The sequence below is a fragment of the Sminthopsis crassicaudata genome, chromosome 6, assembly GCF_048593235.1.
Source record: "Sminthopsis crassicaudata isolate SCR6 chromosome 6, ASM4859323v1, whole genome shotgun sequence".
NCBI lineage: Eukaryota > Metazoa > Chordata > Mammalia > Dasyuromorphia > Dasyuridae > Sminthopsis > Sminthopsis crassicaudata.
This window is the reverse complement of record NC_133622.1, coordinates 204202279-204329232: the sequence shown is the minus strand read 5'-3', so window position 1 is coordinate 204329232 and position 126954 is coordinate 204202279. Positions and strand designations below refer to the sequence as shown.

General features: G+C 37.8%; 1 protein-coding gene across 3 annotated transcripts; it reads left to right on the top strand.

Moving 5' to 3' along the window:
* The first annotated feature begins 32918 nt into the window (after window positions 1-32918).
* Window positions 32919-124278, top strand: SCUBE2 (signal peptide, CUB domain and EGF like domain containing 2). 3 transcript variants are annotated; one of them, XM_074276040.1, is made up of 23 exons: window positions 32919-33183; window positions 34185-34307; window positions 41251-41376; window positions 45803-45937; window positions 51262-51387; window positions 55362-55478; window positions 56447-56533; window positions 58417-58533; window positions 59765-59887; window positions 67537-67653; window positions 71754-71876; window positions 72325-72438; window positions 72748-72834; window positions 74696-74800; window positions 76226-76381; window positions 76786-76992; window positions 91801-91968; window positions 98954-99133; window positions 105579-105740; window positions 113334-113531; window positions 114924-115076; window positions 116255-116334; window positions 123356-124278. In XM_074276040.1, the coding sequence occupies exons 1-23, from the start codon at window positions 33087-33089 to the stop codon at window positions 123506-123508; spliced, it is 3054 nt and encodes a 1017-aa protein (XP_074132141.1). In that variant the 5' UTR covers window positions 32919-33086; the 3' UTR covers window positions 123509-124278. The 3 variants fall into 3 exon arrangements, with proteins under 3 accessions (XP_074132141.1, XP_074132140.1, XP_074132142.1); XM_074276039.1 differs by having other exon boundaries at window positions 72322-72438; XM_074276041.1 differs by lacking the exon at window positions 32919-33183 and adding an exon at window positions 33968-34074 and having other exon boundaries at window positions 72322-72438.
* Window positions 124279-126954: the final 2676 nt, after the last annotated feature.

The following is a 126954-nucleotide window of genomic DNA, read 5'->3' as shown; positions in this document are numbered from 1 at the left end:
ATAGCAATAGTAGGAGTAGTATAATAATAGTAGTAGTAGTAGAGTAATAGTAACAGCAATAGCAATAGTAGGAGTAGTATAATAATAGTAGTAGTAGTAGCAGTATTAGTAACAGCAATAGCAATAGTAGGAGTAGCATAGTAATAGTAGTAGTAGTAGCAGTAATAGTAACAGCAATAGCAATAGTAGGAGTAGCATAATAATAGTAGTAGTAGTAGCAGTAATAGTAACAGCAATAGCAATAGTAGGAGTAGCATAGTAATAGTAGTAGTAGTAGCAGTAATCGTAACAGCAATAGCAATAGTAGGAGTAGCATAGTAATAGTAGTAGTAGTAGCAGTAATAGTAACAGCAATAGCAATAGTAGGAGTAGCATAGTAATAGTAGTAGTAGTAGCAGTAATCGTAACAGCAATAGCAATAGTAGGAGTAGTATAATAATAGTAGTAGTAGTAGCAGTAATAGTAACAGCAATAGCAATAGTAGGAGTAGCATAGTAATAGTAGTAGCAGTAATAGTAACAGCAATAGCAATAGTAGGAGTAGCATAGTAATAGTAGTAGTAGTAGCAGTAATAGTAACAGCAATAGCAATAGTAGGAGTAGTATAATAATAGTAGTAGTAGTAGCAGTAATAGTAACAGCAATAGCAATAGTAGGAGTAGCATAGTAATAGTAGTAGTAGTAGCAGTAATAGTAACAGCAATAGCAATAGTAGGAGTAGCATAGTAATAGTAGTAGTAGTAGCAGTAATAGTAACAGCAATAGCAATAGTAGGAGTAGCATAGTAATAGTAGTAGTAGTAGCAGTAATAGTAACAGCAATAGCAATAGTAGTAGTAGCATAGTAATAGCAGTAGTAGTAGCAGTAATAGTAACAGCAATAGCAATAGTAGGAGTAGTATAATAATAGTAGTAGTAGTAGAGTAATAGTAACAGCAATAGCAATAGTAGGAGTAGCATAGTAATAGTAGTAGTAGTAGCAGTAATAGTAACAGCAATAGCAATAGTAGGAGTAGCAGCATAGTACTAACAATGGTAATAGTAGTGGTAGCAGTCATAGTAATAGTAATAATAGTAGTAGTAGTAGCAGAGGTGGTAGTAGTGTAGTCCAATGATGATGATAACTATTAGCATTTGTAGAAATGCTTCCAGGTTCACAAAATACTTTTTATATATTATCTCATTTGATTCTCACATAGCACTTTGAGAAGAGTGTTAGTATCCCATTCTCTCAGGCTCAGTTTTCTCATGTATAAAATGGGATTACTAACACCCTCCTCAGAGAGAAGTTAAGCTTGTTTCTAGTGGGCCAGTCTGATTAGAATGAATTGTGTGTGAGGGAAAATAATATTAGATTAATCAGGGAGCTAGCAAGGCACAATGGAAAGGCCTCAAGATTTGCAATCGGGGACCTGGGTTCGAAACCAGACTCTGCCACTTAGTCCCCGTGTGATCTTGGCAAGTCACATCACCTCTGTGGTAATGAGAGGAAACTTAAGGTGCAGAGAAATAGTGATTTACCTGGCCAGCAGGTGGCAGAGATGGGATTTGAACATTGGTCCCCCTGCCTCCAAGTTCAGCTCATTCTTTCAACTAAACCATAACACCTCAGAGATGTGATTGTTCTCAGAAGTGATTTCTAATCTCGCCTCCTATTTTAGAATTACAAGTTCTGGACCCAGGGCTTGGGTCCCTGCAGAGGACCTGAGACTGTCAGTGTAGCCAGCACCCCCTGTCATCCAGAGCTGATCCTAACCTGGGATTGCTGGCAGGTGCTTTTTCCCCAGTCTGTGGGCAGCTGTCTATGGGGATGAGATTACGTGCTTCTAAAAGGATCCATTCAGTACCTTCCTTTGTCCAGACAGGACCAGGGAGAACAGACTACTCTCTGTAGCTTTCTACTCCATTTTTTTTTTTTGAGAGTTGATGGCTATCATTTGCCAACAATTGACCTCAGAATAATATGCTACTAGTAAGATTTTTCTGCTATCTCTTCAATATTTGGTTAAATGGAGGAATTTGGGAAGGAGGGGTCATAACATTTCTGCGGTGGAGAGTGTTCTGCTCAACCAAGCCTTAAATCTCACTCTGAAGAATGGAGCTACTTTGTGAATGTTCTTTCCTCCTGTTGTCTGTGTCTAGACCAGACATATGGTTAGACCAGAGATAATGGAATCATGGGAAGGGTCCTGGGCTGGCAGATCATCTCAGTTAATTTATTCATCTTAGAAGAGGGAAAGGGATTTACTTGAACTCAAGATTTTCTGATTATAAGTCATATGCTTTCCACCGTGCCAGTTCCCTCCGTTCCCCTCACTGGAACCCAACTTGTTCCACTGTAGGGTGAGAAAGTTGGATTAAAGATGCTAATAATAGCTAACACATTTAGTATTTTCAGGTTTACAAAGGGCTCTACAAATATCTCCTTTTAGGCAGCTAGGTGGTCCAGTGGGCAGAACACTTGGCCTGGAGTCAAACACTAACTAATAATCCTGGGGAAGTCACTTAATCTCTGCTGCCTCAATATTCTCAATTGTAAAATAGGAATCATAATAACCTCTGTCTCTAAAGGTTATTGTCAGGGTCAAATGACAAAATTTATTAAGATGCTTAACACATCATCCTGGTGCATAATAAATACTTGTTTCCTTTCCATGCTCACAGCAATGTTTGGAGACCGATATTATTATCCCCATTTTACAGATGAGGAAACTGAGGTACAAAGAATTTAGGTAATTTGTCCAGGGTTATACAGCTAAGGAAGTGATTTAAACTCAACTCTTCTAAGTCCAGAGCTTTGTCCACTTTACTATCTTGCTGTCTAAAATGATATGTTTGTAAAGCATTTTGTGGACCTAATGTGTTATATAAATGCTAGGTATTATTAGCTAGCCAATCTGTGAGATGTATTAGATGCCAAACTGGAGAGTTCGTATTTTATCCTAGGGACAATAGTGAACCATGAAAGGTTGTTGAGCAAGAGAGTGATAAGAGTCAGATTTATCTTTTAGAGAGATTGTTTTGGTTCTCCTGACTCCCAGGTTGGTGGTCTATCCACTGTGCCATCTAGCTGTCTCTAGGAAGACTCCTAGAGCCCCCAAATAAACCTAGCACTTCCCCAAGAGCTTCAACCTTGAAAAATTCACTGAGAAAAAGCCATATCCTTTTTATATTTCTCCCCTGTTGCTCAGTCAGTAGCTTCTAACTGGGACTCTTCGGATACAGGGCTTTTCCATTTTCCTTATCAGGGTAACTTAAATTGGCTAAGATTTCTATCCTTGGAATAGGTTTAGAAGCATGTGTTCACTCCTGGGGTCAGGACTGGGATGGGGAAGTCCCTGCAGATGTCCAGACATCACTGAACAGTTTATGTGTCTATGGTGCCTTCTAAGGGACTCAGAGCTGGTTCAGTTAACCCTCTTTGAGGATGAGAGGAGAGCAAATATTATTCTTACTTTACAGAGGAAGAAACAGGTTCTCTGAAAGGGGAAGTAAGATAAGGTCATGATAAGTAGCCGAGCCAGGACTCCAACCTGGATTGTTTCTTCATTTGTAAAGTGGAGATAACTTTTTTTTTTTTTTTTTTTTTTTTTTTTAATGCATTTGGGATTAAGTGAGTTGCCTGAATAAGTGTCTGGGGCTGAATTTGAACTCAGTCCTGCTGATTCCAGAGTTTGTGCTCTGTTCACTATGTCACCATTAGCTGTCTCACAAGAGAAATAATTGTGGTACGGGACAGCATGTGCTAAGCACTTTATAAATATTTGATCTTCACAACAACTCTTTGAGGTAAGTGATGTTAGGATCCTCGACTGAAGCAGACACAAGTTAAGTCGCTTTCCTGGTCACAGAGCAAGCTTTTGAAGTTGGATCTGAACTTTGGTCATCCTGCCACCATACCACGCCACTTAATCTATGAACAGAGCACTGCACTTGGAACCCGGAAGACCCGGATTTGACGTCAGACACTTCCTAGCTATGTGACCAAGGGCATGTCACCCACTCTCTCTGAACTTCAATTTTCTCATTTAAAAATTAGGAATGAGAATACCTCCTGGATTTATCTTGCACAGTTGTGAAGTTCCATTTGGATGTCATAAAAAACACTTTGCAATTCTTTGTGAATCTCATTCATGTCTTTTTTCCCAAATAATTTCTAAATCTTCTAGTCCTGCCTTCTTTTCTTTAAATTATTTTTTAGATTACACACATTCATTCATTTTTTACAAATTTCCACATGAGTCATGCTAGAAGAGAAAAATCAGACAAAAGGGAAAAACCACAAAAGAAAATAAGAAAAAAAGGTGAGGGTCGGGGGGAGGGAGAAATATTATGCTTCAATCCACATTCACTCTCCATAATTCTCTCCCTGGCATTTTCCCCTCCAAAGTTTATTGAAATTGCCTTGAATAGGGACAGCTAGGTGGCGCAGTGGATAGAGCACCAGCCCTGAATTCAGGAGGACCGGAGTTCAAATCTGACCTCAGACACTTAACACTTTCTAGCTGTGTGACCCTGGGCAAGTCACTTAACCCCAGCCTGGAGGGGGGAGGGGGAGAAATTGCCTTGAATCACTGCATTTCTGAGAAGAACTAAGTCTGTCATAATTGATCATCACATAATTTTGTTGCTGTGTACAATTTTCTCCTGGATCTGCTCACTTCACTCAGCATCGATCCTTTTCTGACCTCCAGCCCTTCGAACCCTGTTCCAAGCAAAAAAGTCTCAAGGTTTTCAGGAAGCAAAAAGGCTTTTTGAAGGAGAAGAATGATATGACCCAATATTGATGTGTATGCAGAGTGATATAAAGGGCTGTGCTGGAAAGGTTAGGGACAGAAGGAGCAACACCTTTTAGGAAATTATTGCAATAGCCAAAGTAGGTGGTAACAAAGGTCCAAATTAGTGTAGTGGCAATGGGAATACAGATACTTTGAGAGATGTTTTCCTTACCTATGTTACCTATAGGACATCTCTCTCTGACACTCAAACTCGGTGCGGTCCAGAGCTCTGCTTTGTTCCTCCTTTTGGATTCACTCATTTCTGTCTGTGGTACCACAGAGTCTTCTTTCTCCTGCAACTATACTTATTGAATAGTATGGATATAACATTGAATATGCTTATTGAATATAATGGTGTTCAATGCCCAAACCAGCAAAATAAGTGCTGAGTTGGAGAAGCAATCGAGAAGGAAGGCTACATAATTATCCATAATCCATTCCAATCCAACAAGAATATATAAATCTCACCATGGATTGGGCATTGGACCATAAAGACAAAATGAAAAAAAACATCCCTTCTCTCCTACGTTCACTGTACTGGCTTTTCCTTCTCTGGGAGCCTGTGTGCTCTTTGATACTCGAGGCTCCCTTAGCCAGAACCTTGTGAAGCCCTCTGCTTCAAAGACTACCACAGCAGGCACTTAACTAGATTTATTGACATTGCTGATGATGGCGATGCTCTGTCCTGTCGATAGGTGGCAGTAAGAGGCTGTGCTGATCTGGGCACTCATGACTGCAGCTTAATGTTCCCTTCAAAAAGGATTTGGGATTCTGAGAGGTCGAATGCAAATCCTAATGTGAATAATTTAGAAAATGAGGTTTTAGAGCTGGAATGACTTTTTTTTTCTAAGTCACACCGCCAGCCCATACTGCCAAGCCAAGAGCTTTTCTCTTTTCCTAATGACTCTTCTGAAGGTGAGGTATTATTATTCTTATTCATCTCATCCTTATCTTTCTCAATGGAGTTCAGATAGAAACACATCCTATAATTATCGTTTTGCATTTACAAGCACAGGTGGATAAAATGTCTCCCCCTCTTCCTCCTCTTCCTATTTTTCTCCTTTTCCTTTTTCCCCGCCTTCTCCTCCTCCTCTTCTTCTTCCTCTTCCTTCTCCAGCCAAGCTGGAAAGACATCATCCCGAGTTAAAATCTGGCTTCAGACACTTCCTGGCTGTGTGACTCTGAGCAGGTCACCTGTTTGCCTCAGTTTCCTCATCTGAAAAATGAGCTGGAGAAGGAAATGGCCAACCATCCCAGTATCTTTGCCAAGAAAACCCCAGTTGGGGTCAGGAAGAGTCAAACAAGACTGAAAAATAACAATTGAACAACAAGAGTTCAGTCTGGTTTTGAGACCTGGGCACTTGCCCATTACAATGTTTGTCCCACTAGTAAGGGATCTCTGCTTTGGCGAGCTAACTCTTGTCCTCCTTCTCCTTTTCCTCTTCCTTGTCTTCTTCCTCCTCCTCCTTCCCTTCCAGTTCTTATGGCTGAGATGAGGGAGCAGGAACATAACTCCCACAAGACCTCCAGATTTAAGACCCACACCAATTGGTGCTACGCTTGGCAGGACCGCTGGAAAAGACCCTACCTGCCAGGGGCTGAGGATCGCCTAATGAGAATATAGTAATTTTTACCTGAGAGAAGTTGGGGCTGCCAGAAACCATCTGTATCTACAAAACTTGGATAGGACCTAGTCCCTTCCCTTCTTGGCTTTATAGTCTAGTGAAAAGAAAGACATCAATTGTAAGATCCAATATCAGTGACCAATGCTATGTGCTATATGGGGTTTAAGGGACAGGGGAGGGAGGGCTAGAAGGTTCTATCAAGGTGGGCAAGCAATTGGGGAAAGTTTCTTAGAGGAAATGCCCTTTGAGCTCAACAAGGAAGCAGGGAGTAGGACACAGACTATAGGATCCTAGATTTGGAGCGGATTTAGTTCCCTTGTTTCCCATTTTGCAGCTGAGAAAGCTGAAGGTTTGTTAGAGGGAGGTGATCTGCTCAACATCTTCCAGGTAGTCTGAGTTGGAATGGGCCTTCTGCTCCAGATCTTGTGTTTTTTATGTCCCATCTAGATTGTCTCCATTCAAAATCTAAATGACAAAACCCAAACATCACTCATGGCTCCTTAGCCATGAATAGAGGAATTAAAATGAAACTTCCAGGCTGTTAGATGCTGGCAATCTAAACAAGGAATATCATGTGACAACCACTAAAGACAATCTTGAATTGGAGTTTATCTGCTATTATTACACCTAAGTGGGCAGGAGGCAGAGGTAGTGAGATGCTCTTTCTAGAAGGTAAATACCACGAATGGATCGTAGAGCCAGGTCCCTCACCCTGACATTCCCAGGGAGCTGGCTGCCCCCACGCCCTCAGCTCGCTTAATAGCTAATTGCTTGCACCTGGCTAGTCCATGGGTGGGCAGTGCAGAGCAAAGAGTTCTTTAGTTGAAGAATCCCTGGGCTGGGAGCCAGGACACCTGGGTTCTGATGTGGTTTACATAACTTGCTCTTGGGCCAGCTTAAGGGCAAGCTCCTTAAGAAGCCTCAGTTTCCCCCTCTGGAAAAAGTGAATGGGATGAACTAGATAGCTTCTGAGGAAACTGCTGGAGGACTCTGGAGTTTGCCTAAATGTACATTTGGAGAATTAGCTTCTTCTTTTTTTTTTTTTTTTTTTTGGTTATAAAATCCTGTTACATCCTTGATGATCTATTTCCCTAATTCTTTGTATTATTGTTCTTTTTTTCCTAATGACTCTTCTGATATAAATGTGAAGTATATTATTATTCATTTCATTCTTCTTATCTTTCTCAATGGAGTTCAGATAGAAACATCCTGTAATTATCATTTTGCATTTAAAAGCACAGAGAGATAAAATATCTGCTCCTCATCCTCTCCTCCTCTTCCTTTTTTTTTTTTTTTTTTTTTTTTTTTTTTGGCATTTGACTAAAAATAGTGGGGTGGAGGCTCACTCTGGAATAACTACAGTAACGGACAGGATGATAGGAATGATCCTGTTCTCACATCATTTTTATTAATTTTTTTAAATTATAGTTTTTATTTACCAGATATATGCATGGGCAATTTTACAGCACTGACAATTGCCAAACCTTTTGTTCCAATTTTTCCCCTCCTCCTCCCTACCCTAGATGGCAGGCTGACCAATACATGTTAAATATCTCACATTTTAAAATTTTCACCTGCTAGGTCTCTTTATTTTGGAAGCTTTTTGTTCTACACATATAGCTTGGAGATGATGAATGTTTGATATACAAATTATCAAAATCAGCGTTCTTAAATTTTATGTTTATGTTATACAGTTGTGGGCAACAATCAATCAACAAATTTTGATTAAGCTCTTAAACTTAAGCACTGTGGTAAGCCCTGGAGATTTAAAGAAGGGCACATGCAAAGCTTCTGATTCCAAGGCTCCTCTTCTAATAGGGAGACCACATAGAAATAAACAGTTCTATATAAAATATACAGAGTAGGTGGATGGTAACTTTAGAGGGGGGATTTCCTCCAGCAGTTGGCGGGGAGGAGGAAAGGTTTCCTATAGAACCTACCATTGCAGCTGAGTCTTGAAGGAAACCAGCTATTCTGAGAGGCAAGATTGAGGAGGGAAATCTTTCTAGATGTGGGAAAAAATTTATGGAAAAGAAGAGAGATGATAGGGATGGGAAATGCTTTCCCATGCAAATAGCTGGATCCTAGAGTGGGTAAGTTGTGAATGTCTTTATGAAGGATTTGACTTTTGATCCTAGAAGTGATGTGGGATGGCGGCTCAGGAGAGAAAATAGGGTTAGATATACCTGAAACAATTTCTTTTCCTTTTTTTTTTTTTTTAACATATATTTCCACATTTATCATGCTGCACAAGAAAGATCAGATCAAAAAGAAAAAAGAGAAAGAAAAAAAGCAAGCAAACAACAAAAAAAGGTGAAAAATACAATGTTGTGATCCACATTCAATTTCCACAGTTCTCTTTCCATCACTAGTCTACACCCATAAAGAGATAGGAGTTGAATTCATGGAAGTTGATGAGATCACCAACTTGAGAGCCATGATGGACAATGTTATCATATCTCGCAGTCTGATTCTTTGTGACCCCTGGACCATACTATCAGTAAGATTTTCTTGGCAAACATACTGGAGTGGTTTGCCATTTTCTTCTCCAGTAAATTAAGGTTAACAGGGGTTAAGGGACTTACTCAGGCTCTACCAACTATTAAGTATCTGAGGCTGGATTTGCACTCAGATCTTCCTGACTCCAGACCCAGTGCTTTATCCATTGAAGTACCTAATTGCCTCCTGGAGGACAGGAATGGATGTGACTGACAATCCTCTCAAGAAAATTTCAAAGGATTGGCCAGGGGTTAAGAAGGATGAGTAGATCTGACAACTCAAAGATCATTGATAACTCTAAAGAGAGTAATTTCATTTGAAAGATGGAGTTGGAAGCCAGATTGTAGAGGGTTGAGAGGAAGGAAAAGAAGCGAGGTCATCCATTGGAGATGGCTTTTTTAAAAGTTTAACTGAAGAGGAGTAGAGGTGGTCCCTAATGGGGATATTTTTTTTAGGTTTTTTATTTTTAGGAAGGGGGAACTGCAAGCATACCTGTAGGCAACAAGGAAGGAGCTAGTAGATGGGAAAAGATGGAAGATTTAAGAGCAGTGGAGATGATGGTAGAGCTAAGGTGCTAGAGAAAATAGGAAGAGGTGGGACCAAGGTCATCTACTGAAGGTTGGCCTTAGCAATAGTTCTGTCTGGAAGAATTCTACAGTGGTCTATTTTTTGAATTCTCAGGGATATTTTGAAACCTATAGAAGGATTTATTTCTCATTAATTTATGCAAGATAGCAAACTTCCGATAATTAATTGAAGCCCACCAGATTATGATTTGCCAACTATTTGATAGGGGCTAAGTTTTTGCAGGATAGCTAGTCACAGTGGATAGAGTGCTGAGTCTAGAGTTAGGAAGACTCATTTTAATAGCTATCTGTCTATATATAATACATAACAATCTACTAATAAATGAAGACTCTGGGCAAGTCACTGTTTCAAATTTATTTCCTCATTTGTAAAATGACCTGGAGAAGGAAATAACAAACCACTCTAGTATCTTTGCCAAGAAAATCTCAAATGGGGTCACAAATAGACATATCTGAACAACAATATATTTTTTATATTGCAGTGATGAGCAGAATTTCTGTTTCTTGAAGGATCTACTTTGAATTGTAAGGGCAACTTGTCTGTAATTTCTAGTATCAATGATTTGGTACTGAATTTGCCATCATAAACTCCTCTATCTCTATGAATAAATGCAAGGTTCAACAATTTCTTTTCCCTTTTTTTTAAACACATATTTCCACATTTATCATGCTGCACAAGAAAGATCAGATCAAAAAGAAAAAAAATGAGACAGAAAAAAAGCAAGCAAACAACAAAAAAAAGGTGAAAATACAATGTTGTGATCTACATTCAGTTCCCACAGTTCTCTCTTTGGATGCAGATGGCTCTCTCCATAACAAGTCTATTGGAATTTGCCTAAATCACCTCACTCAACAATTTCTTTGACATGTTTTGGCCAATAGATATATTGTTGATTGAGTTCATGTGTATGCTGCCCATTTAGGGCCTTTTGATTTCATTCTGGGATCTTAGGTGTTTTACATCTTTCATCTACAGGTCAACCAATTTGAGTTTCTTTAAACAAATCCAAAGGCAGGTATTTATTTTTAGCCTTTATTATTGCTTAGTGAAGTGATGTCTGCTTGTTCTAAAAATGTTTCTGTAGATAGAAACCTAAGAATGTCTATCAATTCTTCTCTTTTTATGGTAAGAAACTGTTGATCTTTCTATAGCTACCTAAGGGTAATAGTTCAGTGTTTCATTAATATATTATTGTGTTTTGTTTAGATACTCTTCAGTTCTAATATGGCCCATTTGACAGTTCTCAACGTGTACAATAAAAGCGATGTTACATAGCTTTAAACATATTGTTCCCATTCAGCTTTGATTTCAGAATGCCATTCCACTGTTTTCACATTGATATGTTTAATCTCAATGTTTATAATAATAATGACATTATTATTGTTATTATTAGCATATGTTTAGCTCGACACAATCTATATCAAGTTAAACCAGTTAAACTGGATGGTTCAATAGAAAGAGTGCTAGGTTTGAAGTCAGGAAAATATGTGTTCAAATCTCACTTCAGACACTTATTAGTTCTTTTTCAGTTGTGCTCAATTCTTTGTGACCTATTTGGAGTTTTCTAGGAAGAGATATAGAGTGGTTTGTTATTTCCTTCTCCAGTTTAATTTACCTCAGACACTTAACTAGATACTTGGGCAAATCACTTGACTGCTGCCTATCTTAGTTTTCTCATCTGGAAAATGGGAATATTATTAGCTTCTAAAGTCATTATAAGGATAAAATGACACAACACAACAATGCTTTGCAAACCTTAAAGTGTTATACAAATATTAGCTGTTTTTAACATCTAATGTTCTATTCAGTCTGAGGTTATTTTGGGGAGGGCTGACCTTCTTCAAATTAACTCTAAATCAAACTCTTCTTGAGTTTGTCTTAGTGCAGAAGAGTATAATGAGACACTAAGAGAAATCCAGAGATTATGCAAAGTCAGAGGAAAGAAAAATCATTCCTGATTTGGGGAGATGGATTAAAATAATCTCTAAATGTCAGTAAAGGGCTGGCTGGGTGAGTTTATGGTGTCAGCAGCAATTTCTTCAAGTTTGATTTCTGTCCTTAGGGTTTTCAGGATGTTGGAAGTGCTGACTTGAGAAATTTGCATTATATGTATGTTATTAATAAAATGTGCCCCCAGGATCTGAAGAGAATTGGATTCATGTCAGTAGTAAACATGTCCTAACTTTAGGTAGCGAATGTAAAATCGGTGGCACAATGGATAGAGTCTGGGTCTGGAGTCGAGAAGACTCATCTTTATGAGTTCAAATACAACTTCAGACGCTTATTAACTGGATGACTCTAAACAACTCCCCTGAGCCTCAGTTTCCTCAACTGTAAAATGATTTGGAGAAGGTAGTGGCAAAAACTTCAGCATCTTTGCCAAGAAAACCCCAAATGGGTTCATGAAGAGTCAGACATGACTGAACAATGGCAAAGTATTTGAAACACTTAATGTGTGATCTATAAATCATTAAACAGAGGGGACAGACTGTCTGGGGAGAGTCAATGACCAGTATCCTCCACTATTCTTCAAGGAGGATACCTATACTGGCTCCTTGATGCCCTCAAGTGCTGGTACAGAAGTAGTGAAGGACCAAGTCATTGGGAATAGAGAGAAAAAATAATAAAATGTGATCCCTGACTGGACTGTCCAGCAGAGGCTAAACAACTGTTTGTGGAGGTGCTATGTATTGTTGGGGATGCTATGGAAGAGACTTTTGGTCACATTTATCAGTCAGTTTAAAGATCCTTTTACTAATTTTTCCGACTCTTAAGTCCTAAGATTTTTTTTCCCCTGAGGCAATAGGGGATAAGTGACTTGCCCAGGGTCACACAGCTAGGGAATGTTAAGTGTCTGAGACCACATTTGAACTCAGGTCCTCCTGATTTCAGGGATGGTGCTCTATCCACTGCACCACCTAGTTGCCCTAAATTTTGTTAAATAATACATGGGAGCACAGAGAATAGATCACTAGGCTTGGAGTCAGGAAATCCTGAATTCAAATCTTGACTTCTGACACTTAACTAGTTGTGTCTGTGCATGTATACATATAAAAAGAACAGTTACTTATTTCCCTGTATCTATAGATGGTTTCTGCCAGAGAGGAGCTCAGACATGCCTGAATTTGTGGAAAGGAATTCCAGGAAGCTGAGGTCCCTCATACATTAATCCTTTTTTTGTAAAATGATTTCCTTGAGATCTTGTTCCTATTTTACATTTGGGGAAGAGGCAAAAAGGGTTCAATGCCTTATCCCAAATCACCTAATTGTGAACTAATTGTGAAAAGAGAAATAGACGCTTTCTTGTTCCTTCTTTTATTCATAAAACTGAATTATGTTTTTACCTCAGGTTTCAGACCTGTTTTTTAAGCTCAGAGCTAAACATACCTCCATTGAAAGGAAGTGTTCCCTGCCCCTTCTCTTCTTGCCCTGCCCCTGCCAAGCAACCTTAGTATTCTGCAACATGCTAAGTCCTAACTATGGAAACTGGTCATCAAATTTATCTGAGTTTTGATATTTGAATATTTTCCTTTAAATTATTGTGGTCATCTCATAAATTTTTCTGGCATTGCTTACCTTGTTTTGCATCAGTTCATATAAGTCTTCCTAAGTTTGTTCAGATTCTTCATAGGCATCCTTTCCTATAGTATAATAGTATTCCATGATATATACTATAATTTGTCTAGTCATTTCTTTTTAAAATATTATTTTCAGTTTCAAAATCTCTCTCCCTCCAGCCTCCTACCTATTGAGGAGACAAGCAATATGATACCAATTACATATGTACAGTCATGCAAAACATATTTCTATTAGTCATATTTTTTAAGGCAAGAAAAATAAAGTGAAAGAAAATATGTTTCAATCTGCACTGATTCCATCAGTTCTCTTTCTGGAGGAGCATTTTTTATCATGAGTTCTTTGGAATTATCATTATTGTTCAGAGTAGCTAAGTCTAAGATTCTGTTCACTTTGCTTTGCATTACTTCATATAAGGCTGTCCAGGTTTTTTGAAACCCTCTTGCTTGTTATTTCTTATAGCACAATAGTATTCCATCACAATTATATACCACAATTTGTTCAGCCATTCTCCAAATGATGAACATGCCCTCAGTTTCTAATCCTTTTCATCACAAAAAGAGCTGCTCAAAATATTTTTGTACATGAGTCCTTTTTTTTTTCTTCTGTCTCTTTGGAATTTGATAGTTGTATTGCTGGGTCAAAAGGCATGTACAATTTTATAGCCCTTTGGGCCTAGTTCCAAATTATTCTCCAGATAGGTTACCACCAATAGTACATCAGTTTCCTTATTTTTCCATGTCTCCAGAATTTATTTTCGTTTTCTTTCATGTTAGCCAATGTAATAAATAATTTGCCTTTCCCTAATTAATGATTTAGAACATTTTAAAAAATTTGACTATTGATAGCTTTGACTTCTTCTGAAAACAGCTGTGTTCACTCTTATTTTTGTAAGTTTGGCTCTCTTCCCTATATATTTAAGAAATTAAACTTTTATCAAAGAAATTTACTATAAAAATTCCCCCAGTTTCCTGCTTTCCTTCTAATTTTTGGTTGCATTGATTTCATTTGTGCAAAACTTTTTAATTTGTTGTAATCAAAATTATCCTTTTTACCTCCTGTGATCCTTTCTATCTCTTGCTTAGTCATAAACTTTTCACATATCCATAGATCTGACAAGTAATCCCCTCCCCATGCCTAATTAGCTTATGATATCACCCTTTATGTTTAACTCATATAATCATTTTGACTATATCTTGGTATGTGGTGTGAGATATTAGTCTATGTCTAGTTTCTGCCAGTCTGCTTTCCAATCTTCCTAGAGAGTTCTTGCTGGAATCTTTGTGTTTATTAAACACTAGGTTAATGTGGCCATTTATTTAATCTATTCCATTAATCAATCACTCTGTTTCTTATTAGACTCAGATAATGATTATTGTACTTTAATAATGATTACTACTTTGGAGTAAATTTGAGATTACTATACTATATTGTAGCTATTCCTCAATCATTAGACACCCATTTCCAATTCTTTCTATCCAAATATATTCTTCAGTCTTAAATTATACATGATGGTCAGATTGTAACATACTGACTGGAATTTCTAGGTTAAAAAATTTAATTAGCAAGGTTTGAAACAATTTTTTTTAATTATTTAATTTTATAATTATAACTTTTTTTTTGACAGTACATATGCATGGGTAATTTTTTACAACATTATCCCTTGCACTTCTATTCAGATTTTTTCCCCTCCTCCCCCAACCCCTTCCCCCAGATGGCAGGCAGTCTTATACATGTTAAATATATTACAGTATATTCTAGATACAATATATGTGTGTAGAACCGAATTTCTTGTTGCACAGGAAGAATTGGATTCAGAAGGTAAAAATAACAGTTTACACTCATTTCCCAGTGGGTTTGAAACAATTAAAGCTACCCTTCCAAGGGTAATTATGAAGTCACTCTGGAGGACTGATAGAGATGTTGAGAGAGAATGGTACAGTATGAAGAGGAATCCTATGAGCATTGGAGGAAGAAACTAGAAAAGCTAAGAAGAGCAGAAATGGATAGATTAAGTAAGATAAAAATTTGCAGGGACAAATAAAAGACTAGGAAGAAAAACCTTAGATTTAACTAGATTGCTTCTGATATTTTGGTGTAAGGACAGGAAAATGTGGTTGGACAGTTCTTGTGAAAGAGATCTGGGGGTCTTAGTGCTACCAACTCATTGTGACTCAACAGTTTGATGAGGCAGCCAGAAATCTGTTGCTGTTTGTCTTTGGCTGTACTAGGAGAGTCAAGGGGGTTCAGAATAAGGGAGATAATAATTCTTCTCTACTTATCAATGGTCATTCTTTATTTTTGCTGAGTCCAGTTTTGGCTATTACATTTTAGGAAAAATATAAACACATTAGAGAGGCAGTAGAGAAATAGATAAAGCTATAATGTGGATATAATAGATAAAGAGCTGATCTCAAAGCCACGAAGACCAGGTTTCAAGTCCTGCCACTGACAGCTATTGACTATGTGATCCTGCCCTCAGTGATCTTGGCAATTCTCTTAAGATTCAGTTACTTATATTTATAGCATCTCTTTTTGTGGTGTCAAAGAATAAGAAATTGAAGGGTTGTCCATCAATTGGGGAATGGCTGAACAAGATGTGATATATGATTGTAATGAAATACTATTATTATATAAGAAATGTGCATTTTAGAAAAACCTGAAAAGACTTACATGAACTGATGATGCAAAGAGAAGTGAGCAGAACCAGGAGAACATTGTACACAATAACAGCAAGATTGTGTGATGATCAGCTATGAATGACTTAACACTTCTCAGCAGTACAATGATCCAAAACAATTTGAAAGGACTCATGATAAATGTTATTCACTTCCAGAGAAAGATCTGATGGAGTCGGAAAGCAAATCAAAACAGACTATTTCTTACTTTCTTTGTTTTTTTTTTCCCCTTTGGGTCTCTGTCTTCTTTTATAACATGACTGAATATGGTAATATTATGTTTTGCATGACTGAACATGTATTACATACCAAATTGCTTACTGTCTTGAGGGGGAGATAAAAGAGGGAGAGGAGAAATTTAAAACTTAAATGTTTTTAAAAATTAATGTTAAAATTGTAACTGTAGGAAAAATAAATAAAATTTATGTATAACATAAAATGTATAAATATATTTATATATAAATATAGTTTACTGTGGAAAAATAACTAAATAAAATTTAAATGTAATATATACTTATATATAGTGTATAAAACTTATATACATTTTAGAGATGAGGTTGCTGAAAAGGGTATTATATTGACAGAGGGAACTAATCATTACCAGTGAAATCATGGATCTAGTCCCTATGTTTATAAACAAGTTGGAGCACATCAAAAATAGAGTATAAATAAGATAGTGAGAGAAACAGGCAGCATGGCACTGAGGTATCAGTTGGAAAAATAAAAGAACTGGGGATGTTTAGCTTTGGAGAAAAGAAGACTTCATGAAGACATCTAGTGTTTCTCAAGTAACTGAAGGGCTATCAGGGAGAAGAAGGTTTAGCTAAGTTCCGTTTGGTACTAGGAAACTGCAGAGAAGAAAACAGAAGACTCAATGGAAGATCTTTCAAACAATTAAAGCTATCCCCAAGTGGAATGGACTGTTTCAGAAGACAAAGTGTGCTCTATCTATAAAGATCTTCCAGCAGAGAAGCCAGCCAACTCTCTGTGGAGGATTCATTGGACAAGATTTTTGGTCATATTGACTTCTTTTCCAAGTCTAGTTCTTATGATTCTGTTAACTAATATGTGGATTTCTTTTTTAATTTTTAAAGCTTTTTATTTTGAAAATATATGCATAGATAATTTTTAACATTCACCTTTGCAATACCTTGTATTCCAAATTTTTTTCTCCCCCCCTTTCTCCTATTCCCTCCTTATATGGCAAGTAATCCAATATATGTTAGACATGTATAATTCTTCTAGACATATTTCCACAATTATCATGCTGTACAAGAAAAATCAGATAAAAAAGGAAAAAAAAATGAGAAAGAAAACAAAAAGCAAGCAAACACCAATAAAAAAGTGAAAATACTGTGTTGTGATCCATACTCAGTCCCCACAGTCTCATTCTGGATGCAGATGGCTCTTTCCATTACAAGTCTATTAGAATTGACCTGAATCACTTCATTGTTAAAAAGAGCCAAATCCATCACAGTTAATCATCTCATAATCTCTTGTTAACATGTATAATGTTCTCTTGGTTCTACTGACTTCATTTAGCATCAGTTCGTGCAAATCTCTCCAGTCTTTTCTAAAATCATCCTGCTGATTGTTTCTTATAGAAAAATAATGTTCCATAACATTCATGTACATAACTTATTCAGCCATTCTCCAGCTGATGGGCATCCATTCATTTTCCAGTTTCTGGCCACTACAAAAAGGGCTGCCATAAATATTTTTTGGACATGTGGGTCCCTTTCCCTCCTTTATGATCTTTTTGGGATACAAGCTCAGTAGAGATACTGCTGGATCAAAGTATATGCACAGTTTGATAGTCCTTTGAGTGTAGTTTCAAATTGCTCTCCAGAATGGTTGGATCTGTTCACAATTCCACCAACAATGCATCATCAGTTTTTCTACATCCCTTCCAACATTCATCATTATCTTTTCCTATCATCTTAACCAGTCTGAGAGGTGTATAATGGTACCTCAGAGTTGTCTTAATTTGCCTTTCTCTGATCAATAGTGATTTAGAGCATTTAAAAAATATTTGAAATGGTTTTAATCTCTTCATCCAAAAATTGTCTGTTCATATCCTTTGGCCATTTATCAATTGGAGAATGGTTTATAAAACATGGATTTCTTTAAGAGCTAGGTGGAACAAGAGTTAGGATTCTGGAATGTGGTCAAGAAGACCTGAATTCAGATCTTAACTTAGTCACCTTGGATAAGTCATTTAACTCCTCTGAGCCTCAATTTCCTCAACTATAAAGTGGGAATATTAAAAGCACTTAATTCCTAGGGTTGTTGTAAGGCTCAAATTCATACTATTTACAAAGTTCTTTGCAAATCTTAAAGAGTAATATAAATGTTAGTTATTATTATTATTTGCAAGGCTATTGGGGTTAAGTGACTTGCCTAGGGTCACACACCTTGTACATGTTAAGTGTGTGGGGTCAGATTGGAAGTTAGGTCCTCCTGCTCTATCCATTGTGCCATCTAGCTGCTCCTAGTTTTTTTGTCATCTTCATCATCATCATCATCATCATCATCATCATCATCATCATATCTAGTAGCATTCACTTCTTTGTGAATTAACTGCCCCCCCCCATTTATGGAAAATTCAGGAATTTGCTTGTGTTAATATTATCTTGATGAAGACATCAATTGAGCTCGTCCTTGCAATTAACTTAACGTTTTAGACTTTGCCTTGGCATTTTGGGGACTTATCTCCCTTGAATCTGTCTTCGAAATTGGTTGCAGCTTGCTGCCTTCATGGACTGTTCCCAGAGGAGAAAACCCTTATCAGAGATAGATGTTGAGTAAAATTGGTTCTTCCCTCATAGCCCACTTAGTCTGGCATTAGTAAGCCACAGATTTTTATCTCATGTGATTGCAAGTATATACCTTAGATTGTGCAAACTTGTGGTTTTACCTTACCCTCCTTCATGACTTCAAAGGACCTGATTGCTCTGGCATATGCACTTTCTTCTGTGGATACAGGACACAAGACCTTCATTTCTTTTCAAATAGTCTTCTTGATTGCTGCAAACATAAATTCTCCATACCTAGCTAGTCTGGTCCTCAGGAAAGAGCCTTGTAGTCTCTGCTACTCTCAGCTCTTCTCAAGCTTTTCAGGCTTTTTCCTTCTACTAGAATCCAACTCTTCCATCATCATACAACTCCTTCCAGTTGCTCACATAAATATGATATTTCAACACCCTTACTCAGCTTTTTTTTAAAATTAGAATGACATGAAAGAAAAAAATTCATTTTTCCCCTTTCCCCCATCCTTCTGCTGTATATCGTAAGTTATTGTTGATCATAAGCCTATCTGTCTAGCCTTTTGGAATATTCCAAAATCTCTGGTTTTTGGAAGCTGCCAGGTCTCATGTGAACCTGATTGAAGTCCCTTGGAACTTGAACTATGTCTTTCTGGATGCTCACAATATTTTTTCTTTGATGTAGAAGCTCGCATTTTGGTTCTGAGAGCCTTTGAGGAAGTGATTGGTGGATTTTTTTTCTGTTATTTTTTGGTCCTCTGGGTCTTAAGGATGTGAACAGTTTTCATTCAGAAATTCTTGGAATATAGTGTGCAGGTTTTTTTTAAAAAATCATAGTTTTCAAGGAATCTAATAAGTCTTAAATGATCTCTCCTTAATCTTTTGTTTTTCTTCCAAATTAGATGTTTTTGTTACCAGCTATATTACATTTTCTTTCCATTTTATCAATCTTTTCATTTTGTTCAAATATTTCTTCCTGTGGCTTGGAGTCTTTGATTTCTGTTTGTTCTGTTCTAGTTGTCAGAGATTCCATTTCTTGGGTAAAGGTTATCACTCTTCATTCTAAGCTATATATTCTTCTTTTGATTCTTTCTTCAAGAGATTTTGTTTAATATTTTTTCTCTTGTTTTGTTTCTTCTAAGAATTCATATAATCCTAGTGGAAAATCCATTTCCTACCCCTCTCCACCCTCAAATCTCTACTTAATGAGCTAGATTAATATAATATATATATATTTATATAATATGTGTATTATATAAATATTTATATAAATCTTTGATACTGGATAGTGTTTTCTTTGATTTTCTTTTCTTTCTGGCTTTAGTTACAGAATTTAGACTTTTGTACCAAGGACAGGTTCTGGTCCCCAAAGGGCAAGGGTGGGTAGATAAATCTCTGTAGTTCTCCCTTTTATCTCCCCAGGTCTCACACTACTTTCCTTCCCCCCTGGAGTTTGGCTTCCATGAATCTTTAAGGTTCAGAGTCCTAAACCTCTAGGCCCTCTCTGGCTCTTCAGGACTTACAGGTCTTGGAGTTTCTCAGGACCTGGGATTTCCTAATCTGAGCACCGACAAAAGCCGGTTGATATCAAACCAGTCTCTGCTGATGTTCCCTGGGGATTCCAAGGTTCCCCTTCTTACCTTGGGGCTTTCTGACTCCCTAGGCGGGGATCCCTCAGCTCTTTCTGCCTTCAGACCCAGAGCCTTGCAGGCGATCCATGGTCTCGCCATTGGTGCCTTTGGGTTTCTGCCTGAATTGTGCACTTCTAGAGTGGAAGATGCCATTGTGTTTTCTTATTGGATTTCTTGTTCCTTGTTCAGTGTTTTAGAGTAGATATATCCACTTTCAGGGACCAGCTTGGCAGAAAATTCAGGGCTCAGTTCAAGTTCAACCTTCTCTATGACAGCATTATTGGTGCTCTCTCATAGCTTGTTTTATCTTAGACATAAATCTTAGACAACCACATACACACACTCATATACACAAATACATACATATACGTATATATATTCATCCATACACATATTCAAATATGTATATCTATAAACATCTGTGTGTGAATATATAAATATGTATATAAATATAAATCTATATTTATATGCATTCACATGGCTATTAGGGTCAGTCTGGAATTGTTATTAGAGAGCTAGCTTTGGAGTCATAAAGTCCTGGATTCCAATTCTACCTCAGACATATGCTGGTTCTGGGATTTTAGGTCAGTGACAACTTCTCTGTGCCCCAGATAGCCAGACTCCAAGTTGCAGAAATGTGGATCTGAATTGGTAGAGGCTTTAGGGTTTAAGCAACTCAATGAAATCACAGTCCCTACCCCCATACATTTTATATAGAATTATCTGTGCTCATCTCTCCTAATAGACTATAGTCCATTCATGTATTGTATTTAACTTATATTTTAACATATTTAACATGTATTGGTCAACCTGCCAAATGGGAGAGGGGAAGGAGGGGAAAAATTGAACAAAAGGTTTTGCAATTGTCAATGCTGAAAAATTACCTATGCATATATCTTGTAAATAAAAAACTATAATAAAAAAATCCCAAAAACAAACAAACAAAAAAACAAAACCAAAAAAAAAAAAAACCCTACCTTTGCATAAATTAGGAAAAATAAAATACTAGTAAAATGGTGGGCAAGAAAATAATTAAAAATAGAATTGAGCAAATGGAAAAAAAAAGAATATGTCCATTGAGGGTAGTTATTATGCATATATTATCTTTCTAGTGTCTAGCAAAGAGCACTTGCATACGCTATACATTTAATAAGTGCTTATAAGGGGCCAGCTAGGTGGTGCAGTGGATAGAGCACCAGCCCTGAATTCAGGAGGACCCGAGTTCAAATCTGATCTCAGACACTTGACACTTCCTAGCTGTGTGACCCTGGGCAAGTCACTTAACCCCAGCCTCAGGGAAAAAAAAAAGTGCTTATACATTGTTTTTGAAGGTTAAACTTGAAGACTTCTGGTCCACTTGCAAAGAGGTACCAGAGAAAGCGTGGGGCAGAAGTTAACTGAACCCTCTCTGCCCCCTGTAGATTATATTTCAGACCCTGAGAAGTTTCCCTTCCTCCAAGTTTCTCCCAAGTATAATGCCACTTATTGTCCACCTTCAATCTCTTCTCGTGCCAGTTGTCTGCCAGGCTCCCGGAGCATGCCCTGATTCTCTGTTTTCTTCTCCCTTGGCTGCTCTGAAAATAAAACCGGTTTCTATCCTGCTGGACTGAGATGCCCTCGGACACTGTGATCCGAAAAGGTTGCTGTATTATCCCTCTCAACATCCGAAAAATAGTTTATTATAGCAACTGACCTTTAATCAGGGCAGGACAGTCAGTGTTTCTAAAATTTCGGAACTGAAGTATTAGTTACTCAGACCTGGTCTGCAGTTTCCCAGCCTGCCTGCCCACATCCTCCTCCAAGCTGGTTTTTCACCACGGGCACCCTGAGGGTACCCCTCATCCACATTGCTTATTCCTTTCTACCTTCAGCCAGAAGAAACAGAAGCCTCTCAGTTCATAGGCCATTTCCAGGAGAAGTTACAGCCCCCCACTGCCTCCAAGCTTCTCTGTATTGAGCTCTCCTTAAGAGCCAATGAGGAGCTGACCTTCCGAATTCTAGCATTTATATTCAGGCTGTCAGACTCATTTTCTACCTTTCTGAAACCACATAGATTGGAGTCACAACTTGTTCTGGTTCATTGGTTCATAGGCCAACCTGCTCTTGGCACTCCTGATTAATTAAGGAATTAAGGAATCTTCTAGTTGAATGACTTGATTACCAAAAATTTGAATAAAGTATTAAAAAAAAAAACAAGCTCAAATTCTCATTTTATTTTAGTTTCTTTATATATATATATATATCTATATCTATATATACATACATATATATATACATATATATATATATATAAAATTAGCAGTTGCTATAATTCAGGGCTTGATTGATTGTTTTGTTGATTGTCTAGTTTTAAGAAAGTATTAATAATATACATTAATAAGTGTTACATACATTCCCCTTCCTCCCACACCTCCCTCCCAACACATATACCTTTATCCATTTACACCCCCCCCACACACATTTGTTATTCAATTATTTCAGTTGTGTCTGACTCTTTATAACTCTATTTGGGGCAAAGGTACCATTCCAGTACCATTTTTAGCCCATTTTACATATGAGAAAATTGAGGCAAACAGGATTAAATGACTTGTCCAGGGTTATGTATGACGGAGGCCAGATTTGAACTTAGGAAGATGAGTCTTCCTGATTCCATGCCCAGTTTTCTATCCACTGTGTCACCTAGCCACCCCACATATATATGTAAATACATAGAAAAATGAAAATAAAACACCATTATCCAATCACTCAGTTATGAATTTTACTCAGATATCCATTTTTACTGAATCCTTTTGATTTAGTCCAGAAACTCTTTTACTACTATGGTACTATCATAACTGTTGGCTACTCAAGTCTTACTTTCTGCTTCTCTAACTCTTGTGATTCAGAAATAATCATATGGTTCGTCTTTATCAAAATATATGAAAAACACTTAGCATTTAAGCTCCTTGGCAGGAGAGATTGTTTCATTCATTGAGAGGAGAGAGAGAGAGAGAGAGAGAGAGAGAGAGAGAGAGAGAGAGAGAGAGAGAGAGAGAGAGAGAGAGAGAGAGAGAGAGAGAGAGAGAGAGAGAGAGAGAGAGAGAGAGAGAGAGAGAGAGAGAGAGAGAGGCAGACAGAAACAGAGACAGAGAAAGAGAGAGAGGAGAGAGGGAGAGAAGGAAAGGGAGGAAAGACAGAGAGAGACAGAGAGGAAGGAAAGAGAAAGAGACAAAGACAGAGAGAGACAGAGACAGAAGGAAAGAGAAGGAGAGAGAAAATGAGAGAAAGAATAAGAGAGAAAGAGAATGAGAGAGAGAGTTCCAACAGATGTCTTCACCCTTGAATCCTTTGCTCCCTAGTCCTTCTGTTGTTCATTCTTTGCTAATCCTCAGCCCTGGGTCACCCTCACCATCTGCCTTCTCCCCTCCTACTCTCAAGCAGCTGAATACTGTTGGAGGAAGGGAAGAAATTATGCAGATTGGGTCCACTACAAATTCGTTATCCAATCTCAACTAGGCCAAAGGAAGAGAAGGATTTTAAGAAACAGAGCTGAAGAAGAGCCTTCCAGGCATGGATGATGATGTGTGGGAGCAAATTAAGGTGGGAGATATTGTAATAGATTTCAGGAAAATCAATGAGTCCAGTTTGACTGGAATTAGAGTTTGTGAGAGAAAATAACATTAAATCAAACTGGAAAGGTAAGTTGGAGCCAGATGGTGAAGGACTTTAAAAACTTGCACAATTTATATTTTTTTTATTGTTAATGGGCAGGTACTGAAATTTTTTAAAAATAAATTTCATTTATATCTTTTGTTTTTATCTCACCTCAATTTCCATTTGGCACTGAAAGTTTCTGAGGAGGAGACTGAATTAGCCAGACATGGAATCTGATGGGGGTTCGCAATCAAGAGCCTCTCAGGTAGCTTGTAGAGAAGGCAATTTTCAGTCCATTACACAGAAATAGATGCCCAACCTCATGTTTCTGTGTACCTGAGATACCACGCAATCTGCTTTGCCTTTCTTCTTGCTACCCTTCCAGATCTACTTATTCCATTCAAGACTTGGCTCAAAACTTACTTCCTCCAGTTGTCAGGGGATTTACCCCAAAGTCTCTTTTCTCCATCACTTATGCATTTTAGTGTGACGAATAGGACAAATTCTGCCATAACCATCACCACTGCAGCCAAGTATCTCAGCATATCCAAAAGCTTCCCCTCCCTGATGATGGATGATTCATTGCAGAAGCTCTAGATACAAAATCAAAGAGACCCCCAGTGCTTGTTAGAAGGAAATTTGACCTTTGTCTTGTTCCTGTTGGAGTTTTTGCTTTGCAATTTTTCTCAAGTTTATTTTTTTTTTTTTTGAGAGGGGGTTAGATTTTTTTTTTAATCTCAATTGGTCCCCTGGCTCTTTTTATTTTTATTGAACATGAGGAAATATTTTATTTTGTGAGGGAGAAAGGGAAAGATAAAAAAGATGGCCAGCCCCAATGGGCTATTTGCTAGATTCCCATCTAAAATACATCATTCCTGCTTTTCCACTTCCAGTTTTTTGAGGTTGAAAATCATTCTTAATTCTTTGGTGTTTTTTTGCTGAATCCCTAGAGCATGGTGCCTATAAAGAGACTGGTTTTCATAAGTCACTCAGAGTTTGCCTTAGCGCCATATAGTCACACCTCAGTGAATTTCTCAATAAATACCCTAATCCCCTTTTTATATATTCTGTTCCCACAATTGGGTTTTGAGATTTGATTTTTTTGTTTAATTTGGACCTGTAACTTTAGAGGTATAGGGAACTCCTCCTATAAATGCAGATCCCAACCTGTTCTACAATTTCGCTGATCTAGAGAGTGTCCTAGGGCATTGAGAGGTCCATTTGTTGTTTTTGATGGGATATATATATATATATATGTATATGTATATATAACATATATCATATGCATTATATATATATATATATACATATATATATATATATATATATATATATATATGAAATATGCTGAATCATCATTATTTTGGGGCCATGGAGTTGGTCCTGATTGAAATCTGTAATTCCTTTGTAACTTTGGGATTTATTTGAGGCAGTGAGATGGGAAGTAATTGCCTAGGGTCATGCAACCAGGAGGGTTTATTGGCAGGACTCAGAATTCAGGTCTTCCCAATACCAAGGTTGGCTCTTTATCCACCAGACCATTATTGCAACAGTTAAAAACAAAAGGGAAAAACTCATCATGGGATGTTACAAGGCTCCAAACCATGTTTTTGGTTTGTTTTGATTTCTTACACTAGTCTATGAAATGTGTAGGGTGGTATCCTATTATTACATAGATGAGGAAACACAGACCTAGAAAGGGATACCCAAAATCAAGCTATAGATTCCTGGACTGGAAATCTCAGTCTCTTAATTCCTGGTTCAGAATTTCTTTCCTTTCCATCAGATCCCTCACTCCCTTTGGTCCAGTGGGGACAGCCAAGTAATTTCGGTAGACCAGAAATAAGTTCTTAGCCTCATGCAGAAATATTTATACTTGTCCAAGATATTTTTTTTTCATGCTCTGCAGAATGGAACTGAGGGTATAGCGGGGCTTCTTAAACTTTTTTCACTCTCAACCCCTTTTTGCCTGAGAAAATTTTGCACGATTCTGGGTACAGAAGTATATAAAACAGTATATAAACCAATACATATATATATATATATATATATGTATGTATGTATGTATGTATGTATATGTTGTGTGATAGCAAAGAACTGTATACTGAAGAGGAAATCCATCAGTTGGGAAATGGCTGAACAAAGTATGGTATGTGCTTGTAATAGAACACTATTGGGCTCTAAGAAATTGTGACTTTGTTTTAGAGAATTCTGGGAAGAGTTGTATGAATTCATGCAAAATGAAGTGAGTTGAATCAGGTGAACAACTTTGTAAGACAAATAATTTTGAAGACTTAACCTGATCAACACAATAACTCTAGCTTATAGTAATGGAAATTAAGCATATTACTCATTTCCTGATAGAAGTATGGACCGAGACACACATTTTTGGACATGGAATACTCTGGTATTTTGCTTGACTGTTTTGCAAAGGCTCAATTTTTCTTTCTTTCTTTTTTTTTTTAATGGGGGTGAGGAGGTAGGAGGAAGAGATGATAAGTATTTGTTAATTGAAAACAAAATGAAAGTTTTTTTTTAAAGGCAAGGATGGGAAAACCTATTTGATTGAAACTACATGACTAAAATAAAAATTTTAAAATAGGTTTAGAGCTGAAAGGGACCAGATCACAGTTAGTTAAACTCTATCAGTTTGAAATAAATAATCTTAGGATAAGTGATGAAGATAAACTCCCACAACAAGATGCTGGCAGAATCAAGAATCTAGATCTTGTGACCCAAGTTTGTCTCGGTTTCAGAGTCTCTCTGTCTCTGTCTCCTTCTCTCTCTCCCTCTCTCTCTCCATCCCCCTCTGTCTTCCTCCCCCCTCTCTGTCTTTGTCTCTCTCCACCTCTCTGTGTCTTTCTTGTTTCTATCTCTCTCACTGTCTTTCTCTGACTCTGTCTCTTGCTGTCTCTATCTCTCTGTCTCTCTGTTTCTGTTTCACCCTCCCTCCCTCCTTTACCACTCTGAATTTCTGGGAACACCTTCATTTTCTTTTTCTCTACTTAAAATGTAAACCTACCATACAAAGGATGTAATGCAATACTGCTTCACCCAATATATTTTTAGTGCCCAATAAGTGCTTCTTATTATTAATAAGCAAGAAAAAATATCATTATAGCCTAGGCTCTGAGTTTCCCACTCATTCTTTGTATTCAAGCCAAAAAGTAAAGTCATACAAGGCTCCAGAGACCAGTTTGAACCAAATGTAGCTAGCTGGCTCTGTTTAGTGACCATAAATGATGACCAGCCTTGGAAATGCTTTGACATTGAATCCTGGAGCTTTTTTTCCCCCCCTTTGGGGGCAGGGTCAGGCTTCAGTGATTCTGTCTTCCTTTTAAATTCTAACATATAATATGCTAAAATTTACTATATTTGGATCTCTCTGTTAAAATATTTGAATTCACACCAAAACTAGCTATTGTTGAGTGACTTGCTTTCTCCTGAATTGCACCTCTTTTCAAAAAGAAAGTAAAGCAGGACAAATACTTGTAGCCATATGTTGATCTCATTAATAGTAACGACTCTTAGAAGGTTCTCAAAATATTCCTACTTTGCAGGATTTTTTTTTGGTCTTCTGCTGGTTCAGCTGCCATCATTCAGATTAGTTCAATAGACAAAATGGGCGCAATTGAATACAAGGCTATTCCTTGAAGCAGCAACAAATATAGTTGTTTGGCTCTTGCTCTGATTATCCTGGGACTGTGTAGCTACTTTTCTCTGCCATTAATTATTGAAACACCTTCTTGGAATCTGGACAGAACATATCTCCACAAATCCCAGATATCCTAACTGTAATCATACTGAGACGATGGATTAATGAACATATTTTCATAACGAGCAAGGGCAAGTACTTCTTCTGTTTGGCAACCCCCCTGAACAATCCAGAGCAACCTGTGCCCAGAGGCATTGTGCCACACCTCCTTCATAACTACCCAGGGGAAGATGGAAAATAGAGTTACACTCATGCAGGCCATGTTTCTCTTGGCCCTTTTCTTACAGTGGCAATGCATGCCCCCATGGGATTTATAAACTATTTTTTCCTTAGTTGTTGGATATATTATTTTTGGCTTAGAAACCCTATATAGATGTATAGAAAAATCACAACAATTTCCCTCTATTTATAATTGATCTATTAAAAAATGGCAAAGTGTCAATGGGGTTGTCTGTGGTAAACTTGCAAAACAGATCAATGAAGCATTGTAGAGAGCCACAGATCCTATCTTAATTTTTAACATTTAGGATCTCCTTAGACAGGAATAGACCAGGTACTTTAATTGGACTTTTACACCTCTCATTTCGGTAATCTAACATAATGATTTTATTATGACTGACCAAATCAAACATAATGATTTAATGACGGACCAAATCTAAGATAATGATTTAATAACTGACCAAAAGAAAATGGTTGATTTTTTTCCCTCCAAAATGCAATACTAGTTATCTCATAGCTTTTAGAGAAACTAATGTTCCCATGAGATTTTTTATATGAAATTAGATAGATTGGATAGATTCTAGGAGTTCTTAGGTGGGAAAAAAGTTGCATTTTTATTTTTATTAACCTTCATTTCCTTTGGAATCCTATGTATTTTATTTTATGCACTTAAAAACATTATTCTAAGAAAGGGTCTATTGATTTCATCAGACAGACAGAGGGGTCTATGACACAAGAAAAGAGTAAGAACCCCTGATCTAAGGCAATATTTCCTAAACTCTTCCACAAAATCCTAATGTCTGATGCAACATGAATAGATGGTCAAAAAGAATGTTTTGGTGATTAATGATATTTCTCCCTGTGATATTAACTATGAAATTGTTGTTCAGTCAATTCAGTCATGTCTTTGTGATTCTTTGTGACTCCATTTGCGGTTTTCTTGGCAAAGATACTAGAGTGATTTGCTATTTCCTTCTCTGGCTCATTTTACAGATAAGAAAAATGAGGCAAATGGGGTTAAGGGACTTGTTCAGGGTCACACAGTCTGAGGCCAATTTGCACTCAGGAAGATGAGAAAAGGCCTAGTGTTCTATCCTTTGCCATATAGCTGCCCCCAAATATGAATTTATGTCTATATAAAATATGATACACATAAATTTTTTTGGTATCAAAATAATATGAATCCCCTATATTTTCTAAAATTTCTTTAGTTCCCCATTTTTTAGAGGGTATCCCATCATGAAGACCAGTTTTTTAAATCAATGTATTATAAATACAAGAAAGGTTCTTTATTTAACAGGCATTTTTAAAGCATCTACTATGTTCCGGGCACTGTGCTAAGCACTGGAGATGCAACACAAAAATATTAATACATCCTTTCTGTGGTAGCAAAGAACTGGGAATAAACTAAATGCTTGCTTTTGCTTATGAGGAAATCACTAAATAAAGTATGGTACATAAATGTAATAGAATATTGTCATACTGTAATAAATGATAAATATGAGTAATTCCCAGACAATCATGGGAAGACTTATCTGAACTGATGCAGAGTGAAGGGCCAATCACAAAAATTGCATATACAATTAGCTACAATCACCAAATGAAAACAACAAAAGAATACATCTGCCAGGTAAGTAGGAAGACAAAGGTTGGTTCCAGAGAAGAGTTAAGAAAATGCAGCTCCTTGCTGTCATTCCAAAAGTGGAAGACTAAGGATATAGAATATTTCATACACTGTTTGACATAGACCTTGTTTTGATTAGTTGTGCTGTACTCTTTCTTTTTCATCTTCAGAGTAGGGAAGAGAGGGGAATATATTTGGAAATAAATGTGCTAAAAAAATAACAGACCAATAAAAGAGTTTTTTTTTTCCTTAAGAAAAAAGAATTTCAAGACCTCAAGTCTTTCATGGTCAAATTAATTTGGGAAACATTGGTCTAGAGGAATGGAGGGAGATTTTTGTTTGGTGACGCCAATGAGCCTTGTACAACCTCAAAATGGGTCTTTGGCAAGGCAAGTGGGATATCTGGATAATTCCTCGTAATCAAATGGCAAAGATTCTAATACTTCTATAAGAAACAGACATTGTGCTCCACTGTTTAAAATCCATTAATGAAAACAAAATCAGTGGAAAGAACACTGGACTTGGTGTGAGGCCAGTTTTCCCCCCTGGCAATTCAGCTGCTGTCATCTAAATTAACTCAGTGGACAGAATGGACACAAGGAGGCCACCTAATCATTTTTCTCACCAAAACTCCCTCTTCTTTTTCTCAGCAATCCTTTCCTTTTCTTCTCTGCTTCTCCTCATCCTTAGCATAGTCACAAGCTGCTATCAACAAATTAACAATTAAATGGAGGAGAGTTGTTATATCTCTGCTAGTGTAACCACTGATGGTTCACTTAGTTCTTCCCAATTTCCCAGAAAATAAGGCTAATGATATAGGCCCCACTGTCTGCACAGAGGTATTTGTATCTTGGAATGAACTTGGAGCCTGGATTCTAGATGTGACAGTCACTAACTCCTGTGAACTTGGGTAAATTCTTTCTCTGGGTTTATTTTCTGAAATGAGACAAATTAAACAATCTTCAAGGCCCTTATTAGCTCTAATGTTTTGTTAGTCCTAATGTTGCTGTAAATGATTTGTGATCTACATCCAAAAGGTTGAAGGCTGACCAAATGAAAAACAGTAAAATGATGTGGATTTGGCAGTTTTTCCTGAGCGTTTATTCTGTGATTTGTTTGTTCCAGGAGAGAAGGCAGAAGTGATGGCCGGCAATGAAATCTGACAAAGGCGAAACCATGCGAGAGAAGGATGAAGTTCTTATTGCAACCTTACCTACTTGGTAAAACTCAAACTTGGGGTAACAGTGAGAGAAAGAACAAGGTTGGTTTTTTTAAAGTTTTTTTTTTTTTTAACCTAGTGAAAGTGAGAGGAAGAAGTCTACCTTAAGAGTTTAATAGGCAGCTTTATGTATTTATATGCTTTGACTGAAGTTAAAAAGGTCTGTTTCACACAATAGGTAATTTCTAGTTGGATTTTAAAAGGAGGGAAAAAAAAAACTCTGATCATTTCAAAAGCAATGAAGCCTGATAGACCAATGAGAAAAGAAAGCAGTAATTTATGGCTACCATTAAGAACACAAAGACAAAGACAGGGAAAGTTTCACTAAGTGAAGATTTACAAATGTGTATAAACCATCCTTACAACTAGAAATGGCCAGTGTTTCTCTCAGAACAAAGCAAAAGGGGGAGGGAGGGAAGAGTGAGAGACAGAATGAGAGAGGGAGAAAAGGATGGAACCTGCCTGCCTTCACTGGGGATGAAAAGGTCAAAAAGACATCATCCGGCCCCGCCCCTCCCTTTTAAAAAGAGACTTTTTTCTTCTTCTTCTCAAATAGAAATGTGCAACAGTAAGTCTACAGGACAAACCAACCTCCTCAAATTATTCAGAGCGTGGGTGAAGGAGGAAGGGCTATGGAGAGGAAAGCCGCGTATGTGTGTGAGAGATGGGTGTGAATCCGTGTGCCTACGGAGCTCTATTTGGGACTTGCAGTTGTGATTTGTGTCCGGATGTTTTGATGATACAGGAAAGTGCTTGGGTACATCGCCTTGTAATATCCCGGGCCCAGAGGGAAGCTTACAAGGGAGGCTTTCATCTCAGCTCCTATAGAACTTGTGGGTCTCTGCCCCCCAAATAATCGGGCACTGAGAGGAGGAATGACTCAAGGTGATGCTCCCCAGATGGACCTTAAAAAAAAGCTGTCTCTTATACAGAAAGTCACCCTCATCACTGGTGCCATCCACGGGGCAAGGAATGGAAACTACATTCAGATCTACAAGATCTCCCTTTTATACTCCTCGTCTGTTGACGAGCAAAAAAGTTCGCCTTTTTCTGAGGACGTTCTGTGATCTTTTATACCCAGTTTTAGCTAAATAAAAATGTGTGTGTGTGTGTGTGTGTGTGTGTGTGTGTGTGTGTGTGTGTGTGTGTGTTAGGTACAATAGATTAGACAAGAAACAAGAGATTTTTAAGGTCTCTCCCATTGAGATTCTGAGATTCCCCGAAAGCTCCTTTGCCCCGGCCGGAGCAGATCTCCCTGCTCTTCCTTGCTCCCCGCTCTCCGGGTCCCTTCCCTCTCCAACCTGGAGCCAATGATGGGGCTGTGGTGGGGTGGACAGCAGTTAGTGATGGAGCCAGCAGTAACGGTTAGTGAGCCCGGGAGAGGATGCTCCCAGACGGAGGTGCGCAGTGGTGCGGGACTTTGCCGGCTTGTGAGGAGAGGGAAGAAGCTGGGGGTAGAACGGAGGAAAAGAACACGGGCTCTCCGGAGCCACAGGACTTAGTTCCAAACCCTGCCTCTCTGAGTCTCAGTTTCCTTATCTGTAAAACGAGAGCTTTCTCTAGAGATGTGCTCCTAGTGAGCTTGCTTGCCACAGAGCCTTGCACACATTAGGCACTTCAATGAATGTTTGTTGAACTGAATTCGCTTGAAAGGGAGGCAATACCTTGCACACATTAGGTCCTTTAATGAATGTTTGTTTAATTGAATTCGCTTGAAAGGGAGTTACTACCTTGCACACATTAGGCACTTTAATGAATGTTTGTTTAATTGAATTCGCTTGAAAGGGAGTTACTACCTTGCACACATTAGGTCCTTTAATGAATGTTTGTTTAATTGAATTCGCTTGAAAGGGAGTTACTACCTTGCACACATTAGGCACTTTAATGAATGTTTGTTTAATTGAATTCGCTTGAAAGGGAGTTAATACCTTGCACCCATTAGGTACTTTAATGAATGTTTGTTGGATTGAACTTGTTTAGAAGGGAGTGAATACCTTGCACCCATTAGGTACTTTAATGAATGTTTGTTGGATTGAACTTGTTTAGAAGGGAGGCAATGCCTTGCACCCGTTAGGCACTTTAATGACTGTTGAACACTTGGGAGAGAAGGGACGACCACTTTTTCTGGGACGAGTCGCTCCCCACAACAGGTGCGCTAGGGAGTGCAGCAGCCCCAGCCACGTGCGCCGGAGCCACGGCAGAGAGCTCGGCGCTCCTCAGGTGTGTGGGTCAGGCCTCCGGGGGGCGGGGAGAGGGCCCGTCTGGAGGCCCCGCCCCCTTGGCCCGGCCGGGAGAGAGGCTGACGGGGAGGGAGGGGGCGTGTCCTCGCGGCCCCGGGTGAAAATGAGGCCGGGCCGGGGGGCGGGGCAGTGCGGGGCCGGCGGGCGCGAGCCGGGGCTGTCAGAGTGTCAGACGGCCGGCCGGCGGGCGCGAGTCCGGCAGGGCGCTCTCCCTCACGCGCACTCGCGCCCCTCGGCGCTGGCGGCCGCTCGGCTCCCGGCAGCGCTGCGCTCCTCTGCGGCCGCCTCTGCCTCCACGATGCGGAGCCGGGGCCGCGGCTGGTGCGGGGCGGCGGGGGCGCCGCTGCTGCTGCTCCTGCTCTCCGGGCTGTCGTTGTCCTCGCCGCCGCCCGCGGGTGAGCGTCCCGACGCGTGGAGCGGGGACCGGGGAAGCGCGGGGCCGGGAGGCGGGGGGCCGGGGGCGGCGCGGGGCCGGGTCTGTGACAGCTCCCTGCGCGGTCCTCGTCTCCTTCCCCTTCCTCCCGCCGTCCGCCTTCCCCTTCTCTCCTCTCCCTTCACCCCTCTCTCCCTCTCCCTTCATCCCTCTCTTCTCCTCCTCTTTCACTCTTTCCCCTCCCCCTTCTCTTCCTCCCTTTCCCTTTCCCCTTCTCTCTCCTCTCTCCCTCCCCTTCCCCCTTCCTCCTCTTTTCTCCCTTCCCATTTTTCTTCCTTCCCTTTCACCCTTTCCCCTCCCCCTCTCCTTCTCTTCCTCCCTTTCCCTCCCCTTCCCTCTCTAATCTCCCCTCACCCTTTTTCTTCCTTCTCTCCTTTCATCCCCTCTCCTCCCCCCTCTTTTTCCCTCCTCTCTCCCTCCTTCCCCTTCCCCCTTTTCCTTTCTCCCCCTCCCACTTTCACCCGTGCGTCCCCTCCTCCGTCCTTTCAGCGGCGGCCGGCGCGGGGGCTCCGCGGGGCTTTTACTTGCCGTGGGGCTGGCTGCTGGGGAAGCCGGGAATGCCCTTAAGTGCTTCTTTAAGGAACCAGCCTGAGTTTTCCGCAGCCGGAGTTAGGTGCCTGTGATGAAAGGAACTGACTCCACCTGAATTACTTCCCAGTTTGATCATTTCTCAGGAAGAGTAACTTTCACCAGATATTTCTACCAGTCTATAAGCCTGTGCAAAGGGCGCGGGTTACGTCTCAGAAACGGATAGTTTGTTTTAAAGCTTAGTTACAAATGTCTAACACCGAGGCTACATTTTAGTTTCTGTTTGCCTCGCAGTTCAGGAAGGCCCACGCCGCTTGCATGCTTGGTAAGGTGGGCAGCGACAGATTGGGTGGACATGTGGCTAGAAGAAAAGAGCTTAACCTGTCTAGTCTCCTCCTACAAGTGCGGGGATCCGCTGAGCTCTCCTCTTTGCAGATGTGGACGAGTGTGCCCGAGGGACCGACGACTGCCATGCAGATGCCATCTGCCAGAACACGCCCACGTCCTATAAGTGCTCTTGCAAGCCGGGCTACCAAGGCGAAGGCGAGCAGTGTGAAGGTAAACTTGCCGTGGTCCGGAGAGGACCTTAGAATCCAGCTCCCTCATCCTGCCAGGACTGAGGACCAGGGAGACTTCCTTTCCCAGACTCCACCACTCATCACCAGCACATGGAATTAGAATTCTTGTTCCTTGTCTCCAAATCTGTTTTTCCATCATACCCCAGCGCCTTTGATCACTTTAATTTCTGAAATTCTACCTTCAGTCATAATTGTGAAAGTTATTTTATTCTCTCCTGATTTTTTTTTTTTTGTGATTTGATATTTTATCAGTTCATGTGTCAATTTTGAACTTTTGGTGATACATGATGTAAAATGTCAGTTTCAACCTAAATTCTGCCAAATTGCTCTCCAGTCTTCCTGGGAGTTCTTGTCCAAAAAAAATTCTTCCTCCAGTAATTTATATCCTCAGTTTTATCAAACACTGAGTTACTGTTCCTAGTTGCTTCTGTTTCTTTCTTTCTTTTTAAACTAGTATCCATTTTTAAAAAATCACTATTTTGTACTATAGTATGAGATCTGGTAATAATGAGTTGCCCAATTATGAGAGGATGAGGTATTTCCGAGTTTCCCTTTATTTTTGTCATAAGTGTTTTATGTATTTATATAAATCTTATGTGTATCTTGGTAGGCTACCATATATTTTATATATTCTGTAATTATTATACATGGAACCTATTTTCCCTGGGTTTTGTTAGTACTCTCTAGAGATGCAGATGGTGTTTATGAATTTCTTTTGTATTCTGCTACCTTATTGAAGCTATAATTGCTTCAATTAGTTTCTGATTTTTTGGATTTCACTTAGTACACCATCATGTCATCCACTCAGAAAGGAAAATTTTGTCTTTGCCAAGTTTATACTTTTACTTTTGTTTTCATGTTATTGCTGCAGCTAGTCTTTCTAGACTTTGTTGTACATGATGACTTCTTAGGCCCATTCAAGGTTTATAATTTCCAACTGGGGTCTTAAAGAAAGAAGATTTCCTGGAAGAAACGGCACATGAATTGTTTTTGAAGTGTGGGTAGATGCTTTTCATTTGTTTAAGGGTAAAAGCAATGCTTTTTTAAAAAATCTAGGTTTTTTTTTTAATCTTAAATTTCTTCCTTAGAATTATACAGGCAATAATTTGATAAATTGATTAATAATATAATGAACATACTTTGTAAGACTCTTCTGGGTGGACCTGTATATATGGTACTTCACTCTATTTTCATCACTAGTGACGAGTTTGTGTTTAAAAGTGGAATAGAAACATTTATATCAAGATTTGTCCAAATAGATCGTACACTTGAACAATAGTTTGACTTCTTAAATAGATTGAGATTAATAAAGACTTTTTTGACTTGCCCATTTAGGCAGAGGATTTGAATTTGGTGAATTGTGGTCAAAGGATCTGGATTTTTCTGAATTTCATTATTATCCTTTAGAATCCTGATCTTTTATAAGAAAACAGTTAAATACTCATTGAACTGAAATACCTAGATGTAGGTATAGAGATTATGGTATTTGAGTGGTTGCTAAATTATCCAGATAAATTTTATATTGTTGACATGCCTTTTCCTGATGGGATTGGGAAAAACATGAACCATATACTTAATCATAAGTGAGCCACAGAAATAAAATCTTTATAGTACCAAAAGGGCAAAACTGTTAATCATTGTATATTATTTGTTTTGGTGATAGAAACTCCTCTTGCCACTGGACCTAGGTATTCATAGCAACATGACTATTTTACGTTATAAACTTATTTTGGCAGGGAGTTATACTCTCTTTCTAAATGTTTAGTATGGTTTAGTATTCAACAATATGCTACTGATGCATCATTGAGTGTTTGTCCCTTTCCTATCAAGAACCAAACACTTAAGAGCCAGCAGCATCCTATTTCATTTTATGCCAAATTTAGCATCCTGGGTCCTCTGTCATACACCTTTTCCTTTTCTCTGACTCACTCTATCTCACCAATGTCATTACATGACTCCTTCCTTTGCCCCAAGAAATTTTCTTGTATCACTCTACACACAATTTGTATTTTTATCTCCTAGTGTTTTTTTTTTTTTTTTTTTTTAACAAATTTGTCATGTATGGAATCCTCTTTTTCTTTTTCTTCAAAACCTGATTGAAAATTCACCTCTTTCAGGAAGCTTTCTGTGATTGATCTTTTCTGATTTTGTTCTTATATGGCATAAAGGTTTTCTTCACAAAGATTAAAATCAAAACAGGTTCTGACTGAAATCAAGTTGTGAACTATGTAAACTTTAACTTCTCCTATTCTTCATGTTTTCCCTTTTCAATAGTGCTTCTTATAACCTTTAATCACTAGTATCCTTTTATCCTTTCACTGTACTATCAGAACAGGAAAAGATCTATACATATTGTATATTTAGTAAACTTGGCATACCACGGAATTATTGAGGGTTTGGTTCCAGACCACTGCCATAAATATCACAATAAAGTGAGTCACACGAATTTTTTGGCTTCTTAGTACATAGAAAAATCATGTTTATATTATATTATAGTCTGTTAATTGTGTAATAGTAGTATATTTAAAAATGTAGATACCTTAATTAAAAATACTTTATTGCTAAAAATGCTAACCATACTCTGAGACTTCAGTGAGGAGTAATTTTTTTGCTGGTGGAGGGACTTGCCTCAGTGTTGATGGCTGCTGACTGATAAGGGCAGTAGTTGCTAAAAGTTGGGGTGACTTTGGAAATTTCTTGAAATAATTCAACAATGAAGTTTACTGCATCAATAGACTCTCCCCTTCACAAAAGATTTTTCTGCAGCACATGATACTGTTGGATAGCATCTTGCCTGTAGCAAAATTTCTTTTAAAACTGGAGTTGATCCTTACATGAACTGATACAAAGTGAACTAAGTAGAATCAGGAGAACATTATACACAGTAACAATGTTATATGATAATCGATTGTAAATGACTTTGCTATTCTCAGCAATAATTCAAAACAGTTCCAAAAAATTCAAAATAGTTCCAAAGAATTCATTATGGAAAATGCTATTTCCAGAAAAAGGACTGATGAAGTCTGAATATAGATTGAAATATACTATTTTCCACTTTATTTTTTCTCATGTTCTCCCCTTCCCCCCTTTGGTCTATATTTTCTTTCATAACATGACTAACATGGAAATGTTTTACATAATTACACATGTTATAACCTAAGTCAAATTGCTTACTGTCCCAGAGAGGGGAGGAGAGATGGAATGGGATGGAAGGAGAAAATTTGAAACTCAAAATTAAAAAAAAAAATCAGAATTAGAGTAAGTCCTCTTAAACCCTAATGTTGCTTTTTCAACTAAATTTAAGTAATATTATGAGGAGAGGGAGATAGACAGGGAAAGGCCAGGTTGGTGGAGTAGTCAGAACCTACACAATCTTTATCAATTGAGTTTGTTGCCTTATGTAGATACAATTCATGACACCCCAAAACAACTACAATAACGACATCAAAGATCACTGATCACAGATATAATAATAATAATAAAGTTTGAAATATTGCAAGAATTACTAAAATGTGTCAGAGACATAATGGGAACATGTTATTGGAAAAATTGGGAAAAAATTGGAAAAAAAAGTGCTGGTAGATTTACTTGATGCAGGGTTGCCACAAACCTTCAATTTGTAAAAAACACATTATCTGCAAAGTTCAGTTAAATGTGGTATGCTTGTATCTGAAGTGCAGAAGAAGATTTAAATGGTCTCTCCTGCCATTTTTATGGAGAAAGTGAATTTGGACTTTTCAAGTGGCCAGAATCAAGAGTTGTTACTCATAATTTTGTGTAAAACCTTGCCAAGTTTCAGGGTGTATGTGTGTGTGTGTGTGTGTGTGTGTGTGTGTGTGTGTGTGTGTGTGTGTGTGTGTGTGTGTGTGTGACAATTGGGGTTAGGTAACTTGTCCAGGGTCACACAGCTAATAAGTGTTAAGTATCTGAGACTACATTTGAACTCAGAGCTGGTGCTGTATCTGCTGTGCCATCTGGCTGCCTCCTCCACCCTTATTGACTCAGATGAAGGTAGAAGTGCTTTGCTTATAATATTTTGAAGGGGATTGTTATAAGCAAAGTAAGATGCTGGAAAACCTAGAGCTTCTATTCTATATGAGAGAAGACCCAAGGGAGACCTAATAGCTACCTTTAAGTGTTCTAATAGAATGTAAACTTCTTGAGAGTGAAAGATGTTGGTTTTTTCTTTCTAGGACGTAGCAAATCCCATATGTGCTGATTAATAAAATTTTTATTGAATTCAATTGAAATTGTCAGTGGAAGACAGATTAGATTTGCTTGGTGTTGCTGAAGAAGGCAAAATTGGAAATAATGGATAGGATTCGCAAAGATGCAAGTTTTGTTTTAATATAAATTATCTAAAAAGTAGGATGAACCGACTTGGGACAGATAATGTGTTACCCTTTACGAGAGATTTTCCAACAAAGTCTGGATAATTCTTTGGGAATGCTGGAGAAGAAATTCATATTCAAGTATCAGTTGGATTACATAGCTTGGGAAGGTCCATCTAACAATTATGGAATTGCTATTTTAGCCCCCGGCAGAGAACTACTTGAACTACTAGGTGGAAGCACAGAGAGAACTTCAGGGAAGAAGAGGGGGAATGTGCCTTAGTTTTAGGATTTTTATGTAGAAAAATAGGTATTTGTGTCCTCTGTGCACTGTGCCACCTTACTGCCTACCATCAACATTGAATGGCATTTATGATAGATACTAGAAAACTAGCCAAGGCAAGAGAGAATTTCAGTTTGACCTTGGTTATTAATCCTGGCTGAGGAATTTATGAGATACAGAATGGGTAAGAGCGGCCTTGAAGTCAGCAAGCTCTGCCTCAAGCCTGCCTTGGCTGTGTTCTGGCTGGCTGATCCTGAGCAAACACCTTACTTTTCATTGAACTAAGCAGCCCTCTAAGACTAGTCCACACCAAGGAGATACTGATCTGCTCTGGCAGAGGGAGTTTGCTTACCTGAACGTTTCTTCTGTCAATGAAATTACAAGTTAAGCCCCCAGCTCTGCCCTGGGTCCTTTATGGCAACTATCCAACATTTATGCCAGATTATTATGCAGCAGGTAACTGTCATGTCTGTCATTCAGTGTGGATCCCATTAAATTTTCATAAGTACGTGTTATGACACTGACTTATATTCATGTAAACTTATAATGCAGTTCTTTGGTCATAACTAAAAATATCAGAGGGAATATTTTCTGTTTATTCCCCTTGTTCTCTATGCTACAGAAATTTTTTGTTGATAAACTGCCTTTTAAAAGTTTACTTTTCATGGATGCTCTAGCGTTTAAAACATTTTGCAGGTAGATATCTTGTTTTTGGTTTTGTTTATATATGGCACTTAAATTAACCTTTACACAATTTATAGCAGATATGTCTTATTTTAATTTAAAATAATTGTTTTAATGATTGTCTTCTACCTGAAGGATCGATTGTAAATCAGTTATGAATTCAAAACTGAAATGTTCTTTTGAAGGAAAAAAAGAGAGGGAGAATGTATGGAGATTATAGTTCAGAGATGCAACTGTCTTCTCAACAAATGAATTTCATTCACTTGGTCTAGACCTGTGGCATCTTCTCTTTATTACCAACTTCATTTTGCGAGTCTTTTCTGGAGAAAATGAGCCAAGTGTGACCTTTTCAGACAAGCTATTTCTTCAAACCAAGACTGATTGACCATTTGTCATGAATGTTGTAGAGAGGATTCTCATTGGCAGTTATTTGGACTAAATGATCTTTCAGATTGCAATTTTAAAATTATTTGTCCATTAAAATTTCATAGCAGCTATGTCTGCAAGATAAGAATAGAGTTCTGTTCCTTAGAAATTCTGAAAATTGAAAAAATGTGACATTAAATGGAGTAGTGGTCCTATTGGCTGAATTCCTTAAAGAACAAAAATTTCTAAAATAAAATAATGACATGGCACTTTAAGTCATTTGTTTTTCTTTGAAATGTTCAGTACCTAGAACACAGAGTTGGGGATTGTAATCATTGTATACATTAAGTAATCTGCCTTTGTATTTTACAAAACATCACGAATCAAATTAAGGTTAGTAGGAATACTCTTATTGTTGCAGGATCATAGATTTGGAAAGCATTCTATAGACCATCTTGTTCAGTGTCCTTATTTTATAAATGAAGTAAGGCACAGCCAGAGAGATTGTTACTATTGGTTCTTTAAATGAAAACAGTTATTTAAAAAGAATCTGATTTTCAACATAAATAAAAACAGAAAAAATTAGGTTTAAGTATTCAGGATAGCTTCTTTATATCATTTTGCTTAATCAAGAATTATTTACATTGTGTGGTTTATTTCAGTGGAAACATTAGCTTGAAGTGCTAACTTTTTGTAATAACAAAGTGGTGTCCATTGCCTGGGGAATGACTGAATGAATTACAGTATAGGAATATAATGAAATCTCATTGGATTGTAAGACATGATGAAGATGATTTCAAGGAAAGATAAGAAATCTTGTATTAACTGACAGTAAAATAAGCCAAAACAGAAAAGTAATATCAACAATGATTACAATAATGGAAATACAATAAAACAAAGCTGAACATTATGTAATGACTGATCCCTGGAGAGGGAATGAGACAAGTGATAGACTGCTGAAATAGAACATGTTATAAGTTATCACATGCAGCCACTATCAATGGTTTTGGAAAAGTTCTTGTGTATATAATTGGAGGTGGGAATGGTAGGGACAGAGACATTTCTGAAAAAAAAAAAACTTTAAAAGTAGAAAAAAAGCTTTGTTGATCTAATCACTTTACAGCAAAGTTCATGAAGTATTGGAACAGTCAATTCATAAGATGATTTTAGAGAATGTTTGTTATATACAGTTTCATATCATAACCTGTCTTTATCAAAGATATAGCATACATCTTATAGACTTTTACTTTATTCCTCAGACATTGATGAATGCGATAATGAATTCAATGGAGACTGTGTGCATGAATGTTTTAACATTCCAGGCAATTATCGCTGCACTTGTTATGATGGCTTCATGTTGGCTCAAGATGGTCATAATTGTCTTGGTAAGTAGTATAGTACCAAACAATTGTAAGCATTAATTTCCTTAACTTAGTCCTTTACCTATAACTTGATTGGATTTAAACAATAAGCATAAAGGCAGAACATCTTCAAAATCAGTATTTTATTTTTGTCCAAATGGGGAATCTGAACTCCTAATGATTTTTAATAATTTGTGATGTTATTCTTCCCAGGCTTATGAGATAATATTATCATTATTACTGATTGATCTTATAGTATACCGGTATTATTCTAAGATCAAATTTTAATTTTTGTTTTCTTATAAGAATCATGGATAGACCTGAATATTTTATTAGAAGTATCATTGCTGATAGTTAATGCCATTCTGGGACTCTCTCAGATCTCTAGAATCACGCAAACCTCTTCTTTTGAAGAATCAAAGTGTGTCCTTTGGTTTGAGCCAGGTAGATTTTATTTTATTTTTTGCAGGGGAAGAAGAGACAGAACACTTCCATTATTCTTTTTCCTTAAGGATACACACACACACACACACACACACACACACACACACACACACACACACACACACACACACATCTGCTGGAGTTTTTAATCTATGGAGCTGGGGATACTGAAGGATATTTATTAATTAGTTTCTTAAGATAAGATTTCTCCAGAACTACTGAAAACAAGCTATTTGGCTGGAAGTGGAATTGTGTGGATGCTTCTGAATAACTAACTTGGTGTCAGGGAGTTGCTGACTTAGCTGGCCCTCTCCTACAACGTATGTTGGCAGCTCTTTGTGGTCTTGCCAACCAAATTCCATTTGTGGTCAAAGGTCTATGTTTGATGTGCAGATGAATGTCTGGAGAAGGTCCTGTGGCACAGACCTTTAATTTCCAAAATTGACCATGTTATTATCTATTGATCATGATATTCATGTGATTTATAGTAAAGCAGGATGAGAAACCACAGTCCCAGAGATAGGAGTTTGGGAAACTCTTGAGCTCCAGTTTTATCACAGAATCATAAGCTATTAGGTTGTTCTATGTTTGTTTCCCAGTAAACAGGGACTTCTCTCACTGCCTAAAGATATTGAGAGAAATTATTTTTCCTGGTAAATTGTGTTGAAATATGTGACTGAAAGGAAGATGTTGGAATGGAGAATGAAATACAGGTCTTCATTCAGCAGCTTTGTTTCTGTCTACTTTATTTAAATACAACTTTCTCTAATTCTTGTAGTCCCAGTAATACAAAGCACTTTCATTAAAACAATACTCTGAAGTAGGTAGGCATTATTATTATCTTCATTATACATAAGAAAATAGTAAGAAATAAATTGACTTGCTAGCAGTTATAAAGCCAGTGGACAATAGAGCAGAGACTTGCAACCAAGTTTTCTCTCTCCCCATGCTTTTTTCACTACATACAAAATGCTGCTTCTGCAGTATTTCCTAGTCCAGGCCAGGAGAGAGGTTCTTCTAGGTCTGTGGTCCAAGTGGAATGGGACAGTTCGGGACAATTGATGCCAAGCCAGGGAATTACATAAACACTAAGCAGTAGCCCTCAAACTTTTTAAATAGGGGGACAGTTCACTGGACCTCAGACTGTGGGAGCGCCAGACTATAGTAAAAACAAAAACTCACACTCTGTCTCCTCCCCTCGGCCCATTTGCCATAACTGGGCGGGCTGCATAAACATCCTCAGCGGGCTGCATCTGGCCCGACGTAGTTTGAGAACCCCTGCACTAATGTATTTGATGAGGAAAGAAAATCCAAGGACAAAAATAAATTTTGTGTCCTGAACATATATTTAAAATCTAGGAAATTATTTAATTTGTTGATTAAATTTACAGTAGCTCTTTTCATTTTCAGGAAGAATACTTTGTTCCTCTTTGATTCAATAGCAACCGAGATTTATATTTTTGCCTTGACAGTAGATCTTACGTACTTTATCTGAACATGTACAAAATAGACATCTGACAAATGTTTGTTGAATTGTATTGATGAATTGCTAACTTATGTGGTAAGATGTGGTCTAAATTATGAGAGACAAGAGTTGAAGGGCAAAGGATGATAATTGCAAATCTTTATTTCCAACCAAGCTGCAATCCTACATTTTCCATTTTGCTAAATATTTCTATCTAGTTATTCCACTGGCACCTCAAATTCAACTTATTCCCAATAAACTCATCATTTCCTTTTCAATCTGTTCTTCCTCTTGATTTCTTGTTTTCATTAATGTTAATATTCCATTATCATTGACTCTTTCCTCTACTTTGCTTGCATATCCAACTAGATGACATTTTTAAAAATGTGGCCCCTTTAATGTCTCTTATCATTCCCTCCTTTTTATTTCTCTCCCCACCACCTTAGCTCAGATCCTTGTTTTCTCTCACCTAAATTCCTGCAGGTCCGCTCAGCTGGTCTCCCTTGTCTTCAGTCCTGATATCTTTTCAGGTGTACTGTTTTTCAGGAATGATCTTCCTAAAGCACAGAAAGTTTTACATGCAAAAATCTTCCCTGCTTGTGTATTGGTCTAAACTCTTAAGAGTTATCCCAGGACTTCTATGCTCTGTGGCCTATACTCTACACAACAGCTGACTCATGTTCCCGCCCTCTCCTCAACAACTTGTCCCTCTCATTTTGCCTGTAGAATCCTTTTCATCTTGGCCCAGATGTTCCTCTTCCCTCTAGCTCCATTTTCCCCATTCCCTCCAACACACACATGCTTTCATGCATGCACTGTCTCCCTCCCTCCCCTGGCACAAGGTGTTGCTTTGATGAGACCGCATTCTCTCTCTTATTAGACTATAAACTCTTTGAGGGAAAGGATTATGAGTTTTTCTTAGAATCACAGATTAGAGCTGGAAAAAACTTAGAAATTATTTAATTCACCTTCCTTCATTTTATGGATTAAGGAACTGAGGCACAGAGAGGTTGCCGTTTGTCCAAGTTTTCACTGGTAGCACAGAGAGAACTGGCCTTTAACCATAGGACTGATTCCTAATTCAGCATTCATTCTATTCTACCACACTACCACAATCTTTGTATCAATTATAGCATTGAAAGCATGATAGAGTCTCCATAAATGTTGGGAAACAAACAATAGAATGAATGAATGAATCAACTGGGCTTCATAGTTTAAAAAAACTAGTCTAGATATTTGGTGGTGTTGGTTAATAAGTGTTTATTGGCAGGTTAATCATGAGCCCTGGGTTCTTTTCTTTTGGTTCCATTTCTAACTCCAAAGAGAGATAGTGCTTTCATCCTGCATTCTGTTTTTTTTCTTTGTAGAATTACTTCACAGTGATGTGAGAAGTTCACATGAGTAAACCTGCAATGTGTTTAAAGATAATTAAAAGAGCAACATTTGAAATAAAGTGAAAGGACTAGACAAACAAAACTTAAACATTTTCATTTTTCCCCATCAACCACATCTAAGAAATAATGAAAATGTAGGAATCCAAAACTCAGAGACAGAGGAAGAACAGATTCTGTTTCACATTATATTGAGATTTATAGGTTCTAAAACATCTCATCTAGAGTTAAACCCTTGTTAGGCTAGGATTCAAATACTCCTAGTGCTTATGCTAAATTCAGGGTATGCCAAGAAAAGCTTGTGATTTCTGCCAGCCATAATCCAGGTATCTAACTTAAGTGTGTGTTTGAATACACATATACATATATTCAAACTCACTTTTTCTGAAACCTTTCTTTCCTAATCCCAATTATACTTTCATCAGCTTCTTTCCTGAAATATGACAAAACATATAGGGAGAGCATCTTTTCAGTATCAAATTGCAAAGATATAATACACACACACACACACACACAAAGTGAATCAGATATTTTGAACTTAGAATAAAAATTATTCTTGCTAATACTAGATTTACAGATTGGAATACCAGGGTAAGGTGTGTTCTAAGGAAGGCTCATCCCCTGGAATTTGCTTCAGTCTTTGTTTTAAAATGGGCCAGGTTTCTTAGCCTTTAGGGTATGGCACAGGTCCCATCTGTTTAGTCCAATATCTGCCTAGTGAACAGATGAGTGTAAGATTTCAAATTTGAATCCTAGAAAAGTTATTTTAAAATGAATTTTCTTGTGCCTAGAGAGGATAGTGATAGCAAAAAAAAGTAGAAAAAAAGTAAATATATTTGAATCATCATTCTCTGTTTTTATTCCTGTCAATGTAAAAGTATGTTAAATCTTGGGACATGACTTTGGGTATTGAATATTAGTTTTATATTGGTCACAGTGATTTGTTTTTTAACCATCAAGATAATTTCTGTTATATTTATGAATTTGTATCTATGTTTGTTTGAGACATTAATATAGGACTGTATTGTGGATTAATATAGTTCCTGTAATAAAATCCTGAACAGGTTTTTGTTTGTAATTAGACTTAACCTGTCTGGGCTGGGGAAATGGCGAGACAAAGCTGATATAAATCCACTCCTTCCTCTTTCAGATGTGAATGAGTGCCTGTTCAACAATGGTGGCTGCCAGCACACATGTGTCAATACCATGGGGAGCTATGAGTGCCAGTGTAAGGAGGGCTTTTTCCTGAGTGACAACCAACATACGTGCATTCACCATGCAGAAGGTATAAATGGAACTTTTCTTATGTTACTAGGACTTTGTCACAATCAGTTAACAAATATTTATTAGGTGCCTATCATACAGAAAACTGAAAATGTTAACAGATGTCACAGAATGGCAGAGTGAGAGAGTGAGTCGATGGGCCATTGCTCCTCTTTGATCTTGTATTTAATATAGAAATTAAGTTCCATCATCTACCTCATGATAAAAGTGCTTTGTAAGCTGCAAAGTACTATAAATGTCAGTTGTTTGTCCTGGTTTTGTTATCTAGCTTCTCAGTCTTAAGTTTATCCTTTGCAAATGAGGAAGCTGGATTGGCCTGTGATTCAGATTTTCAAAAAATGGAGTGATGTTGTGCTTGAAACGCTAACCTTTAAAACATGGTTACCAGTGAATGAATTGGGGTTAGGCCACTTTTCTGCTTCAAGTTAGAACACAGACATGTTTCAAAATACTAGTAAGAAGGGAAAATTTTTTACTCATCCAAGCGTTATATCGTGCAGATCGTTATTTTCTCCCTTGTTTCATTGTTATTAAATTAAGAAAATGTGCCAAGTGCTTTGTAAATATAAAACATCATATAAACATGAGCTGCCATCATGTTTATTAAGAAAAACTACCAAATGTCACTGTCTTGTACGTTAAACATTGTTAACACCCTTTGACTCTGTACTACTTATTAATTTCCAATGAATAGAACTTTTTTTCTCCATTAACTAGTTGATTAACTGTCTAAGGAAGTATGAGTATTTTTTTACATTCAGAGTGGCTCATTTAGAATGTATGCACAATTAAAGTACCTATTTAAACAATTTCTTCTGCAGTAGCTAAATATACACAGAGAAAAACGTTCAAGTGGAAATCAGGCAGTTCATTTTAATGTTTTGTAGGCCCTCTTAAAGGGTAAAGCATACTGCTATGTTTAATACAGGAGAAGTCACAAAATACTGGAGCTAATCAGGATCATTTCTGAAATTGTGCGATGCACTAGTTCTTGATTGACAGTGGAATAGTAGATGTTGGCTTTCAAGTTGGGTCCTTTGGACTCTTTTGTATGTTTTGTAGGATTTGGGGCATCTTTGTCTCAGGAGACTTATGTAAAATTCTCACTGTGGGAAAGGATTCAAGAAACCAGTAGAGCAGAATAATCTGAGAAGCAGAGCATCCATTCTTTTGTTGTTTAAAGCTCTCTTACCAGAAGGAAGAATATTGTAGTCTGACACTTGGATATCTAGGCTGTAACATGGAAAGTCATTGATTAATTATTCCCATCCAAGTACCTGATATCATAGAAAGTAATTTGATCCTTAGGTAACTATGTGTTTTTCATTCAGTCATTTTAGATAAACTTATTGCAACCATCACTTCAAATAAAGTGAAGACTTTCAAACTGATAACACTCCCTTATCCTCAGCTTAAGTACCCAGCAAAAATCCACTTCCTTAAACCCTTAACCTCCTTAAAACAAGAGACAGAATGAATGTGAATCTTCTCTTAAAGTTTCCAAAATTATATATTTCAGACATTCTTGAATCCTCTGAAGCACATTTAAACTGAAAATATATATTTTTTTTTCTCATAAGATTGCAGTATGAATTCAAGAATTTGAATTGTGGCCTGGAAACTTTTCTTGTGATTTGTTATTGCTTTTCAAGCTGATTGCTTGGCAAATTCATATCAACATAAGTCAACAAAATACAGCAGTTTGTAACTAAGAATTCCTTCTATATTTTCTTTTTAAATTCTTAAATAGAACAATAGGTTAAAAGTGCCAAGTTGAGGGGAGGGTTTTTAAAATTAGTTTATATATTAAATTGATATTTAAGTTTTAAAACCCACAACTGACAGCTAAAATAATATTTAAAAGAAATCAATAATTAAATAACTGTCAAATATAAAGATCACATTTTAAAAACAGATTTGTATTTTTATTTGATGTTTCTCAGTTTGGAGGTTTAATTGCTTAGGAAGGTTCGAGGCTCTTGATATTTGTTTACTTGTTTATTTTATACTTAGAAATGTCAATTGTCCAGAAAACTAGCTCCCTATTTTTTCATGATCAGGAAGCAATAGAGATTATGTCTGGAAAGGACATATACTTTGTCTTTATCCCTATCCATGGTTGCTTTGGCTGTCTAAATAAACAATCTCTCAAGTTGAGATATGGCAAAATGGCTAAAATACAGACCTGGGAGTGAGAAAATCTATCCGTGGTCTTAGCTCTATTATAGTAACAATAATAATGGGTGGAATGTATGTAACACTTTAAGGTCTTTAAAGCTCTTTACATTATCTTATTGAAGCTTTATAAACACTCTATGACATGGGTCCTACAGATATCATTATCTCTGCTTTACAAGTGAGGAAGCTGAGACTCAGAGAAGGTCTTTATGGGCAGAAAGCAGATTAGCGGGTGTCTATGGGCAAGTGATTTCTCTTTGGACCTTGGCTTTCTTTTATGTGAATTGAGGGTGTCAGACTAAATATTCTATAAGACTTCCTTCAGCTCTAACAGCTTGAAACTATGATTCTAGGCCATTGCACCCAATTGGTGCAATTGTTTTGATCACTAGAAATATTTGCTATCATCATAATAGCCAACATAAAGCATTTTAAGGTTCACAAAGCACTATGTGTGCATTCTCTTACCCAGACCTAAAAAGAGCCCTGCCAAGTAGAAGCTACACTCTCTGTATTGCACACGAGAAAAACTGAGGCCCCTGGAGTTGGCTTTCAAAGCCAGATCAACCTTGATTCTCAAGACAAGCTGCCACCCCTTAACATGTTATGGCTATTTCTCCTCTGTGGCTGTGAAATAAGAAGAGATGCTTCCAAGTCTGCAGAAAATAATCCTAGGCAGGAAGGAGGCTCATCTTTCTAGCTGAACCCCAGAATCATTTCTTGAGGTTCTTTATTTTTTCTCCAAAAAATTTGGAGAGAATTTGGCTTTGGAGAGAAAAGCCCAGTGCCTCAGAGCTACTAGGGAATGGCCCCTTTGGTGTCCCTAGGAGTGCCATCTTTAGAGATGAAGAAGAAAGATCTTCAGGGGGGACTGAGTCTGGATCCTTCCTATACAATGCCTAGAGTCCTCCATATACAATCTCTTCTTTCACTTTATATGATTATACTTGTCCATCTCACATGTCAGTTTGATCTGGTTTCCATATATGATTTGTAAATTTCATACCACACCTCTGTAAAAATAAAGGAATTTACTTTTATGAGTGGAATAATACCAAAGCTTCAGGGATGTTCTAACCACTCCCCCTCCCCAATTTCCATTGTTGGTTGACAATCTAAATATCATCCACAGTTTAATCTCAGGTGTCAGGCAAGCAAACTATGTTTCCTGTGGTGTTGAGAATTGTCATTATTATCCATTCCAATAAACATCTTTAATTACTTCCATCACTACCAAATGCTGTTACTGACATGTTCAATTTATGCATTTGTGTGCTTGGTTTCTATAAATACAAATAAGTAAATATTGTTGGTTAGCTTGTTTTATGAGGATGGTGATCAAAAGGAATAGGTTGTTAAAGAGTCAGTCAGCACCAACTTGGATAGACCATTTCTGCAAAGGAAAGCAATCAAAAGGGCTTGCCAAGTGGCTGAAAATGCCACTCAAAGAAACTACATTAGCCAGAGCAATAAGAGAGCTTTCCACTAATTCTGGGCAAGTTTCCTTCTTTCTTAATTGGCAGCAGCTGTTGGCAGCGGTGAGCTGAATTAGGACCAGCACCCAGCATATTGAGGGAGGGCAGGGGTGTGATGTTGGCTCATAGCTGGCAGATACAAACACGATGGTTTTAAGAGAGACATAAAGGGTTATGGGAAGTATTACCTTTATATTATATGGTTTATTTGTACTAAATTTCTGTCATCCTGTTTTATGTAGAAGTGATTTATGAGATTTGGGTAGCAGAAGTTGAGATTTCATTATGGTATAGTAAGTGAAGGAAAAGGGAAATAGACCATAATAAATAGTTTTGGATCATTTTATATTGAAGATTTTTGGTTCTCGGAGTAATGAGTATCTTTTATGATCACATATAAAACTGTGAAACTTGCAATATCAAGAGTTTGTTCTTGGTTCACAGTCAGTGACATATACAGTTGTAAACTCAAAGACAGGCAGACACTTTTTATCTTTTTAGTTTGGGGCCTGGTACAATGCTTGACATAGAGAGATTTTTAAATCAATATTTGTTGAATTGATAAAATGTTGGTAGAGAAAATCACCAGATATTGGGACCAGAAGATTGGGAGGCAAAAAAAAGTAAGGGATTCTAATGCCAAGTTTCACAGTGTATGTGACATAAATAGATTAAAAGATCACATTTCGTTCTTGTGCAATCACTTCATAGGATTCCTACTAACATTTCAAGTGGGTTGATTGTTCATTAATTGGGCAGCATATTTATTAAAAGGTGGGATTAGAAATGTCCCTGAGAAGTGACTGACATATTTTAATGTATTGTCTTCTGTTGGTGTCGCCAAGTATTTTCTTAGTCATCCAGGGTCATCTTTTTTCTCCCTTCCTTTACTACCTTCATCATTAGCTGCCAAATTCTGCTGATTGAATTTCCATACATTCTCTCCCATCACTTTCCTCCTCTCCATCCAGTCTTCTGTTCCCCTAGTCCAATCCTTCATCCTCCCAAGCCTGAATTCTTGCTCTTCAGTCCTGCTATTTCTCTTCTCCAGTGTATTCTTCACACATCTGCCAAGTCTGCTTCTGCTAGTGTCATGGCTCCTTACCATTCTCAGCACAAACCTCTTCAGCCGGCATTTAAGGTCCTCAACCTATCTCCATGCACATTTCAAACTGCTCTACCTTGTACATTTTTCAGTATGGCAGTTTGGACCACTTGACCTGTTCTTTCCTCCTGTCTCCCACTTTCACATAAGCTGTTCTACTCACTGGAATATCCTCCCCTATTGAAAAATAGACTCTTCCTTCAGAGCCCAGTCCAAGTACTATGCATACCTCCTCCTAGTGACTGCCTCTGTTGTATATTTTCTTAAGGTATCTTGTCTGAATCTCACTGCCCTTATTGTGTTCTTCCTTGTATCATTCTTACTTGTGCTGTATCCTCCCTTACTGATTGATCTAAAATCCACCAGGATAGGCTTTTTGGGTTATTCCTCTCTACTTCTCAGAACCTAGCACAATTCCTGAGCGATCAGGAGCATTTAATACATGTTTGTCACACAGTAGGCTCTTATAACATATGAGTTTATAGAGGGCATCTCAGGGCAAGCTATATCTCTGGGCAGCCTGACTCAAGACCATTTGTGCCCATGTGTGTCAACTCTGTTTTGCAGAGGGCTTAAGCTGCCTGAATAAGGATTACAGTTGTGGCCACCTCTGCAAGGAGACCGTGGAGGGAGGAGTAACATGCGACTGCAGGCCTGGTTTTGCACTAGCCAAGAACCAAAGGGATTGCATCTGTAAGTATGGAGTTGGGATGGCTCTTGTCTTCTGGAAGCCTATCACACAGCACTCTGATGCTCTCATTAATCACTTGCTCAGTCAACTACTTAACCTCCTTTATGTCCTAGGTGTCATGAAGGTTAAGGACATTGAGAAAAATCCAGAGTTTGACGGTTAGCACATAAGACAAAAGTTTCAACTTGTTGTTTAGCTACATAGGAAAGAAGTAAACTGATGATTGGGAATTGTACTAAAAAATTAAGTCTTAGATCCCAAAAGAAGCAAATGGCAAAGAAATTTAGAGAAGAAAAATCAATCAGGATTTTTTCCCTGTAATAAATGCTTCAACATTCAAGAGATTTGTAATTTTGCCTTAATAAATAAATTCGTGAGGCCATCTCTTGATGGACAACTTTTTAGTGATAAACCTGTCACAATTTAGCCAGGCTGGTCCTCTTGTCCACTACTGAGCCTTTCAGGCCACATTGAAATGCTCAGTTAGTGCAGCTTTTAAGAATCCAGATCTCTAAATGCATGGAAATACAGGTTTATTTATCCCTTAAAGCTTTGAAAAATAATTATGGCAATAAAGTTCCAACTGATTAAAAAAACATTTGTTATTCAAGTTTTTTTTTTTTTAGAAAGGGTTCAACAATCTTTCAAATAGTAGTTTCAGCAAGAATAAACTATATACAGATTTATAGGGGGAGAGTTTTGAATAAATAGGCTATACTTAGAGATGAAGGCAGATTTATTTCTCATCTGAGAGATGATGAGCTTTTTCCTAATAATCATGGTCACTGCTCCATATTGCCTAAAAGTCTGCTAAACAAATCAGGAGTGTTGTACTGGATGCTAAATCTAGGAGTCCCTGATGATTAATATATGGAGAACTTACAGTCTTGTCACCGGATGTGGTATCAGAAGGCAGGGCTCTGGCGCTAATTTGATAGTCACAGACCAGGGCCCTGACCTTTCTTGAGATTTTGTTTCCTTGTGTGTAAGATGAGGAGGGTAGTATCTACACTACCATCCTTGTGGTTTGAAAAGTGCTTGTAAGTCTGTAAAATCCATGAGATTGCAAGTCAAACTTTAAGACTGCTAGTGCAGAGGATGGAACATTGGGTGTGGGATTAGGAAGCCAGGGCTTGGGCCTAGGGTCTATCCGAGTGTTTGTCATAGGCCTGCCTGCCTTGGGGAGACTTGCATCAAGGGGAGTTTTTGTTATTTCTGTGTGTGTGAATTTCTGTGACTAGGAGCTTTTTGAGCATGGCTTCTTGAGGGTTGGGTCAGCAGGCTGTAAACTGTGGCTGCTATTGCCAATCTGTTAGGCTCCTGACAGACTATGTATCTCTAGTGGCTATGTGTGCAAGAGATAGAACAGGGAGTCAGGAAGACCTGGATTCAAATCCAGCCTCAGACATTTACAAGTTAAGTGGCTCTGGGAAATCACTTACCTTTGTTTGTTTTGTGATCTATAAAATGAATTAGAGAAGGAAATGGCAAACCACTCCAGTATCTTTGCCAAGAAAACCGCAAATGGGGTTACAAAGAATAGAACATGACTGAAAACAGCTGAATAACAACCATTTACTTAACTAAGTACTAAGAGGCTCATGACCAGGTTTTGAGTCACATGGTTATAAAATGGTCAGAAGATTATAAACATTTTGGTCCAAGTCCTCTGGAAAACCATCTCTGAAGGCATAGAGGAATTCACATCTGGTTGGTAGAATCCATAGCAATGAAATCACAAATATTTGAGAAATGAAGTTTTGTTGTCATTAGCAATTACAATAATGTACTGAATAATGACTAAAATCCATTAACTGGCCAGATATGTAAATTTGTAATCTTTACTTTTCAAAATCAGAAGAAATTAGAGTCGGAGTAGTATTGATTCTTCTCCTTTAGAGCATTGTAAAGCCTAACAGACAGGCTGAGATCTTAAATGTGCAGTTTTTAAATGGAATTTTCCCCTCCTTTCTTTTAGAGATATTAGTTTAGAAGAAAGTTCTGTAACAGTAGCAGCGATTTTACTTGGGTTTCTGAAGAGTTCTTCAAAGAGAATGAAAGATTCTAGGGGCTCCATGGGGCTAGAGGAAATTGAGGACCTAAAGAGTTTGGGCATTGAAATAGAAACAGAGTGAATTTAAAACAGCTGCTGGTGGGAGAGGGCTAGAAAGGTTAATGTTGTTTTAATTATATGTGTTGTGTGTGCAAGTGATACGTTACTTTGACATGAATACCAGCTTCTCACAGTGTCTCCCTTCAACATTCTTGTCTTTAAACCAAATCAAAATAAAACGATTGGTCTGGAGCATTCTAGATTGTTTAGATATAGCAGGTTTTCATTATTTTTAAAAATAGATTTTTATTGATAACTTTTTTATATTACCTAGATTTCCTCAAATATCTCTCACTCTGTCCCCTTAGAGGGAACTAAGATTTTTTTTTTTTTAACGAAAAAGAGGATTGTCAATTAAAACATTAGCTGGAGAAATATGAGCGCCAAATAAATATTTCCTTTCATTCTTAAAAACATAAATTGATACTGAAAATTGGTCAAGACCCTTCTGAAAAAGTTGAAAACTTATGGATAAAACAGAATATTTTGAGTAGAACTAAGTAAAAAACCATGTGTGAGAATTCTGTATTAATGAAGCCCATAAAGTAGGTATATAGTAAATAAAAACTTGTGTGCATTTATCTAAATAATGTACTTTACTTTAGAGAGAGAAGACTTTACTCCTTCTGTTTACACCAATTAGCTGGCTGAGATGATAATCAGTCATTATGGTTTTATTTTTGTTGGCTGGCTTCATTGCTCTAGCTTAAGTAGGCACAGAAGATGCCTGAACCTTCCCCATTTGCCAATTTAATAATGCAAGAAGGTAGTCTTACATAGCAGTATGAGGATGCAAAGTATCTGTCAAAAGTTCTGGTAACCACAGATACTACTGAATCCCCCCCCCCCTTTTTTTTTTAAATAAAACTATCTTCTTTGCCACTTGGTAAATAAATAGTTCTGAAAGAGTTCTTAATTAAAATCAAGGCACCCCCAAATACCACAACATGATATCTGGAAACAAAATAATCCAGGTGCTTGTATTGTAATTTCCCCTTAGTATAGCAAAATACATAAATAATGGAAGCCCTTTCATTTTGGAACCATGGTGGGTTGCATCAAGGCTTTTTGCATTCCTCCCATCATAATTTTAAGTATAACTTGTTTTTTTTTGAATATCAGCAATTTATGGTCAGCTTATATTTTTGTTTTGGGCGGAGAGAAGAACTGAGGCACAAATGAGATTTATTCATATATTTCCCAGGATACATTATTAGTATTAATACATCTCTCTTATTTTGTTAAGGGCAGCTGAGGTGTGAAGCCAACAATCATCAGTTGTCAGTAACCTTGCAGGGCAAGAGGCAAGAAACTCCAGGCATTTTTTTTTCCAGGCTAGCCCATTGCATTGCTGTCTGCAAAACTGATTACCCACAAAGAAAGTAGAGAGGGATAGGAAGAAACCTCGAGGAGACCTTTTTGGAGAATGTTGCATAGCCATAGAAATGTTCTGTTAACTGTGGGCATGTTGCCAAAATCTCAGATACTGAGAACTCCAAAGAACTGATTCTTTCTCAAGATCATATAGAGTTAGGTTCTCTGTTGCACTTTGTGGGAGCTTTCCTGTTCTCTCCTTTGGGCCAGTGTCAGAAATTGTTGAACTTGCTTTTGCATATTACAGGACCTTGATAATGTCCCTTGGGTTTCATTGCACTGGCTCTGGAGATTTCATAGGTCAGAAAGTATTTCAGGATTTCCAATCCTCTGATCTAGCAATATGCCTCGAAGCAGTTAAGGTAGTTTACAGATTGAGGTAATAGAAACCCAGAAGTTAGACTCTTTACCCAAAGTGGAAGGTAGGGAGGAGATTTCAAGTCTCACTGGCTTTTCAACATATTATTTATCCATGTGTTTTCTTTTCAGTGACATGTAATCATGGAAATGGTGGATGCCAGCACATATGTGATGATACAGATGAAGGACCTGCGTGTAGTTGCCACCCAAAGTTCAGGGCACACACAGATGGGAAATCCTGCCTGGGTCAGTATGTGTATTGGCTCTGTTTTATCAGAAAATGATGCTTCTGATGACAAAGGTTCTTTGTGGATGTGGGTGTTCTGTGACCCAGCACTTCTTCCATTAAGATCGCCCTTTGGCTTTTGGCTCTAGTCACAGTAACATTCTTTTGATATAGTTTATATTAATAGAAGCATGATCATTGTTGGTGTTTATATAGTGCCTTTAGCTGTACAAAGTACTGCTTTGCATTGTTATCTCTTTTGTGCTGCAGGTATTCCTGTCCATATCTGATAGATAGATGAAAGAATTGAGTTTAGTATCCTGCCCAGGTCACATTGATAATAAAGGTCAAAGGCACATTTTGAAGTTGGGTCTTCCTGATTTCAGGTCCCAAACTCTACATATTACACCACCTTAGTTCTTGTTCAGTGATTTTTTTTTTGTCACATCTTACACTTTTTTTCTCCATCCTAGAAAAGGGCATATATTTGCTCCTGATACTTGAGAATATGATATGTTAAACATGTAAAAAATGCTTTTGAAAGCTTTTGTGCCTTTTAATGATGGAGATACTGCTATTTTCATTTCTTTTCCTTCAAAATAACAAAAGGATGAGTTGACCATCAGGAATTATTACTTCATTTCTCCAATGAAATAACATAATCATATAGCTCATATTTTTAAAGCATATTTAAGAATTCAGAAGAAGTTGTAACCCTGGAGTAGAGGTTCAGTTTGTAGTCAGTGAACTTCCAAAGCATCCATGGATAAATTTCAGTAGATCTGTGAATTTTTAAGAGTTATCAAATTATATTTCATTATAATTGGCTTTCTTTGTAATACTTTGAGTTTTATTTTAATGCACAAACATTATTCAAAAACTATCAGACTGCCAAAGAAGTCCACAAAACAAAAATGCTTAAGAACCCCTCTTCTAGGGGTAGAAACAGTTTCTTAACTTTTGTTTTTATTTTTTTTCTCTAATAAAGAGGAGTCCACCTTAGAGCTAATGAAGAACAATGTCACATCACCGATAGCTGATGGTGACAAAAGAGTAAAACGGAGACTACTTATGGGTGAGATGAACAACCTCTTATCACTTACATCATTGTAGGCCAGAAATATTTAATGAGAAGGTTATGGGGGGGTTGCTCCTTATTGAAGCATTTCATGTGGAAGATGGATTCATTTTCTGTTTGGCTCCAGAGGAAATTTCAATAAAGTGGAAAGTGGATTGTACTTCAGTCTAGGGCCTCTTAGAACTATTGAACATTGAAAAGTGTAACCAGCTGCCCTGGGGAGGCCTTTGAGTGGGGCCTGGCTGACCATGGCCTTGTTGGAGATCCTATAGAGAGCATTTCTATTGAGCAGGCAGCAGATCACTGGCCCTGAGCACCCACATAATCTCTCTGTGCCTGAAGGACTCCTTCCCTCTTGAGTCTCAGCTTTCTCTTGGGTAAAAGGAAAAGCTCAACTCGAGTGTCTATGGCTTAAGAACTCTTGAGTCTGGGATCCTTGGTCTAGATGGCTTCTGAACCATTTTATATCTCTGAAAGTCCAAGATTCGACTGATTGCCCTCATATAATGATTTTCTACTGCTTCTCTTATATAAAAGTTTAGGGAGTGAGGTTTAGATATAGAATAGCCACCAAAGCAATGGAAATAGACTCAAATCATATTTTTTCCTGGCAAAAAGAAAAGCCAGAACAGTCTATAGAACATTCAGGATGAACCCTTGAAGACTTTTTGGTGTTATTTCAGCCAAACAACTAATTTCATATTTAGTAGCCTGTAACAACCTGGCATTTATAATGTGGGACTGAATTTTATACAATTGTCCATTATTATTCACAATAGTTCACCATGATAGATTATTGACCATAATGGAGGCCAAGCAGTGGGAATAATTTGTCCATGGTCATACAGCTTAGTCAGACTCAGGCAGAGTCTGGCCTACAATCTGGTTCTCTTGGCTTAAGCCGAATGTACTTTGTTCAGCACCGGAGCACCTCTTTTCCTGGCACATAGAAAGCTGTCAGTTATAATAACTTCTATTTTTGCAGCATTCTGAGATTTACAAAGACATTCTCTTTCAGCAGCATTCTTGCATAAGTCATGTTAAGATGGTTGTTCCTGTTTTACAGAGAAGTAAATTAAGGCCCTGAGAAGTAAAGTGACTTATTATGGATCAATAGGTCCCAGGATCACTGATCATGGTGTGGAAGTGACCTCAGAGATCTTCTAGTACAATCTCATCAGTTCACAGATGAGGAAATTGGGAGGCAGACAAGGGATGCCTTACTTCAGCTCCCCCAAGAGAATGAGGGGCTGAGCCAGGATTCAAATCCAATCATCCCTGGGGCTGCTGGGCCTTGGACTTGCACAGGGGCTGGTGGTGGAATAGGCGGCAGGATGTCTTTTAGAATGGATGGAGTTAAGCAAGCGCAGGGGGTCTTTACTTAGAATGGACTGAGGCAAGTCCTCACTCAGTGACCCACCAATCAGCCAGTCAGTAAACATCTATTAAGTGCTTACTGTATGCTAGGCCCTGGCAAGCAATCCGAGCAGAGATGAGCTTCTGTCCAGGGTTAGGGAGTATGATCTCTGGAAGGTCAGTGTTGGTGGTGGAGATAAGTGGACAGCAGCAGAGCAGAGTCTGCTCCAACCCCAGGCCAGTGCTCTTACATTAGCCTAGGCTGTCTTCTGACACTCCTTCAACCCTTTACTGTTTTAAGAAGATACAGCTTTCCAGTGATAAGCAGGCCTTCCCTCCCCCAGGGGATCATGGGAATCCCACCAGCAGCAGCAGTAACAGGATGCTCTGTGTGTACCCCATTATTCTTCAGCCTTTCTTGGCCTTATCATGTGGGAGCATTGAAATACCTCAGTCCTTACTTTCCAGCTGTATTATCTCTTCTCAGAAAAGCAAACCGTTTTTTCATTTTCTTTTTTCATCAGAAACATGTGCTGTAAACAATGGAGGCTGTGACCGTACTTGTAGGGACACATCTACTGGTGTTCACTGCAGTTGCCCCATGGGATTCACCCTCCAGTTTGATGGGAAAACATGTAAAGGTAGGCTACCTTCCTGTAAGGGAGATCTGTTTGTCCAAGTGCTAAGAATAAAACTTGCTGTGCCCACATTGCACAATCAGGACAGCACTTCTCCATCTCTACCCAGATTTGCCACCTCCTGAATGTCTTCAGATTTGATTATGACTCATATCAATAGCAGATTTTCTCATTTGGGCCAGTGAAAACTTGTGATTGAGTAAGCTTAATTAAAACCAATTTAATTCTTTTAGCTGTTGGGAAGGTCAGTCTCTATGAACATCAAATAATTCATTTTAGGCCATAACTATGTTAGAAATAAAGGCAGAAGATCAAGGAAATATCCATTTGGAAGAGATAATATCAGCATATTATAAGTAACAACCTAGATAATTATCCAGAGTAAATTAATGAAGAATTAACCCATTAATTCTTACTGATCAAGTGGCAGAGTCTGGCCTACAATCTGGTTCTCTTGGCTTAAGCCCAATGTACTTTGTTCAGTACCAGAGCACCTCTTTTCCTGGCACATAGGAGAGTAGATGGCTGTTGGTTATAACAACTTCCATTTTTGCATCATTCTAAGATTTACAAACACATTCTCTTTCAGCAGCACTCTTGCATAAGTCATATTTGGATGGTTGTTCCTGTTTTATAGAGGAGTAAGTTAAGGCCCTGAGGGGATTTCAATGGCCTCTTAGTATTTTATGGGCATCAGTACAAAGGAATGCTTATTTAGCATGTTAAAAAGAGATAACTAGTTATATGTTTCAATTATCTGTTATCAGCTGTATCAATTGAAAAAGTAAAATTATTTTGAGTATCAGAAAATGTTTTTTTTTTTAATTTGCTGTTTCAGTTTCATAGTGAATTTAAACTAGAGTTTAATCTCCTTAAAAAAATTTTAATGAGTAAAATGGGACTTGAGATTATACTGAAAAAAACTGAGCAATGAATGGAGGGAGAATGCAGGAAGAGAACCTTGTACTTCTTTTCCATGGCTTTGTTCCTTATAGCTAAAGTTCTAAATCTATTCCAAAAAGATGAAGATTATAATCTTTGAAAAAAGGGGTAAATGGGAAAATAGTGAGTGTGCTAATTTTAAAGCAGAAAAACCAACAGGAAGTAGATCACCCTTAAAAAATCTTTAATGAACTATTGGGAATTTTAGAGCGTTTGCAGTTGTACTGAGGGGGTAAGTAGGGAAAATCTACAGATGTACTTATTTTTATTTGTAAATATTTGTCTATTGCAGATATTGATGAGTGTCAGACTGGTAATGGAGGCTGTGATCACTTCTGCAAAAACACTGTTGGCAGTTTTGATTGCAGTTGCAAGAAAGGATTTAAATTGTTAACAGATGAAAAGTCTTGTCAAGGTATGTGTTGAGAATGCCTGAATATTGACTCACTGTATGGCCTTGAACTAGTCACCTATCTAAATTGTATCTCACTTCATGAAACAGAACAAAAATGCTGATATGCCTCATAGGTATATCACATATATCAAAGAGTTTATGATCAAAGACTTTGAAAACCTTGTTCTAAATTCTCTTTTTCCTACTAAGAGCAAGTTAAGTCAACCCCCATAATAAGGTCCTTCCTCTTTTTTAAAAACATCATCTTAGTTCTTTGGGTGAAGTGTATATGAGAAATGTAAGCAGGTGTTCAGCCATTCTGCCAAGGACATGTTTTGTAGCTGACATAAGAAAATGGGATGAATTTTCTCAAATATCAAGAGACCTTGCCACAGAGGCATCTGCCTTTCAAAAAGCTTATGATAGCACGATGGTGGTGCCTGTCAGTGATTAGCAACTGAATTTGATCCTTGTGTCTGGTTTGTCAATGGCAAGCTTTGACAGGCATATTTGGGTGCATCATTTTTATAAGTTTTTAAAGGGACATATCCAGGGAGAAACTCTCAGCATCATTCACTCATGTGAATGAGTGATATTTTAAGTGGTGAGAGCCAGTTAACGAGCAGAGATATGGACTACACTGGTGCACTTCACAGAAAAATGATGTTAACATTTAGCCCCCATTGCTATTGTTCCTTCTCTTTCAATTTAGTGGTGATTTATTAAGTATCTACTATGTATGCTAGATGCCATAGAAAATAAAAAGGTGCAGCTAGTATAGAAATTGTTCCTGCTGTCGATGTGGAAATACAATCTAGCAGGGAGGGATATGCACAAATAATTATGATACATAGTCTAGGTTTTTAAATATATAGATAAATACATGTATCCTCTCCCACACATTTGTCATAGTTCAAGAAACATGCATTTATTAAGCATTTAAGCAGTCTGTGTAATATAAACACAAAGTAAATTCTTCAAAATATGACACATATAGCAGAGTACTTAGGGGAATGAAATAGCAGATAAATCACTTCTTAGGAAGTTCAGGAAATGCTTTGTGATGAGGTGAGGCCTGAGCTGAATGTAGAATGAAGCCATAAACTCCTTGAGAGCACGAGCTATTCTTGCTTTTTCTTTGTATCCCACAGTTTAGCAGCAGGGCACCTGGCAGGAGGAATCTCTTAATGTGTGTTTGTTAGTTAATTGTTTTGGTCATTTCCCATGCATATAATCATTCACTGTGGAAATCCATGGGGCTGGGACCTCAGAAACAATCTCACCAATTGCTGAACAGGAATCTCCCCTCGCCTCCGACATGCCTGAAGAGGGTCATCCAGTCTCTGCTTGCAGGCCTCCCGTGCCCATGTAATTCCACGTTTGTATCAGTTGGTTGGGTAGTGTAGCTTTGCCATTGTGCTCTTCCCTTGGCCCTCTGGGGCCACCTCTTCTTGAGGTAGCTCTTCAGCATGAAGAAAGTGATTGTGCTTGTTAGAGGAGGAGAGGGGGAGACAGGAGGAAGGGACACTGAGGAGCGGAGAGTCCCCAAGAGGGAGAAATGGGTGTAAGGACATGAGGAAGCCTGCCCAGGGGCACACGGCCAGGAAGCCTCTGAAAAAAGACTTGGAACCAAGTCCAGGGCATTATCCTATTACTCCACACTGTCTTTGGTTTGGCTGGCAAGTCTGGTGCCCAGCTGGTAGAGTGTAAAATACAATTGGAAAATGAAGGCTGAGATCAGATTGTGGGTGTTTTTGAATCCACTGTAAGGAGTTTGTATTTTATAAGCAATAAAGAACTACTAAGGATTTTGAATAGAGAGGTCTATGACCAAACCATATATTAGGAAGATTAATTTGGTACCTGTGTGAGGGATAGCTGTGCTTGAAACAAGGAGAAAGTTAGGAGGCCATTATAAAGTCTATATGTATATGTAATATAAATATCTATATATAAGCATCTCTGTGTGTGTACATATATATCTATACACAGACATCTATGTGTCTGTCTTTCTAGATACAGATCTGCTCTTGGTATCCATTGCATTTCTGTCAGGAGAAAGGTAATGTGCTTCATCATAGGCCCTCCAGAGACATAACTGGTTATTTCTTTGATCCAATGTTTTAAGCCTTTTAAAATTGTTTTTCTTTGTAGTATTTTCATATAATTTCTCCTGGTTTTGCTTGTTTCACTATGCACCAACTCATTTTACTCAAGGTTCTCTGAAATCCTGTTATCATTTCTAAAAACATCATAACATTTTATTACATTTATATACCAAAGTTTGTAGAGTCATTTCTCAATTGTTGAAAAGGCTGTCTCAGGTACACCCTTGTGTTCTAGTTAATGAAGAATTAACTCATTAATTGTGGTTCTTGAAAGGATACCTTGTTTTTTTCTTTTTTTCTATTAATATTAGTTTCAAGATTTCTGTGAACTTCATGGGTTTATGTTTCAAAGTTCCTACTAAACTCCTTTTTTTTCATGTTTGAAAGTTCTCTATTCCACTAAAGGACATTTTTCCCTCTGTGGAGTATACACAATTTTTCAGAGCAAGTTATTGTCAGTCTTTTGCCTTTTGGAGTATTTATTGTATTGTATTGTATTTTTTCCTGTCTTTATTTTGCTCTTTAGTAATGAATCTGGGCAGTTTTCATATATAATTTGTTGAAATATAGTAAATAGACTTATTTTGTCATTGTTAAAACTTACATATATATATACATATGCACATAAATATATACACATATATACACACATTGCTGGGGGCAAGAAGAAATAGTCAGTAAAGTTAATAAATAAATAGTCAATAAAAGGATAAGAAAAACAGTACAAAAATGACAGAATGAGATCTGTTCAAATCCAAAGCAAGCCATTAACCATCATAGTGTGTAACATGCTCTCCTGGCAGTTACAATTACCAGTCTGTCCTAGGCCCAACAGAGTACCTTTGACCACTGACCTTTGCAGTATCAACTCTACCCGGCTCGCCTCCTCTGAGGCCTTCAAAGGTCTCTGGCCATGATCTCTTGAATCTATAGTTTAATAACCGGTAGCGTGCTCAAGAACAGCCACATGTAATCTTAAAAGCCTTTATTATACCTACTCACATAATGCCCTGACTTGATGCCCTGACTTGTTGGTTCCCGAGTGAATACCTGCTCTGAAGACCCACGTGTTCACTACCAAAATCCTTACCTCTTTTGGCTATCCCTCTGCTTGGCCACCCAGGCTAGGGAGCCAGGTTAAAGAGAGCGACTGCTGTCTGCAGTGGGCTTACAAAGGGCCTGTGAGGTCACACACACAGCCAATCAGCCAGAGAGCTGTCACCTATTACAAAGCTATCTCAATGTGGCCAAGATCCCACCCACAGGGCAGTCCTAATATCCACAGAGATTACTTCCTGGGGCACCCAATCTCCCCTTGCACTGTGGTGCCACCCATTTAAAGGGCCCTTACAATTCCCTTCTCTTTTTTTGCGGGAACCTTCTCTTGTTTTTGTAGTGATACAAATCCATGATCTAACTAAGGAGGCCAGAGTTGCTCAGTTTTATGAAACCTTACAACATCTTCTAGAAATAAAACCAAAAAAAGATTTTACATTCATCACAGGGGATTGGAATGTTAAAGTAGGGAATCAAGATAATTGTTATATCAGGCATGATTGACTTTGTAGTACAGAACGAAACAGGACAGAGACTAATGGAGTTTTGTCAAGATAACTCAAAGCAAACACTGGTTTTCAACAACTTAAAGGTGATTCTACACGTGACCATCACCATATTGTCAATATAGAAATTATTTTGATTATATGCTCTTTAGCCAGAGGTTGAGAAATTAATTATAGTTAGTTAAAACAAGACACAGAGCTGATTATGGCTTGGATTATGAACCTCTTATTGAAAAATTCAAACTAAAATGGAAGAAAGTAGGAAAAATTATTAGATCATATAAATATAATCTAAATAAAATCTTTTTTGTTTAAGAAGTGGAGATGATTAATAGATCTAAGGGATTAGATGAGTTAGATACAGTGCCTGAAAAACTATGGAGACAGGTTATTAATATTGTATAGGAGGCAGGAACAAAACATTCCAAAGAAAAAGTATAGTAAGAAAGCAAAATGGCTGTTTGATAAGGCTTTACAAATATCTGAGGAAAGAAAAAAGAAAAAAGGGGGAGATTTTTGAATTTTTGAACTGTTATTCATCAATGATTTTTGATTATCATTCTCTTGTCTTTTATCTTTCCCTGATTTGAATTATTGATACAAAATTAGTTTCATACAATGATTCTGTTAGTGTACTTTCTCAGTTTTGTAGAATAATTTATGTAAGCGTTTAATAACTCCTAACTGATCTCTTTTATTAATTTTCCTGGTCAGTTATTTTTATTAGATATCTTGCATTATTACATTTTTCTTTTTTTTTTTCCTTCAATATTTGAGCTTTTTTCTAATATGTTTTGCTTTCTTATGTAGTTATTTATTTCTGTTTGGTCTATTCTAGTTTTTTGGGAATTCTATTTCTTGAGTAAATTTTTACTACTTTATTTTTTCCTCTAGAACTTTTATTTCATTTTTTAGCTTTTCTCTTATTTCTTCTATATATTCACATAGTACTGACTTCCTTTTCCTACAGTTAACCTTCCTTGATTTTTGAGCTTCAGAATGATGGATCTTTAGAGGCTTCTCTAGAGTCTTAGCCAGACAGTTAGGGACCTCAAAGCCCCTAGGCCATTTGAATCTGAGCACTCTGAATGCCATTCTGGTCTAGGCCAATTCTGGCCATCATGCTGCTTTAAACCCTAGGCTTTCTGAGAGCCTCTGATCATCCTGGGAGGCACTGGGTGGAATGAGATCCTTTTCTATTGTCTGTGAGCTTCTGGTTAAGTTTTTGTGCACTTCTGAGAAGAAAGCTGTCACTTGCTGGAATTTCTCATTCAGTCTGGTTCAGAGTTCAGGATTTTGTAAGAGCTGGGTAACCTGCTTCAGTTCAGGCAGCCTTCTTTTTCAGAAGTCATAATTTCCTGATTTCCACATTCAGTTATGAGACCCCATATGAGGTTGCAATCCACAGTTTAAGAAGCTGGGGGCTAGGCAGCTCTGTAAGACTGTTGAAGAGAAGGACTACTTTGCATTGGTAATTTCTTCACTGCCTATATCAGTGAAATCATATATCCATCATCTTATCTCTATTGAGAATTAATTACCCCCCACATTTTCTTTGCTCTACTTTTCCCCAAAGTGTGTATTAAGATTAAAATTAATGTAGCCTTTTGTGAAAAACCTCTTATTTGGAAAAATGACTTTAGCAGAATGAACCAATACATAATGATCAGATTTTGTTGAGCAGAATAATCTTAAAATTGGATTGTTATACAGACTTTTTCATTTAAAGAAATTACTCTGACCCACTGAAATGTCCAGGAAACAGTATGCAGAATCTTGGCCTATAGACAAATGTAGGGATGGGCCAGAAAGAAAAGCTGTGATAAGTTAGACAAACACATACTGCTTAAGTAGTATTACTATGAGTCTGATCAAGTTAGTAGTGGGAACCAGGGAGGAGATCAGGCTTAGAATATGTGACCAAGACTAAAGCTTATCTGGAAAGAAGAGCTGTATTTTCAGATGTAAGTGAATACTGTTTTGATGGAAACCTCTTAAAACTAGCATTATTAACATATTCTTGGACAGAATTGTAATTATAAATCTTAAAACGCTGAACAGACTAGTCTGATCTAATCAGACACTAAACTTTGAAGGTCATTGGGCTTAGGGCCAAATAGTTTTTGGCCTAAATAGCTTTTTTCCTCCTTTTTATGCGCTACTATTTAAAATGATTGCTTGGAGACTATTCAGCCTTGAAAATTAATTTGGACTTAGGAACAGAATACAACAATATAATACAATAATAATTTAATGACAATAATTCATCTTTTGTAGCCTAATACCTACACAAAGTTGTTATGAGATCAAATGAGAGGATGTAAGGAAAGTGTTTTATAAATTTTAAAATGCTATCTAAATGTTAAGTATTAATGTCATACTTTAAGGCTTGCAGAACATTTTGCCTGCAGTGGGGACACTGAGGAAGGTTTTATTCTTTTTTACAAAGGAGAAAACCGAGGCTTAGAAAAAGGAAGTGATTTGCTCTTGGTCACAGGTCCAGCAAGTACTGAAGCTGGGACCTGAACGAGTTCACAGGGCCACGGATTTAAAGCCAAAAAGGACTTTACATGTCATTTGGAGATGTCTTTTAGAGAGGGAAGAACCTGAGACCTTAAGTGTGGTAAAGGGAGACATTCGTTTCAAATTCAGAGGTTTTCCAGCTATACCAAGCTGCTTCTCACTTTGTTTGATACTGTAAACCAGAGATGGGACATATCTGGCCCACAGGCCGTAGAACGCTCGAGAAATCTTTGGCTAAGGCCAGGTTGAGCAGGAGCTTCCCAGCTGTGAGACTGGGGACTGGGCATTTACTTTTGGTAAGCTGATAAGTCTGTTTTCTTACGGTAAAAGGGAAATGTTCTTGCACTCCCCACCCCCTCACTTCCTGGCTATCCCAGACCGGGCTCTTTGGATTCTGGCTATCCTCCTCATCCTTCCCTTGGAGCACGACCCCTGCCCTGGGAGTCTGTCTCTGGGAGACAAGGCTTGCAGTACAGATCCTGGGAACTGGCAGTACCTGCAAAGTACTTTGTACAACCTGAGGCATCATGTCTATTATTATTATGAGCTGAACCTTTGAGTTCATTGGAATGAGGAGGCTCCCACTGATGCACGTTGCTACTTGCTGTGCAATTTCTAGGCTTGTAAAGCAGCTTGGGCCACTGAGCGGCGCTGGTCTGGGGTACCGCCTCTAGTATGGGTCACAGGTCTCCAGCCTAGACCTTGCTGTTTTTTACGAGTGTCTCTTCATGTACCTGCCAGGTTACCTCTCAAAGCATTATATAAATTATATAAACTAGCATGGTAAAGGGCTTCACACTTATGTCATGTGAAAATCAAATGGAGGAACTAGGAATGTTGAAGGTGGTGGAGAGAAGCCTGAAGAGGGCAGGATAACTAACTGTCTGAGTATTTAAAGGTCTGTCAGGTGAATGAGGAATTAAATTTTCTTTGGCCTCAGAGGACAGAACTCTGAGGAATGGAGAGAAGGTTGCAGAAAGGCAAATTTAGGCTTGATATCAGAGCAGACTTCCCAACAAGCAGATTGCCCTTCAATAGTGAAATGAGATGATGTGGGAAGGAGGAGTTTTTCCTCTATTGGAGATCTTTAGCCAAAGGCTGGACGACCAGCCTTGTTAGTTATGCCATGGAGGGTATTTCTTTTCTGTTAACAGTTAGACTTAGATGCTTTTGAATTTTGCAATTCTGTAATTATGTGGGAAATGATATTATTGTCATTTTTATTATTAGCAGATATTTTAAAATGTTTGCATAGTAGAAGTTTTTATCTTATGCCATAGTACTTTTTGTTATTGTGTTGGCAATCATCCCACACCTACTGATTTATGACAGTAAATAAAGGCTTCTGATAGGACGAACTGGTTGCTATGAGGGAAGAGATTACTGATTTAGCAGGGTGCCCAAATAAGGTTCAGCTAACTGGTATACTGAATTCTTTAGAATAAAACATTGTTAACCTTTCTTTGAAAATTTACAGATATTGATGAATGCTCTTTTGAAAGGACCTGTGACCACACATGCATTAATCATCCTGGAACCTTTGAGTGTGCTTGTAATAAAGGATACACCTTGTTTGGTTTCACACATTGTGGAGGTGAGAAAAATATATCGACAGGTAAATTAGGTCTGGTGACCATGGCTTGGGGAGAAAAAGAATTATGTTCAATTTTGAAGCTTCTTAGGTTCCTCCATGTTGCATAATAAAAAGAAAATTTCTTTCCTTCCTACAAGGGCAACACTCCTGCTGGCTTTCAGTAAGAGTGAGATGACTAACATTTCCAACAGTTTTGTTTCCTTTCATCGGCATGAAATGGTACAGAAGGGAATTCTGAATTCTTTCAGCTATGAAACTGTTTATTTGCTAGAGAATAATCCTATTTGTAACACAGGGAAGCAAATCCTATAAACTGATTAACAACAACTCTAATAAACATTTATTCAAAGTGTGGTGCTATGTATTGAGATTACAAAGACAATATACTCAACCGTTGCTTTTAGGAAGTTAATAGTCTAATTAGGGGCAAAGTAACGACACATACGCAAGTAAATATGATATAAGGAAGAATGTGATATAAATACAGAACAGAGCTCCAGAAAGGATGCTACTGAGGGAGCAATCCTGGAGGAACCTTGGGGAGCATTTCATAAGGGAGGTGCGACAAGAACTCATTTCTACAATGCTTTAAGATTTACAAAATCTGTTCCTTGCAACAGTTTGTTTGTAAAATATTATGCCTAAGTTTTCTTATCTTCATTTTATTTACCTGAGAGTCACAAAAATTACTCTAGTGTCACAGCAGAGTTCAAATTCATGTTCAAACTAAGGAGGCCAATGTAATACTCTGCTTCATCTCTCACTTAGTGAAGGCCGGGCAGTGAGTGGGGAAGGAGGGCAGGAAGTGGCTTTGCATCTTGCAGAACAGTCGAGACATAGCATTGTGAACCCCAGAAAAGATTGGAGGAAACCTCTAGTTGAGTTGCAACCCCAATGTATTCCCATGCTTGCTGCTGAGTCAGGGTCCTGTTGCTTTGAATCAGTATGAGAGATGATTGTGACCTTGAAAAGTCATCTCATTTGTGTCCCTCTCCCGCTCAACAATATGCTCTACTGTTATAACTCTCATGGATAAAAAGTTTTTGTCAATGTCTAATTTGAACTCTTATGACTACAGTTGTAAGTCTGTTTCCTCTGCCTTGAAAAAGGAAAGCAACAGTTCACTAAAATCCAACAATTCTTCATTCTTCAGTAGCTCATGTAAGCTCAAGGATTCTTACCCCAAATCTAATTCCCACTGATGAATCAGTGGCATCTCAGGGTTCCCTTGAGGGACAAGGGAGTGGCTTTCTTTATCATCATTGAGTTTTCACCAATGTGCTCCCCCCCAAGAACATAAGTTGAGAATCATCTAGTCAGCCAGTCTTATGTAACTTTTTAGAAATGGATATTTTCTAAAGAGATACAGTAAGCACAATTGGTACTAAACATCCTCTAAAAGTCTATGATGCAAATCCTACAAGTTCATCCAGGGTCCAGGGAGAAGTGAGCTTCCATGCAGAGAGCACAGATGGCAGAAAGATCATCACAGTTCCCGGGAGTCCCTTCTTCCTGTTTGTGGCATGGTGAACAAGTTTCCCCTGAAGCATGGAGTCATTTCTTTGCTGGGCTATTGTGGAGCTGAATCCCTTTGGTCCTTGACTCCTGATGATGTTCCTGGGAATTCCTCCCTTTTCAACTCATTTGATTATTTATAGAGGATTCTATGCACTTGATCGAGTTTCCTTGGCCTATCAGAACACAGTTTTTGTATAGTCAAAGACCCCCTTTCAGTCTAAGAACTATTTCTTGATTGAGAATTGTTCTCTCCTGGTTTAACATGTCAAGCCAAAAAAGGGGTGGAATAATTTGGATCCTGGTCTTATTGTATTAAATATCCTTGTAGTCTCTTAATTGGGTTAAAAGTTTAATTCCTTATTAATATTTCATAGAACCTGTAAATGTGCTTGTTCTGAGACATCAAGAAAATGTGTATATATTTGGTTTTGGAGGATAAGGAGAAAGTCATTCTCTTTTCCCTCTTAGATTTGGGATGGATTCTCCCAGCTTTGCCACTTACAAATGTGACTTATATCAAGTATAGCATTTAGGGACTAGTATGAGACTTATAAGAGCTAGAGTACTTCACTGACTTCTTTTCCCTGAGGAGTCACTTTATTCTGGAAGTATGGAGAGCAGACCTACCTCAATCTTGGAGTTCATCATGCCTCTAATGAAAGTAGGGATTAAGCTTCTTTTTCTCACTCTCTTTAACTTTTAAAACTCTCACTCCAGAACCTTAGAGAAAAATTGTTTAAAAAGCTAAGCTGTAGGTATTCAATGTACAATATGGATCAGATATGGGATAGATATTTATTTCTAGCACACAAAAGGAATGCCAAAAGACACAAAGACTCAGAACACACTGAGAGGCTTAAAAACAAGATTCTGTAACTTAACTTAAATTCTGCCTGGGGGCTAATACTTAATCCTCAGTGAAATATAAAGAATTTTGGAGAATTACTGAATATGCATTTTACATTTCACCTTTTGCACTATCCAGCCATCTCCCAGATCATATCAGGTAAAACACTTAAGCTTGACTCCATTCTCCAATTAGTGGTCATTTTTCCTAGAGCACTGAAATGGTTATCAGGAACTCCTGTCCCTGCTACCAATCAGCTGTGGTCAGAAGGACCTAGAACTTCTGGATTTCTTGAATTCACTAAGCCAAGCCTATTTAGGGACTGACATCCATTCAAATACAAAAGATGCAGCTCAAACTCAGGTTAGCCATACCTGTGCAATCTTGCTTGTGTTCCTAGACTCGTATAGCTAGGGTGAGAGACAAGACAAATCATCTCAGTGATGATCCTTAGGAGAAGTGATCAAAACAGTCTTGATGCAACTAAAGCCCAAAAGAAGAGAGCTTGCGCTCTTCCTTCTTAGCAGCTAATAAAGGGCCTCCCTGGTACTCTGAAGTTCCAAGACCTTTCAGCACTGAACCTCCACAGGACTGGGAGGAGTGAGAAAGCTCCTTGTGCCCAAGCGTGGAGGTTGGATATCCCATTCCCTGCGAGTAGATAGTGCCAGTTCCCTTCTCCTTCCTCTCTTACTTTTGTGGTCTATCATTCCAGGAAAAATGATGCCCATTTTCTCTCATGTATTAGAGGTGTTTGAAGAATAAATAAATAAATAAATGTGTGTGTGTGTGTGTGTGTGTGTGTGTGTGTGTGTGTGTGTGTGTGTGTGCGCGCGCACGCCCGCGCATGTGAAAGCAAGAGAGGTGGTTTGATAAGAAATGTTAGTGAAACACCCACTGATGAAATTCATGCCAGTCCCAAGGGACACAACAATGGCAAATGCATTTCCTACAGAAAATGACCAATTCTGTTTCCTTTTAAAATCTTGTTTGGGAGGTACTTGAGGTGTGGGAAAAGCCCTACAGGAATAGTCAAGAGATTGGGGTGAGTCTGGGGGACATATGTTCTGTGCTAACTCAGACCAGTCACTTTCTGAGCCTTCCTTTCCTCAGCTCTAGAACAGAGATAATGATTCTTTTACCATCTACCCTATAAGGTTGTTATTGGGGTTAGGAGAAAATTTTATATACCCAAAAGCTTGGGTCAAACCCAAATGGAGATGGGGCCACATACTGACTGAATTTTAAAAATGTAATATTATCTGTGCTTTATTGTATTTTTATTGATTTTGTAAGTATTTTCCCATTGTGTTTTTAGCTGGTTTGGATTGCATTTGGGGGTATTATGGGTCGCATGGAACTCAGATCACGCTTAGACTGCCTTTACCCTAAAACTTTATGTAAATGCAAATTGTTATTAACATTTGTATCATGTATCATCCCCTTGTTTCTGAGTCATAAAGGGTAAAGATGATATATTACTGAATCATAAAAATCTCTGAGTTGAAAGGAACCTCAGAAATCTTTGGGCCCAACCCATCTGTGATGGGTCCCATCTACAATATCCCTGCTTAGCAGTGAGCCTTTGCAAAGAGGCACTCACCATTTTGTGAGGTAGCTGTTTCCACTTTTGGACAATCCTCAATATTAGGGAGATTTTCCTGAGAATGAGAGGAAGTCTTTTGCCTTTTAAGTCTGAGTGTAAGGTCCATTCACCAAATATGATCTTCTTCCTTAGACACTAATGAGTGTAGCATTAATAATGGAGGCTGCCAGCAGACCTGTGTGAATACTCTGGGAAGTTATGAGTGCCAATGCCCCTCAGACTACCAGCTCCACTGGAACAAGAAGGACTGTGTGGGTAAGGATCCCTGCTTGTGCTTCCTCCATCGACAGGCTCTGACCTTTGCCTAGAAGGTGGTGTAGCAGTGGGCATTTTCACAAGTCTTCATCAGATGGCTGTGTGGAGTGCATTACCATGTCCTCCTTGCCTTTCATACTTGGTATACTGCTGTCCATTGTTTAAAAATGTTTGAGAAACAGGAGATACTTTGTAGGGTCTTTGGTATTCTCTTCTGTGTTTCTGTCTGGTGTGTACTTCTGTTTTCTATGGGGTTTCTCTGTATGAAAAGTAGTCCATCTCAGGGTATTGTCCTGGGATGGAAAATGGAGTGTATGTTTCTGGAACATTAGTTACATGGAATGTGCTTTACCTATTCCTATTTTTGTCTTCTCTTTCATCATTTCCAACTGTGGAAGTGTTTTTTTTTTTCTTTCCATACATATTTGTGTTTTGTCCTGTTTAGAAGTAAAGGGATTCCTGCCTGGTAACATATCCCCTAAAGTGTCCATGCATTGTACTAAGAGTGATGGAGTGGATAAGTGCTTCCTAAACTGTCCCTCAGATGTCCACCTCTCTCCAGGTGAGTGATCAGGTCTGTCTCTGTGCCCCCCCCCCCCAAGGCAGTTTTACCTTAGGCAGGGAGAAGTGGCTGCCTGGGCCAAGACAGCAGGTGATACTTGGAAATAGATGATGTTAACCAAAATGATTTTTGTTTTTAAATGGAACTTTCATGACATCTTGTCTAAATAAACCTCTTCTTTAGGGCAGGCACCAAAGCCCAGAATAGGTTTAATTTCTGCTCCCTTTAAATAGTGACTTTAGCTGTATTACCTGAGCTCACACAGCTGTCCCTATGTGTAATTGTTGACTTATGTGTTCTGCCTGTTAGGATATCAAGATACCTACTCTGTTTCCTGTGGTACCTCTTCTCGTCTCAGGAGTCGGTTACATAAATCTAATGATTCTGCTTTATTGGGTAATTACCAAAACCACATTTCTCTAACCCTGCTCAGTATTTTTCACGTAGGCTGACGGTTTAGTGGTTAGTTACATAAAAACATACTGTAAGTTATAGAGCATTATATAAATTCAGGACTTTTTGTCCCTTAGAACCTTTCCTGTACACAAAAAGCATTTTGTAATTTTTACCTGCCCATGACCTTGGAATCTATTGAGCCCAGAGATACTAACTGCTCTTAATTCACAACATCCCTGAATTTCCCTGGATTATTATGTGAAGTAACACCTGACAGTTTATAGAAATCTGCAGTGACAACCCCCAGAGAAATTGGTAGGACCACAAGAAACATATGAGCCTTGCACATGCAGGGGCTCATGGAAATTGGCACAGCTCAGAAGGAGACAGAAAAGAATGGAATTTCCCAGACAAGTTTGGCTTTTAAAGCCTTTACCATATGGCTCCACCCTACCCTTCCAGGCTTATCCATCACTCCTCCCCATGCAATCTGTAGTCCAGCCAAGCTGACCTTTCTGTTCTTCCTTATTCATGACCTTCTCATGCCCCCTTACCATGCCTTTGCAAGGCATTCTCTCCTGCTGGAATGTACTTCCTCCTCCATTCTGCTTCCTTTAAAGCTCAACTCAAACACCAGTTTTTACACAGAGGCTCTATTGGCCAGTCCCAAATGCCTCCCTCTGGAATCACATTGCAGTTATTTTAGACATGCTTATGTGCACACGATGCCTCCCTCCCCTTTCAATGTAAACTTCTTGAAGTCAAGGGTATTTTATTTTAGCCTGTGTATCTTTGGCCCCTCGCCCAGTGCCTGGCACAAGGGGGGTGCTTAATCGGTACCTGCTGATTGATTGACTACCAACTTGAGTATGTACTTCTAAGTCTTTATAACCTGAGAAGTCATGAGAACAATTGTCCCTTGCTTCCCATATTGCACAAGAGCTCTTGTGGGGGCAGGTAACTGTGTCTGCAAAGCAGTTCATGCAACTTAAGTAGCATCTGGGCCTTGGAGACACATCCCAGCAGCGCAGGAAGTTTGCCTAAAACCCTCCCCTTTCCCAGAGCATGGCCATTGGGAACTAGAGGCAACCTAGCCATCTGCTCCTGCCCTTGGAGGGAGGCTGAGTTCAGGACATTTGGTCTTAGTAATATCAGCCTTTTTTCTGTATTATAAAGCCATCTTCCATTTCTGTGCTAATGTATGGGAAGACAATGGCTGTAGCATACTGGTTCCACTCCATCTTGTGCACATAAATCTACACTTTACAGTTGGTCTGCAAAGGAATGGTTTATGAGTGTCTTTCCAGAAGGTTTGCCTTTGGAGTGTTCTTTTTTTTTTTAAATGTCAGAGAAGTCCTGCTGACTTCTACAGACCCTGTTCTAATTTGGATTGTGAAGAAATCCTGACCTTTCAGAACATTATATAAGATACTTTTCTCACTTGTAGTTTTTCTAATAGTTTTTCTGTCACATTTGAACTTTGGATTATCTTTCTTTCTTTGAAAAATTTATCAATGCATTTATTTCATCCCAGCAGACATTTCCCCATAAAGCACATTTCCCCAAGAAAAAATTTACTTTGGATTTTCTTTTTAAGTGGAAAGATACATAGAGTTTTATAAGCAGACTTTTTTTTTTGACTCTATAAACAGGATTCTGGTATCTAATAATTCAGTTTGGGGTAAATCAACAATTAAGAGGTTTAGATTTTACTCAGGCTATGGTTAAGATAGCAGATGCAGAAATCTGGAGTTTTGAAAGCATTAAAAATGTGTAAGGTGTCCTTGCCCATGGAAGGCTCAGTATTGTCTGGTATTCCTTTGCCTCCGAAGGTAATATTTCTCACTATTTCTTTTTGAAGATGTTGCCACTGTCAGGACAAGTGTCACCTTTAGGCTAAATGAAGGCAAATGTAGTTTGAAAAAGGCCGAGCTACTTCCAGAAGACCTGCCAGGAATGATATCAGGTATGAATGGGTGTGTCTTCATAGAGCAGGGTGTCTGATGCTAGCAGCTCATCTGCACGTTGGGGAAACTAAACTGGAGACTTAGAGATGGCAAAAGGTTAGTGTCTAACTGAATGAGGACATTTTGGATCAGCTCTTAATTTTTTCAGGTGTTATTTTCACAAAGGTAAGGATATAAAACTGTCCTAAAAGTCTCAGTGCAATTTTAAGCATGAATTCACTTAAAGCTATTAAAACTGCACTGAGACTTTTGGGACAGTCTGTTTTATTGTATCCATACATTTTCTATTTTAAGGACAGTTTTGTAGGGATCTTTGTTACTTTCTTCAATCTTCCACCTCTAATAATAGGCTGACTTTTAGGAGATTCGACCATATAGTCTGTGAAGTATGGAGCATGCTTGTACTGAAAAATTCAATATATATATATATATATATATATATATATATATATATATACATATGCATATATATATTTTATAGATATTACATAATTATTACAATATATGATATAATGAGTTCAATAAGTGTAAGTATTCTTAATAAGTGCAAAATTCTCAATAATTGTAAAATATTCTGACAACTTGGAACTTTAGTGATACCTCAGAAATATGAGTAAATAAAGCAGGATTTGGAATAAAAAGAAAAAGAATTGAGGAAGAATACTGTGTGTGGTTCTCCAGTTGTTTCTCTTCCTTGGAGAGAGAGCAGTCTCCAGGTCCTGGCTTTGACTGGCCTGGATCAGACCAGCTAGCTACCCCCTTCCTCAGCTCACACGTGCAGCTTCTTAAGAGACAAGAACTTTGGGGATCACAAGGGTAGAAACAGCAAAACAAGTGGGACTCTTAAGGCCCTGGAGTGGTGGGGGGTTGGAGGACTATGGTACAGATCCTGGTAGCACTATTTGTCAGTTTTATGAATTTAGGCAAGTCACTAAACTTCCCTAGGTCTTCATTTCCTCATCAATAACGTGGGAATAATAATACTTTCACTGCCTGTTTGACAGAGTGGTGAGAAAAGTATTTTGATAACTTCAAAACACATGAAATGTAAATTATCATTTACACACACCAGTTGTGGTAGCACAAGCTAAATCCCAGGGAATTAGCAGTTATTCTAGAGGAACATTGGTACTGTTTTCATACTTAGATTTCTGGTCAGTAAGAAAAAGTTTTGTTTTTTTTTTTTAGTCAATGTATGTCATCTCAGGAGGATGAATCCATTTTAAGGTGATGTGATCCAGGAGGTGCTGGCTTTTTAAATGAGCAAAGCATTTATATGTTTTATAATATCATAATGTCTGGATTTTATCATTTGATTCCTTAAATGTTTTCATAACAAAATGTTTATTTATACCATAGTATATGTTCTGCTGATGATTTTGCTAGAATTTGGCTTCTTGTAATTTTTTTTTCTTTCCATACAGAGAAGTACAGCTCAGTAAAAGAGGGCTTCCACTATGTAAACCTTACATGTGGCTCTGGCAAGCAAATCCCTGGAGGCTTTGGCAGACCAGCCCCAACTAAAGAAATGTTTATCAGTGTTGACTTTGAGCTTGAAGCAAACCAACAGGAGGTGACAGGTTGGTTTGAAGTTTCCCCAGGTGCAATCAAGGCTTCTCCCACCTTGTTCCTTATTTCTTCTTCCTTCACTTTAAATCCTTCTTTGCAAAAAATAAAAATGTGAAGTATCTCTTGTTTGTATTTTTTATTTTTTGCCTTTAAGCTGCATTGAATTGGTTTGGAAGTAGAAGGATTTTGCCTTCCTTACAAGAACCTAAAGTTGACATTTTGTGATTGTCAAATCCATTTGAATGCTGCCTAATCTGCTAGTACCACTTTTCCATAATCAAGACCTTTCCTCCATCCCCATCTATCATTGTAGTTTGGGATGTTGGCTTGTGTTGACATTTCAAACTGGATGCTGCCTGATGTTATGGCTCTTATATACCCTGTACATGTTGCTCCTTGTCTCTTGATTCTATAGCATCTTGTGATCTGAGCTGTGTCCTGAAGAAAACAGAGAAGAAGTTACGGAAAGCTATCCGCACACTTCGGAAAACAGTTCACCGTGAGCAGTTCCATCTTCGTTTGTCAGGGATGGATTTTGAAGTGGCAAAAAAGTCCCCCAGAGTATCTGAACACCTGGCAGATCCCTGTGGCTTGGGGCAAGAACACAGAAAGGGCAAATGTGGTGAGTGGCCTGGTTAGGAACTTTCTTTGTTATGTACCCATCCATGATCTGTTTACCTCTGCAAGTAGAAAAGTGAGTCACTAATGAGTATCAGATATAGTAGAAGAGAGCAAAGGTGAGCATCTTCCCTTGTGTGAGTGGAATTTAGCTCTGTTTATAATACACTGGGCCAAAGGGGAAGAGGATTGTATTACTGTATATTATCCTTAAAAGATAGAACTATGTACACTTCGATTTCCTCATAGAACAACTTGTAACTTTTGGCCAAATACTCATATAATAATAATAAGAATTTACTGCTGGAAGACAAGAATGGAATCAGGAAGTGTGGTGGATAGTTCAATGAATAAGCTGGGGGGGTAGAGTTTGTTTGGAGCCACTCCCCAAAATGGAAGTTCTGAAAAGAACTCAGAGTGGGAGATCTTCTAATTATTATATAAGTTCTTCCTGGAACCTCCCTTCTGGGAAAGGGCCCAGTCCAGCCAAAATTTTCCAAATTTAGCCACTGTGTGCCTCAGTGACTACGTTCTCCCTCCTTCACCCTTGCTTTTTAGCTTTCCTTCTGTCATTTTCCTCTGTTTCCTTTTTGCTTGAATTTTTGTCTCCAGTATTTTGTACAAAGCCTGACATATAATAGGTGCTTAATACATGTTAATTCACTAAAGCACATAGTACTATAGATCCAAATTCTGAGGAACCAGAGGGTTACAAAAGTTCTTGAAGTGGTTGCTGAAGAAACACATCTGAGAATCATAGTACCTCTTAACAGGATGCAGAAGTTCCCTCTTCTCAAATTCTGACTTTTTAAATCCCACCCAGAGCTCTTGACCTAAAGCAAATGAGGGAATAGAGAAGTATTCAGATGTACATCAGTCATCTGAAGGGTTTTTTTTTTTTGTTTGTTTGTTTTTGTTTTTTAATATAGAAGAAATGCTAACCTGCTTTAGAGCCAGAAGGGCACATGGACGGAAAAGCTGATCCAGCAATACTTGAAACTTCCTTTAGATGCTTCTGGGAGGTGATCAGGGCTGCCCAATGGCCTTGTGCATTTCACACTGGCTCTATACTGTCCCTGTCCTCTGGCAAGCTAGGCTGGGCTTTAGCTTCTCCTCCTTTGGGTGGACTTCTCCCAGAAGAGCTCTTAAAGACCTAGAGGGCATTCTCCCTAGGGCAGCTATCTCCAGTTGAAAAACCTAGAAACTTCTGACCTTTAGAATTTATAAGGCTGCTTCTAAAGTTGGACACATAAGCCAGAACTACTATTTAGTCCCTTCCAGTCAGGGAAGGAAACCCAAAAAAGGCAAGGCCCAGGCTGAGGCTTGTCTACCAAGCTCTTGCACTATGTATGTGAATGCCAGGCCAAGGGAGAGGGGCAGCCCTCTTCCTCACCCTTCACAGGAAGCCTAGAGAGTTCTTGCTATTTTGGAGATCTGACATAAAGGAATGACTGTGGGTGGAGTTATTCCCATTTTAGGTTCATCATCTTCAGCTTCTCTGGAGTGGAAGAAAAGGGACCTTGCTGCCACTGTAGCTCCATTCTCTGTATGTGCTCCTTGAGGTATATAACCTGATACAGTCTCTTGGCAAGTTTTTACTAATACCAATAGAATAAGTACACATACTTTAAGAACAGATAGATTATTTTTTCTTTTTAGTGTCTATAGGAATAGCCCCAGCTGTAGAGATGCTAGCTCCGGAGATTTGGTTAGTATTGTGATGGATTGCATACACTTTTCCAAAATAGAGTGGAAAGCAACTCTCTCTGTTTGCTTTGCAAATTCTCAAATATTTCTACATCATCCCAACTGTCTTTCTTAAACAACAACAACAACAACAACAAAACTTGGTTAATATTTTCCTCTTTCTTAATACTAGCTTTGACTATTTCCTAGACATAAAAATTCTCTCTTTTTTTGTCTAAAAATATTAGTTCTTATTTACATTGTACTTTGTAGCTTACAAAGTGTCCTCCCAGCAGTCCATAAGGTAGGTCTTTTTTACTTTCTGGGGTTCTGTTTATAAAGTTGGATGGTATAAACAAGCCAGATCCATCAGATCTATGAGGGTCAGACTTTTCCCCACCCACCTTTGTTAGCCGGCTTTTAGATAGCTTTGTACATTAGTCAGTGAGTCTCTGTGACAGAAACTCAAGGAAAACTGATTTTCTCAGGTCCTGTAGACCAAATCCTAATGAGAATGTTGCCATAACACTGCCTGGTATATGTTGCTCAAGTACAAAGGTCTGAGGATAAGGGTCAGATGTTATCTTAAGAGAGGCCTAATGACCATGACAGCTTATTCAGGTTACACAGTGTATTTTATATGTAGCTGCCTGTAGTGAATGAATGTGTCTTTAAAATGCTTGTCAAACTAAATTAGGTGAGATTTTGTTTTGTTTGGTTCTTAATGAGGCACAGTGACTTTTTCCCAGTAACTCTTCTTGCCATAGAAGGATTTGGGGATCCTTTTGGGACTCTATTACCCTGATTTCAGCTTTAAAGATTTTATACCAAGAAGAAAATCACAAGGAATTAATGGTTACATATCTTCACCTTGTGCTGAGTAGGCTTTTGTACTGATTCAGGCATAAGGAGGAGGAATTGTCAGAGAGATGGAGTCTGGGGTAAGGGTTAGATACATTAGAAAGCAGTTGATACTTCCTGTTTACTTCACACATATGCAATGTAATTGGACGGGTCCTTTGGTTTTAAGAGAAAATGTTCATAGACATTTAGGTTTATGCTTTGTGGGGAAAGGTGAGTGTAACTTAAAGATATTTACTGTTCTTTACTTAGTTTGATGGGATTCATAAAAACAATTTTGGTTAGTATGATCTGATCTCTGCAGATGTTATGTAAGGATCAAATTTAAAGATTGGATAGAATCTGACAGGATGATTAGATCAATGATTTTTTTCTTTTAGATTTAAGACATGATTTTTGGTGGCTGCAAGAAGAAGGAACTTTGCTCTGGGCTAACTGAGGAAAGAGGAAGTGTGTGTGTGTGTGTGTGTGTGTGTGTGTGTTCAAGTGCACATGCATGGTGCAAGAGTAAATTTTAATTTTAAAACAATCAGGTGCTTTTACTATGACTATACAGAGTTGTTATTAAAGAAAAGAAATACTTGGCATTCTGGATGATAATAGTTGAATTCTTAATATAACTGATATAAAGCATTCCTTAAATCAGTAAGATCAAGCTACGATATTTTCCAAAGATCATGCAGTTTTATGTTGTCTTGAAATTATTTTCCAGTAGTTTAGCATACAAAGATCTTATCTTCCCAACTAAACTGTAATAATAATTATACATCTAGACATCATCCTACATTCTCGTTGCTGTCCCCAAAAGGCTTTCTTCTAGTATAAAATATGCCTCAGGTATATAGAGTGTGTACAATTCTTGTGTACAAGATAGAAACATCCCCATTAACATTATATTTGAAAAAGATTGAGTTATATCTAATCATATATCTGACCTGTGATCTTGGCCTTATCTTTAAAATAAAGAACAGATGGGCTCATAGAAAGAGTGTGTGTAAGGAAAAGCAGCAGGCTCAGTTCCCTGTGCTTCTGTGAGACCTTGCCCTGGCCCCAGAATGGTCACTGTCTAGAGGTAGTGGCAGAATGGGCTGACTGTGGAGCTATAGGAATGAGTTTATTTCTAAACAAGTTCGTTTCTAAACAAGGGATGGGATTTTCAGGACCAAACCTCTCTAAGAAGAGGAGTTTATGGGATAATGCTGAGTCAGTAAACCAAGCTTTCTGAAGAAGAGTTTCTAGGCAACCCTGGACAGTGCAGGATGGTAGTCTAGTAATTACTTGAGAGAAGATAAGGAATTCTTTTACTAGGAACACTAGGGCCAATCAGAGGCTAGAGTCAATCAAGGGATGGTGGTATGATGTAAAAGAATAAATCCAGACCCTGTTTCTTCCTCAGTGAACTCACAGACTCAGACCAAAAAATGCATTGTTAATTAATCAAATTAAATGTATATAACCTTGGGAAAATATCCAGGAAATATTAACCAAAAAAAAACCAGGAGAAACAGAAACCTTGAAAGGAACCCTGATAGAAAAATCAAGGAAAGAAAAAAAAAAGAAAAGAAAAGAGAATCAGTATTGAAAGCCTGAGAGATCAAGGAAAGCTAAGAGTGTAGTTTTTTTTTTTTTTTTTTTAAATAGCGGTTCCTTGCTTTAGACATTGTGCTCCTTTGTTTATTTTGTTCTCATGTCCTTGAAGGATTTACCTTTTGCTTGTGACCTTCTGTTGTACCTGAAATGAGAGAGTTGCTGGAAAGGAATCTTATAAGTCATCACATGTCATAGTTATGCGATCTGGGCCATAGAAAGGCACTGGGACTTGCTCAATCACATAGTGTTAAGCTACAGAATCATGAATAAAACCAAGGTCTCCTGGCCCCCAATCCAATTTCCTTTTCATTATTCTGGACTGATTCTCCTATTTTTTCTGCAAATAATATTTTTTAAAAGACTCTTTTATTGATAAGAACAAAGCAGTAGGTAAATAAACTCTGATACTTTTCTAAAACATTGCAATCAGATTTTACATGCATTGGTGATAGTTGGTTAATAATGTCAAGTTAGGCTTTGAGTGAATAGTATTTTCTTCATAATAAGCCATACAATTGAAATAAAAGGCTATTCCTTTGACAATATATAGGAAGGACTTCCTGACAAAAAGCTGATTCAGTGTGCAGAATGAGACACATAATTTTGGATGGGGCTCTACTGAATTTATTTTGCACATTTGTTACAAGGATTTTGTCTGCTTTTTGTTTTGCTTTTTAACTTAAAGGGAGGAAAGGAGAAAATAGATTTTTTTCTTAAAGTTTTGAAAGTTTAGTTAAATTAAAAAGCATCATATTAGAAAGAATGGTTTTAGGAGAGGGAGATATTTGAAAAGTACAATTTAGAATGTGGGAGTTTGAAAAAGTAAATGAATGCAAGAAGTTTTTCTCATTTCTAAGCCACAGAGTTAGTGGAAGAGAATGAAAGATTTATTTTAGGGCACCAACTATGAAACTCCTGTCTTTTTTCACTGACCCAGTTAGTAGTAATATTTTCAAGTGGCAAATTCTACTTTAATGCTTTCTTACATTAAAACAAAACCAAACAAAAAACCTGTACAGAGTCTTCAAATAAATCCTATGGTGAGAGAGATCCTGCCATCTCCATGATTAACCAGGGACTTTCACAGAAATAGAAGAAAACATAAATCCTTTGGACATGTTGCTGCTTAGGGTGACCTCAGTTCCTGAACTGTTAAAATGTGATAACTCCAAGGACACCATGGCAATCCATTTGCATTGGCGGTTTGTGACTTTCCCCCTAAAGTCAAGGCATGATTCTTAAGAAAATAGTTAGATGCTGGAAACTGACCCCTTTTATTAGGTTCACCTTCTTAGCCACAGAGATACCATAGTGTTTGTCCACCGCATCAACTTCTCAAAGAGGAAGGGCCTGAAAGGAGAGACAAGAGCCCTTAAACCTCTTTGTAGCTATTAATCCTGGCCCCTGCTGGCCTCTCGCCTTTTGCATCAGAAAAGCTTTCTCGTATTTTATTTTAAAGGGGACCAAAAACATCTGTGTGAGATTTGAGAATGGGATTTTAATGGTCACTGAAGGCACACAAAGGCTGGGGTTGCAAAGATGAAGTGTACCAAGGCAATTGACTCCTTTGTTTGGTGTGCTCACAACAATCAGGCTGCTAAAAGAGAAAGGAAAATCAACTGGAATTTCTGAGTTTTTCTGTTTGGGTTGGAACTTCTACACATTTGAAAATAGTTATCTCCAAGTTGTTCTTGACATGGAGACCATGTTGAGAGAACCAAATCTTAGCTTGCTCCTCATGTTATTTGGGAGGTAAACAAAAGGAATGTGACATGAACTTTTTCTATGGAAATTACTCTTTTAAGAAAAAATAGTTATTTCCTGACTGTTTATATGAAATAGGACTTTCATAGAGAATAAAAACAAACTGCTCCTTCCTTACCCAACCTCATTGAACCAATGGTGCCTTTCTGATCTTCCTAGTCCTTTAAGAAACGATGAGATCTAGGATATTGCAAGAAAACTCTCACCTCTCCAAAAAGGAGTTCTTTAAAGGGTTTCCAGTGCCTTAAATGACTCCAAAAATGAATTTATACACACTAACATGTGCAACTCACTCTCAGGCAAATCCATAGGCTCTTCGTGGAGCTAGCTGTAAACTCTGTTCTCTGCCAGTTGTGCTGTGATAAAAGTAAACCGTTGATCAATTTGTCCCAAAGTTGTCATCAGTGTAATTCTTGAAACCATTCTGATATTGTCTATGTACATTAATAACATTATAACTTGCTGGGTGCCCAAGATGGGTAACTTACTCTTTCCCAGTTACCTGAGTTAGTTTGGTAAGAGATGTGAAGTCCAGACACTTTATTAAGCATTCTCTGATGCTCTTTCTCCATGTGCAGCCAGCCGACAAAAGGCAGTGAACAGCTGTTCCTTAAGTGAGAGGAGGATTTAAAGGTGTCATGGAACAGTAACAGTTTGGTGAAGTCAGAGATTAACCACTAATTATTTAGGGTCAAAGGATATCTTTGTCAAAGATATCCATTTCCATCAGAATATATCCTCAATCAGTATTATTGTTGAAGTGTATAATGATCTCCTGGCTCTATTCATTTCACTCAGCATCAGTTCATGTAAGTCTCTCCAGGCCTCTCTGTATTCATCCTCCTGGTCATTTCTTACAGAACAATAATATTCCATAACATTCACATACCACAATTTACACAACCATTCTCCAAATGATGGGCATCCCTTCATTTTCCAATTTCTAGCCATTACAAAAAAGGTCCCCACAAACATTTTGGCACATACAGGTCCCTTTCCTTTCTATAAGATCTCTTCGGGATATAAGCCCAGTAGTAACACTGCTGGATCAAACAGTATGCACAGTTTGATAACTTTTTGAGCACAATTCCAAATTGCTCTCCAGAATGGCTGGATCCGTTCACAATCCACCAACCATGCATCAGTGTCTCAGTTTTCCCACATCCCCTCCAACATTCGTCACTATCTTTTCCTGTCATATTAACCAATCTGACAGGTGTGTAGTCTCACTGGAGCCTCTTTAATCTCTTTATCACTGGAGTTCTTTTTTCTTAGATCTGGGGCACTCAGAAGTTTTTAAGTATCATATGGTTTCTTTGTGGAGCTCCTGATGAAGCCAGGAATCTGTGTCCAGTCTGTCCTTGGCTCCCAGTTCAGATACAGTCATCAGCTGACCCATGATGTCATTAGGATGCTGATGGAAATTTAGAAAAGTCCAGTAGCTTCTGAACCCTTCACAGCTCAAAAGGTTGTCCAGCCAAATTGGGAGGGGGTTTAGAAGGTCCAGTCCACTTGGTTTCCTCCAAGTTATTCTTTCTCATGGGTTTGCCAGAAAATATGCTCTCTTGACTTGCCATTCATGGAAACTCCCCAATTCCAACTTTTGCTTTTATACCAGATCCATGCATAACATCATTTCACTTGATCCAATGCCTTTCCAAGACTTTTCATAGTTAATCTATGTTAATCTCTTGATTTTTCAAGACATATTCTCACCTAGTTCCACCTACTCATCACAGTTCGACCAACAATGTATCAGTGTCCCAGTTTTCCCCCAACCCCTCTAACATTTGTTGTTATCTTTTCCTGTCATCTTAGCCAGTTTGACAGGTGTGTAGTAGTATCTCATAGTTGTCTTGATTTGCATTTTTCTGATCAATAGTGATTTGGAGCACCCTTTCATATAGTATAGTTTTAATTCTTCTGAGAACTGTCTATTCATATCCTTTGGCCATTTATTTATCAATTGGAAAGTAGTTTGAAATATTGTAAATTTGAGTCAATTCTCTATATATTTTAGAAATGAGGCCTTTATCAGGTCCTTTGGATGTAAAAGTGTTTTCCCAGTTTATTGCTTCCCTTTTAATCTCCTCTATGTTAGTTTTATTTGTACAAAATTTTTTTTAACTTAATATAATCAAAATTATCTATTTTGTGATCAATAATGGGCTCTACTTTTTCTTTGGTTACAAATTCATTTCTCTTCCACAAATCTGAGAGATAAACTATCCTATGTTCTTCTAATTTGTTTATAATATCATTCTTTATGTCTAGATCATGAACCCATTTCAACCTTATCTTGGTATACGGTATTAAGTGTGGGTCTATACTTAATTTCTTCCATACTAGTTTCCAATTTTCCCAGCAGTTTTTGTCAAATAGTGGATTCTTGTCCCAAAAGCTGGGACCTTTAGGTTTGTCAAATACTAGATTTTTATAGTCATTGACTATTTTGTTCTGTGAATCTAACCTATTCCACTGATCAACTTTTCTATTTCTTAGCCAGTACCAAATGGTTTTGATGACCACTGCTTTATAACATAGTTTTAGATCTGGTACAGCTTTGCGACCTTCATTTGCTTTTCTCTTCATTAATTCCTTTGAAATTCTTGACCTTTTGTTCCTTCAGATGAATTTTGTTATCTTTTCGAGGTCAGTAAAATAGTTTCTTTGGAGTTTGCCCTAAATAAATAGATTAGTTTAGGGAGTATTGTCATCTTTATTATATTCTCTTGACCTATCCACAAGCACTTGATATTTTTCCAATTACTTAGATCTGACTTTATTTGTATGGAAAAAGTTTTTAGTTTTGCTCATACAATTCCTGACTTTCTTTGGCATATGGATTCCCAAATATTTTATATTATGGAAAGTTATTTTAAATGGAATTTCTCTTTGTGTCTTTTGCTGTTGGATTTTGTTAGTGATATATAAAAATGCTGATGATTTATGTGGATTTATTTGTATCCTGTAACTCTGCTAAAGTTGTGGATTATTTCTAATAGTTTTTAGTTGATTCTCTAAGGTTCTCTAAGTGTGCAATCATATCTCTGCAAAGAGTGATAATTTGGTTTCCTCATTACTTACTTCAATCCCTTTAATCTTTTTCTTCTCTTATTGCCAAAGTTAGCATTTCTAATACAATAATGAAGAGTAATGGTGATAGTGGGCAACCTTATTTCACCCCTGATCTGATTGGGAATGGTTCCAGTTTATCCCCATTACTTATGATGCTTGCTCATGGTTTTAAATAGATGCTACTGATTGTTTTAAGGAAAAGTCCATTTATTCCTATAGTCTCTAGTGTTTTTATTAGGAATGGGTGGGTGTTGGATTTTATCAAATGCTTTTTCTGCATCTATTGAGATAATCATATTGTTCTTTTTCTAGCTTTAGTTGCAACCCCAATTCATTTATTTTTTGCTTTCTTTATTTTATTCAAGTAAGCATCTAGAGATATAAAATTTCCCCTTTGCTTTGGCTGCATCCCACAAAATTTGGTATGTCATCTCATTATTGTCATTCTCTTGGATGAAATTATTGATTGTTTCTATGATTTGCTGTTTCACTCATTCATTCTTTAGGATGAGATTATTTAGTTTCCAATTTCTTTTTGGCCTATCTTCCCCTGGCCTTTTATTGAATAATTTTTATTGTATTGTGATCTGAAAAAAATGCATTTACTATTTCTGCCTTTCTGTATTTGATTTTGAGGTCTTTATGTCCTAATGTTTGGTAAATTTTTGTATAGATTCCATGAACTGCTGAGAATAAAGTGTACTCCTTTCTGTCTCCATTCAATTTTCTAGATTTTCTAGTATTCTATTTACCTTGCTAACTTCTTTCTTATTTATTTTGTGATTTGATTTATCTAGTTCTCAGAGAGGAAGGCTGTGATCTCCCACTATTATAGTTTTGCTGTCTATTTCTTCTTCCAACTCTTTTACCTTCTCCTTTAGGAATTTAGATGCTACACCACTTGGTGCATATATGTTTAATATCAATATATTGCTTCAATATCTATGGTACCCTTTAGCAAGATATACTTTCCTTTCTTATCTCTTTTAATTAGATCAGTTTTTGCTTTTTCTTGATCTGAGATCAGGATAACTACCCCTGCTTTTTTTACTTCACCTGAAGCATAATAGATTCTGCTCTAGCCTTTTACCTTTACTCTGTATGTATTGCTCTGCTTTAAATGTGTTTCTTGTAAACAACATATTGTTTGTTTGTTTGTTTTTTAATTCTGTCTGCTATCTGTTTATATTTTATGGGAGAGTTCATCCCATTCCCATTTACAGTTAAAAAGTACTAATTCTGTATTTCCTGCCATCTTATTAACCCCAAATTATACTTTTCTCTTTTCCCCTTTTCCTCCTCCCCAGTATTTTACTTATGAGCACTACTTGCCTCAAGTAGTCTTCTCCCTTTAGACACCCTCCTCCTTTCTTATAATTTTTCCCTTACTATTTGTTTTCTCTTCTATTTACCCTACTCACTCCCTTTTTGCCTTTTCCCTCCCACTTTCTTTAAGGTGAGAGAGGTTTCTTGGTGAAACCAAATATATCTAATATTCTTTCTTTTTTGAGCAAAATCTGATGAGAGTAAAATTCACATAATATTTTTCACCCTCCCTTCTATCCCTTAATTATAATATATTTTCTTTGCCTCTTCCTGAGAGGTAATTTCCCTCATTTTACCTCCACTTTTCCCTTTTTTTCTGTTACAATCCTCTTTCCACCTCGTTTTTTTTTTATTATAACAGTAAAATCAGATTATATATATATTCTCTACATATACTCATAACAGAAATAATTCTCACGAGATTTTTTTCTTTTTACCTTTTTTATGCTTCTCTTGAGTTCTATATTTGGAAGTCAAATTTTTTGTTTAGCTCTGGTTTTTTCATCAAAAATAAATGTAACTCACCAGTTTCATTGAATGTCCATCTTCTATCTTGAAAGAAAATGCTCAGTTCAGCAGGGTAATTTATTCTTGGCTGCATTCCAAGTTCACCTTTCGGAATATCAGATTCCAGGCCCTTCAATCCTTTTTTCCCCCCATTTTTGCTGGACTTTATTTATTTTCTTTTTAACTAGCTATTAAACCTTTCTTTTTTTATTATAGCTTTTTAATTACAAGATATATGCATGGATAATTTTTCAGCAATGGCATTGCAAAACCTTTTGTTCCAACTTTTCCCCTTCTTCCCCCCACCTCTTCCTCCAGATGGCAGATTGACTAATACATGTTAAATATGTTAAAGTATAAGTTAAATACAATATATGTATACATGTCCAACAGTTATTTTGCTGTACAAAAAGAATCGGACTTTGGAATTATGTACAATTAGCCTGTGAAGGAAATAAAAAATGCAGATGGACAAAAAATAGAGGGATTGGGAATTCTATGTAGTGGTTCATAGTCATCTCCCAGAATTTTTTCACTGGGTGTACCTGGTTCAATTCATTACTGCTCTATTTTATGCAAGTTTCACCCATGTGGTTCATCTCATTGTTGAAAAGGGCCATATCCATCAGAATTGATCATCATATAGTATTTTTGTTAAAGTATATAATGATCTCCTGGTCCTGCTCATTTCACTCAGCATCAGTTCATGTAAATCTCTCCAGGCCTTTCTAAAATCATCTTGCTGGCCATTTTTAATAGAGCAATAATATCTTCAGTCCTTTAAAGTGAAAGCTGCTAGATCCTAAGTAATCATTATTTGTAAGAGCCCTTTAAATGGGTGGCACCACAGCGCAATAGGAGATTTGAGTGGCCCAGAAGTATTCTCTGTGGATATAGGACTGCCCTGTGGGTGGGATCCTGCCCATATTGAGATAGCTTTGTAATGGGTGACAGCTCTCGCGCTGATTGGCTGTGTCTGTGACCTCACAGGCCCTTTATAAGCCCACTGCAGACAGCAGTCACTCTCTTTAACCTGGTGCTCTTTAACCTGGCTCCCTAACCTGGTATAGCCAAGCCAAGCTGATGGATAGCCCAGAGAGGTAAGGAGTTTGGTAGTGAACACGTGGGTCTTCAGACCAGGTGTTCACTAGGGAGCTGACAAGTCAGGGCATTATGTGAGTAGGTATAATAAAAGCTTTTAAGATTACACGTGGCTGTTCTTGAGTGTGCTACTGGTTATTAAACTATAGATTCAAGAGATCATGGCCAGAGACCTTTGAAGGCCTCAGAGGAGGCGAGCCGGGTAGAGTTGACACTGTAAAGGCCAGTGATCAAAGGTACTCTTTTGGGCCTAGGACAGACTAGTAATTGTAACTACCAGGAGGGCATGTTACACTTATTGTGGCTCCTTGGTATTTGAATTGTTTCTTTGTGGTTACTTACAATATTTTTTTCTTGCTCTGATAGTTCTCAAATTTAGCCACAATATTCCTTGGGGTTTCAATTTTGGGGACTCTTTCAGGAGGCATTCGGTGAATTCTTTCTTTCTTTCTTTTTTTTCTTAATATAATATAATTTTTATTTTATTTTATAATTATAACTTTTTTTTTTGACAGTACATATGCATGGGCAATTTTTTACAACATGATCCCTTGCACTTACTTCTATTCAGATTTTTTTCCCTTCCTCCCCCAACCCCTCCCCCAGATGGCAGGCAGTCTTATACATGTTAAATATATTACAGTATATTCTAGATACAATATATGTGTGCAGAATCGAATTTTTTTGTTGCACAGGAAGAATTGGATTCAGAAGATAAAAATAACAGTTTACACTCATTTCGGTGAATTCTTTCAATGGTCATTTTACCTTCTGACTTTATGATATCTGGACAGTTTTCTTTGATGATTTCCTGAAAAATAGTGTCTAGATTCTTTTTTTCATCATGGATTTCAGGGAGTCCAATAATCCTTAGATTGTTTCTCCTAGGCCTGTTTTCCAGGTCAGTTGTTTTCCCAAATATGTAGTTTACATTTTTTCCTATTTTTTCCTATTTTTGGTTTTGCTTGACTGATTCTTGTTGTCTCATCATTCATTTCCATTTGTTCAGTTCTGAATTTTAGTGAATTATTTTCTTCATTTACTTTTTTATTTCTTTTTGAAATTGTCCAATTGAATTTTTAAATGAGTTGTTTTGTTCTATAGAATTTTTTTTCATTTCACAAATTCTGTTTTTTAAGGAGTTAATTTCTTTTTCTGTTTCACAAATTCTGTTTTTTCTGGGAGTTGTTTTCTTTTTCCATTTTATCAACTCTATCTTTTAATGAGTTATATGCCTTTTCCAAATCCTCTTGCAAATTTTTCATTTCCTTTCTCCATTTTCCTTCTAATTCTCTTTTAAGATCCTTTTAATTTCTTCTAGGAGAGCCTTGTGTGGTGGACCAGGTTATACTGCCTTTTGGGGCTTCATCTGGAGATAATCTACCTTTAGTCAGGGTTTAATATCTTTTCTTCTCTTTCACCATAGAAGTTGTCTATTGTCAGAGTCCTTTTTTATTCATTAAAAAAAAAAAAAAAAAGTTAAGGTCTGCTTTTAGGGCAGGGGAGGCTTTCCAAGCTTCCTCTAAGAATGGCTACAGCTGTGCTGGGTCAGTGCTGACTCACTCCCAGTGCTGGGTGGGCATGGCCAGGTCCCCTGAGACTCTGGCCTTTCAGGGTTCACTCTTTACCTTTTGTGTTTGTGTTGGATGTTTTATAACTTCTCTGCTGATCTACTGGCTTGCAGCCAGGGCAGAGTGGCCAACACTGCTGCAGATTCTTGTAGGTTTCTCCCCATAGATTCTCCACCACATGGAGACTGTACCACCCTGTGGAGTGATAAGGTGGTTTTGACTCTCATCTTTTCAACAGTGTGTCTACTAAACCCATGTTCAGTATAAGCCAAATAAAAAGCAAGTGACAAATGGGTGAAATCACATGTACCTTAACATTTGCTTACAGTATGCATTAGGCATCTCAGGTGTTCCTAACCTTTTTGATGGCATGGATCTCTTTGGTAGTCTGGATCCCTTCTCAGAATAATGCGTAACACATTTAAAAAGAAATTTAAAAACAAATTTTATATATACTGTATAAAATACATAGAATAATAGAAGAAACCAATTGCATTAAAACAGCTATCAAATTAAGAAGCTTGGCTAATTAGTGATATTCTGTAGGCATGCCTGCTTGTGGATGACATTGGGCTGAGTCTATCAAGTTCTGGAATAATACAGTCTCCTAATTTAGTTACACAACCATTTAAGAGAGTTCAGCCGAACAATTCACAAAGGAAGATTCAAGGGGATGAAGAATGCCTATTGCCCAGACTATACTATGTTGGCCTGATCCTTCCATACATACTTCTTGAACAGGCGTTGTTAATACTTAGCATTTATATAGAACTTTAAGGTTTGTAAAACCCCATTAAGTCTTTACAACACTGTGAGGTGGGTACTATTATTATCCCCATTTCATAGATGAGAAAACTGAAGAATTGAATGATTTGTCCAAGGTCACCGAGGCATAATTCTCACATGGGAGTTTCTGATTCTATCCCCTCTGCCCATACCTGATCTCCATGCTTCCATAGATAACGAGCTGGGCCAGAATGGAATAGGCAGGAGATAGAAAGCCAGGTTTCATTTTGGAGATAGATTTCATTTTCAATAATCTGTTGTTTGAACCAATAAAATTCCACCTTCCCCTTCAAACATCCCCACAAAGCAAGAAGTTGCAACTCCTTGTTTTTATAGATGGAGTGACATCTCACCCAAGGTTACATAGTAAGAGATTGATGGATTCAGGACAAAGTCCAGATCCACCTGGTGAGTGAAAGCTCCACCTTTGTGGGAGTGCCAGCGCTGGTTATCACCAGCATTATCTGTTCACCTTTTAGATTGGTATAGATTGTGCCCAAGCTCTCTGCTGACCAGGTCACTTTTCCCCCTTGCTTTTGTAGTCTCTTGCAGTATTGGAACATATGATGGAGGACAAGGGCAATGCCTTTTATGCCCAAATGGGATGTACCAAGATGAGGAAGGACAAATAACATGTAAACCATGCCCAAACATTGAGGAAGCTGGGAGCCCAAAGACCTTAGGAGCTCGCAACATGTCTGAATGTGGAGGTAAAGAAGCTTAAATTGTTCCCCTTTGTCTTTAAAACTAATAAAGATTTTTATATTATCTATTTTTTACACAGAAACTATGATAGCCTTATTACATATACCAAAATAAATATTGCTTTGAATTTAACTGAATTGAATGCTTGGCACAAGGAAATTATTAATGCTGGTATTATTACATTATTTGATGTAATATATATATAATAACCTAATGATTGAAAGTTTGATTAGTATACACACTTGTTTAAGGATGTAGAAAGGAGTTAGATTTCTTTTTGTTTGAAACAGATTTAACTTATTGTGAAAAACTTGTTAAGAATTCCAAAGAAGATAAAATTCTATTTATGTCTCTCAATTCTTTTCCAATTTTAGTGTCTTTGCATATGACTTTATACACTGTAATTATTATGTTCAGATTGTTTTGTGCATGCTTTTTCATATACATATCTTTAGATATCGAAATATAAAACACATGTTTGTCATTTTTAATTGCTGTATGATATTCCACTGTGTTAATTATACAGTTGTTTGCTAAGCCATCACCATATTGTGAGGCATTTAAGTTGTCATTTTTTAGAAATTCTAAATCTGGTTTTATTTTTTAAAAACTTTGATAACTGAATTTCAAATTATGCCTTAGAAAAATTTGATTCTGAAACCAAGCTAGATCAAGTTTTTATAGGGTATTTGCTTTTTATTTATTTTCCTTTAATTTTTATTTGAGAAGAAAAGGAAGAAGGAAATGCTTTAATCTTGTTAGAGAAAATGAGCATTCTGACTCAAAAAATTTGCATGAGATTTTGATTACATTTTAATGTTAAAATGCATAGGAATCCCTTTGGCCCTTACTCCTTTCCTTTTCATGTCTAACATCTTGCTTTGTCAGATTGCCATGGTCTCCCTTAGAAAAATTAATTGGAACTATTTAAAAATTTCCAGAATCTCAGAGTTGGAAGTAACCCTGGTGGCCATGGAATCCAACTCATACTTGGACAGGAATCCCTATTGTGAATGGTCATCCAACCTTTGTTTGAAGGTCTCCAGTGATGAAGAGCCCGTTTCTATTTTTTAGTAGTTCTGTTAGAATATTTTTCTTCATAACATGACTGTGCCTTTTTTGCAAGTTCACTTGTTGTTTCCTACTTCTGTCCTTTGGAACTGCACTGAAAATTAGAGATTAGAATTAGAAAAGTCTAATTCACCCTTCAAGTGATAACCTTTAAACTGTTGAAGACTACCATGAGCCCCCGAAATCTTCTCTTCTCCAAGATAAACATTCTTACTTCTTTCCAATGGTCCTTTATATTATTGTGGTCTCTTCACCATCCTGGTCATCCTCCTGTAGTGTCTTTTAAATATACCACCCAGAACTGACACTAATATTCCATATGTGGGCTGAACCCATCAAGACCTTATATCTATCTATAATTAGATGCAATCTGTGGTTTTAGCTTGTTAAGATCTTCCATGAATCCTGTCATTAGAACGTTAATTTTTAACAATGGAGCTACAGATCTCAACTCATTCATGTTTTTAGTCCTCTCTGATACCTGTAAATCATTCATGCATGATCCTTTTAAAATGCTGGAGATTTTCTTCTTTTAAGTTTTTGAACATTCCATGAAAACACTCAGGCTATCCATCTTTTATCTGCTCATTCTATGACTGACCCACCTCCTTTTCCAATTGTACATTTCTTTGTTGATATTTCTTACATAAATTCTTTTTATTTTTCCCCTGAGGCTGGGGTTAAGTGACTTGCCCAGGGTCACACAGCTAGGAAGTGTTAAGTGTCTGAGACCAGATTTGAACTCAGGTCCTCCTGAATTCAAAGCTGGTGCTCTCTCCATTGCACCACCTAGCTGCCCCCTGGGCTTATATTCCAAAGAAATACTAAAGATCATCATTAGCAATACACTTCAGCCAACTTGCATCTATTCTATTCACCTTTGAATCACCACTTCTTTTATCAAGGAACTATATTTGATTTTCATACTTTATTGGAGCATCTTTAAAAGGCTATGCTTTGTTCTGTTTTGTTTTGTTTTGTTTTTTTAAGAAAAGTAAATACAGTGGGATCCTGTTATTTGTTATAACCTTTTAATTGCATGATTATGAAGGTAGGGTCTACTTTGATTTCTTAATTAAACTTCTTTTAACATCAATTAATCAATACTTTTGCTGTATTCAGTAGCTATACAGCTAAACTTTACTGTCATTCAGATCCCATTTATCTACTTATTCAAATAATATTTTAATAAACCTTTAAATGCCTTCCTGAAATCAAGATATACTATATGCATGATATTTCCCTGTTCTATCAGTCTGATAATCTTGTCAAAAAAGGAAACTTAGTATGACTTTTTTTTCTTTAGTTAACCCATGCTGATTCATAGTAATTAATGCTTTCTAAGTACTTACAAGTACTCTGTTTAAACGTTTGTTAAAGAATTTTATTAGGGCATCAGCATCAAGGTCATTGGATTACGGTTTGTAGATATTTTTTACCCTTTTATGAAAAGCGTGCTGGTAGTTATGTGCTGAAATGGATAGAGCACTGGGCCAGAAATAGGAAGAACTGAGTTCAAATCTAACTTCAGAGACTAGAGCTGTGTGACCCTGGCAAGTCACTTGACCTTTGTCTCAGTTTCCTTAAATGAAAAATAGAGATAATAATAGCACCTACTTCCTAGGGTCGTTGTGAGGAACAAGTGAGATATTTGTAAAGTTCTTCTCAGCGTGACTGACACATATCAGGTGCTATAGAAATATTAGCTGCTATAATTATTTTCTCTAATCTTCTGATACATGATTATTCTAAGACCACCAACATTGATTCAACAATCATGTCTATAAGTTCTTTTAGGTTTAGGCATATAATTCACCCAGGCCAGGAGATTTGAAATACTTTAAATCAATTAAGTTTTCCTAGTCTTCTCACCTATCATGGGCTTCAGTGCCTTCCTAACTAGTGTATTGTGCTCATTCCGAAACCAACTAGTAATAACAACAGTAATAGACACCTCAGAGCCCAAGCCATAGTCATGGAGGATAAAAGTAGAGTGGGGAAGGGAAGCAAGCATGACAAAATAAGGTAATGTCAGCTAAGATGATATAGAGTGTACTGTTTGGTTGTAAAGGTAGGAATCTTAAAGCTAATGGAAGTACCATTTATTGGGTTAGTACTTTAGCTTCTACGACCATAAAGTAGATGCAACTAGTCCTACTTGATCATTTGGAATCAGAGGTAAGCGTATTCCTCCATGTCTTGATACCACAAGAATGCAATCAGAGATTGCATTGGAGCCAATCAGAGATACCAAAAAGATACTTTGAAGAAGTGCTTCAGGGCATATGATGATTAAAAAAAAACCAAACCCAAAAACCATGCAAAGCACAATTGTGCATGAAGTGACTTGAAGAAATTAATGTTTTTATTATATGGCAGTGCCATATAAAAAAACTGAAAACAGATCTTAGAAATTATAGACAAGGGCTTCATGCTGCTTTTTGTCAATACCTTGAAGTTCAAATTACACAGCAGTGTGTTATGGAATCATTGTAGGGACATTATAAGAAATAACTTCATTCCTAAATCAAATTAAAGGAAATAAAAGTAGAAATTGAGGAGTTAATTAAATCTGGAAAGAAAAAAACTGAATTAACTAAAGGCAATAAAAATGCACTTAAGTACCAGAAATGCTGTAAATAATTTTTAAAAAATGCAACACTTCCACTATCTTGAATAATCTTGAAGGGGAAATAGGCATGTTTAGAATAGAATTTTGAAAAGCCATTTTTGAATTTGATAACACAAATCTAGCAGACCAACTATACCAAAACAGAAGAATTTTTAAAAATTAAATATACCAAGTAGCTAGCATTGATATAATGGTTTGCTAAATATTTTATAGGCACACCACAAACCTGTGAAATAGGTGCTGTCACACATTGTTCTCTTTTAGTACTTCTGCTTTTTAGAGCTGTAGATTAAAGCTGTGAGGGATCTCCTGATTTGCTGAGTATTTTCTGGATGGCTGTATACAATTTCTGGATGGGTATATCCAATAGGGATCTTCATGGGTCCAAATAGATGGATAGAACTCTTATCTTTCCCTCAGACTCTCCTTCTGATGTTTTGGGTTGTTTTGAATTGTTTTTGGATTTGGTAATTGGGGTTAAATGACTTGTCCAGGAACTCAGGGTCTCCTGACTCCAGCAAAGTTGGTGCTCTTTCCACTGTCACCCAGCTGCCCCTAAATCTTTCTTCATCTGAACTTCCCTGCTTCTTCCAAGGTTACCTCCATCTTTCCAGTCACCTAGTCTTACAACTTTGTCTCATCTTTGACTTCCTTTCTCACTCCACCATATCTAGACAGTTGCCAAGGCTATTGATTCCCTCCACGGGGTCCCTCACATCCATTTCCCAGAGCCACCCTTTGTGTTCAGACTTTCATAACCTTTCACCTGGACTCTTTTAGTAGTCTCTCTTAGGTTGGGCTGGGCTCAGTCTGGCATCTTATTCATTCAGTTTTGATGTTGGTACTAAACAGGACATTCACAAGTCATTGAACAAAAAGAGCAAATGAAAGGTGTTTTACTCTAATGGAGAGAAAAGCTATGTAATAATGATAGAATGAGGCTCATATGTAGATAGGACTGGTCAAAAAGGAGGGTGTGACGAGGAACCTTTCTGAAGGATGCAGACCCTACCTGAGTGAGCTTTTTTATGATCTTAGGTAACCAGCAGATCCCTTCGGCCAGAAGTTATAGGAAGTTTGAGAGGCATCCTAACCCATATCTCCCTACTTCTAGTCCTTCCATCCTATACCCATGTGCTAAAATGATATTCCTAAAGTAAAGATCTGACCGTGTTACCCCATTCCCTGCTCAAGAGAATCCCAAGGACCATGTTATTTCCAAAATTAGATAGAAACTCCTCGTATATTCCAAGACTTTTATGGTCTGACTTTGGTCCATTTTTGAAGACATTATTGCACCTTATTCTTTTTCACACATTCTAAGGTCTAGCCAAACTTATCCCCTTGCTGTTTTTTTACCCATGGCATTTCCTCCCTCATTTCCTTGTTTTTTTCATAGGCTTTCCTCCATACCTCTCTACATACAATGTGGAAGTTTGAGTCTTCTGGCACTGCTCTAATGGTTTCTAAGCCAATTGCAGATGTTGTCTTGGAGCTCTCTCTGCTGGCCCACTGTGCATCATCTTCCCTCCTCTCCTGTAGTGATTAGCTTTATTTTTGAAATCTTTGGGAAGCCCTCCAAAGAAATAAGCTTCTCAAAAGAAACAACCAAAAGAGGCCTTTTGCTTTCAGTCAGGGGACTGATTCTGACTGAAGATTTCCTTGCTTCAAATAAAAAAATATAAAGGCTTCTAGGGATGGTTCAGATTTGGATATTTGGATAGTTTTTGCCAGGCTGATAATAGTCTGATTGAGAGATGTATTCTACTTCTAAATTAAATCCAGGAAACATGTTCTCAACTTTCTTGACTCTGCTTTAATTTGTATTTATATTTCATATTTTGAATGCCCTTTCCCCTTCATCTCTGCTTTTTGATATTTTTCCAAGCCCAACTCAGATTTCCAGCATAAGCAAAGCCTTCCTTGATTGCCTCTAACTAAAGGATTTCTCCTTCTTTACTTTTGATAGCACTCTCCAGTTATGCGCTTAACTATAGTCTATCATCCTTGTCTATTCCCATTCCTTATTTTCATTTTCCACATCCTAAGTTCCTTATTTGTGTATTTCCTCTGTGTTGTAGCCTGAAAAAAACAGGCTACATTATACTGTAAGATACATATTTGGTCCTTAATAAAGGATTGAAGAATAGTTTTCTTGAAGGCCAAGCATAAGAAAATCTTATGGAAGTGATTTCATTGAAGCATAGATTTCAGATTGGAAGGGACCTTAAAGGCCATTGAATCCAACCCTCTCATTTTACAGATGAGGAAGATGAAGCCAGGAGAGACTCAGGGACTTGGCAGGGAGTCATCATTTAACATCTGAGGCAGGATTTGAACTCTGATATTCCTGACTCCAAATTCAGCAAATTACTGCATGATTTCCTTTGTATTAATCTTAGTGTAGTAAAGACAATATGACAGTGGGAGATGATCTCAAAATGGCAGTGAATTTGTAATAGTAGGTAGGAGATAATCTAAATCACTTATAATCTGTATAAGATGGTTACCCTCTCAGCCTGTACAACTTGTTAACATTTTCATTCTCATCATTCAAAGTTCTAGGATAATCCAGGAGAATATCTGAATTTTTCCTAATTATTAAAATTGCAATATCTCTCAGTAATTAATCAATTGGCTCAGAATCCTGACCCTATTTAGTATTATTACTTTATTAAATATACTTTTACTTAACAAATTAGAAAAACCTTTTTCCAAAAAGCAATCACTTATTTCTTTCTATACATCAGAACTCCTCGTCTCTGAGGCTTAAATATTAAATTTCCTGGCTGTACAAATTATTAACATGATAATCAATAATACACAGACATATATTATCATTTACAGTGTTTAATCTGTGAAAAAATTACAACCAAAGTCACCCTTGAACATTTCTACCACTCTTGACTTCTTACTTCTATGACACAGCCCCACCATTTAGTTACCTTAAAATATCTAGAAAATTCCTTTCCTTTTCTTTGCAAGATAAAGACTCAAACAATTCTTTAAAGAAATAAGTCTTCTTCATCCTCTCTCTGTATTTACCTAGTCTCTATAGCAGAATCTGTAAACTGCTAGTTCCTCCCATCTTCCTCATAGAATGTCCATTAATTACTGATCCTTCCACATTCTAAAGCCTCTTAGAAGCACCCTATAGTATTTTTAGTCTCTGTGGGAAAACTTAATGGAACAGAAGGTGCCAATTGTTTAATTCTTTTACCAACAGGACAACAAATACTTGCCTTCCTAGGTTAGGCTCAGCTTGCTTTACCTGATATTTCTTTCAGATCAATGCCTTCCTGGCGAATATTCTTCAAATGGCTTTTTCCCATGCCAGCCCTGCCCTCTGGGAACATACCAGCCTGAAGTTGGCCGTACTTCCTGCTTTCCTTGTGCAAGAAGTTGGAGGGGAGAACTCACTACCAAACATCCTGGTGCTACCACTTTCCAGGACTGCGAGACCAAAGGTAAAGTCGGAGAAAAGTACTAAGTATCTAGTAGTGATAGAAAAGAGAATGTTTATTAAAATGCTGCTGCTGTTGCCATCACCAAAAATAAATACCCGTGGTCCATGATTGCAGAGCTCTGGCCCACACAAGCTAGAGCTTGTGGTCTGGATTAAGCCTGGTAATGGCATTTACGAAGCTTCATGTCTCACAGCAATGGCTAGGTAGATGAACCCAAGTAGGACAGAAACAAATGTTTATTTATTCAATGTTATGCTAATAATAATAATAATTCAAAGTTTTTCAACATTTCTTATAGGAAACTGCATATATTCTCTTCTTTTATTTTGATAATAGCCTTGTTGGGCTGTGCACATACAGTTCCCCCACTTTACAGTTGAAGAAACTGAGGCTCCGGGAAGTTAAAAGGCTTGCCCAAGATCATGTCAATAGAGTCCAGACTTAAATGAGATATTTTGGTTCCCAAGGCCATGGTTGTTACCACTACAAATGAGGCAGAGTCAATAATATGTTAAAACAGATCATGATGCTTCCACTCCGTCCTTCATGGGATAATTCAACAAAATGATTTTTTCTTTCAAAGTGATCAAAATCTGTTGGGAGGGAATAAAGCTGTATACAAACATTATGATATTAAACAAAAATAAATAAGAGCAAAGGAGAGATGCTATAAGAACTTTGAAGTGGCTATAAGGAAAATCACTTTATAAATAGTATAATGTACCATATAGATGTGAACTCTTGTTCTCATTGTTACCTAAAGAGTCAGGATCTCTCTGGGTCACTCTTACTTAGTATATTCACTAACCTGTGTGAAAACTAGTTCTACCATTAGATGAATATGGTCTCTCCCCATTGTTCTGTGCTACTATCTAAGTCAACATTTTGTAGCCACCAGGAGAGTAGGACACAAAGAATCATCTTGACTGCCCTCCCTTGTTATCAGAGCCATAACTAGCAATTCTGGCTCCTGGGTCAAGCATAGCTGAGGGAGAGACTGAGGAACACAAATCCCTCTGGTGGGAGAGAGAATCAAAATTCCCTCTTTAGGGTCACATAGACTTTGAAGCCCTAGCCTCAGTCAGAAGGAAACCTTAATGGGTCATTTGGGACAGCTGACTTCAGGTAATCACGTATGGCAGAGTCAGGCTGGGATGAGCTTAGCTGGAGCAGCCAGGGTGTAGAGGGTGGAACATGCTGCTAATCCCCTTTAAATTTTAGCAGCATGTGGAAAAGCTACACCTCTGTAGCTACAGCTCTCCTTGTCATCTCAAGTATGCTGGGCCAAATTTTATTTTCAAAGAAACAGCTTTATTTAAAATTCCATTGTAGAAATCCCACTGAAGCATTTAGCTTTAAGAACTCCAAAAGGATGTGTCCTCTCTGTGCAGCACAGCACCCTCTGGGTGCAAACACCTAGAGCTCAGATGCTGGAACTTGCAGCATTTCTTCTTGTCTTAGTCTGAGTGGTTCTAAAATCATAGTGTCCTTTGAGCCACTCACTGAATCCTTGTTTGTTCATCTTTGCTGGCCCAAGCTTCTTGGACACTATTCCATGAATTTCCTGCTACTTGGACATGAAACATTGAGCTTTGGAGGAGAATGGGTGATCAACACACCTTCCCCATTCTGTCTCCAGATCGTTTCTTCATATTTCAGAAAATTTAGAATTGGACAGTGTTCAGTGTCCATCATTCTAATCTAATCATGCTCCAGAGAAATCATCATTACAGCAAGTGGCCATCCTTCCTCTTCTTGGAGAAAGGAGCCCATTGCTTCTTGAGGAAGTGTTTCTACTTTTGTACAACTAGTTTTTTTTAATATTTTATTTTTTCCCAATTACATGTTAAAACAATTTTTAACATTCATTAAAAAACAATTTTGAATTCCAAATTCTCTCCCTCTTTGTCTTCCCTCCCTTCTCCCTGAGATGGTAAGCAGTTTGATATAGGTTATAAATGTGCAATCATGCAAAGCACATTTGGACAACTAATTCTTTTTTTTTCTGGACAGCAGGTCCAAATTTGTCTCTCTGAAACCTCTACCCTTGTTCCTGGTTCTCTCCTCTGAACAAAATTAAGCAATAAAATCTCTTCCAAAGACCCGCAAAAACTTGAAGATAGCTTTTATTTCTCCAGAGTCTTTTATAGCCTAGACATCATTAGTCTCTGCAACTAATGCAACTAATCCTATGACTTGGATTTAAAGAATTTCTCTCTCTTGGTTACTCTCCTTTAGATACTCTCCAGTTATCATTGTCCTGTTTTAACTGGAATATCCATCACTGAACACATTCTCCCAGTTATAGTCTAACAAGGTTCTGAGGAACACCACCTCCTCCTTTTTGGGGGTAGCAGCCTCTTTTGTACCCCCCCCCCGAGATCACTTTAGCTTTTGGCTGCCATTATCACATTGCTGTCATGTTTTGTGGTTAAAGTTCACTAAAACTTCCAGATCTTCTTCAGACAAACTGCTGGGAAGTCTATTTGAACTCAAGTGTGAGAAAAATGTGCATTTATACCTATAGAATGTTCCCTTCCTAGATTCAATTCAGTGCTCCAGTTCATTAGGGTCTTTTTGTATTTTGAGTGTCATTCAGTGAATATTAACTAGATATCCCAGCTTTTCTAGATGGTTTTTATCTAGACATTTAATGGGCACACCATCACTATCTGCCCAACTTTAAAAAGTTAAACAATGTACTGTTAAGCACAGATTGATTCCTAAGACATGCCACTGGAAATCACCTTTCAAGATGACATTTAACCATTAATGAGTAAACTTTATTAGCCAAAGCAGTCAGTTCCAAACCCATTTAATTGTATTGTAATCTTATCTTATCAACAAGAATAATAGGAAAAAGGATATCAAAGGTTTTGTTAAAAATCTAGGTAAACTATAGTTGAGATGAAAGGAACAAAGATGAATTTGGCTTGACTTGTTCTTGAGGAAGCCATGCTGACTCTTTGTAATTGCTTATTTTCTTTTCAGATATTCCCCAACCATCTCTTTAATGATAATTTGAGAATTTTCTCAAGAATCAAAGTCAAGCTGACTGGTCGATATTGAGATATCATTGGCCATTTTTTTTAGTTCTATGGCATCTTTTCCATTATCCATCATTTTTTCAAAGATCATTGATAATGGCTAAAAAGTCACATGAGCAGTTTAGGTGACTTGAATTCATCCATAGCAACTGGAAGCTTTCTTACCATTATTTCCTTACTTATATTGGGTATCCGTTTTCTTTTAGCCATTTTTCTTCTGTCATTTCCAGTGCAAAGAAAATAGGAAGTGAAATATCCATCCACCAGCACAGCCATTTTCCCATTCACTCCATGGGAGTCCTTATTACTCTTTTATTCTTCTGCTTCTCCCACCATACTTTAAAACAACAACTAGTAATTTTGTTTGTTGTCCTTTGTTTTCTTTACCAGACTCAACTAATTCTGAACCTATCTGAGACTATTTTAAAATTCTTATATTTATCATCTATTGCTTTCTTCTGTGCATATTTTAAAAATTAAAGTGGTTGGTAAATTCTCCATGTACCTACATATAGTCTTCCCCATCAGTAAGCTTCCTTCCATGATTTAATTGATGCTCATTGGCCAGCCAGAGCCAGGGGCAGTAGAGACCAAGGCTGAGATGGAGGTGCTTCTTTTTCTTTCCTTCCCCAAATGATTCTTTCTCAGTGGCTTGGCTATCTCTCCTTTTTACTAACTACTACCTAGATTTCTTTTTATTTTTTTTACTTTTTAATTCATTTTTCCAAATTATCCCCTCCCTCCCTCCGCTCCCTCCCCCCGATCACAGGCAATCCCATACATTTTACATGTGTTACAATATAACCTAGATACAATATATGTGTGTAAATACCATTTTCTTGTTGCACATTAATTATTAGATTCCGAAGGTATAAGTAACCTGGGTAAATAGACAGTAGTGCTAACAATTTACATTCGCTTCCCAGTGTTCCTTCTCTGGGTATGGTTATTTCTGTCCATCATTGATTAACTGGAAGTGAGTTGGATCTTCTTTATGTTGAAGATTTCCACTTCCATCAGAGTACATCCTCATACAGTATTGTTGTTGAAGTGTATAGTGATCTTCTGGTTCTGCTCATTTCACTCAGCAACAGTTGATTTAAGTCTCTCCAAGCCTCTCTGTATTCATCCTGCTGGTCATTTCTTACAGAGCAATAATATTACATAACATTCATATACCATAATTTATTCAGCCATTCTCCAACTGATGGACATCCATTCAACTTCCAGTTTCTAGCTACAACAAAAAGAGCTGCCACAAACATTTTGGCACATACAGGTCCCTTTCCGCTCTTTAGTATTTCTTTGGGATATAATCCCAATAACAACAATGCTGGGTCAAAGGGTATGCACAGTTTGACAACTTTTTGGGCATAGTTCCAAATTGCTCTCCAGAATGGCTGGATTCTTTCACAACTCCACCAACAATGCATCAGTGTCCCAGTTTTCCCACATCCCCTCCAACATTCATCATTATTTGTTCCTGTCATCTTAGCCAATCTGACAGGTGTGTAGTGGTAATACCTAGATTTCTTGATTTTAAACTGACTTACCATTTTATAGAAGGTTCTCAGAGTGTAACCAAGTTTTTTCCAAACAATCCAAACTTCCTATAGAATCTCACTCCAGTTCATTCAATGATCCAAATTGATCAAGGACTTTTTTTGTACTTAAAACTAAAACCCATAATTGATTCAAAAGTATTCTCCCTGGAAAGCTATTATGCCATAGCATCATGTTACTTATTTAAGTGGGGTGGGATGGTGTTGTAAATTGCTTTGTCTGGACTACATTTTTAATAAGATTGCCTTGATGATATATAGTGATGTCATACTACCACCCCCTTTTATCCATTCTTTTGAATATGATATATCTTTCTTTTTTAATGGATACGTCATTTATTTTAAACATTCATTTAAAAAAATTTGAGTTCCAAATTCTTTCTCTCCTACCCCTTTCCTATTCATTGACAAAGTAAGCAATGTGATATCAATTATAATGTGAAATCATACAAAACATATTTCCATATTAACCATATTACAAAAAGAAAAGCAAATAAGAATAAAGTAAAAAAAGTCATGCTTCAAACTATGCTCAGACTTGATTAGTTCTCTCTGAAGGAAGATAGTATTTTTCATCATGAGTCCTTCAGAATTGTCTAGGATCATTGTATTGATCAGAGTAACAGTCTTTTACAGTTGATCATGAAAATATTGCTGTTACTGAGTACAGTGATCCCCTAGTTCTACTCACTTCACTTTGTATGGTCCATTTAAGTCTCCCAAGGTTTTTCTGAAATCAACTCCCCTCCTTCCCCAATCATTATTCATAGTACAATAGTACTCCATCACAGTCATATAAGGTATACCTTTCTAGAGCAGGTTCTAATCTTGTTTTATCCTAATAAATCTTAATAGTAACTCTGAGATCAAACTTGTTTAGGATCTCTAGTTTCCCATTTGTTGCCTGAACATTGGACATTTCTGCATAGACATTTGAGGCCATGGATTTTATGACTGGTCTCTTTCTTGGATTTTGTCTCCTGTGAATCTTGGTATTTCCCACTTGCTTTCTGTAATTTCATCTATTCTCAATGGCATTTAGCTTAATGGATTTGTATAGGAAATGTTTTCTTTCCTCTATTTTTTTCAAGATTTTTAAAGGATATGATGTATGTGGAAATGCTTTTTTACACAAGGCAGTAAATAAGTATATACTAAATTTTTATTAGTAGTATTTCTCTAAACAAAGGGCAAAAATTGGAAGGTCAGTGTTCTCTGTAATGTGATTCTCTACATGACTTGTAAAAGGAAATTCTGTATTGAATATAGGGTTGAAAAAATGCCCTCCAGAGTCCCTTTCAACTTTGGAACTTTTTCATGATTCTGTGACTTGCATGCTTTTTTCACCCTGCAGTATCTATTATCCCTACTTAGAATTCTCTTCCTACTCCTCTCTACAAACACATGTCTCTTCCTTCAAAACTTTAATCATAGCTCACACTTTTCAGGAACTCTTCCCTTCTTAGTACCTTCTAATCATTTCATCAAAACATTCCATTCTTTCTATAACTTATAGAAATTTTTTATTATGTTAGTTAAATTAGTTTATGTGTTATATTTAAGAATATTATTGCTATGTTATATACCTTCAATTAAACAGAGTTCTTTGAGGGCATAAATTATTACTTATATTTCTTTTGTATTTCCTTATAGTGCCTTGTGTTGATGTGCATAGAATGAGCATTAAAGTAAATGTTACTGACTACAAAATCAGCCTTAGTTATATAAATTAATATTATTTGAATGATATCCTGATAATTTATTGCATGATTGTGAAAGCTTTCTGGTATAGTTTTGTATTTTTAAAAACTAAGTGATTATTTCCATCTGCTGCAGTTCAGTGTTCACCTGGACATTTCTACAACACTACAACCCACCGGTGTATTCGTTGTTCAGCAGGAACATACCAACCTGAATTTGGAAAAAATTACTGTATTTCCTGCCCAGGAAATACCACCACTGACTTTGATGGCTCCACAAATGTCACCCAATGTAAAAGTAGGTTGTTCCCTAATACTTTCCCCATTTAAATGTCAAAATTTTGCTTTCTAGTTTTTTTGGGAGGAGAGGGAGGACAACGAAGGGAGAGGGGAGAGAGGAAGAAAAAAGAGAAATGATTTCTTTACTTTGGTTTCTGTTTGACCCTTTACTCTTTGGTGTGTCTTATTAGACACCCCTTATCCAAAAGTGACTGCATGTCAGATTCTTTTATTCTCTGGATCTCCCTTCTGAATTTTGACTCTGCCACTACTGACTTTAAACATCCCTACTACCAATGGATTTCCCAATATGGCTGAGCATTCCAAAAAATCCTACCCTCAATTTGCCCACAGTTCCCTTGGAGTCATTATAGGGTAATATGACTGTAATGATGCTCCTATTTGGACCATCATTTTAAAAAATAGTTATTACTACTTTTTACTATCTTATTTTAGTGGCACTAAGAGATGGCCCTGATGCTATAAAAATTGCAGAATATCAATAACAATTATAATGATAGGATACCCAAGATGATCAGTGAGATCAATTCTTCCCTATTTAAAATAGCTTAGTCTGTAGATTCCTTTTATGAGATTACATAAAATGCAGGTTTCATAATCAAATAAACAGTCACAAGCAAAGATCTCTAATTATATATTATTTTGTTTCACATAATTCGTGAACTTTCCAGATAATAAGGAAATTGAGTTCACTATGCTATTTACTTGTTTGGTTCCATTATTTATATGGAAGTTGATGAATTTTATTTCTGTAGGACAACTCCAGAAATAAATAACATCAATTCAGTAACTCATAGGACTATAAAAAAAAATTTCTCTATATCAGTGGAAGGACATTAAGAAAGCATATAAAAAAGAATCTAGACATGAAAGGAACCTTGGATGGAGTTCTGTAGCGAGCTGTCGTCTCCAGAAGCTGCTGGATCGCTCTCTGGGAAGAGATCTGCTGTGTCTACTCAAATCTCTCCAACAGATTCTTCTTCCTGTAACGAACCGTTGTCTCCAGGCAGTTGCTGTTAACTCTTGTCCAAAGAAGTGACTTCCCTTCCTGCAGAGAGCCCCGTCAAGCCTGATGCAATTCAGAGTCTTTCTTCTTGAATCCTGGCTCTGAATCTCCTCCAGCTCTTATCCTTCTCCAGGCCGATCTGCTCTCTGCGCCCAGTGCTGTCTCTTTTATCCTCCCAGAGAATGGGCGTGGGCTGATGCAAGGGCTTCTGGGAAGAACCACCCCAGCCAATGAGCTTGCCCCCTCTATCAAGTCAACCTGAGTTCTCACCTTGTAATTGTCCAGAAAACCTGAATTCTCACCTTGTCACTGTCCAGACAACCTCAGTTCTCACTTAGTAATCCTAACATCTCCCCCTTTCTTTTGATTTAGAACATAGGACAGTCATGACCTTGAAACATAAATCCATCAATATGGGAAGTATTACAGATAATTACATAAATTACATAAGCACATAGTAACATAGTAATGTAACACATGCTAGAAGTATATAACATAATCATAATCAAATAATCATAAATTGAAAATTTATAAATGTCCATAAGTCCATTGTCCATTAGTCTCATCTTGGGTGAGGAAGTCCAATGATTCCTGCTCTTTCGGTGTAAGATGTTTCTTAGATCTTCTTCTTTATTTTGAGGTCTTTCTCTTTTTCTGTCTCTCTCTGATGGACAAGGCGAATATGACTTGTTGGCACCCATCTGATTCCTTCTCCTGCTGAAGAAATACAAGCAAACCCTCTCCCCCAGGCAGTTAACCTATCTAATTTCCTTCTATTTACCACTTTCTAAATCTCTTCTCATCATCTGACAATTACATTGGAGTTGTTTGCACTGGACACAGCCCTGTTGGTTTAAAAGGCCTGTATTCTCCCCAAGTGTAATCCATTTTTGCAATCTGATTGCCTTTTGACTGACTTATCAGGTAATCCCTTTCTGCCATGTGATTGCTTTTCTGCTGGTTGATCAAATCAGAGTCCTGACCTTCTAAAGGCTCTTTGGGTGTAACATCAGCTGCCATCATGCCCCAAGTCTTTTTTGCCTGGGGCCCTGGACCTGGGCCCCTCATCCCATTTCCCTGAATTATTCTACACTCTGATGCCCAATGGAGTCCTCTGTTGCATTTTGGACATGGGGTTTTAGGTCTTCTTTCACCCTGTCTTCTCACTGTATCTCCATACCTACACTGAGCTCTTAGATGCCCAATTTTTCCACATTGAAAACATCGCCGAGTTTCTCTAGAAGGCCCTTGCCAGGAGGGACCCTGTCTTTCCACATTCATCATTGTCCGGGTGTAAAAAGCATTTGTTCCCACTGTAGCACAGCGTCTTATGATCTCCTCTAAAGGAGCATCTTTGTCTAATCCCCATATAATTCTTTTGCAAATCTCATTGGCATTTTCCTTAGCCAGATGTCTGGTCATTATTTCTGTAGCTGAATTTTCTCCAATAGTTCTTTTGACAGCAGTTTGCAAACGTCCCACAAAATCTGCAAAAGGTTCATTGGGACCTTGCTGTATTTTAGTGAAAGCCTCTCCACGATCTTTCTGTCCAGGAAGGACACCCCAAGCTTTTATTGCAGCCTTAGCAATTTGCTCATATATTGTCATGGTATAATTAATCTGTTCCGAATTCTCTCCATATTGACCTTCACCAGCTAAGTGCTCAAAAGTGAATTGTGTGTTAACTCCTATTTCCAAATTGCATCTGACTTGAATTTTACATAATTCATGAAATTCTGCAAGCCATAATAAATTTTCTCCAGGTTCCAGGCATATCCTTGCTATGGATTTCCAATCATTCGGGGTTAGGACTTCATAAGACAAACCATCTAGTAACATTTTGACATAAGCTGATGTAGCCCCATAAAGGATACAACCTTTTTTCAAATCCTTAATTTTATTCAAATCTAAAGGTGCATATCTTCTCCTTTTTTTACCTACAGAGTCAGTATTTTCAATCACAGGATATGCATGTATAAAATCACTTATATCCTGTCCTTCTCTCTTAGCTTTAACCAATGCTTTTTCTAATCTTGTCATAGGCTTAGGCTGCTTCACAGGCAATTCTGTTTGTGTTTCTGCCTCTTCCCCTCTTTCTTCCTCCATCTCTGAAGGTGGGGTTGATGTGGGCCTGTCAATAATCTGTTCTCTAGGCAGGGTTGAAGCTTCTTCAAGAGAATCATACCATAATTCCTCATTTAAATCCTCTTGGTCTAGGGAAAGATCTTGATCTTTCCTTTTTTCCTCACACTTCCTCCTCTGTTCATTTTTAGAACTTTTCCTTCTCCTACAACTTGCTTGATAGTTTAAGGCTAATTGAACTATGTTGTAGATATAAAATACTTCTGCAGAAATTGAACGAGGCCCATTTTTTGCTTGAAATTCTTTCATTTCATATCCCACTAGCTTCCATTTATCTACATCTATCTTTTCTTCCTCTAAGAACCAAGGGGATGTACGTCTTAATGCAGCCAAGAGTTTAGCAATCTGTACCCAGGTTACAAGTAAACTCTGCTCCTCAATTATCTTGATTATACTCTCTATAGTACCACTCCTGAATGGAGCTGAGGTTGCTTCTGGGGCTGGGGTTGAGTCGGCTGAGGTCCAGGGATTGAATATAGCTAACATCTGCCCCATTTCAGCTATAAGAGATTCCTGGTTTAGCCCTTAACAAGTTAAGTTCCTTATTTATCTATTAGCACGCTCACTTAATCTTTAACAAAGTTTCCTCCTTACTCACGGTTCTGGGTCAGAGAGACTGAGATCTAGATCGGAAGCTTTTCCACTGGAATCAGGACTGTGTCTGTCCCTGTTCGGGCGCCAAATTGCAAAGGTCTGGTCTAGCTCCTCTTGTCAGGATAAGCAAAAGTCCTTGCCCCACGTTGGGCGCCAATTGTAGCGAGCTGTCGTCTCTAGAAGCTGCCGGATCACTCTCTGGGAAGAGATCTGCTGTGTCTACTCAAATCTCTCCAACAGATTCTTCTTCCTGTAACGAACCGTTGTCTCCAGGCAGTTGCTGTTAACTCTTGTCCAAAGAAGTGACTTCCCTTCCTGCAGAGAGCCCCGTCAAGCCTGATGCAATTCAGAGTCTTTCTTCTTGAATCCTGGCTCTGAATCTCCTCCAGCTCTTATCCTTCTCCAGGCCGATCTGCTCTCTGCGCCCAGTGCTGTCTCTTTTATCCTCCCAGAGAATGGGCGTGGGCTGATGCAAGGGCTTCTGGGAAGAACCACCCCAGCCAATGAGCTTGCCCCCTCTATCAAGTCAACCTGAGTTCTCACCTTGTAATTGTCCAGAAAACCTGAATTCTCACCTTGTCACTGTCCAGACAACCTCAGTTCTCACTTAGTAATCCTAACAGAGTTCTACTTTAGTTTCAGGTATCATTATGGTAGCAGGTATGGAGATTACAGGATCTCAGAGCCAGAAGAGACTTGAAAGTCTATTTGTCCAATGAGAACCTGATTAAGAAAATCTATTAATAGATAGCCCCAACTACAATAGGTAGTCATCAAATTTGAAACCTCTAATAAAAATCTAAGGGTTTTCCTTGAAATTGGCCTGTTTCACTTTTGGCTAATTCTTATTGTATAGAAATTTTTCTTATATCAAAACAAATTTAGCTTCTCTGCAACTTTCATCTTCTTATTAGTTCTGATCTTTGGGGCTCAGAAGGATAATTTCAATCCTTCTTGCTCATAATTTTAAATACTTGAAGGATTCTATCATTCTAAAGCTTTTCTTCAGACTAAATATCCCTATTTTCTTCAACTGATCCTCAGAAAACTTTCCAGTTATCTAATAATTCTGGTCATCCTCTTCTGGAGTCATGTGATCTTGCCTATATGTTTAATAAAATGTACTGCCTTAAACTCTTTAATCTAATGATATCACTACAAAACATATACTCCCAAAAGGTCAAAGACATAGGAAAACTATTTCTATATTTATGTACAAGAATAGTTAGAGAAACACTTTTATTCTTGTGAAGATCTAGAATCAAAATGAATCCCCATCTTTTAAAGAATGGCTAAACAAATGATGGCATGTGATTATAATGTAATATCATTATTAAAAGGAAAGATTCAGAAAAGCATGGGAAGATTTGTATGAACTGGATGCAGAGAGAAGTGATTGGAACCAGGAGCACAATTTATTATATGAATTGTGATTAAAATAATGTGAAGAAAAACAACTTAAAGATAATTAAGAACACATCACTGTAATAGCCAATCATGACTCCAAAGACTGATGAGGAAGCATGCTTCCCACCCATTGGCATAGAGATGATGGATTAAGGGTACAGAGTGAGATGCTTGACTAATGTGTGGTTTTGTTTTGCTTGACTATACTTGTCACAAGGGAAACTTTTTAGCTTGAGTAGAGAGAGAATCCTGGGGGAAGTTGGGTGGGTAGTGATATAAGAAAAGAAAGAAAAGTTCAATGAAACATTTTTAAAATTACACAAGAGAACAAGAACGTCAAACAAATGGGGCAGTTTTATAATTTTAGTGTTAAATTTAATATATACATTCTAAACTATAAAATAGAAGTTTACTTTTCCAATTTTTTTATATGTTGAAATGTTCATAGCTGCTGTTTAAGTTCATAATTAAATATATATATATATATATATATAGATGCACAAAACACAACACACTTGTCCAGGTGTTGCCTAGCCCAGAATGAAGCATAGCAGACTATTATTCTGGACACTGTAACTCCCTTAAAGAGACTTATAACAACATTATCTTTTTGGGGTGACAGCTTTGTGCTTTGGCTCATCTTGAGTAAGTTGTCCATCAAAAGATGTTCATTACAGGAACTGTTGATTAGCCATGTCTTATATTCTTAAAATAGATTTTTTTGAAACCTGGTTGAGAAGTTTATACATAATTTTGTTAAATTGCATCATATTCAATTCATCCCATCTTTTGGGACTATATTCTGTCTCTTTAAGCTTTATATTACCTGCAGATTTGACAAGGATGTCATTTGTACTTTCATCTGAGTCAGAGATAAAAGTGTTCAGCACCACAGGGTCAAGGACATAAATATGGTAATGTCTACTAGAGACCTTTTTCCAAGTTTATGTTAACTTGTAACTTGGGTACTCCTTGGGTCCAGACATTCAGCCAATTCCATATTAACTTACCTCTATTTCCTACTTCAGCTATTCTGGCTCAGACCTTTGGTTTGGGCCTTTAAAGGGAGTTTACACCTTAGGAATTCTAAGAGGAGCAAGCTCATTGGTTGCAGTGGTTCTTCCCAGAAGCCCTTGCATTATCCCACACCCATTCTCTGGGAGGAGGTTTCTTTTCTGTATAATCTTTTCCTCTATGAGCAGGTTTCTTGGGAAGCTTCTGGAGCCTCCAGCCAGCCTCTTCTTCTTCCTGAATCCTGGCTCTGAATCTCCTCCAGCTCTTGTCCTTCCCCATTCCAGACTGCTCACCAGGCTCAATGTTGCCTCTTTTTATCCTCCCAGAGAATGGGCGTGGGATCATGCAAGGGCTTCTGGGAAGAACCACTTCAACCAATGAGCTTGCTCCTCTTAGAATTCCTAAGGTGTAAACTCCCTTTAAAGGCCCAAACCAAAGGTCTGAGCCAGAGAACTGTCAAGTCAACCTGAGTTCTCACCTTGTCATTGTCCAGACAACCTGAGTTCTCACCTAATAATCCTAACAATAAACAAAGAATAAAAGATTTTGTCAAATGCCTTGTTAAAAATATTGATTAGGGAATGACTAAACAAATTGTGGTGCCTAAACATAACATAATGTAATATTGCTACAACATAAGAAATAACAAATACAAAGGCTTCAGAGAAGCATAGGAAGTCTTATCTGAAATAAATAGACTGAGGAAAACTATACACAATGCCTACAACAATGAAACTGAATACTTTATAATTATGACTATGCTTATTGAGAGAAGGCATCCTATTTTCTTTACTGCAGAGGTAAGATTCTTTTGGTATAGAATGTTACAGTGTCAGAGAATAAATATGTTGGTTAGTTTTTCAAAGTGCTTTCCTCCTCTCTCTATTTATATCTTTATTTTAAGAGATGGATTGCTGGGTTGAGTAGGTTTGGAAACGTTCATAAAGTCATCAGTAATTTTTTTTAAAAACTAAAGTATTTTCACTACATTTTCCTTATCTACTAGTTTAGTTATCCAGCTAAAAAGAAAAGGAGTTAGTTTGGTATGATCTCTTCTTGATGAAGTTGTATTGACTTCCCAGTGTTAGCTACTTCCCTTTAAAACTAAGTGATCATAAACTATCCTCTTAATAATGTGCTTCTAGAATTTTACCAAGAATTAAAGTCAAACTCTGGTCTATAGGCTTATTCTTTTTCTATTCTGAAAATTTTGACATTTGGCTTTCTCCAATTCTGTAGCACTTCTGAAGAAAAACATTTCTCCTCCCAGATCTTTACAAGGTCACTAATAGCAAATCAACAATCACATCTGCCATTTCTTTGAACTCCTTGAGAATAGGATCCTCTCTTCAGTGATCTCATGTGTGATCTACTAACCATTTTTGATTAAATGTTCCTTCCCAGCTAAAACTTGTTTTCCTTTTACAGATAGACATTGTGGAGGGGAACTAGGAGAGTTCACTGGGTATATTGAATCTCCAAACTACCCTGGGAATTATCCAGCCAACACTGAATGTACTTGGACTATCAATCCTCCTCCTAAGCGCCGCATTTTGATTGTGGTTCCTGAGATATTTCTGCCAATAGAAGATGAATGTGGAGACTACCTGGTGATGCGGAAAACCTGTAAGTTCCCTTCCCTTCCCATACCAAGCAGGAAGGCTCACTCTGGAGCCTGATAAGTCCCTTGAGAGCTCTGCTTTGTCTTTGTCCAGCAGGCTGGAAAATTTCACCTTCTGTCTTGGGAATCCTCCAGGTCATAAGAACATAAGAACACTTTCCTAAAAAAAATTCTTGCATGTAGACATCACTTGGTTGTCCATTACAGCTTTTGTTACACTGGGAGTTAGAGCGTGACTTACCAATACATGAAGATGCAGGCAGGCAGGAAGGCAACAAGATTTTTAAGCTCTATTCCTAATCCACCATGAGGATATAATGAAAGGCAAAAACAGTTCCTGCCCTCAAGGAACTCACATCCTAATGAGGAAGACAATAGGTAAATAATCAGGGGCTGATATTTACAAAGGAGATGGAAAGTAATATTACTGTGTAAGACATGTGTTTCTTGTTCCATTATTTTTAGTCACATCCACCACTTCATGATTCCATTTGGGGTTTTCTTAGAAAAGATACACTGGAGTGATTTGCCATGCCCTTCTCTAGTTCATTTTACAGATGAAGAAACTGAGCAAATGGGGTTCAGGGACTTGTCCAGGTTTACACAGCTAGTACGTGTTTGAGTCTAGATTTGAACTCGGGTCTTCCTGACTCCAGGATTCTTCCTGACTCTGCACTGTGACCTAGCTGCCTTCAGAGGTAATAAATGGTTCTTGGAGCTCATTGAGTAGAAGTGTGTCAAGGACAGTAAGTGTTTTAGAAAAGTCACTTTGGCAGCTAAGTGGAGGATGGATTGGGGTGGGGAGAGATTTGGGGCAAAGAGACCAACCAGAAGGCTATTGTGATAGTCCAGACAAGAGGTGAGTTCAGCTTTTTCTAATACAGAGAACATGAGGCAGGTAGAGAGAAAGATGTCCCCTGACACCAGCATTATAATGGAATTCTCTCTAATGTAGTGATTTTTTACACAGAGCAGATCTTGCCAGGATGAGGGCTCAGGGCTATGTCTAAGAGGGATCAATGGTAACAAGCCAGAAAGATTGACCTAAATATTTGTGTCTGTACTTAGGTTATGGCTAATAGAAATTTCACTCTTGCAACCTGAGAATACTCAGTTCAAAAGTACATAAAAGTTGATATGGCTGCGGATTAAATGTCCAGCCTCTAATCCTTTTGTTTTCAACCTTATGAAAGAGAGGGAGGCACCCCAATTTCCAGCTTTATTTTTGGTTTTGCTACATTTTCAGGACTGCCTCCATGTGTAATGATTCAATTGGGCATGAAGATTTCCTCAGCTAAATGAATTTTCCTTGTTTCATGAGTTTTCAAAAAGGCAAATCTATTTGTTGTCTGCTCAATAAAGAGGTTTGGATCTCTAGCATACATTTCCTTTGGCAGCTTCCTCCAACTCTGTGACAACCTATGAAACCTGCCAAACATATGAACGTCCTATAGCTTTCACCTCCAGATCGAAGAAGTTGTGGATTCAGTTTAAATCTAATGAAGGAAACAGTGCCAAAGGATTCCAAGTTCCTTATGTAACATATGATGGTAAGGACTCAAATCTGATCTCCTTTTGACCTCATTGCTCAATATGAAATGCTTTTATGTTTTTAACAGCAGTAATTTCTGAGGCAGCTGAAGAACTACTGAGCACAAATGTTTCAGAAAAGCAAGGAAGGATATGGGGAGAGAATGTTGTAAATCTTTACAGGTGCTAAACTTTTATTTGAGGACTCTGAGTGTGGTAATGGAAAGAGGCCTTAGATTGTAAATTCATTAATTTAAATTTTTAGAATCACCAATAAATGTATTAGGTAGTTGAGTTTCCCCTGGAGATGAGTGTTTATACCCTTACTCTCATCCCCTATTCTTAAGGATTAGAAAAAAAAATCTCTGAAACCATTTAAGTTTAAGTATCAAATCTTTTTCTTTTTTTTCCCCCTGAGGCTGGGGTTAAGTGACTTGCCCAGGGTCACACAGCTAGGAAGTGTTAAGTGTCTGAGATTAGATTTGAACTCAGGTCCTTCTGAATTCAAGGCTGATGCCCTATCTAATGTGCCACCTAGCTGCCCCCATATCAAATCTTTTTCAAAAATTTAAATCATTATGGGTAGAATATCTTACGTAACTTTATACTTTCTTAAATAGAAGATAAAAACATAATTTTACCTCTTGATTACTCACAGTTATCATTTGTCAATATGAATCATTGTCTTCTGTAATTTTACAGTGAGGCCAGTTGTGAAGTATGTGGGGGTTTTGCTTCATGCAAAATCACTCTACATTTTCATTTTGAAGCTCTCTTGACTACTTTTAAAAAGTTTTTGGTCTATTTGCTGACAATGTTGGTGTGGTAAAAATAAAGTCTGTGGATTGTAACACAATAGGGAAAAGAGAATGAGTAAGAACTTTATAAATCATTTGACCTAATCCCTCACTTTATAGTGAGACCCATCGAGGAAAGTGACAAGCCATTATTCAGAATGAATACATGGCCCATGTTGATACTGGCAGTTCTTCTCATTCCCAAATTAGTCAATAAGCTTTTAATTAGTTATTAATACGGCATGCTACTTCAGTAAGATTGTACTTCCCATAACCTTTTAATGATGGGATACATCATTCTGATTGGAGATGGAGTATTTGTATTAAAGTTAAAAGTAAAAATAATGTTGAAATAACTCTGCTGCAAGATAAACAAAAATAGTATCATTTGTTTCCAACAGAGGACTACCAGGAGCTCATTGAAGACATAGTCCGAGATGGCAGGTTATATGCATCTGAAAATCATCAGGAAATACTGAAGGTCAGTGTTCTGGGTAATTTCCAAAGCTACAGAATTTGTGAGATTTAAGGCATCTTAGAGACACATCTCATCCAAACCCACAAGACTTGTTTGTCTGTGATGACGTACAAATGATGAGGTAGAGAATTGAAGAATCCCCTCTGGTTTGTGCGAAGTCCAATGTGAAAGAATTCACAAACCTAAAAAGTCTGTACGGCAAAAGGGAATTTATTGTTCACTAAGAAGCCAGCCTCTTAGGAAGACAGACTTCTTTAGTGGCAAAGACTTCCTGTCAGGGAAGTAACAAGAGTTAACACTGAGAAGAAAATATCTTCTTAGTGGGTAAGAGTCCTGGCAGGCAGCTTTGTCAAGAAGAGAGCTTCCTTGGCAAGCATTCCGGCTTCCACAAAGATTTGGAGTTCAGAGTTGTCTTTTATTAGCAGTCTGAGGCTCAGGCTTCAATCACTGCCCTAGGCCCAGATATCCAGTTGAAAAGAGAGTATTTATATTGGAGTTTCAAGCCACTCAATAGGATTATCAGGCCGAGATCTCCAACTAAATAAAATCACTCAACTTGGGGAGGGCGTTGTCTGGGAAGCAGATGCCTTTCCCAGGGGAGAGCCTGAGACCCTGAATCTCCTGTACCTGACAGGAGCCATCTAGCTTCAGAATAAGAACATTCAGTGGAGGTCAGGAGTAAGGAAAGAACTTGCTCCCTCTCAGAGCTGCTGAGCCTATTTCAGGTGATTTAATTGTTGAAAAATTTTTCCTGATTCCAAGCTGAATTAGCATCTTTGCAACTTCTGCTTGTTGATGCTGGTGCTACCTTCTGATCAACCAGAACAAGCAGCCTAAACTTCTTCCAGATGGCATCCCTTAAAATGCTTGAAAATTTACTATTGTGTCCTCTTTTAAATCCTCTTCCTCTGACAACCCCCCCACCCCCACAATATTCTCCTCAAATTCAGCTTGATCCTGAGATCTTTCTATATCTTGACTGGCTTTCTCTGGACGCTCTCCAGCTTGCCAGTGTCCTTCCTAAATGTGGTGCCTACAGCTGAACAGAACTTTTCCTTTGTGGTTTTACCAAGGAGTAGTACTGATTATTATCATCTTAGCCCTAGACATTATGACTCTCTTAATTCAACTTAAAATTCTATTAGCTTTTTAATTTTTCTATTACATCACTGACTTATATTGAGCATGTAGTTCACTAAAATCCCTAGATGTATTTGTATGAATTGATGTTTAGTCATATTATTCCCATCTTACATTTGATGAGGATGATTTTTTTTGATCCCAGATAAGATATAACATTAATTCCTAATAAATTTAAAGTTAACAAATATGTTAATATCTTGAAAATCCTGATTATTTCATCCAACTAGAAGCTATCACTCCTTATTTTGTATTATTATCTATTATTGTATTATTATGTACTATTATTATTATTAGATAGAGATGCCATCTCTGGTTTCATCCAAGTTATTGATAAAATATTAAAACCTGGGACCATCTACAAATCTCTGGGGCAATCTTCCAGAGACCTTCTTACAAGCTGACATTAAACCAAGTGGTTGTTCTTTGAGTCTGTCTAATCAGTTCTGATTCTGTTTACCTATATTATTGCTTTATCCATCTCTCTCCATCTTTACCACAAACATAACATAAAAGATTATCAAATACTTTGCCAAAATCTTAATAATTTTTCCTACATAAATTATACATAAATCACTTTTCCATTGTTCTATCAGTTGGGTAACCCAGTCACAAAAGGGAAATTATGTTAATCTGTCACAAACTATTCTTGATGATGACATACTGGCCTTTTTTTTTTTTTTTGATCCCCAATGCTTTTTCTAAATGTTTGCTAACTACTCCTTTAATACTTCTCCTTCTTCTCCTTCTTCTCCTTCTTCTTCTTCTTCTTCTTCTTCTTCTTCTTCTTCTTCTTCTTCTTCTTCTTCTTCTTCTTCTTCTTCTTCTTCTTCTTCTTCTTCTTCTTCTTCTTCTTCTTCTTCTTCTTCTTCTTCTTCTTCTTCTTCTTCTTCTTCTTCTTCTTCTTCTTCTTCTTCTTCTTCTTCTTCTTCTCCTTCTTCTTCTCCTTCTCCTTCTTCTTCTTCTCCTTCTCCTTCTCCTTCTCCTTCTCCTTCTCCTTCTCCTTCTCCTTCTCCTTCTCCTTCTCCTTCTCCTTCTCCTTCTCCTTCTCCTTCTCCTTCTCCTTCTCCTTCTCCTTCTCCTTCTCCTTCTCCTTCTCCTTCTCCTTCTCCTTCTCCTTCTCCTTCTCCTTCTCCTTCTCCTTCTCCTTCTCCTTCTCCTTCTCCTTCTCCTTCTCCTTCTCCTTCTCCTTCTCCTTCTCCTTCTCCTTCTCCTTCTCCTTCTCCTTCTCCTTCTCCTTCTCCTTCTCCTTCTCCTTCTCCTTCTCCTTCTCCTTCTCCTTCTCCTTCTCCTTCTCCTTCTCCTTCTCCTTCTCCTTCTCCTTCTCCTTCTCCTTCTCCTTCTCCTCCTTCTCCTTCTCCTCCTTCTCCTTCTCCTTCTCCTTCTCCTTCTCCTTCTCCTTCTCCTTCTCCTTCTCCTTCTCCTTCTCCTTCTCCTTCTCCTTCTCCTTCTCCTTCTCCTTCTCCTTCTCCTTCTCCTTCTCCTTCTCCTTCTCCTTCTCCTTCTCCTTCTCCTTCTCCTTCTCCTTCTCCTTCTCCTTCTCCTTCTCCTTCTTCTCCTTCTCCTTCTCCTTCTCCTTCTCCTTCTCCTTCTCCTTCTCCTTCTCCTTCTCCTTCTCCTTCTCCTTCTCCTTCTCCTTCTCCTTCTCCTTCTCCTTCTCCTTCTCCTTCTCCTTCTCCTTCTCCTTCTCCTTCTCCTTCTCCTTCTCCTTCTCCTTCTCCTTCTCCTTCTCCTTCTCCTTCTCCTTCTCCTTCTCCTTCTCCTTCTCCTTCTCCTTCTCCTTCTCCTTCTCCTTCTCCTTCTCCTTCTCCTTCTCCTTCTCCTTCTCCTTCTCCTTCTCCTTCTCCTTCTCCTTCTCCTTCTCCTTCTCCTTCTCCTTCTCCTTCTCCTTCTTCTTCTTCTTCTTCTTCTTCTTCTTCTTCTTCTTCTTCTTCTTCTTCTTCTTCTTCTTCTTCTTCTTCCATTTGTTCTTCCATTTGTTCTTCCATTTGTTCTTCTCTAGCCTGGTAACTCTCCCATTCTTTTCAGTAATTCAGAGATCATTATAGTATCCAGACTGGATCCAGACTTTTGGGGAAGCTTGACCTCTAATAAGAAAGCCAGATTTCTTTCTTTTATTTTATAGATATGTAAAGTTAAGATTTGGGCCTATGTCTAGGGTCTCCTTAAAGAGGACAGTAGAAGAGTACTCAAATTATAATCTAAACCAAGTATGGACAGGTATTTATTTCTTGCACATGAAAGAAATTTTTAATGTAAAAGAATCTCATATGCATGAATTAATGTAAATACTTAAAATAAGATACAGCAAAAATAATTATTGGACCATGAAACAGTTTGCAAGATTACTGAATAGGGATTGTTTCATCTCACCTCACTTTTTGCTGTCCAAACAATTCCAGGTCCATGCCTTCTGGCAAGCCAGGCCAGATCTTAGGCTCAGCCTCTTGTCAGTAGTCATCATCTTAAATGCTCAACCCCCCCCCCCTTGCTACCCACTAACTCCAGGGAGGGATCCAAGCTCTCCAGGAGGTTGCTGTCAAGACTGGGCTTGCCCGTGGTCCATCACAAGACCATTGATGGTCAGGCTCAGAAAGAGAGCAGAAGAGGCATTCAGGGTCTAGTTGTGGCTCCTTGCCCTTGCAGCCAAGGCGAGTTGTCTGGGTCTGGTGGTAGGCTCCATCCGCACCATTCATTGAGACCCTGGGAGGGTAGTCAGCGCAAGGCAAGGAAAGAAAAGACAACTAAGGGTCCACTGAGACTTTGGCCTTTACTACTCAGTGGCCAGGAAGGTATTGCTTCCTTGCCTCCAAAGCACTCTGTAGTGGGAGGAACATTTGTTTACCCCCCAAAGTGCCCATCACGGTGACAGAAGAATTTTAGAAGGGCAGCTTGACCCATGCCCTGATAAATCAATCTGACTTTTTAAAATGCTTTTTCCTTGGTCCTGGCTTCTGAATGAGGCTTCACTCGGAAGCTGCAATTCATTTTAAGCATCTTGTAAAATGTGTTGCCATATCTTTGTATTTGTCTTCCATTTACCTGCCTTTTTTTTCCTTTTCTGTAAATATTTTTGCAGAGAGCTTATCTTTTCTTCCTAATAGGAACTACTTTTTTGTATGTCTTCAGAATTTCATTCTTGAGGATTTCCCCTCCTTTCTGCATTGACTTCCTGTGTAAAATTTTAATTAAGATGTCATAAATTGTCCTTTTTCTGAACCCCTTTGAAATCTGCTCCCCCTCATTACAGGCTACATATCAGACTGCTCCCCTAATTCTCTCTTCTCACAAAATTCTGTTATTTTCCTTCAAAGATGTCCATCATTTTTACCTCCATTGCTAGTTTTTCCTTTTTGATGAGATCAGTTACCAGAATAGAATTTCCTCTGACTAATTCCTATCTTTGTTGAAGTATGAAATCCTAGGAATGTCAAGAAATTATTGGTTGTTTTGTTGTGAGGGAGTGACAGATCTCAAGGATGTCCAGATAATTAAAATCCCTCAGAACAACTATATCATGTCTCCTGCCAACTTTGTGATCTCTTTTCCAAATTCCTTGTCTATTTCCTTTTGCTATCCAGTGTGGTCTGCAGTGTGTTCTAATGATAATAGCAAACCTGCTGACTTGGTCTCTACTATACTCCTCTCTCTAAGTCCTGAATTTCTTTAATGCCTGTCTTATTAATATATAATAGTCCTCTACCATCACTTTTACCTATCTTGTTCTTTTTAAACTCTTTAACTTTTTGCTTTTAACTGATATTTTAAGAGTAATAATAATTGATAAAATTATGTGGTATCTTGAAGTTTACAAAATGCTTTATTTATATTGATTCCTTTAATCTTCAGAACACTCCTTTGAGGTAGGTGGTATTATTACCTCCTTTTTACAGAAAAAGAAACTGAAACTGAGATAGGCTAATTGACTTGCCCATAGTAGCACAACTAGTAACTGTCCTAGGTGGGTTATTAACTCAGATATGCTTGTCCACCATGCCAGGTTTCTTTTTCTACATCACTATTACTTCTCACTCACTCTTCCCTCCTTTTACCCTCTAGAACCTTCCTTTGTAACAAAAAAAAATGCAAATATGTACCTCTGAAGTCAGGATCATGCCTTCATTGATCAGCATCTCAGTGTCTTTTATCTAGTTCTTTTTAATCAGATAATTCCCTCCTAATGATATATGCCAGGCATGGGTCATATCCCATCAAGTTGTTGGTAGCATTGAAGTCAAATTTGCTTTCTTCCATTAAAATCTCTAATTTGCCTTCCTTGTTTTATTTAAAGAAATATAAAGACATGAATTTTGTCTCCTGTGAATTTTTGAGTGTCTTTACTATTATCACTTATTATTTTCAAAACCAACTATGTTGTTGCTGCTCTCTGAGACATCAATTCTTTTGTCTTTTCTCCTTTTTAAATTTAAAGTTTTTTGTTTCAAATTGGCAAAATCCCAGCAAATGCACTCATTCTAATATTTGTTGAATGTATGCCATCCCTGACTAGAGCCTACCATTTTTGAATCTGTCATCCAGAAATGAATCCCTAGTTGAATTGAAGCTTTAAGATACCCATTCACAGAAAGAGCTATTGACTTTAGATCTTCCTTTTTCTTATGAATCCTGTCAGCAGTGATAGCTCAATAAAAACATTACATATGCTTCTTAGATCTTCTCTTTGTTGAGGATGATCCTTAGTAATCTTTCTCAGTTCATTCTAGCAGTACTATTTTTATGCCAGAAGTGGATACTAGTCATCAGGTGTGACAAATGTGAGATATTCTCTTGTCATGTCCCTACTGTATACCAGAAAGACAGCAGACATCTGTCTTATTGTTATCAGAACAAAAAAACCTTACTCCCTACTCCCTAGCAAGACCTACCAGCCAATAGCACTGGACTCTTTTTCCTCTGGCCCTTACTTGGTGACCCCTCACCTTACAACATCTCTAAATTCACAACATTATTCCTTGGAGAAACAGCTGCTTTCTTTTGGAGGATCCAGTTCACCCTTCTTTGTATAATTATCTATCGTGCTTTTTAATGTTCTCTCTTTCATCACTACCTTTTTACCATTCCAAAGCAACAAGAAGGAGCTGTGTCATTTTAACATGAAATGTTTGGGAACCCTTGACTTCTTCACATACTTTTCATAAAGCTTTAGATATTTGAAGCAATTCATAGTAAACAATCATTCTCCAATAGTAAGGAGGTGACATACTGTGTTCTCAAAGACTATGGCCATGGAATACAAGCTGTGCTGCATCCACACAACCCACGCAGACTTTGGGAAAGGCCAGGTAATAGTCTATACTCCTCTCATCCCGAGACCAGTCTCCCCTATGGGGATTAGCCATGAGGTGATGAATTCCTTCAGCCCTCACAACATATGAGGATCATCTATTAAAGCGTACCACAATTAGGATCTACATTGAGGGAGGGACCCTCTGATGAAATCTTCAGATGTTTGAAGTATTAAAACTTAATAATAGTTTGCTTCTATATATTTGACAAAATCTTTTCCTTGTAAGAACCTCATCAGATGGGTAGTGTTCTTGTCTCCATTTATACATGAAATTGAGGCCCAAGGGGCTTGAATGCTCTGTTTAGGATTGCATAAATAGTAAATGTTAGAGTTGAACCTGAAGTTCAGGTCTTATAACTCTAAGTATAGTATTCTTCCCACTATGTTATATTGTCTTTGCCCCCAAAGCAAATCTGAAAGTTTTCAGAAAGCCCAATCTTGACAATCAGCTGAATAAAGGAACTGATTTTTACCCTGTATCTAGGAAAAAATATATAAAGAAGAAACTAGGTTAGAGAAATACCATGTCAATGAAGTGATGACAGAGTCCATTGACCAAAATTTTATTCTTTTTAGGATAAGAAATTAATCAAGGCTCTGTTTGATGTCCTGGCACATCCACAAAATTACTTCAAGTATACAGCACAGGAGTCCAGAGAGATGTTTCCAAGATCATTCATCCGATTACTACGATCCAAAGTGTCCAGGTTTTTGAGGCCTTACAAATGACTTTTTCCTCATCTCACTAGCTCCAAATGCTCATGTTCCAGCCTGTGGAGTTTTCAAGACAGAGCTGTGTCTGCCACTTGCATGCCAGGGGAAGGATAGGCATGATGCCAGTATTAATGACTCATTAGAGTTTAATTTTTATAGGTAATTCAAATATTTTGATAAACTGACTTGTATTTTTCTTTCAAAAGATCTTGTATACAGTTGTATCTGGTCATTGGTGTGCTGTATCAAACAGTGCCATCAGCTTTAGGCAGAGAGAAGCTTTCAAAAGGAACTGTGTCTATTATCTACAGAGCTTCCTCCTTGCTGCAAGTAGTGATGTGGAATAAGAAAGACTAAGAAGCAACTTCCCTGAGCCACGTTTCAGTCCCATCACCATAAAAAGTTAGACTATCCTTCATGCTTCTCACTCCTCACTATCAGAAACTGCTGAAGGAACCTCCGAATGACACTGGTGGCAAGTGGCAAGTGAATTTCCTTGTCTGAAACCGGTCTGGTTCTGTTCAAGAGCTCAACCATTTCATGTCCTCCTTACTGAGGATATGGAGACAGGTCTCACCCATTCAGAGTTTGGAGCAAAAGATCCCCAACGCTGGGTTTCAGGCAATCATTTTCCAGGTGAACTGGAAAGGACATGTTTGGGTCAATGAGTTCCAAGTTATGTGACCTCAGGCCCAGGTAGTAGAGTTCTGAAAGGATATAATAAAGAATGTTTGAAGTGAAGAGAATTAAAATAAAATGATGAAAAACATTCTATAAAAATGTAATAATGATTGCTTTCTGATATTCATACCTGTATTGCCCATTAATGTTTTATTGTTTATACACTGCGGGGGGGGGGTAACATTATAATCTTCTATTCCATTTCTATTTATTTTCCAAAAAAACAGCCCATTGGTCATCTCACTGAATTTTCACCCTCCTGGTTGGCCATTTTTGGCCCAATCTCTGAATCAGAGAATTCCTTTCTTATCCACCATCTTTCTTACTCACTCAACCTCTTTTCCAATGAACTGCCTGCAATACATTTACCATCTTTTACTTTTATTGTCCGGTGACCACATATAGATATCATTTCCATCATGAAGAATTCTGACTGCTTTTTGTTGTGAATCAACTTTCTGATGTGTTCATCATCATAGCATGCTATGGAATTAAGTCTTTTAATAGTGGAAAGAGTAGTGCATTTGGGAGAACTGAATTCAAATTCATGCCTTGGTATCTACCTGCTGTGTGACTTCAGAGAAGTCTTCACCCCCTTAGTTTTACCTTTTGTAAAACTGGGATGAAGTGTTGCTAGGAGGAAAGTGCTCTATAAACTATAAATGTGCATTATTATTACTTCAGTCACCACTGTGTGGCTAGATCTTGAACTGTTCTAAGCTGTTCTACATTATCATCATAAGTGGCCCTGGGAAAATTCTGGTGGGTTATAATTGGCTAGGTATAGATCCAATCTTAATAAGGATTTTTTGGACCAATAGCAGTTTAAACTACCATATGGTGCTTAGTGAACCCAGTAGAAGGACCTGTAAGGTTAGAGTAAGTTTGATCTATGGAACAGTCTGTGGAAGCCCTGTGACTTCAAATGCTTTGAGAGATCTGTGGTCTCATTATTATCAGTGAGAATTCTACCTAGCTCTTCATCTTCTACCTTCTAATCCTGTGTATTTCTTATAAATTATTTCCATAAATCCCCCTGAGAAAATTCCCCCACTATCCTGAAGGCCTTCTTCTGGCTTTAATATTCCATAGTTATTAGGAGCAGTTAGGTAGACAGTACATAGAACACTGACCCTGCAGTTAGGAGAACTTGAATTCAAATCCAGCCTCAGACACTTATTAGCTATGTGACCTTGGACACCTTGGAGAAAAAAGAATACTACAAGAATGTTATAAATATTAGTTCAACACATGAGGTATCGGTATATCCTCCACCTTTGCCACCTGTGCAAGTCCACATGCTCTGAATAATGTCCAGTAATTGTGGATAATGTGCTAAAGCTTATGCCCTTTAAGATTCTTTTGTCCTTTGGGTGACTTGCAAATTCTGATTTTTCTGAGGTTATATATAGTCCATGATTTGTTGGCTATAATTACTACAGGAATATCAACATGAGAGAGCAGGAGAGAGGGAAATAAGGGAAACAAAAAAGAAAGAGAGGGAGAAGAGAGATGGCCTTTTCCAGTACATAGGGATCACTTAAATCATTGTTGGATTGTTCAAATAGGATCTGGCTTGATTGCCCCCAATCTGGTTCTGTGTCCACTCATTGTCCCTCAACAGTGTCTGTCTGATTTTATATATATACATATATATATATATATATACATATATATATATATACTGATAAAATACTGGGAGATGTGAAATCTTAAAATGAAAAAGCATTTATTCAGTGCTCCTAAAGCACTGTGCTAGATACTCAGAGGCTATTCACATTCTAAACTAAGAAGACAGCTCATATAGGAAGGTTCAACTACCAGTCAGATGGAAAAGCCCAGTGGCTGTTAGAGTGCAGTGGGAAGCAGATGGGAATGTGCCTCTTGTAGTGTCATTTCCATTGCTAAAATGGTCTAGGTTTCCTATGTTGAATCATTTGAGGTGCCAGGAACTTGGGTGGTGAGAACTTTCTTTTCCTGGTCCTTGGTAGCGATAGTTCCAAAGAAAGCAGAAGCTGCAGCACCTGCAAAGATAGTTGCTCAGTGATGTCTCAGTAAAGGTTACTTCCCTGGAAGATGGAAGGGGGAACCGGTCTAGAAGAAGTTTCAGCGGGCTCAGGGAACTTGCTCTTCCTGGGGCTCTTGGGTTTTTATTGGTCCAAATCACCCAAATGAGAAAAAATGGGGTAATATTTGTAAAAGTGCAAGCACAGGGTCTGGAACATAAACGTTCTGTAAAGATTAGGTTAGGTCCCCTTTTCTCCTTCCATCTTTGGCAGTCGTTGGGGATTGATCTCCTAGAGTATAACTAGGGAGTTTGGGTTGGAAGCAGAAATGATGGTTTGGGGCTTATGATGTTCCCAGAGCCCTCAGGCTCTAAGACCCGGACCTCTCTCTGCAGAGGTCTGAGGGGGGATGTTGGGGATGGCTCCATCTTCCTGGCACAGGCTGCTCCAACTTCAGCTAAACTGGTTTGTATGCTACAGCAGATATATAAGTGGAAAAAAATTCTACAGCTCTTGCTGGAAAAGGAGGTTGGGGAAGTCTTCTCTGCAAACCAAGCCCCAGAACTGACTGCCGGCATGGAGAGGAGGAGGGGTTTTCTATAGAGAGCCCTCTAATTGGCATGTGGGAAAGGACATTCTGCAAATAGACTAGATTCAGTTGGATCCTAACAGTGAGCTCCTGGGGCCTTGGTTAATTATAATTTTTATGGTCATTTCTTTAAGCCCCCATGCTTTGCCTAGTGAATGTGCATGCTCTTCAGTCTCCTTCCCCAA

Coding starts and splice junctions, on each gene's coding strand:
- SCUBE2 (XM_074276039.1), top strand. CDS start 33,087: ATGCGGAGCCGGGGCCGCGGCTGGTGCGGGGCGGCGGGGGCGCCGCTG. Junction 45,938..51,261: donor GTGCATTCACCATGCAGAAG/GTATAAATGGAA, acceptor TCTGTTTTGCAG/AGGGCTTAAGCTGCCTGAAT. Junction 72,439..72,747: donor AGATGTCCACCTCTCTCCAG/GTGAGTGATCAG, acceptor TCTGCCTGTTAG/GATATCAAGATACCTACTCT.